The sequence below is a fragment of the Carcharhinus amblyrhynchos genome, chromosome 26 (assembly GCF_965287045.1).
Source record: "Carcharhinus amblyrhynchos chromosome 26, sCarAmb.v2.hapA, whole genome shotgun sequence".
In the NCBI taxonomy this organism is placed as follows: Eukaryota; Metazoa; Chordata; class Chondrichthyes; order Carcharhiniformes; family Carcharhinidae; genus Carcharhinus; species Carcharhinus amblyrhynchos.
In genome coordinates, this window is record NC_137349.1 from 37,772,319 (window position 1) to 37,880,932 (window position 108,614).

Below are 108,614 nucleotides of genomic sequence, written 5' to 3' on the forward strand. Positions count from 1 at the left end.
GGAGTTTAATATTTGAGAAATGAATCACAGTATAACAGTGGTTATATTCAACCCACATGTGAAATTCCTGTTATGTTCCCAGTACCTCCACCCACTCACCTTTCTACATATATGAAGTCATCACAGTCACATCCAGCCCTATCCTGGCCTGATAACTACACAGACCTGTCTTCCCAAGAACCCTGGTTGGGGTGTTTTCAAATTTTTTTTCCCAATTCCCTGAATCAAAGCAGGTCTTGCTAATCTTGTTCTCGCCCACTATCGCCACCCCGTAATTCTCCTGTTATTATTTGCTCCAGGCAGGTAAGCAGCACTGGGAAGACTGCATTCAGAGTTCATCTTTATTCTGTCTTGAGAAAATGAAGGATTTCTTAAGAAACGTGGACAGAACAGGGTAAATCCTCTGAGGCTGGAGTGACACTTTTGTAGTCACTGTAATTGAGGGGGACACGATGTGGCTCAAAGTTCAAAGAGTTTATTGCCAGCAATAAATAGTTATTTACAAACAGGGTCAGACAGAATTAACTATGTGACTACACAGCACTCCCCCCCAACCCGAGATATGCACCCTCGCATCTAATTGGCTGGGCTTCTCATCTCCACACCCTAGAAGGTCCGGCCCCACCACATGTTCTCAGGGAATGAAAAGGGTCCACACTTCCACATTCTTCCCCCCCCAATTCCTGAATTCACTGATGAATAAAACAAAAAGGTCTTTAACATAGGTGAGCAAATTACAAAAGACATAGGAACGCCCCAGGTTAACTCATCATAAGTTAAGTCAGTCAGGGGCCTCCAGACCCTGGAAGAACGTCTCAATTCTGTGCGAGGTTCTTCTGGAAGAATCTGGTAGGATGGTCACATAAGGCAATGTCCTCAATCCAGAGTCAAGATCCTTCTCTGTAGCCAGTCTCTCCTCAGTTACAGAAACCACTGATTGTCTGGTTCCACATTTACAACAGGGATTCTGGTAATCAATTCTGGCGAACTCAAATCTACTGGAGGTGTCACCTGTTGACCCCCTGTATCAGTCACTGTTCTCCTCCTCAGAGGGATCTATGTGCCATCCTAGCATAGATGGCACCAACCCCACAAAAAAGCACTCTACCTAAGCTCTACCCTATTTCCATAACCCCACACATTGATCATGGCCAATCCATCTAACCTGCATGTTTTTAGACACTAAAGGGGCAATTTAGCATCAGCAATCCACCTAACTTACAGATCGTTGGACTTGTGGGGTTATAGAAAGGAGATGTTATGAGTAGCACGAGGTACCAGGAGGAGGTCATTTGGGAGTAAGGAAAACTCAAACCAAAATACTAAAATATTTTTATTGGCCAGGGCTGCGTAAAGATTTGGTTGAACCTTGCCGGACATGCCACATGTGTCAGGTAATCAGAAAACCTCAGGCGGAGATAAAATCAGCCCCCATAACACCCATTCCAACATTTGAGGAACCATTTGCAAAGGTCTTAATTGATTGCATACGACACCTCCCTGTAATGAAAAATAGGAATCAAGATCTATTGACCATAACGGATGTATCTAGTAGATTTCCAGAGGCCACTCCATTACACAATATTCCAGCTAAAAGGATTATAGAGGAGTTGCTTAAATTTTTTACTAGATACGGACAACCCGCGGAAATACAATCAGATCAAGGATCAAATCTTACATTGAAGTTACTCGAAGAAGTTATGTTTTTGGGGTTGGACAGAGAAAGGACATGTCCCCTTTTCTTCATGCTCTGTCACTTTACTTCTGGCTCATGTCTAGCTCTTGTTGCCCCCTGTGATGCCTTGCCCTTATACTTTGGCTTGTTGTCTTGAACAAAGAACAACTCAGCACGGGAAACAGGCCCTTTGGCCCAACGAGCCCACGCCGCCATTTGAACATTGAGTGCCCTCCTCTACCAATGACCTCTGTCTACACCTATTGGGGAAGATTGAGAGGAGACTAATTTAGGGACAATTTGTTATACCAATCAGCCCAAGAGCACGTTTTTAGGGTGTGAGAGGAAACCGGAGCACCCAGAGAAAACCCATGCAATCGGGGGAGAATGTGCAAACTCCCGCAGACACTGGCCCAGATCCATGTATCTGCATAGCAAACAGCGATAGTCACTGAGCTGTCATGTTGCCCGTCAGATGGTCCAGTTTAAGCGTACACTAACGACGTGAAGCACTAGGCAACTCTCGAAGCAACATCCAAGAGCAGCCCTCGCACGACCCACCACATGTATGCCCCTTGTTGGACAACAAGGCGGATCGCAAGGAAGTTATGGATAGCTTAGGAGTAAAACAATTGAAATCAATTGCGTATCATCCAGAATTGCAGGGAGTGTTAGAACCATGGCATCAAACTTTAAAGACAAGGTTGCGGGCTTATTGTCAAGATTATCCAGAGGATTGGGATGAAGGAATTCCATTTGTACTTTTTGCAATTCGGGACGCACCTAATGAGTCAACCAAATCCAGTCCATTTGAATTGATTTTTGATCATGAAGTAAGGGGACCAATTAAACTGATTAAGGAGAAATTGGCGAGTGAGCATTCTGAGATGATGTTATTGGACTATGTGTCAAGCTTTAGGGAAAGGTTGAATAGAGCAGGTGAGTTGGATAGAAAGCATTTGAAGGCAGCACAGCATGTGATGAAACAGAACGTTGATAAGAAATCAAAAATTTATTGTTTTGCTAGTAGGAATAAAGTCTTAGTAATACTACCAGTGGTAGGTGAGGCTTTAAAAGTAAGATTTAGTGGGCCTTATCAAATTGAAAGGAGATTGAGTGAGGTGAATTATTTGATAAGAACACCAGATAGAAAGAAAACTCACAGAGTGTGTCATGTGAATACGTTCAAATGGTATTTTGTTAGGGAGGGAAAGCAGAAAGAGGATGTGTTAGTGAAGAATCAAATTCAGATGATTCTGAATTTGATGTTCCTCAAATTAAATTAGATAATGAGGATGTTATCAGAAATGGAAACAAATTATTGAGTTACCTTTCAGAGGAAAATCAAAATGACCTGAAAAAGTTATTAAAATCACAAGGGTACGTGGGAATAACATAAGAACGTAAGAAATAGGAGCAGGAGTAGGCCATCCAGCCCTTCGAGCCTGCCCCGCCATTCAGTAAGATCATGGCTGATCTGTTGTGTCTCAGTTCCACATTCCCGCCCTCTCCCCATAACCCTTAATCCCCTCGCTTATCAAAAACCCATCAACCCGCGTCTTAAAAATATTTAGCGAGGCAGCCTCCACCACTTCAACGGGCAGAGAATTCCAGAGATTCACCACCCTTTGAGTGAAGAAGTTCCTCCTCAACTCCGTTCTAAACCACCCCCCCTTTATCTTGAGGCTGTGCCCCCTAGTCCTACTGTCCTTTCTGAGTGGGAAGAGCCTCTCCACCTCTATCCTATCCATCCCATTCATCATCTTATACATCTCAGTGAGATCTCCCCTCACTCTTCTAAACTCTAACGAGTACGAGCCTAGTTTATTCAGCCTCTCCTCATAGCTCAACCCCCTCAACCTATTCCATAGCTGGAGGACTGCATTGAAAAGATGGGACGAGCAACTTCTGTCTCCAAACTTGTCTTACTCAAAGGTTACTGGCATTACTGCATTCAGAGTTCATCTTTATTCTGTCTTTAGAAAATGAAGGATTTCTTAAGAAATGTGGACGAAACAGGATAAGTCCTGTGCAGCTGGAGTAATAGGCTTTTATTTCAACCCGGCATCTGTAATTGAGGGGGACACGATGTGGCTCAAAGTTTGTAAATAACTATTTATTGCTGGCAATAATGTTGCTGGCCATCCATAGCTCACAATATCTCTGAAAAACCCACAACTGAGCTCCAGGCACTGGAGAGGCAAGAGAAATGACAAGGAGGAGTCAGCAGGAATGAAGGAATAGTGGAAGCAAAAGAATGGTAACAGCCACTGATCAATGACTTCTTCCCCCCAAGCTGTTGCTCTGGGACACTTACCTCATGCTGCTTGTAACGAGAGCTCTCCACTCTATTTACTTACTGTTGCCCTGCATTTCATCAGCAGCTCACCCACACAGGCATCTGCTGATATCCCTTGGCATTAACAGAACAAGTATAGGCAGAGCACGTCTTAATTAGTGATAACATTTACTTTAATTAATGGTAACATTAGCTGTAATGTGCATTAAGGTGTGATCCATGTGTGTGTATTTGTGCCTATAACAGCCTGCCTGCCCAGAACAGGTGCACAGTGCTTTTTTGAATGACCAAGGTCATTGATAGGCAGTTCTTGTGTAAAATGGATAGAATCATGCAGATAATCTCAAGTCACTAGTGAAAATCCAGCGAGCCAACATCATGAAAATGGAATCTCATGTATTCAATCACCCAAAACCACTGGGGCCTAATTATAGTGATGGAACATGATATCGAAAGACCAATTAGAAAATTCTAGGATCCTGTGCAGAAAAGCTGGTTTGACATTAAAATATTGGGCAGGATTTCACGGCCTTACTCGTCCCAAAACCGTAAAATCCTGCCCGAGGTCAAAGGATCTTTCTGTGTTCCGCCCCTCGCCCGCTCTGATTCCCATGCTGGGTGGGGCAGTAAAATTCCAGCCAATGACTCTGTGTACAAATGACTGGATAGAAATGAACAAGTGCCCAAAGATTGAAGGGAGGTGAATTTTTTTACATGACTGTTTATGTGTGGCTGCAGGTCACCAGTAGAAGGTGACTGTCAAGAAGTCCAATAATTCAAAGAATACATTTTTACTCAGAATGGTAAGAATGTGGAACCCGCCACTGCAGGGTGTTGTTGAAGTCAATATTATAAACATTTAAGGGGAAGTTAGAAGAGAAATGAGGTTGAAAGGAATAGATAATTATGATGGTAGATTTGGATGGGGAAAGATGAGAGCAGGACATGAAAACCAGCATGGATTATTTGGGTTGAATGGCCTCTCTATGCCTTGTTGCCTTGTATCCAATGCGCTGTAATGTGCACATGTACAAGTTCAAGAGTGCAGTGCTCTCCGTAGACTGTGTTGCATTCCGATCTGCCGCAATATAATTGTAATACACATGATTTTTACCATATACTTTCTTGTCAGGCCTACAGACCGAAGGGTACTATAGTTCAAAGCAGTGTTTTTCAAACTAATTTTCTGGCAAGTCACTTTTACCTTCCCTCATGACCTGCACCACGTTCACTTGATGTCAAGCAATACAACAAATCCTCAACAACTTCATTGTGCCAATCACACCAAATGTAAACCAACAAGTTTACACAATCTGTAACATCCGTACTTTCATCCAGTTGTATTGAGAAATCTCCCACCAACTTTGACTGAGAAATAAGCTGAACTTCTAAATTCTCAGCAATGTCACAAATTCAACATGACACTATTTCACTAGGAGAGACTGAGGGATTTGGGGTTGTTTTCGCTAGAAAGAAGGCGGCTAAGAGGGGATCTTATTGAAACATATAAGATGATTAGAGGTTTAGATAGGGTGGATAGTGATAGCCTTTTTCCTCGGATGGAGAAAGCTAGCACGAGGGGGCATGGCTTTAAATTAAGGGGGGGTAGTTATAGGACGGATGTCAGGGGTAAGTTCTTTACCCAGAGGGTGGTGAGGGATTGGAATGCCCTGCCTGCTGCAGTTGTAAATGTGCCTAGTTTGGGGGCGTTTAAGAGATCCGTGGATGGGTTTATGGATGAAAAGGGATTGGTTTAGGTTAGAGGGTCATTGTTTTTTAACTGGTCGGCGCAACATCGTGGGCCGAAGGGCCTGTTCTGCGCTGTAATGTTCTATGTTCTATTTCACTAAGCAGGATAGATTTCAGTTTAACAGCTAACTTCCCATTGAAGACCTTGCAAAACCATGTCTAATGCAGCAGAGACAATGAATTTCTCTGCAACAGTGTGGGGCAAACCATACATCAAAAAGTCATCTTTATACCACTGCGTTCTTGATTTTAGTTTTATCTAAGCAGACTGTTCACTGGAAGCCCTGGCGCTCTGTTCATAGCTAACATGAACCTGTGGGGTGGCACGGTGGCACAGTAGTTAGCACTCCTGCCTCACGGCACCACAGACCTGGGTTCGATTCCCAGCTTGGGTCATTGTCTGTGTGGAGTCTGCACATTCTCCCTGTGTCTGCGCAGGTTTCCCCTGGGTGCTCCAGTTTCCTCCCACAGTCCAAAGATGTGCGGGTTTAGTGGATTGGCCATGCTAAGTTGCCCCTTAGTGTCAGGGAGATTAGCAGGATAAATATATGGGGTTATGTGGAAAGGTTCTGGGTGGGAATGTTGTCAGTGCAGACTTGATGGGCCAAACAGCCTCCGTCCGCACTGTAGGGATTCTAACATTAGTCCTGTCATGGACTCGGCAGAGCAGCAACGCTCTCTCTGACAGATTCAGATGTGAGATCCTACTAGATTTATTAGCTCTTGATGTCACTGGCTCTGTCCTTCATGTAACAAAATGATCCATGTCTAAAATATTTCTAGAAAGGGAAAGAATGTTGGTGCTAAGTGTACGTCAGTACAGGACACTTGGCACCAGGTGCATGTCTGTACAGGACACTTGGCACCAAGTATATGTACAGGGCGTGCTGACCTGTTTATTCTTGCTTAATGTGTCCAGATCCTGTACTGCAGGAAGAATTTACCCATTGAGAAAATGGGAAAAAAGGTCAGGCAAACTTTGGGGATTATTTTTGGCAACCCATTTTTCAATGTCCCGTGACCCACCCCCAGGTCGGAACCCCCACTTTGAAAGACAATTTGGCCTTTCCTCATTGTGCATTTACAGTGACTATCCCAAGCTTCAGTGCATCCCTCAACATGCAGTCTTGGACCCTGGAATGTGTCAGTTTACAATACTAGGTTGTTCAAAACAAGCACCAAGATATAGCTTGATTGTTGGTGAAAAAGGCACTCCCTGTTAGATCCTTCCTGCACTCCTGGAATTTCCACCTTAACACAGAACATTACAGTGCAGTACAGGCCCTTCGGCCCTCAATGTTGCGCCGACCAGTGGAACCAATCTAATGACCCTCCAACCTGAACTATTCCAATGTTATCCATATGCCTATCCACTGACCATTTGAACGCCCTTAAAGTTGGCGAGTCCACAACTGCTGCAGGCAGGGCATTCCATGCCCTTACTACCCTCTGAGTAAAGAACCTACCTCTGACATCCACCCTGTAATTACCACCCCTTAATTTAAAGCTATGTCCCCTCGTGTTAGCCATCACCATCCGAGGAAAAAGGCTCTCATTATCCACCCTATCTAACCCTGTGATCATCTTGTATGCCTCAATTAGGTCACCTCTCAACCTTCTTCTTTCTAACAAAAACAACCTCAAGTCCCTCAGCCTTTCCTCATAAGACCTTCCCACCATACCAGGCAACATCCTGGTAAACCTCCTCTGCACCCTTTCCAATGCCTCCACATCTTTCTTATAATGCGGCGACCAGAACTGTACGCAATTCTCCAAGTGCGGCCACACCAGAGTTTTGTACAGTTGCAACATGACCTCATGGCTCCTAAATTCAATCCCTCTACCAATAAAAGCTAATAAAAGCAATAACCTTGCCCTCTAAGTGGCGGTGCTGAGGATGAGACTGCTGTTTACCTCCTGATGAGGAGAGATTGAGTAGATTGGGCCTGTGCTCGTTGAAGTTTAGAAGGCTGAGGGGGGATCTAATGGAGACATATAAGATAATGAAAGGGCTAAATAGGGTAGAGGTAGAGAGATTCTTTCCACTTAGAAAGGAAACCAGAACTAAAGGGCGCAACCTCAAAATAAGGGGGGGTCAGTTTAGGACAGAGTTGAGGAGGAACTTCTTCTCTCAGAGGGTAGTGAATCTCTGGAATTCTCTGCCCATTGAAGTGGTGAAGGCTACCTTGTTGAATATGTTTAAGTCACAGGTAGATAGATTTCTGATCAATAAGGGAATTAAGGGTTATAGGGAGCAGGCGGGTAAGTGGAACTGATCCACTTGAGATCAGCCATGATCTTATTGAATGGCGGGGCAGGCTGGAGGGGCTAGATGGCCTACTCCTGCTCCTGCTCCTATTTCTCATGTTCTTCCGAAACGTGCCTTCACAAGGAAGGCCTGGAAGAGATATAGTGGTTCATCCCAAGAGCTCTGTAATGTAGGGTTCTATGCTCTCTAAACTATTCCCAGCAACAAACACTGAGAAGAACATTAACTGTAGCTGGAGGAAAGGCACATTTTGGTCTGCCTGGTACTTATAAAGTAAAGTTTATTTATTAGTCACAAGTAGCTATACATTAACACCACAATGAAAATCCCCTAGTCGTCACACTCTGGCGCCTGTTCGGGTACACTGAGGGAGAATTTAGCAGGGCCAATGCACCTAATCAGCATGTCTTTCAGACTGTGGGAGGAAATCGGAACGACCGAAGAAAACCCACGTGGACACGGGGAGGATGTGCAAATTCCACACAGACAGTGACCCAAGCTGGGAATCAAACCCAGGTCCCTGGCGCTGTGAGGCAGCAGCACTAGCTAAAGGGACAGAGACAAAAGGGAGGAAAAATGAAAATACACCAGGTTTTAATGCCTTTAATAACTTTAAAATTACACTCAATAATTTAGTCTGAACAATTCATTATCGCCTCATTGTGTAGGGAAGCTTGTGGTCACGGGCATTCAATAGATTCACAAGAGAAAAAGTAAGACAGGGAAATGGCCAGTCACTGAAGATTTCAAATAAAAGATTGTGAGGGCAAGGGTAAGCTTCCATCAGGCCCTGTAGGACATTCAGGGTTGTAATTAAAAGTAATATATTAAAATTGTAAAGTTAAGCAAGATGGTGCACTGATCTGGGAAGTTTAGTATGTTTTGCTACTTTTGTATTATTACATGGAGTTGTTCAGCTCAGTTGGCTGGATGTGACTCAGAGCGACGCCCATACTATAGGTTCAATTCCTGTATCGGCTGAGGTTATTCATGAAAGACCCACCTTCTCAACCTTACCTCTCACCTAAGGCGTAGTGACCCTCAGGTTAAATAACCACCTATGATCATCTGGGACAATGGCAACTTCAGCGTCATTATTATTATGCACAGACACATTATACTGATTAAGTTCAGTGAGTCTGATCATAACATTTGCTCTCTGTGTTAATCTGATATGAAGTAATACAGATTAATAATTCACACTGTTTTACCAGGTGGTTTGCTTTTGAAAAGATGAGGGCTTGTGACAGTTATGAATATCCAGTTCAGAATACAAGAGGTACCGCTGTTACTACTGTGCGTTTAGACTCCTGTACAAATTGACATTGGACAGTGTAAGTCATGTGGGATCCATTAGAAATACCCAGATGATGTCTAAGACAGACCTGAAGTTGTAAAAGTAGATTTTATGGCCGGTAAATTTTAAAATAGGAATCCAGTGTTACGATTTTTAAAGTCTATTTTGGCTAAACTGGTAAGGCAGTGTTTGTTGCCTATTCCTAGTTGCTGTGAAAGTGTTAGGAATTAACCATACTACATAGGGGCATATATAGATCAGGCCAACTCAAGGTGACACGCTCCCTCCCTGAAGGATAGACTGGGGGGGATTTTACAACCTCACTCAGGCAAACCTTGCCCACCCGATTCTGAGGTGGGCAAGATGGTAAAATTATGGCCATAGTATAGGTTCATAGGAACATTAGAACAGGAGTAGGCCATTTAGCCCATCAAACCTATTCCACCATTTAATGATATCCTGGCTGATCTGTGGACTATCTCCATTTACCTGCTTTTAGAACAAAGAACAAAGAACAACACAGCACAGTGTCTGTGTTGTTCTTTGTTCTTTGTTCACAGGAAACAGGCCCTTCGGCCCTACAAGCCCGCACCACCCATTTTAATACTCAGTGAGTGCCTTATTCAAGTCCTTCTTCTACCTACGACTTTTGTCTACCTCTAGTGGATTCCACATTAAAGTGGGTGCAAATTTAGGGAATTATATGTGCACCAGATTAAGGGAGATCCAATTTAGGGACCATTTATTGACACCAATCAGCCTAAAAGTACGTTTTTGGGATGTGGGAGGAAACCGGAGCACCCAGAGAAATGCGCAAATTACCACAGACACTGACCCAAGCCGGAGATCCGACCCAGGTCCCTGTAACTGCACAGCAAACAGTGAGAGTCACTGAGCTGTCACGTTGCCCATTTGGCCCATATCTCTTAATATCTTTGCTTAACAAAAATTTACCTAGCTCAGATTTAAAAGATAACAACTGGTCTAGTATCAATTGCTGTTTGTGGAAGAGTTTCGAACTTCTGCCACCCTTTGTGTGTAGAATGTTTCCTAACATGTCTCCTGAACAGTCTGACCCTAATTTTTAGACTTTGTCCCTGAGTTCTAGCATCTCCAACCAGTGGAAATAGTTTGTCTTTACCTACTCTGTTGTTTTCTGTTAGTAGCTTGAAGACTTTGATCAGATCACCCCTTAACCATCTAAATTCTAGAGAAAACAAGTCTCATTTGTATAAATCACTCCTCATAATGAAACCCCTAAAGTTCAAGTATCATTCTTGTAAACCTATGCTGCACTCCTTCCCAAGGCAAAGATATCCTTCCTAAGGTATAGGGCCCAGATCTGCTCACAGTGCTTCCAAGTGGGGTCTAAGGTCTCGTATAGCTGTGTCCTTATACCTTATATCCTCTAGATACAAAGGCCAGCATTCCATTAGCCTTTTTTTTTTACAGCTAACATGATTATTTTTACTGTTGTTTCCTGGGGCTGCACAGTAGCACAGTGGTTAGCACTGCTGCTTCATAGCACCAGGGACCCGGGTTCAATTCCCAGCTTGGGTCACTGTCTGTGCAGAATTTGAATGTTCTCCCTGTGTTTGCGTGGGTTCCCTCCAGGTGCTCTGGTTTCCTCCCACAGTGCTGGTTAGGTACATTGAGGGAGAATTTAGCGTGGCCAATGTACCTGAACAGGTGTCGGAGTGTGGCAACTTGGGAATTTTCACAGTAACTTCATTGCAATGTTAATGTAAGCCTATTTGTGACACTAATAAATAAATGACCAGTTTATTGAATTCAATTCCAGTAGTAGAGAAGGTATCTGAACCTTCTGTTGCAGTGCCTGTGCTGGGAGTTACTTGTGGGTGAGGGCATTGAAAAAAATTGACGGATAGACTGAATGAAACTACGATGGAGAAATAAATCTTGAAGAATGAGAAGGAAAAGGGAACCAATAGGGAGAAAATGGAGATCGCAAAGAAAGAAAAGGAAAAAGGGTTAAATTACTTCTGTTAATGCAGAAACCGGGATTGTTTTGTCTTGAAATTTAATAGAAATGTTCAAAATCATGAAAGATTTTGACAGAGCAAGAAAGATGAAAAAACTGGGAGATAAGAATACTAGTCTGAACTATTTTTTCCTATTGGGAGAGAATTGGTTTCTATTCACTAATAATCAATAACCAAAGGTCACAAAATTAAGATGATTGTCAAAGGACCAAAAAATGGTGAAGACAATTTTTGTTGTTATGATCTGGAGGGCATTGCCTGATACAGTGGTGGGACGTGTTTTCAATAAGGAACTCTAAATACTTAAAAAAAGAAACATTTGCAGGGCTATGGGGGGGGGAAAGCAAGGGTGTGGGGCTAATCACAGAATACTGACAGTGCAGAAGGAGACCATTCTGCCCATCGAGTCTGCACTGACTCTGACAGAGTATCTTATTCAGGCCCTCTTCCCCCACCTCATTCACATAACACCACACATTTATCATGGTTAAATCATCTAACCTGCATATTTTAGGACACCAAGGGACAATCTACCATGGCCAATGCACCTCACCTGCACACCCTTGGAGTGTGGGAGGAAATTAGAGCATCTGGTGGAAACCCATGCAGACAAAGAACACGCAAACTCCACACAGTTACCCAAGGCCGGAATTGAACCCGGGTGCTGTGAGGCAGCAGTGTTAACCAGTGTGCTGCCCATGAATTGGATAGTTCTTTCAGCAATTTGAGCCAAATGGTTTCATTCGATGCTGTATGATTTCATTAGACGAGGAGGAAAAGAGAAGTTGTAACATTAGAAAGGCTTCTGCATTATGAACCAACACAGGAATGTGGCTAAGAAAAAATAGGTTTTGTACACCCGTTTCCTTCCCCACCTCCTCTCTCAAGCTATACACCTTTAATTGTATTTGGTAATATTTACTGCTGCCAACTTGCACACTTTTACCGTAGCATTTTCTTCATATCTGAAAAATAAGTTCAGGAAACTTCCTCTGATTTTCTTTGATTATGCTGAAATTAAGCAAATTTCCTGTGAGCAGCGGTAAACAAGAAAACAGGGAAGTTCACTGCTGAGAAATGTCACCGACAATAATTCAAAAGCACTTCATTGGCTGTTAAATGTGTTGGGAAGCCATGCGGTTGTGAAAGGCGCCATATAATTCCTCATTCCTTTATTTTAAACATTAGGTATTAGTCCCATAGTGAATGATTTTCTTAGCCAATCTCTCAGCTGATTTCCTGTTTTCATATTTTGGTGAAATCTTCGTACTCGGGGTGCTTGTTAATGTGTTGTCCACATCAGGAACAGTGCAACATTAAGAGCCGTGACAACCCTTGGAGTTTGGTCTTGCCAGAGCGCTTGAAAGAACTTTCCTATGTGGTGATAACCCTTAAGGGTTGGGGAAATCTTCCTCTGTGCAACATTTGGAAAGGGTGGTTGATGTTACATTTTGCATTCTCTCCAAATTCATGTCACTATTCTCAGTATAATAGGTAATTTCAATAAGTGGATTTGTGCCCATTCTGATCTGAAACCCATCTGTTGCATGAGGTTTAAACAGATAATATCTCACCTTTGAGTCAGCAGGTAATCAACAGGCCTAACAACTGTTTGTAACTGTGCTTCTCCATTCAAGAATTAGAGTGGGGGGAGTATGGCAATATAGTGAGTTGGTGAGATCTGGCATTCTTGTATTGAGAGGCATGGTACACAAATTTTACATAATAGTAATTCATTTTTACAAAAAATGAATGAGACAGCAGCATTATACAAGCTAGAACAAGAAAGGAGCAGAACAACATTAGGGATCCAGAGAAGAGACAACACCTCAGCGACAGAACGGGAGAGGTGGCAGCTCAAGGTTTAGAATTTGACACCCTGCCTGCAGTCCAGAGAACAAGGCAGCCACCATGGTTTAAGCCTGTGTGCAGCCATGGATCAAAATGCCTGCTGCATATAGCAAGGCCAAGGGTTCCATATTTATCTTGGCTTGTTTGCAATCAGTGGCCTCGCAAATAAAAACAGGGAATGCATGTAGACTGTAGGAAAAGGCTGATAATTTGGGAGCAATTAAGTTTGCTGGTTGCTTGACATTTTTCCAGATTCTGCCACAGGCAGTGTTGGGGTTGGGGCGAAGGTTCCCAGACCCACCCAGACAGGATAATACTTGTTTTGTGACGTACTCTGGTGTATCATTGTAGCTGTCTGTCACAGCCCCTTCTAGCATCACAGCCTACACACATGAATAAAAATTTGCATTTAAAGCACAAATGTCAAAAAACGTGCAGCAAACTGCAGCTACCGAATGTTAATACTTTAAGTGCGTTGAGGACTCTGGGAAACTGACAGTGTAAAACGCGTTCCCTACTGGCTTTCGTGTGTCTGCAATGCCCACTCCACCCTCAAACCAATAGCAGCTCCAGGAATCTGGGTCAAATTTAACAATCACAATTACAGCCCTCAACATTTACATAATTACAGTAGAAATGTAGAGGCTGCTTATATTAAAGGCTCTGCTCTGTCTTATGGAGGTGCTGGTCTGCACTATATCACAAACAAATCCAGGGAATTATAACCATTGGTTGCAGATAACCCATTTTAAATGCAATCAAATCTTTTAGTTGAAAGATTCTCAGTCAGCTTCTGTCTTCCAGACAGAGGGTTGATGCAGTCTGGAGTTCCATCCAGTATTGAGTGAAGAATCTTGGGGAGCTCTGCATTGTAGAAGATGAACTTAAAATCTGAAGCACGCATTCATTTCGACAATTCATTTGGAACATGGATAAATAAATTGCCAATTATTACCGGAGTTGAGGGGGTTGAGCTATGAGGAGAGGCTGAATAAACTAGGCTTGTACTCGTTAGAGTTTAGAAGAATGAGGGGAGATCTCATTGAGACGTATAAGATGATGAATGGGATGGATAGGATAGAGGTGGAAAGACTCTTCCCGCTCAAAAAAGACAGTAGGACTAGGGGGCACAGCCTCAAGATAAAGGGGGGGCGGTTCAGAACGGAGTTGAGGAGGAACTTCTTCACTCAAAGGGTGGTGAATCTCTGGAATTCTCTGCCCGTTGAAGTGGTGGAGGCTGCCTCGCTAAATATTTTTAAGAAGCGGGTTGATGGGTTTTTGATAAGAGAGGGGATTAAGGGTTATGGGGAGAGGGCGGGAAAGTGGAACTGAGCCACGACAGATCAGCCATGATCTTATTGAATGGCGGGGCAGGCTCGAAGGGCCAGATGGCCTACTCCTGCTCCTATTTCTTATGTTCTTATGTTCTTATTTAAGTTTTGTTTCAATCTTGTAACTATTTTACAGGATCCAAATCTTGAATATTTGTTTAAAATGTTCTTAAACTTGTATGTTTTAATTGTGCCACAAACTAAAACAAAGAGGCGTGGGGAATATTTTAGAAGAGGAATAGTGAACAGGTAGATTAGATTTTAAAATCACTGCACACAGAGGGCATCACCCCATGAGTGCTGGAAGTGGTGGCGGTGATGGAGGAAAGCAATTTAAGGTGCATGAGCAGAAAGGCTGAAAAACTGAGAAATTTGGATTAGGCTGATAGCTATAATGGACATTCATGGCTCTGTAAATTGCTGCAAGTCCTATTGAGCCTCTCAGAGTATTGACCTTCTTTGAACAGCACCATCTTTTAAGATCTATTAAGTGTAATCAAAGCTGTAATGTAGGAAGTGTGGCAACCAACTTATCCCCCCCCCCCGCCAGCAAAGGTTCTCCAAACAGTAATGTGAGAACAGCTAGATAATCTGATTTAGTGATGCCAGTTAAGAGATAGCGTGGAGAAATCTCTTCTTCACAATGGTATTGTAGGACCTTTATGTCAAGCTGAAAGTACAGATCAGAGCCTTGATCTCAGTTGAAAGATGCTACCCTGAGTACTGAAATGCTGAGTCAGCCTAATCTAGTGCTCTAAAGTGGAACTTAAACTGAGTTGGAGGGAAGTGTGACTAAGTAACCCATGGCTAATACAGCCTCAGTTAACAGGAGGGACCAAGGTACAAAAAAAAGCAAGAGGTTTACAAGGTGCTGACCCTCTTGCATTCTGCAATGAATTCATTATGACATATTCTCTGTGTGAAATTTAGCTAGGTTCAGTATGGTAAATGTGATGCAATGCAGGAATAGAAGTTAGATCAAACACACAAAACAGTCTGACATTACCACGTGTTCAACTGCTGTCAAAGCCCTTGCCTGGCTGTGACTATTTAGCTACACCATTTGTTTTTGAACTATGGATAACCAAATTCTGTGTCCTTGAAGGACAATTATTTCTACTTGTAGTTTCCACTCACACAAATGTCAACGAATAAAAACTCAAGTCTTCAAAATAAAACATTTTTTCATAAAAGCAGGTTGGAACTTGAATTAGTGTTTGCAGTAGCATCAACGCTCCGGAACCAGGACTGACTGTGTATCCTCCCAATGTGCCTTTGATCTAGTTTGAATAATGGTTTTGTAACCAAGCCCCCACCCCCAAGGCTGGGATAAACACAGCAGCAGTTTTCCCCCCATAGCTTTAATCCACTGCTTTTTATCATTTATCACATCATAGTAGGGTATCTGGAGTTAGAAATCCTGTTTATTGTCATATAAACTTTAGGTCTATTTCTTCCTTATGCATGAGTGAGCATCATGGGTCATGTTAATGGTGCATATATGGAAGTATAATAAAAAAAAATAAAATACCTATTTTGGTCTCAAAAGAGAAAGTATTGATGAAAATACCTTTTAATCTGCAGATTTATTTTGCTTAAATATAAATCAAAGAATCATAGGGTGGTTACTGCACAGGAGGCCATTCAGCTCTTCATATGTGCTATCTCTCCACAAGGCTATTTTACCCAGTGCTACTTCTTTGCTTTTTCCCCATACTGTTGCAATCCTTTTCATTTTAAATAATGATCCAATTCTCTTTTTGAAAGCATCAATTGAATCAGTTTCCATCGTGCTTAGACAGCACTTTCCAGATTCTGTCCACTCACGGCATATCATTTTACCTCATGTTTCTTTTGCTAGTCATCCCAAATGGGTGTTATCTGCTTCTCAATCTTTCCAATGGGAAGTTTCTCCCTTTTTACGCTACCCAGAGCCCTCATGATCTTGAGCACTTCTCTCAAATCTCTATTCAAACGTCTCTTCCCCAATCTATTCGTGCAACTGAAATTTCTCATTCCCAAAACCATTTTCATGGATCCCTCTTAAGCCTTTACATTCTAACAGATGGTATCAGAACTGGATACTACAGTTGAGATGGAACCATGTTTTATACAGGTTTATCATTGCTTGTTTTTCTACTGTGGATTCAGTCTGCTTTCTCATCCTGTCCTGCCACTCCAATGATTTGTGCATATATACCCCCAGGCCCTCTGCTCCAGCACCCACTTTAGAATTGTATCCTTAGAATTGTATCCTTTAAATTGTCTCTTCTAACTCTTCCTACTAATATGAATCACTTCGCACATCTCTGCATTAAATTTGGTCTCACCCATCTGCCCACCGATGTCCCCATTTGAAGTTTATCGTCCTTCTCACACAGTATTTCCAGGTTTTGAGATACCTAGATTTTGAAGTTGCAAGCCCAATATAGCAAAATTTGGTTCAATCAGGGAATAGCAAGAGTCCTAATACCAACTAGTGGGATAACCTCAATATAAAACTTCCTCAGTCAGAATATCAACCATTCACTACTATTCTCTACTTACTGTCACCCAAGCTGCTACTGTCCTTTGTATTCCACGAGCTCTAACTTTGCTCACAAGCCTGCTTTTTCAAATGCCTTCTGGCAGTCACTGTACACTACAACCTCATCTACCCTAGCTGTTATCTCATCAAAAACTCCAGGTAAACATGATTTTCCCCTAACAAATCCAAGTGTTGATTTACAGGAATAGGGCCTGAATGGGATTGCGGTCGGTGCAGACTTGACAGATTGAATGGTCTCCTTCTGCACTGTAGGGATTCTATAACTTAGTCCTAAATTATTGTTTTAAAAGCTTTCCCACCACACAGGTGTTGAACTGACTGGCCTTTATTTACTGGGCACTTTTTTTTAAAACAACAGCATTCCCTGGCACCACCCCTTGAATAATTAATGCCAGTATCTTTACAATTTCAACCCTTACTTCCCTCAATTTCTTTGGACGCATCTCACTCAGCCCTGCTTACAAACTTTAAATAGAGCTAAGCTGTGCAAGATCCCTTTAAACATTTAACACATCAAGTTTTTTGACTCCCTCCTCTTTCACAGTGACTTAAAACAGCATTCTTCCTCAGTAAAGGCAAAGTACTGGTGTCCCCTACCTCCTTGTATAAACCCTCCTTTCAAGTCCCTAATTGGCCTCATTCCTCCTTCCAACTCTTTTCCTATTTACATGTTTATAGGAAATTTTTGGGTTCTCTTTGATATTAGCCACCAGTCTCTTTTCAGACTTTTTGTTTCTGTTGTTTTTCCAGTTCTTGTGCTCCGTCTACATTGAGTTGGATTCCCAATTGTATTATCCACCTGACAATTGTAATTTGCAACCTGATTCATTTTACTCCCTCTTTTGTCATTCCAGGATTTGCCGGTCTTACCTTTTCTTGTATGTGAACTCTTCTCTGAAGGTAGCCTATTGTTCAGTTACAGTATTGCCCGCCAATCAAAATCTATCTGGGCCAGATTCCTGCCCCCCATGGAAGTTGGCTATTCCCAATTAATTTGTATTCTAGATTGCTCCTTGTGCTTTTCCACCGCCAATCTTAGCCTATGATACAATGATCACAGTTCCCTACGTGGTCCCATCCACTTGACCCACTTCATTCTCAGATCCAGTAATGACTCCTTTCTCGTTAGTCTGGAAGCATATTGATGCAGAAAATTGTGAACACATGCTAGAAACTCTTGCTCCCCTCTGCCCATTTCATTAATATCTTGGTCTACATTAGGGGAATTGAAATCCTCCATTATTCTATACTTCTTACACTCTTTTGTAATTTCCTTGCAAATTTGTGTCTCTACATTTTTCTCACTAGTTGGTGGGCTAAATCAGGTGATACAATCACACTTTATTTTGTCCCTTAGCTCTAACCAAATCGATTCTGCCCTTGACCCCTCTGGGACATCCTCTTTCTGGTACGGCAATGTTCTCCCAAAACTGCTACCCCTCCTTCTTTCTTGGATTCCTTTCCTTTCCTGAACGCATTAGCCAAATATTTTTGGATACAAAAATTTATAGCTTACAATGGATAATTCTTTGTAGTGTTTGCCTAAAAAACATGAATTGCCAGCATGGTGTTTACTAACTACTGAAGCGCATGGATGGAATCCCAAAGATCACATAGCCCAAAAGCTGGATAAGCATTAATCCTATTGCAGGTTAACCCATTTACTCAGTTCATAGGTGCTGTGGGATTGCTTGCTGGGACTGTCCTAAGAATCAGTAGTTGGGAGAAAAATGAATTGTAGCATACATTCCAACAAATAATTGACTAGGAGATTGTCTTCTTCCCATTTTCTGTCTTGAAACTTTAATCCTACTCGTATGGTAAAGTGCTGCATGAAAATGTTAATAGTTTTTTAAAAAATACCACAGTCACGTGCAAGTTTAACTAGAATGGCTGACCATTTAACTTTTATACAATATAACAAAAAGCTTCCCAATTTATGTAAAGTGCCATTTATTTACAAATGTTTTTGCTCAAGTTAAAAATACTGACAGAACGCTTAATGTGCAAGCGTGTCAGCTCCTTCAATCCTGGATAGTTCCTATTGAAAGTGATCCATTGTAAAATAAACTCTGCACTGTTCTTCAGAAAAGAGAGAAAATCTCTTTTCTTAGTTCACATTCTTTAGACAAAATGGTACATTTGCTCATTCACACGAAACAATTGTCACTTCAGTTTTAATAACTTTTTGCAACAGGTGATTAAATTATACATTCAGTCCACATCATTTGCTTTGCAAAATCTTTTAAGAAAAAAAGCTTAAAAACAATCAGTATAATACTCGTGCTACTGGTGATTTTTCTTTAATCCTGTAATAAGCCAAATCTATTTTACACATTACAAAGTGATGCTTTAAAGAGCTAACCACAACCAGTAGCACAAGATGCCCACAGGCTTCACAAAAGGGAACAAGTGCATCAGACACAACATTATAAACCTGATATAGTGACATACACCAATATGCACCAGTGCCTTAACAGTAACAGCTTACATGTATTTGATTTATTTAAAGGCATAGGCATGTACAATCCATAGACAACTATACAGGAGCACAACACAAATAACTGAGATCCCAGCACAAAACTCAACTCCATTATTCTAATCACAGTGCGTTTCTTTTACCTTCGACGCTTCAGTAGATTAAACTTGTATTTCTTAAATTAAGTTTATTAGTTTCCCCCAGGCACTTTAAAACAGGTTCATATTCCCGAGAAGTACATTTAAGGTGCAGTTTGCCTCAAAAACACTTAGCTGCTGTACAACTAGTTGAGCCAGAAATAAAAATAACCTTTGAAGCTACACAGGTAATCTTGTGAATAGTTCTTCTTTAAAGTATGTAAAACAAGATTGTTACAACTTGGCATTTTTTTGTTTCACAACTGACTCTATTCAGCCCAAGCAGCAAGTGGAATTTTAACATTACTTTCCATGATTCTGGATCAGATGTGTCTTACTCTTCTGGTGGAAACACAAAGAAGGAGTTTAGGCATGCACCACTTTCAGTGGATGATGTACTTCCTTAGGCCAAACGACCCAGAAAACAAATGGATTTGGGAACTATAACATCATTCTCAATCTATACAATTCTTGATCAGTGTTTACTGGTTGACTTTTCTTCCTGTAAATGGTAATAATTGGTAGACTGGCCCCTTGGAGTGCTTAGTGGTTGAAATGGGAGGCTTGGTTACTATGCAGCTGATTATACTTTCTCCAAGAAAATATTTGTTAGTTAACAAATCATTGTGTTTATAGTAATCATCAAGAGTATCCTTGAACCAAACTGAACACCGCAAGTGCACAACTCTAAGCAGCACTAAGTTCTGTGAAAGCATGCTTCACAAACAAACTAGATTTTGTGTCATTCAGGAAATTTCAGATGAATACAGTACATAAAACCGCAAAAAGGAATTACCCTAGTAAGCCTGATAACCTGTCTGCGAGTTATCTGCCAGGGTCCAAAATAAATGCTGCAAGATGAGGGGAACGTCACAGTATGTTGTACACATTTTACCCGCAATGGTAACAGAATATTTGGAAAGCCAGTGCTTGCAAAGATCAAACCCCTTCGGAAACAAGCTCTTCCCCAGTTACAAACCATGTCCAGCAGTGAAGCAGCAAAATAAAAGCATTTTAAAAAGTGAACTAAAGTAAACCTAAGAACAGAAACGTAGGTAAAACCTTCTCTTTTTGTTTTTATACAAAAACTAAAAAGCCATTACAATTTACAACTCAAGAAAGAAAGGTTGGATTGAAAAAAGAAAACAATGTCTTTCTTTAGCTGATTTTCTTAAGCTCAATTCCTCCACAAATTGTCAAACCTCAATGTGGATCCATGGTCAGGAGAACCAAGTGTCGGCTTAAAGACTGAGAACAGTGTCAAACTGAAATCAACTGTGTTCTCAATTCAAAATACGATACATGATTTTTCAATCAATCTCACCATTTTAGCACTATCAAATCTACCCCAGCTCTTTGATGCAAGTGCTCTGAAAAAGCTTGCACTGTCTACTCACATGTACGCAGGGTGCTTTTTTGTTGAAGATGACCAAAATTCTGATTCCACACAGCATAACATCTCTCAGCCACCTCAGAACTGTCACCAAGAAGCAAATTAATCAACCACTTAAATCTAGACTACTACTGGCATCTTTGAACTGAGTAAAAATGCTCAATATTATAACTAAAATGTGCAGGTTGACCTCAACACTTCAAGTTATTATGGAATAAGAGGAAGTCTTTTTGATATCCATTTCTAAAGCGATGACAGGAAAGGGACTGATACTCTTACTCACTCAACCCCATAACCAACTCATACACCTGTAATCCCAGGGACTGGAATTCCTACCCATTACTGAGATACTTCTGTAATCACAAGAAATGGTGCTTCTACTCATTATCTCCCACTGGGAAACCCCTCTCAATCTCCAAGTGCCTGCAATACAGCAAATTTTAAGGAAGAATGAATGCCCATAGCAGATTGTTGGTCAGTGTTGCATTTTGGCAAGAAGCTGAAATGAAGCTCAGGACATTGCAAATATGGTGAATAGTCACCCTGGTGAATTGCCACTTACCTAAACAGTTAAATACCCCAAAAATTTCCAGAAACATCACAATGACTCAATTTGGCTCAAACCACATGTAAAAAGCACAGTTAAAGTAACATCTACAAAGTTAGCATGCATATTTTTACTGACAAGATATCCATCTATGGTCAATCATGCAGTAGAGAAATTTGCTCCATCAACAGATTTGTAGGTCATTTAAAAAAAGCATACACAAGGACCCATTACCACAACTATTCCCAACTGTTTCCTTGTTAGAGAGATGAGAGAACTATGCACCGGGGAATTAAATTCTCACCTGCAACAATCACTGGCTGAATGCTACACTAAGTATTGGCTCCACCAGGGGAGCCAAAAGACACAATTGAAAACATCAGCTAATATAAGACATACTTCAGTTTTAAATTTTAAGTAATTCAGTATCTGATGGGCCTCAAATGTGAGGACAGTTGGAATAAATCTGGCTTTCGCAAAGTTTACCTGGAACGGCAAAACTTATAAATGAATGTGCTACTTCAATTTGCATCCCTTTATGAAAACATCATATGGCACTATTCTGGTAAGCGTATTAAATCTTAAAAAATCATACCCAATATTGATTTTTAGACAGGAGAAGCAAATTTTCTGACTTCAGTTCTGTGAAACATCTATCAGTAAATAGGAGATGTGACACAAGACTGTGACATTAAACACTGTACTTTGACAATTAGCAGAACTCACTTGCAGTAAAACTGTGTCCTGAATGACAGACTTCCAGCAAGTTACTGCCAAGTGTAAATCACCATCACCATTAATATCATTTATGTTGATACTAAAAGGGAAGAAACCGCTCACTCAAATCAAGAATTCACCAGCTAAAGAAAGACAAATTTTTTTTGTGAAAACTGCCAATGCTGCCTAGATGTAAAACTCCTCACTTAGTTTCTGAATGCAGGGAGAGTCCTGATTGATGCCACAGTCACGACAGCAGTGGTTGACAGACATCAGTGGAGGAGAACGGGAGCTGTGCAGGGGGATGGGGGTGGGGAAAAAGAGAGACATTGGTCGTTCCTCACACAGCAGTACGTGTTGGAGTGCTGGGCTGGTTCAGCCCCATAATTTTACACAACCAGCCAGCGAAATCCACCTCCTCTGCTTCAGACCGCTTAATGAACGTGTGGCTCTGTGAAAAAGCAAGAAACAAGAGTCAACGTTTAATGGCCCAAAAGTTGAATCTGCAAATTGTTGGGCAAGTCCTTCAAACTATGTTGCATCATCAACTGACAAAGATAGGAATGAGAAACAACGTATTCATCTCAATTAGCTCATCCAGGCTCGAGTAAAATTACAAGGTACTACAGGAGATGTATTGACTCTCACTAGACTACCTTCCAAAATGACAACTTCTACGACAAAATCCTGCAAACGTATAATGTAAAACTGCAATTATTCCAAAGTCACCTAAGAGTTGACTCCTGCTGCAACGTTACAATGAGTATAGCCATAGTATTTTATATCGATGCATTTGATATTATCTGAAGATAATATGAACTTAGATTTAAAAACTAATCTTGTGTAATGCATGACCAGCCAAACACATTGATATTCTGACAAACGCATTAACATTTTCACTGTATTTTCCTCCTCAAACACACAATTAACCTCAATTCCAACAGTTTTTGTTCAATATTTCAAATCCCTCAACTGGGAATAATTATACTTTCAAATAATGACTACTTTAAATTCCTAAGCAAAAATACATTAAAAGAAAGCAGCATATTGTGAATATTGAACCATTTAATTCTGCTTTATTTTCTGCTCTGCACTTGCAGGTAACAATCATTACAATGGGAAGAGAGCAGAGCAATAGTATTAGTTTTGAGGTTATGCTTTTGAAGAGCCAGCAATGGGCTGAAAGACAATGGCCTATAATGCAAAAAACATGTGTCTAGTTTTGCTGTAGCTGTCAACCTCATGGAGGAACAGAGGAATAATGATTAAATTACTATTTAAGTGAAAAACAGCTTCAAAAGGCGTCAGTGCAGAGGGATCTGAGCGTCCTTGTGCGTAGTCAGAAAGTGGGTGTGTAGGTGCAGAATGTTACAAGGAAGGCAAATGGAATCTTGGCATTTATTGCAAAGGGTCTAGAGTCTAAAAGTAGAGAAGTGTTTGACAATTGTATAAGGCATTGGTGAGACCATATTTGGAATATTATGTTCAGTTTTGGTCACCTTCTTTGAGGAAGGATGTGGTGACACTGGAGGTGGTTCAGAAGAGGTTCACTAGATTGATTCCAGGTTTGAAGGGGCTGTCGTATGAGAAGCTGTTGAGTAGCTTGAGCTTGTATTTGCTGGGGTACAAAGGAATGAGGGGGGGATTGATAAAGTAAACATTAATCAAATGTCCCCACTTCTACAGCAGTGTAGGACAAGACATAATAGTTGTAGAGTAAGAGGGGGAAAATTCAAGACAGAGATAAAGAGAAGCTACTTCTCAGAGGGTTGTGAACCTATGGAACTCATTGCCGCACAGTACAGTGGATACAGAATCAATGAATTCAAGAAAGAGATAGATAAATAGTTGCTCAAAAGGAGGATAAGGGCTTAGGGAAAAGGCAGGGAAATGAAGTTAGAATGAGATAGAGATCAGCCATGATCATACAAAATGGTGGAGAGGGCTTAAAGGGCTGGATTGCCTACTCACTCCTAATTCCTATGTTCCTACATAAAAGGATTTAGACTTGACTTCCTTATTACCAGATTTCAAAGTAAAACCAATTGGTTTGCGCATCTGTTTAGTTGCCCTTGAAGCAAGAACGAAACAGTTCTTTCACTTGTGAATTGGACTGATTGAAATCCATGACGACGAAAAAGGATAAAGATTTTGGACATGTGATGGCCTGGTTATACTACAGATGGATAATCAACCACAGTGCTCACTTTTGGTGCTGCACTCTCATTCTTTCAATATTAACCTCCAACTGTTAAAGAATTAGTCTGGTTGATTAACCGAGTAAAATGAGGGTGATGTCCCAATGCTTACTGAATTATTGCCATATATAAACCTCACCATTGGAATATTGCTAAATGACCTTTACCCAGTGGAATGAAGATATAGAGTAAAATTAAAGATATCTTTTGTAACCCAGTTTAAAAATACTCAGATCAGAGCAGCTGGGAGAATTTTGGACTGGAAATATTAGCAAGACCTGGTTGAAAGGAGGACATATATGGCATTTGAACATTCCTGGTTACAGGGCTTTCAGAGAAGATAGAGAAATGGCTATAAAAAAAGTATGGCTGCAACATTGATTGAAGAATCAGGTATGGCAGAAGGATCATCAAATGAGTTGATGAGTTGAAGTGAAGCACAAACAGGGGTAATTACGAGTGGAAGTGTACTATGGACCTGAGGAAGATAGAAGAGGAACTATATGGAAAAGTATCCAATGGACTAAAATAAGAGGGCATTAATAGTTTGGGATTTTAATTATCCCAATAGTGACAGGGATACAATTAATACTAAAGGAGCAGAGGGAGTAGAATTCTTCAAATGCATTCAGAACTTCTTTAGCCAGTATGTAGCACATTCAACATGAGATGGACTAGTTCTAGACTTGGTTTTAGGGAATTAAACTAGGTAGGTAGATGGGGCATCAGTTGGGAAGCACTTTGGTGGCAGTGGTTATAATTCAGTTGAACCAGGGTAGTTATAACGACTTACAAAGATAGACCAGGAATAAAAGTTCCCAATTGGGGAACTGCTAATTTTATGAAGCTGATGCCTGATTTAAGTGAACTGGATGGGAACCAGCTACTTGAAAGTAAATGACAGCCAGATAGAGTGGGAAACATTGAATAAAGAAATACTGATGGTTCATATTCTGCTATCTTATCTTTGTGCAATATAATCCTCAATACTGCCATTAACATTTCCTTGGCCCTGAACAGCTTTGAGCGATCTCTCCTAGCACACCGATCACAAACCTTCTATTTTGCTCCATCTGCTCCACCCCCTCTTAGACAGTATAAAATCCACCACATTTCTCCTTCTCTTTAGCTTTGAAGTCATACAGACTCAAAATGCTAACTGTTTCTCTCCCCACAGATGCTGCCAGACCAGCTGGGTTTATCCAACATTTTCTGTTTTTGTTTTAGAACAAGTAAAGAAAAAGAATTAACTACAGTCCAAGGGACTTAAAGGGGAGAATAAAGAAAAAAGAAAAGCTTAAGGTAATATTGAGGGCTCAAAACTGCAGAAAGCCTGGGAGTTTAAAAAATTTAGGGCTGAAAATGAGAAAAGCAGAGGACATAAAAAAATTATTAAAAATATTGGCAAGTAAAATCAAGGAAAACCTAATGTTTATTTTATAAATGTTACAAAGAACAAGAAAACTAAAGAATTGGGCGTTTAGGGACCATAGCAAACCTGTGTGGGGGTGCAGTTCTTAATAAATACATTGCATTTACTTTCACAAGATTGAATTCTACATCAATTCTATCAGGGAGGAAGAGTGTGAAATATTAGATGAAATGCACAGTAAGACAAGATGCGTTAAGGAGATTTACATTTTTGCAAGTGGGTAAATCCCCAGGCCCAGAAGTAAAAATAAAAGCAAAATGCAGTGGATGCTGGAATCTGAATCAAAAACAGAAAATGCTGGAAAATCTCAGCAGGTCTGACAGCATTTGTAGGCAGAGAATAGAGCCAACATTTTGAGTTTAGATGACTCTTTGTCAGAGCGGGAAGAAAGTAACCTAAGCTGGTGAGGGAAGCAAGACCATAGCAAAAGCTCTAACCATGTGTTGCTAATGAAGAAGAAAGCAGTAGACTGCAGGAAAATGGCAATGAACTAAGAGGAAATGAAATTTGGATAAATGGAGTTCAATCCAATGAAGTACATGATAATGCATTTGGGGAAGACTAACAAGGCAAGGCAATGTACAATTACTGGTTGGATATATGGAGAAGCATAATGAAATGGAAAACTTGGAGTACTTGTCCACAGATCCTTGCAGGTGGTTAGACTGGAAGGTAATGTGACCAAGGCAGCATATAGGATACCTGGCCTTTTTAGCTGAGGCAAAGAATATACAAGCAGTTCTGGTCACTGCACAATGGGAGAGATATGGGACTGCAGTCGAAAGGGTAGAGGAGATTGTTACCATCTCTCCAGATACAGATGCAGATAAAACAAAACTAAATTTCCAGAATTACTTGACAAGATTTCAAGTTTTAAGAATTGTATTGTCACAAGCTAAAAGCAACTTTGACCAAACACTTGTATTTAGGAAACTCCCTCTAAATGTTGGAAAAAATGTTTCTCTACGCTCCTTATTAACTTGGCATGGGATCATCAGTTGTGTTAACTTTACTGACCCTTAAGCAGACACTTTATTCTTTTGGAACTAGTCCAAACCAATTCTCTGCTCCTGACAGCCTGCTTCCTTTCATTTCTAATCCCAGAACCTACTTTTACTGTGAGGGTTACATTGGGGACTCCCTCTCTCTAACACAAGCCACATGAATCTTCCAACCTCATTTAGATCTTCATGAACTTGGGCTCTTCAATCTTAGATCAAGGGCCTAACATGTTCTACGTCAACAATATGATCAACATTTTCTCCCCTTCTGGTGCAGACTGTCTCTATTATCTTATTCTCAAATTTGGGGCAACATGTGGCACAGTGGTTAGCAGTGCTGCCTCAGTGCCAGGGACCTGGGTTCAATTCCAGCCTTGAGTCACTGTCTGTATGGAGTTTGCATATTCTCCCAATGTCTGCAAGGGTTTCCTCTGGGTGCTCTGATTTCCTTCCACACTCCAAAGATGTGCAGGCTAGGTTGATTGGCCATGCTAAATTGTCCCATAATATCAGGGGGTTTGCAGGGTAAATACAGTGTTACAGGTGGAATTGTTGTTGGTGCATGCTAGATGGGCTAAATGCTGTCTTCTGCACTGTAGGGATTCTATGAATTCTTGCAGACTGAGTGTTTCGGGGACATCTCAGAAAATCCTGTAACCTCATGCATTGGCTTTTTTTTGGACTTTTCCCTTCCTAATGCTCATCGCCATGGCAATGTGAATCACATGGGCCTTGCATCTAGTGTTATGGCAATGGAAAAAAATTCCTAGAATTATACAAGGAAAAATTGGACTTTACAAAAGACCTGAGTAGACATAGACACTGAAGATGGCTGAGAATGTACAACAACCATTGACAGCAATGGGAACAGGGGGTTTCTTCAAGGGAAAATTGAACCTCTCCCTGTGCTTCCAGACAAGGTATGTGTAAAACCACCTAATGGTTGATCACCACATCCGATAAGGACGAAGGAACACATTGGCCCTCTCATCTCCAAGACCTGGGTATAGTGGCCCAGACAGATTAGTACATTCCGGTCCTTTTGGAATATGCACATATTATGCATATGCTCACTACCAGCCTGTGGTGTTATGTTGTGTGCTTGCATGCTGCAAGAAAAGCAGCTAGAGATTGCCACACTGAAGAGAATACAATAACTGAAGTGGGACCCCTGCAAAGATGGCCACCTTTTGCAGGAACATCTAAAGCTCAAACTTTTTTCTGTGATAACTGATAAACCAGCAGAATCGCAACTGGAAAATAATCAAAACCTCTACCAAACTAGAGGATACCCGAACCGAAGAATCAACTTTTTGCTAGCAAAAGCCAATTCTACTGAAAACAATTGTAATAGCCAATGTATCATCAGTTACTCCTCAACTCGAGGACTGTTCCACACAACTTTTAAAATTATTATTAGACTCTTCTCATCTCTATTCCGTATGAATGTAGATACACGTGTCTTACCATTTCTCCTTATCTTTTTAGTAGTTAATAAACGACTCCATCTTACCTCAAGAAAGCCTGGTTAAATTAGCTCCTTTTTAAGAATTAACTATTGGGTCCAGAAAATGTATCCAGGGGAAGGGAGCCTTGTTAGATTAAACCTTCGTTGCTATCAGCAGAGGCTGAGTTGAATAAAGATAAGTCAATAAGTCATCCCCCTTCACCCAGGTCTGTGATACTTGGGGGATATCCTAGCCAATGGCGACAAATGGTACGGTCTTGCCTAGATCAGTAACTTCTGTGGAATCCCATCTGAGGCTGGTCTTTAGCTTTTCTCAAGAACACCAATTCTCTTCCAGCTGGAATTAAAATCGACTTTTAAAGTATGAAAATTTATAAAAGCTGACGTTCCTAACACCTCAGAGACTTGGAGACTAATAATTTATCCAGAGTCAACACAGAGGTGTTTGGTACCAATGCAGTGCACGCACCGTTGTACTGCTTACTGATGTAACTGCAAATGAAGGAGTTGGCATGGCCAGGACAGAAATAAAGAAAAATAAACTATAATTAATTATTTGGATTTGTAAACCTGAGCTTCTACATGAATGCTCCTGCACCTGCCCATTCTATCCAGCATTTTCTGTTTATAGATTTCACTTTCTCCATTTTACCCTTTTATTTGTTGTTGTTAAACTCTCAACATTGCGCTAAGTTTTTATTTTTATGTTTCGCTAGTTCCAAATAATGTCAATCTGTGAAATCAGCTGGCCACTCAAACACAAATCTTTGGAAAATTATGTCAGGCAACTGGAGAGATGACAGAAACAAATTCTGCAAACATGCTTATTGCGAAATGCCACAGCTTTATGTTGTGAATTGCTGGTGGGAACCACTGCGAGGATGCTCAGAACAGATTTTTGCTGGCACTGTCTCTCCTGGAAAAGACATCATTTGTTTCTGTGCACATACACGCAAGGAGAAAGAAAAAATCCTAGGGGAAGGCCCATCAATGGTTAACTAATAAAGTTAAAGACAGCATTCAACTTAAAGCAAAAGCATGCCATTGCACAAAGGTGGGCAACTGGTCAGAAGATTGGGAAGAATATGAAGAACATCAAAGAATGGCAAGAAGATTGATATGGAAGGGAAAGTTGGCCAGTAATATAAAGATGGACAGTTAAAGTTTTTGTACTGAAAGAGTTAAAGTGAGCATTGATCCAATAGAAAGCACACCTAGGGAATTGGCAATAGAAAGTAGGGAGATGGCGGATGAATATTTTTGTGTGTATTCATTACAGAAGACACAAGTAACAACCCAGAAATAGTTGTAAATCAAGAAATGGGAGGAAGGGACGCAGGAAAATTACAGTCACCAGGGAAGATGAATGGTGGAGCAGGCCTTGAGCAAATTGATGAGTCTATGGGTTGACTTCACCAACCTAAGGTTTTGAAAGAAGTAGCTAGAGAGATAGTTGATGCACTGCTTTCAATTTTCTATAATTCCCTACATTTGGGGAAGGTTCCATTAGATTGGAAAATAGCAAATGTAATTCCTTTACTCAAGAAGACAGCGAGACAAAAAATAGGAAAACTTTTTTCCCCCCCCTATTAACAGGCCAATTAGCTTGACATTTGTCATAGGGAAAACGTTAGAAGCCATTGTTAAAGTTGTTATATCAGGGCACTTGGAAAATATCAAGGCAATCAGGCAGAGTCAACATGGTTTTGTGAAAGGGAAATCATGTTTAACTAATTTATTGGAGTCCTTTGAAGGAATCATGTAGTGGATAGAGGGGGGAGGGGGGAATGGGTATGGAAAAATCAGCAGATGTATTGTCTTTCGATTTCCAGAAGGCATTTGATAAGTTGCCACATCAAAGGTTATTGTGGAAAATAAAAGCTCAGGTGTAGGGGATTACATATTGGCACGGATACAAAATTGGCTAGCTAACAGGAAACAGCTAGCATAAGTGATCTCTTTCTTGTTGGCAGCATGTGATGATTGGTGTGCCACAAGGATGAGTGCTAGGGGCTTCAACATTTTACAAAGATGATAGGAGCAGGAGGAAGCCATTTGGCCCTTCGAGTCTGCTCCACCATTCATTATGATCATGGCTGATCATCCAATTCAATAGCTTAATCCTGCTTTTTCCCCATATCCTTTGATAGGAACATAGAAGATAGGAATGGTTACAATTTTATATAACGACTTGGGTAAAGGACCTAAAGTTACGGTTGTTAACTTTGCTGATAAGACAAAGATAGGTAGGAAAGAACGTAGTGGAGGGAATATAAGGAGGCTATGAAGGGACATAGATAGTTGAGTAGGCAAAACTCTGGCAAATAGAATATAATGTGGGCAAATATGAACAAGCCACCTAGGCTTGTTATTGGGTAAAATAAAGAGCAGGTGACATGATCCCTTCATTCTCAATTTTAGTTGAAATTAAAGAGATAGTGCCAAAACATTTGCAGCAAGATTTACGAGGATGGTTCCTTGGCTGGAAAGTTTGATTTTTGAGGAAAGGTTGGCCAGTTTAATGAAGGGGATTATCTTAGATTGTTTTCTTTGGAACAGAGGAGGCTGAAGGAAGACTTAATTGGAGTGTATAAAATTATGAAGGGTCTAGACAATATGGATAGGAAGGGCTATAGCCTCAGGACATAGATTTAGGGCAAGAGAGGGGAGGTTTGGAGGGAGCATTTTTACCAAGTGGGTGGTGAGAATTTGGAAAGGATGGGAGAAGTAGAAATGTTTATAGCATTTGAATACACACTTCCTATAACCTGCAGGGGCACGGATGAAAAGCTGGAAAGTGGAACTAGCTGAATGTCAGCCAGAGCAGACATGATGGGCCAAATGGCCTTCTTCCTTACTGTAAGAGCTTATGATTTATATGATTCTAATCAAAGTGCAGATGGAACAAAACCTACACACTGCAATTTTACTCTGGAATATTTATACAAGTCTAGTGCAAACAGTATAAAGATTTATAAGAATAGCATGTCTTGTTAAATGCTAGTGACAGCACCAATATACACGTACAAGGGTTCTAACCTAAGGAGAGGACCTCAAAATTTTGACTTTGAACTTGGGAAAATGGGCACAAAGATGGAACTGACACAATATGACCTTATGGAATGGCAGAGCTGGTTCAAGGGGCTGTATGGCCTACTCATGCTTCCAACTGTTACATTATTTTCAATCCAAACACTATTATTTCATAAAACGGAGGTGGATTGTTACAGGTTTCTTACGGATTAAAAAAATCCTCTTGCTTCTGCCACTACACTCTTCCCCTGAGATCATTAACTCATTGCTTCCATAAACCACCACAGGCTGGTAACTCATCCTAATAGCTATCATTTATCCTGGCAGCTTAGGTGGGCTATTTTAATGTGTGTTGGGAGGGAGCTAACACAAGTCCAATTCAGAGTTTCCTGAACAGCTAGATAGGAGCACGAAACTAAGGTAAGCTAAAAGCAACTATAGCATCTTAGGCACAAAGCCAACATATTGCACACAGACTGAACAGGAGACCTGGACATTCCAGCCTTTAAACTCATCGCCCCTACCCACAATAAGCCATTGGACCCTCATAGATACTTTACATTTTTTAAAATAATACAGGAACTGGCTGGAACCAAAGGATTCATGGTGTTCTTTCTGGCAGATTATATATCAGACACTTTATAATCAGGCATTTAGTGAGCAATTGCTAGGTATGAATCTTTCTTCAACTTAGTCCCTCAGGCACAGGATTTTGCATTCACATGGTGGAATTCATATTCTTACCAGAGTTATATGCTACAGACCAGAATACACTAGAACAGTCTGAAATGATGGAAACTCAAATTCTTTTAGGAAACAATTTGGGTTCAGACTGAAGTCTATCTAAGGTTTATCTAGATAAGGTGCACTCGATTAAAAGCAACACCTAGTTTTAATAAACTATCCAGTAATATTTTCACTGGAATATAGAATACTTTGTGGAATGGGTGTTACTGCACATGGAATTTGTCATCCAATTTCTTCCTGAATAAATCCTTTTTGAGAGAGAAAGAAGCCATTTTGATCTTGTGACTGAGGCATTTCAGACTATTTCCACAAGGGTGGGAGTAGAATTTGAGCAGCTGTGAGGAACATGCCAGGGTAGGAAGGCAAATCAGTGGAATCATTGCGTTTTGTATATGATTTATATAAATTGAAAAACTCAGTGGATGTTTCCCAGCAACAATTTTGGGTCAAATTTGAAAAATGACAGCTGTTGTATCATTTTATAAAGAGCAGTTATTTTAAGATCTGAGAGTATAATGAGCAGATTATCACAGCGCCAACAGGCAACTGATCAACTGGGTAAAGACACAGCAAATGCAAAGTTACAAATGTTTGGTTCATCTTTCTCCTTGCAAAAAAAATAGGCCAGTCACGCAAGGCTCTCACCCACTGGACAGAATCTACTCATTGAAAGGTACTCTTTGAGGAAGGAATTTATACAAGAGATCAACCTGGAAAGAGAATTGTATTTCAAAGCTGCAGATACACTGCAAAGGACAAGACCACAAGTGAATCCTTAACATCGTTCCATCTCCTTCAATTAAATATTGGGAAAACTGGAGCTCATTTTTGACTGGTGTCCCAAACTCCAGGTTAAACTGGTTTGTTCACAATGTCGGTGTTATATTTGATTCTGAGGTAAGCTTCCAATCTCACTTTCATGCCATCACTAAGACAGCCTATTTCAAACTCCATAATATTGCCTGACTTCACAGCTCATCTGCTGCTGAAACCCATGCCATTTGTTAACTCGGAGCTCAACCATTCCAATGAGCTCCTCACCAGTCTTCCTCTGTACATTTGAGGTCATCCAAAACTCTGTGGCCCCATCATAGAGTGACAGCGCAGAAAAGGCCCTTCAGCCCATCAAAGTCTGTATCAACAATAACTACCACTAACAATACCACTACACACAATACTCCAATGTGGCTTAACCAACGTTCTGTACAGCTCCAACATAACCTCCTTACTCTTGTACTCTATGCCAATACTGATGATAACAAGTGTCTCATATGCTTTCTTACCTACCCTATTCATCTACTCTGCTGCCTTCAGGGATCTGTGAATAAGCACCCCAAGATTCAGCTGTTCCACTGAGCTTCCTAGTGTTCTGCTAAGCAATAAATATCCCTTGTCTTGATATTTCTTCTAAAGTGCATCACCTTGCACTTATCAGGGTTAAATACCATCTGCTATTGCTTTGCCCACCTGACCAACCAATCTAAATCTTTCTGTAAGCTATGATCTTCCTCACTAGAAGCTGTGGAATTCCCTCCCACCACCTTTAAGATATTGATTAAAACCCTCCTTTCTACCCAAGTGCCTGATCTAACATCTCGTGTGGCTTAGTGTAAACCACCTTGAGATGCTTTAAGTTAATAGCGCAATATTTTGATTTCTCAAATATTGATTGGAATCTCCCTAGGGTAAGAGGTTTAGATGGGGAGGAGTTTGTTAGGAGTGTTCAGGAGGGTTTCTTGACACAGTATATGGATAAGCCTACAAGAGGAGAGGCTGTACTTGATTTGGTATTGGAAAATGAACCTGGTCAGGTGTCAGATCTCTCAATGGGAGAGCTTTTTGGAGATAGTGATCATAATTCTATCTCATTTATAATAGCATTGGAGAGAGATAGGATCAGACAAGTTAGAAAAGTGTTTAATTGGAGTAAGGGGAATTATGAGGCTATTAGGCAGGAAATTGGAGGCTTAAATTGGAAAGAGGTTTTCTCAAGGAAATGTATGGAAGAAATGTGGCAAATTTTCAGGGAATATTTGTCTGGAGTTCTGCATAGCAACGTTCCAATGAGATCGGAAAGTAGGCTACAGGAACCGTGGTGTACAAAGGCTGTAATAAATATAGTCAAGATGATAAGAAAAGCTTACAAAAGATTGAGAGCTAGGTAATGTTAGAGATCTAGAAGAGTATACAGCTAATAGGAAGGATCTCAAGGAGGAAATTAGGAGAGCCAGAAGGGGTCATGAGAAGGCCTTGGCAGGCAGGATTAAGGAAAACCAAGGCATTCTACAAGTACGTGAAGAGCAAGAGGATAAAACGTGAAAGAATAGGACCTATAAAGTGTGATGATGGGAAAGTTTGGACGGAACTGGAAGAAATAGCAGAGGTACTTAATGAATACTTTACTTCAGTATTCACTATGGAAAAGGATCTTGGCAGTTGTAGTGCAGACTTGCAGAAGACTGAAAAGTTTTGAGCATGTAGATATTAAGAAAGAGGGGAGCTTTTGAAAAGCATCAAGTTAGATAAGTCACTGGGACTAGATGGGATGTACCCCAGGCTACTGTGGGAGGCGAGGGAGGAGATTGCTAAGCCTCTGGCAATGATCGTTTCGGAGGATTGCAAAAGGGATTAGAGATAGCCCTGGAAATTATCGACCAGCGAGTCTAGCCTCGATGGTTGGTAAGTTGATGGAGAAGATCCTGAGGGGTAGGATTTACGAACATTTGGAGAGGTATAATATGATTAAGAATAGTCAGAATGGCTTTGTCAATGCAGATCATGATAATATGAGCCTGATTGAATTTTTTGAAGATGTGACTAAACACATTGATGAAGGTATAGTATATATGGACTTTAGCGAGGCATTTGATAAGATGCCCCATGCAAGGCTTATTGAGAAAATGAGGGGGCATGGGATCCAAGGGGACATTGCTTTGTGGATCCAAAACTGGCTTCCCACAGAAGGCAGAGTGGTTATAGATGGGTCATATTCTGCATGGAGGTCAATCACCAGTGGAGTGCCCCAGGGATCTGTTCTGGGACCCTTACTTTTTGTGATTTTTATAAATGACCTGGATGAGGAAGTGGAGGGATGGGTTGGCAAGTTTGCTGATGAAACAAAGGTTGGAGGTGTTGTGGATAGTGTGGAGGGATGTCAGAAGTTGAAGCCAGACATTGATAGGATGCAAGACTGGGCAGAGAAGTGGCAGATGGAGCAACCCAATTAAGTGTGAAGTGGTTCATTTTGGCAGGTCAGATGGGATGGCAGAATATAATAATGGTAGGACTCTTGGCAGTGTGGAAGTTCAGAAAGATCTTGGGGTCCGAGTTCATAGGACGCTCAAAGCAGCTGCGCAGGTTGAAGCTGTGGTTAAGAAGGCATATGGTGTACTGGCCTTCAGCAATCGAGTTTAGGAATCGAGAGATAATGTTGCAGCTATATAGGACCCTGGTCAGACCCCACTTGGAGTACTGTGCTCAGTTCTGGTCGCCTCATTACAGGAAGGACGTGGAAGCCATAGAAAAGGTGCAGAGGAGATTCACAAGGATGTTGCCTGGATTGGGTGGCATGCCTTATGAGGATAGGTTGAGGGAGCTTGGCCTTTTCTCCTTGGAGAGACAAAGGGTGAGGGGGTGACCTGATAGAGGTGTATAAGATGTTGAGAGGTATTGATTGTGTGGATAGTCAGAGGCTTTTTCCCAGGGCTGAAATGGTTGCCACAAGACGACACAGGTTTAAGGTGCTGGGGAGTAGGTACAGAGGAGATGTCAGGGGTAAGTTTTTCACTCAGTGGTGGGTGCGTGGAATGGGCTGCCAGCAACGGTGGTGGAGATGGATTCAACAGGGTCTTTTAAGAGACTTTTAGATAAGTACATGGAACTTAGTAGGTTATAAGCAAGCCTAGTACAACTTTGTGGGCCGAAGGGCCTGTACTGTGCTGTAGTTTTTCAATGTTTCTATAAATATGTGTAACAGCCAGTACACCAATTCAGTTTGAAAGGAGTTACCTGTATGCAATGTCACTATTTCACATCTTCATAGAGACTGCACATAAGTATGACCTTGATAACTGAATGTATTTGCATGGGCACTGAATGGAATGCTTGAATTTTTGGTAATGCCTTTTGAACCAAACCTACCCAAGATCAATGAAAAGGACTTTGACACAAGATTCTATACAATGTACCTAATTTGACTGTTCTTTTATAATTTGAGATTCATAACCATAACCTGAGGCATTTATTGCCTTCAAGGTTAATGCTTCCCATTGTCTGTTATCAGTTTGTCAAATAATTACACAAAGGTCAGTAGTTAAATAGTGAAATTTTGAAGGTTAAAAACATTTCAAAGGACCATCAGTTCAGCTGTTCAAAGAAAATGTCCTGGCTTGACAGGGGTTTCTAATCTGGTATGCTTACTTTTCTTTGCATCGGGGTCTCAGGTGAAACTTGGGGCATGAGAATCAAGCAATAGTGTACAGAACGTAAACACGTTTCAGTCCCTAAAACAAAATGCAGCTTATATTTCTCATGATTGTATGAGGCCTCCAACAATGGATGGTTATAGCATGTTCATGTAACCGGGGCTAATAATGGCCCAGACCTTCCATTCCCCAGAGGGTTATACTCCAGAGGTACCCTAAAAGATGTTCTGGGGGACCCCTTGAAGTTCCACACACACGGACAGCATTGGAATTGCCATGGATTACCCTGTGTTTCGAACTCTCAAACGCTGATTCAAAGCCAGAGACAGTATAGTTGGAGCTATTACCCAGGAATTTAGAAGATTAAAGCCAACTCTAATGCCTGCATAACTATACTCCTGACCCCACTTGAGCCGCCACCGACTCCCAACACACCGCCCCTGACCTCACTACTAACACCACCTCTGGCATCACCCCTCCAATTACCTCCCATACCACCTGACTACTCCCACAATCACCCAATTAATCCCCTAGCCCTCAACGCACCCCCCCCCCCAACAACCCATAAAACACCACACCCTACATCCCACTTGACTAAGCCCTTTCAACCCTACCTCACTATTCCTCGACCATCCTGCTACACTCCTCATTCCTTAACCATTTAATTCCAAACCCCCCCCCCCCTCAATTTGTCAGAGGGTCATCTGGACTCGAAATGTCAGCTCTTTTCTCTCCTTACAGATGCTGCCAGACCTGAGATTTTCCAGCATTTTCTCTTTTGGTTTCAGATTCCAGGATCGCAATAATTTGCTTTTATCTCCTGCTGCCACACCCTATCCACTCATCTATTTATCCTATACATTTACCTTCTTTCCTAACTTGTCAAAGTTTCTGGAGCATTAAAATATACCGGTCTACAGCAGCTAATGCCATAAAAAGGAGGCATGAGTTCACTTTCCGGAGCCTTGTTTTAAGACTACCAGGAACAGCTGAGCTATACATTTCTCAGCAGGCCTGAGCTGGAGATCTGGGCGAGAAATGTGCCACTCCAGACTAAGGGATTAGCAAAACAGAGTAGAATGGCAATCTGACAGTGATTGCCACTGCATCAAACTTTTGGCCTGATATATCTCACAGGTATAACATAGATTAAGAAGTGTAATATTTTGTTAATTTGACTCCAGTAAATCTGAAAGTTTTCCAGCAGAGTATCTGATCACAGCCAACTCAAATTGGAAATTGTTCTGACAATTCTCAACTCAACTTTCAATTCTTACTGCATTATCTTGGTATCACAGGCTTCACTACAATACACAGCAAGTGAAAACCAAGGCATTGTGTTACATTGTGTAACAAACTGAACACACAGAACAGAATTCAACAAAATCTGAAAACAGAAAAACAGCAAAGCACTCCCAGTTAAAATTTAGGGAGCCCCTTGATAACAAATTAAAAAGAATCAATTGGAGTGCATTATATTTCAGTAATCTTTCACCTGTAGAGCTGTATTTTTCCAACTCAGATCATTATCTAATTTAATTATTTAGCACTCCACCACCGGCTGCACAGAATTAGAACAGGAGTTGATTTTAACATGTAGCGGTTAACTGGCCAAAATAAACACGAGACCCGTCAAAACAAAATGACCGTCTGTCTAGTTATTAGGCTCTCTACTGTTTTGGAAATCAAGAGAAAATCCACTGGGGAATCCAGGAGAAATGCCTTTACCCACAGTGTCCATAATGTGGAATTTGCTAAAACAAGGAGTAGTTAGTTACATAAAGGGGAAGCACGGATGGAAAAAAGGAATAGACCAGTCGGGCCAAATAGCTTATTTCTACGTAATAAAGACACAAATCTCAATAATTCTGTGGAGGGCAGAAGCTTGAGTGCCATTTTAAGCAGAATAATCAGGCTGGAAAAAATGCTACCACTTTTAAAATGCCACAGAGTAAGTGCAAATTGATAAGTGAAGGTCTAACCTTGAAGGACTTTCACTCACCATAAGTAGTTTCAAGTCTGCTCGATCAGCTGGATTCTTGAATAAGCTGCAATTAAACATTTTAATTAGTAAACAGCACAACATTCTAGATGAGTTGAAGATGCAAAGCCAACCTCAGAGTCCTTCAGCAGAATTGCAATAAAAAAATCAAGCATATTCACAATTATTTCCTTTTGATATAACTATTTATTGTACGTAATTAAAATACAAAATTTATCTACATATAAATGGCCTGCTACATTCTCCTATAGTAAGAAGTCTCACAACACCAGATTAAAGTCCAACAGGTTTATTTGGTAGCAAAAGCCACTAAGCTTTTGGAGCGCCACTCCTTTGTCAGGAAAGTGGAAGTTGTGTGTGACATGAACCCAAGATTCCAGTTGAGGCCACCCTCGCGTGCGGAACTTGGCTATCGGTCTCTGCTCGGCAACTCTGCGCTGTCATGTGTTGGGAAGGCCACATGACAATCACCAGGCAAGAGTGTTCTCTTCCTGTTGGGGAACACTTCAGCGGTCATGGGCATTCGACCTCTGATCCTCAGGTAAGCATTCTCCAAGGCGGCCTTCATGACACACAGCAATGCAGAGTCGCTGAGCAGAGACTGATTGCCAAGTTTTGCACACGAGGACAGCCTCAACCGGGATCTTGGGGTCATGTCACACCATCTGTAACCCCCATGACTTGCCTGGGCTTGCAAAATCTCACTAGCTGCCCTGTTTGGAGACAATACACATCTCTTTAACCTGTGCTCAACGCTCTCTCTACTCACATTGTCTGTACCTTTAAGATTTGATTACCTGTAAAGACTCACATTCCAATCATTATTTTGTAAATTGAGTTTGTGTCTTTATATGCCCTGTTTGTGAACAGAACTCCCACTCACCTGACAAAGGAGCAGTGCTCCAAAAGCTAGTGGCTTTCGCTACCAAATAAATCTGTTGGATTTTAACCTGGTGTTGAGAGACTTCTTACTGTGTTTACCCCAGTCCAACCCTGGCATCTCCACAACACTCTCCTATACACAGGATATACAGCATTTATAATTTAAAATGATAGCAAATTTTGTACTTAAAAAAATACAAAATAACAAATCATATTGAAACACCATAACAAATGTAACACAATAAAATGGCCAAATATTTCCCACGAAGATAGCTTTAAATCAATGTACAACCATAAAATCCTGAAAAACTGCCGATCACAGGGATCATTGGCCAGTGGCAGCCACAACCTTAAATAAACCAATAACCCATAAAGTTTTCAAATGTAATTCAAGTTAGCACCAAACTTCCACATGAAAACGGAGGTCCTAAAATCCAGCACAGACACATGCACTTCTTCAGTAATCTAATACTAAAACATATGAGTAACAACTTGCATTTATATAGTGCCTCTAACATAGTCATAAGGTGCTTCACCAGAACAATCAACAGATTGCAGTTCAGCTGGAACATGGTTTATGAACATCAGCCTTCTTTTACCACAGACAGATTGCTGTTCCTTAAGTCTAGGAAAATACTTGACATGGCCAAGTCTCTCCTAATGCCATCTACATATCCCGTCAGGGGAACTTAAATGCAGACAGAAGAACCCCGAGTGATGGCAGCATCCCAGCTCCCCATCTTTGGATTGTAATATTTATCCAGCTTTACAGGAAGCAGAAATGTGGGCAGCAACAATACTATCTACTAGCACCCATTGCCTTCATGCATGCAATGTCATTGGTGCTGATGGGATTGAACTCAACCAAATCTCCAAAGTTTCAGGAGAGCGGGGAGTGGCATTATTTCTAGTTATTCTCAGTATCTTTTACAGATAGGTAATTATAGGTAATGTAAGATTCTAAAAATAGCTGAAAACCAAGATCAGTTTATCAAAACTACCAGTAAACTTGGGATCTAGAGTTTAACCTTGAACATTATTCACCTATGATCATTATGCAAGGATAACGTGAACAAGACTACTGCATCTAATCTGTGGGTAATATAGAAGTTAACAAGTGCAAGTTAATACAACTGAGACAGTTTGAAAACTTTAAAGCTATAAAGCAAGTTAAGAGAATGCAGATGACAGATCAAATGGGATTTAAATAGCTAATTACTTAAAACATAGGTGGGGGGAGCAGGGAGAGATGGGAGAGACAGGGACAGGGAGGGAGAGATGGGGGGCACAGAGAGAGAGAGAGAGAGAGAGAGGGGCGGGGGAGGGCCACAGACAGAGAGAGAGAGAGAGACAGAGAGGGAGAGAGAGAGAGAGAGAGAGAGAGAGAGATCGAGAGAGAGAGAGAGAGAGAGATCGAGTGCGAGGAGGTCGCATGTGTGGAGAACAAGCCTCAGCAGAAAATCAGACAGGAGTATTTCATTACAAGCCGTGGCCTAACAACAAAGATTTCTTAATTCAAAAGAGGACCGTCACATTCAGTTTACTCACTGTCCGCAGAGCATGCTGGAGTGGTTTCTACAGGACACAGCATTTTCCTTTTCACATATTCATCTACTTTTCTACTAAAAATGTCAAGGTTGACCGTTTTTCTTGGTAGGAATTCTACATTTTATCTTGCTTGTAATTTTTTCCCCCAACTTATCCCCTCTAATTCTAGCTACTTACTAACCAACGAGTTGTTGCTTATTCACCTCACCAAAACCCTGTAATAATTTTGAACACCTCATCAAGTTTGAACACTGAGCACGTGGAACAAACACTGAATTTGATCAAATGGCTGCCATTGGAGTGCTGCACAGAAAGTGAAGTATGTCCAATTCAATAATACTGCCTGCCAGCAAACATAAACCACAACAATCAGGCCATAGCCTGACTCAATCCCAACTGAATTGTACCAGAATTTAAAGCCCAGATTTAACTCTACAGTGGGAAAAGTTCCAAAAACATTGACAAAAATTCATAATGTGGAAATTCAGAATGAAAAATTCAACAACAGGAATGTACTTGGTTATTAAAACATGAAGGTGAACCCAATACAACTGCATCCTAGCAAAACACAAGAGAAATAGTATATAGTATAATCCACAGCTGAGTTTACAGTTACATAGCTGTACCAACAGACACTGCAAAAAATTAATTGTTCCCAGAATTACACATGTGAAGCAGGACGAATGCAAACCACACTACCAGAGGGAAATTGCCTTTTATGGTGCTTATTGTAATGATGGAAAAAATTCCTATACAAAATAAGGTGCTGGATCACTGAATTGCCATCATATCATTAATTTCTTCTGTTTATTTAAATAAGGGCATGAAAGCAAAGCTTGCTAAGGTGAATTGGCAAATGTGGTAAGGGATAGATCGATAGGGGTTCAGTGGCAGACATTTAAAGGGATATTTCAGCATACACAGAATAGACATTCCAATGAGAAAGAAAAATTCCAAGAGGGGGCTGGCCCATCATCCATAGTAACTGAAAAAGTTAGACTTTAAACCTAAAGAAAAAACACAATTGTGCAAGGACTGGTGGCAGCTTACCAGATTGGAAATAATATACAGAGAACAGCAAAGAATAACAAAGATTAGTAGGAAAGGAAAAATTAGTGTATGATTGAAGGCTTGCTAGTAGCATAAAGATGGATAGGAAGAGCTTCTATAGATATTTAAATAGTTTAGCTAAATGAGCTTTGATCCTATAAAAAGTACGTCTGGGCAATTGATAATGAAAACTAGGGAGATGGTGGATAAATTAGAAAGTTATTAACTCTGGTCTTCACTATAGAGGACACAAGGAATATCCCAGAAATGGCTCTAAATCAGGAAATACAAGGGAGGAATTCAGGAAAATTATCATTACAACAGAAAAGTGGTATGAGCAAATTGTTAGGGCCGTGGGCTGACAAATCCCAGAATCCAGATGGACTTCATCTGAAGGATGTAATCAGTGAGATTTTTGATGCATTAGTTTTAATTTTCCACGATTTCCTAGGTTCAGGGAAGTTTCCATTAGATTGGAAACCAGTAAACATAACTGCTAACAGAAAGTGGGAAACTACAGGTCAGTTAGCCTATCATCTGTCATAAGGAAAACGTTAGAAGCCATGCTTGCAGTTACAGCAAGTAATGTGGAAAGCTAACAGAATGTTACTGTTTCTTGTGCGGAGAATCAATTACCAAAGTAGGCAGGCTGTGCTTCTGTTGTACAGGACACTGGTAAGACCCCATCTGGAGAATTGTATACAACTTTGGTTTCCTTATTTAAGCAAAGATGTAAATACATGAGAAACAGTTCAGAGGGGGTTTACTAGACTAATTCCAGGAATGGGCAGGTTGTCATATGGGGAAAGGTTAGGTTTGTATCCACGAGAGTTTAGAAGAATAAAGCACGACTTGCTCGAAACATTTAAGGTCCTGAAAGGTAATGATAGATGGATTTGGAGAGGGCGTTTCTTTTTGTGGGAGAATCTAGAACTTGAGGTCACTCATTTAAGACAGATGAGCAGAATCTTTCTCTCCGAGGGTTATGACTCTCCGAAACTCTTCCTCAAAAGGCAGTGGAAGCAGTTTTTAATTTTTTTTAAAGGTAGAGCTAGATAGATTCCGGATTAACCAGGGGGTAGATAGGTAGGAATGCGGATTTGAAGTTATTGTTATTGAATAGTGGAGCAGGCTTGAGGAGCTAAGTGGCCTACTCATGCTCCTAATTCAGTGCATTTGTAATATAGCAGATATTTATTTATATTTATCATGAGTTGAGTACCATGTTCAGCCCACATCATCATAAAATATCTTTGCAGTACATACAAGAATACAGTTAAGATTCCCAGAGGCTGAAGCAGCATTTTTAAAAAATTCGTACATAGGATGTGGCTGTCACTGGCTAGGCCAGCGTTTATCGCCCATCTCTAATTGCTCTCAATTGCACTGAAGAGCCAATCTTTGGTCTGGAGTTACACATAGGCCTAACCAGGTAATGCTGCAGATTCCCTTCCATAAGAGACATTAACAAACCAGGTGGTTTCATGGTTATCATTAATTCCAGATTTTCATTGAATTCAAATTTCACCATCAAACTCTGGTACCCAGTCGTACCCTAGGTCTCTGGAATCTTAGCCCAGTGATAATAGCACCATGCTTCCCATGTCCCTTAGGTGGTAGCAGTCACAGATTTGGAAGGTGTTTTTGAAAGTGAGTTGCTATGGTTCATCTTTTAGGTGGTGTAGATTTCTGCCACTGTGTGTTGGTGGTGGAGGGAGTGAATGTTTAAGGAAATGGATGAGGTGCCAGGCAAGCGGGCTGCTTTGCTCTGGATCGTGAAAGACTTTTCAGTGAGATTGGAGCTGCACTCATCCAACCAAGGGAAGAGTATTCCAACACACTTCTGACTTGTGCCTTTTAGATAGGTGGATGGGCTTTGGGGAGTCAGGAGTCAAGTTACCTGCTGCAGAATTCCTAGCCTCCGACCTGCTCTTGTAGCCACCATAACAGTCCAGTTCTGTTTTCTGTCAATGGTCACCCTCAGAATATTAATAGTGGGGGGATTCAGCAATGGTAATGCCACTGAAAGTCATGGGGAGATTGTTAGATTCTCTCCTGTTGGAGATGGTTATTGCCTAGCACTTGTGTGGCCCGACAGTTATTTGTCAAATAGCAGCTCAAGACTGAACGCTGTCCAGGTTTTGTTGCGATTGAACATGGACTATGTCAGCGTCCGAGGAGTTTTTAAATGGTACTGACAACTGTATCATCATTAGCAAACATTTCCACTTCTGATTTTATGATGGACAGAATGTCATTGATGAAGCAACTGAAAGATAGTGAACCTCAGACACTTCCCTGAGGAACTCCTGGAGCGAATGATTGGGCTCCGACATCCACAATCATCTTCCTTTGGGCTAGGTATGACATCAACCACTGGCGACTTTTCCTCCTGATTCTCTCAATTACATAAGAAGAGCAAAAAAAAATAACAGTAGCAGATATCTGTGATCAGATATCAAGTTTACAAGAATGAGATGAAGCTAGCTGTGTTAAGGGAAAGACAAAGACAGAATGGTGAAGGTCTAACAACCAAATCGAGACATGAAATACCCTTGTAGGACCACGAGAGGCTCCTGTGTACCAGTTTTCCCACACAGCATGCCGTGCATTTACTTACCATTTATTTACAAACTCTTGGAAGTCCTGTGTAAATACACCAATGGGAAGTTTAGGAGGAGGCTGGAAGGAAAAGTAAAATACTCAGTAAATACTGGAAATAATAATTTGCTCAGCACACTGCTCTACTAGATGGCCATACTTGTTGCAATTTTGCTCCTCAGTTCACTGGCTGAGCAAGCCAATCAGTTTAAGAGTAACTGAGGGTGGGCAACAGATGTTGGCTTTGTCTGCGGCATCAACGTGGCAGGAAAGAATAAATAAATGTTTAAAAAAAACCTTCTGGACAGCTCCAGTGACTGCTACCAATTTATGTTGTCATGTTTCCTCCTAGCTCAATTATTTTTCAGCAATCAGCATATGGATGGTGTAAACAGTGACCTCAGCATTCCAGCTCAGAGACTTACTGTAATTCAACTTCCATCTGTAAACAAATCGTTACATAAAAGGAACATTTAAGTAAATGAATCCTCGTTGTAAGAATTCGTTCACTGGATTACATTTTATATCTTGGAAAGCAAAAACTAGGAGGAGTTACTTAAATGGCATAAAGTCATTGCGATTCTGTTCCAGTAGCTTGGGCACCAAAGGAAAGGTAAGCTTGACAACTGTCTGTGTGTTCAGACTGAAGTTATGTAACATCTTCCTGCTGTTCAAATAAAGTCAGTCTTTGAGTTGTGTAATTATTGGTCAAGCAAAGCAATTTAACTTAAGACATGTTGGAAAAGCTTAGCTTTTCATGGCCAACATTGCTCCCTCAAGAGATTAATTAGTTATTCATTTTCATTGCTGACCTTTGCCATGTGTAAAATAGCTGCTGCTCCCTATTTCATAATGTAAATGAAGATAGCGCTTGTAAAATGATAAAACAATTGTAAAATTGTTAACAGCAGAAAGCTTTACATGGTCTGTTTTTTAAAAAGTGTTTTTAAAAGAGATACAGGTGTGCAGAACACAGAGCAAAACATTGTATTGAGAGGCTAGGCAGTAATTGCTGCAAAGACGACAGGCTGCTTTTGAATTTTAATCTGCTCAAAAGAAGCATTTGAATAGCAGCAGTTGATCAGAGTTGAATTTGATGTTTTGATAATCTTTAAATCAATCTTATTGTGGGGATTTTTGCTATGTCATGAGGGGTATAAAAGCCACAGCTCCCAGCTCCAGACAGCACCCGTTGAGTAACAGTTTAGTAAACATTGAATCATAGAACCCCACAGTGCAGAAAGAGGCCCTTCGGCCCATCGAGTCTGCACCAAACACAATCCCACCCAGGCCCTACCCCCATATCCTGATGTATTATACCCACTAATCCCTCTAATCTATGCATCTCTGGATACTAAGGGGCAATTTCTTAGATGGCCACCCTAACCCGCACATAAGAACATAAGAAATAGGAGCAGGAGTAGGCCATCTAGCCCTTCGAGCCTGCCCCGCCATTCAATAAGATCATGGCTGATCTGTCGTGGCTCAATTCCACATTCCCGCCCTCTCCCCATAACCCTTAATCCCCTCGCTTATCAAAAACCCATCAACACGCACCTTAAAAATATTTAGCGAGGCAGCCTCCACCACTTCAACGGGCAGAGAATTCCAGAGATTCACCACCCTTTGAGTGAAGAAGTTCCTCCTCAACTCCGTTCTAAACCGCCCCCCCCCCCCCCCCCCTTACTTTATCTTGAGGCTGTGCCCCCTAGTCCTACTGTCCTTTGAGCGGAAAGTGTCTCTCCACCTCTATCCTATCCATCCCATTCATCATCTTATACGTCTCAATGAGATCTCCCCTCATTCTTCTAAACTCTAACAAGTACAAGCCTAGTTTATTCAGCCTCTCCTCATAGCTCAACCCCCTCAACTCTGGTATCAGCCGATTAAACCTCCTTTGCACTCCCTCCAAGGCCAAAATATCCTTGCGTAAGTGCGGCGACCAAAACTGCACACAGTACTCCAGCTGCGGCCTCACCAATGCCCTACACAGCTGCAGCAAGACCTCCCTACTTTTATATTCAATCCCCCTCGCTATGAAGGCCAGCAACCCATTAGCCTTCCTGACCACCTGCTGCACCTGCAGGCTGGGTTTTTGCGACTCATGCACAAGGACTCCGAGGTCCCTCTGCACCGTCGCCTGCTGCAGTTTTTCGCCACGTAAGTAATAATCCTTCCTACCATTATTCCTACCAAAGTGGACCACCTCGCACTTGCCAACATTAAATTCCATTTGCGATTTCCTGGCCCATTCGCCCAGCCTATCTAGATCCTTCTGCAGACTCTCCACACCCTCCGCGCAATTTGCCGTTCCACCAATCTTGGTGTCATCAGCAAATTTCGACACCATACACTCGGTTCCCTCCTCCAGATCATCTATATAAATGGTAAATAGCTGAGGCCCCAGCACCTACCCCTGGGGCACTCCACTAGTCACCAACCGCCAATCTGAATAGCACCCATTGACCCCCACACTCTGCCTCCTATTTGACAACCAATCCTCTATCCACGCTAACACCCTACCCCCAACTCCATGCCCCCTTACCTTCTGCAATAACCTCTTGTGAGGTACCTTGTCAAAAGCCTTCTGAAAATCAAGAAAGACCACATCCACCGGCTCTCCTCTATCCACCGCCCTAGACACATCCTCATAGAACTCCAATAAATTTGTCAGACACGACTTCCCCTTAACGAAACCGTGCTGCGTCTGCTCTATCAAGCAATTCCCCTCAAGATGCCTCACTATTTCCTCCTTGATGACGGATTCTAACATTTTACCTACAACAGACGTTAAACTAACCGGCCTATAATTCCCTGCCTTTTGCCTGCCACCCTTCTTAAACAACGGCGTAACATTAGCCGTTTTCCAATCTTCCAGCACTTCCCCGGAATCCAGCGAGGTTTGGAAAATAACCATTAAGGCATCCACTATCACCTCCGCCATTTCTTTCAGAACCCTCGGATGCATTCCATCCGGTCCTGAGGACTTGTCCACAATCAGTCCCTCCAGTCTGTCGAGCACCGCCCCCCTAGTAACAATAATGTCATTGAGACCCTCCAGTCCTACCACCTTTCCATTGCTAACACCTGGCAAATTATTCACGTCCTCCTCCGTGAAGACCGAAACAAAAAAGTTATTCAAGACCTCAGCCATTTCCCCATCCCCTACCACTAAGTCCCCCCTCTCATCCTCTAAGGGTCCAACGTTCACCCTAGCCAGCCTCTTCCTTTTTATATATTTATAAAAACTCTTGCTATCTTTTTTATATTAAGCGCTAGCCCAGCTTCATAGTTTCTCCTACCCTTCTTTATCAACTTCTTTGTCAATCTTTGTTGACATTTAAACCTCTCCCAATCCTCTTCTCGCCCACTACTCTTAGCTGGTCTAAACACCTCCGCTTTTAATTTAACACTTTCCTTCACCTCCTTCGTTATCCACAGCTTATTACCTCTCCTCCTACGGTCCTTTTTAACCATCGGAATAAATTTCTGCTGAGCACCAAGAAAGATCTCCTTAAAGATCCTCCACTGCTCCTCAGCAGACCTACCTTCCAACGCGCTCCCCCAGTCCACATTCGCCAATTCTTCTCTCATCCTACCGTACTCCCCTCTGTTCAAACAAAGGACGTGTGTCCGGGAACCCACTTTCTCCTCCTCCATCTGCACCAGAAACTCCACCATACAATGATCACTCTCCCCAAGAGGATCCTTCACCACAAGGTCCCTAATTCTACCTGCCTCATTATATAACACCAGATCCAAGATAGCTCGCTCCCTCGTCGGCTCCAACACACACTGTTCAAGGAAACTATCCTGGCAGCGTTCCAAGAACTACTCCTCGAGCCCACCGCGTCCAACATGGGTCGACCAATCAATATGTAGATTGAAATCCCCCATAATTATTGCTGTTCCATTCCTGCACGCCGCACTTATTTGCGCGTTAACAGCCCGCCCCACCTCCAGATCATTATTCGGGGGCCTATAGACGACACCCACCAGTGTCTCAGAGTTCCAGTTCCACACTCAGAGTGTGAAAGAGAGAGAAGAGTGAGAGAGAGTGGGGGTGTGGGGGTGACAGGGGGAGAGAAATGAGACACACAGCAATTGTCTGCCAGTGTAACAGCCACACTTATATCTAAAAAGAAAGCCTCATCTCAATCACAAAGGTACCAACAAAAAAGACAGAAGAGAATCAGCAAAGAAGACAGAAGGTCTCGGAAGATGACAAACCTGATCGAAATTTGACAGCGACTAAAAAGTTTTTTTTTTGTTAATAAGTGGGAATTGTATTTATCTAAACAGCGTTCCATTAAAATTGTGTTTTTTTCAGTTTGTTAATAGTTTCGTTAATCCGTTTACTGTTAGTTAGATGAAGTGTTACTTGTTGCTTTACAGAGAGAGTTTCTAGTAGTTATTTTGATTAGATCACTAATAGTTCTTGAAGTGCAGACAATCCCTCGTCACACATTTAACAGATTATGAAGGGAGGTACTGATCTTAGAGTGGTTGCGTGTTAGTTAGTAACAAAGTCCAAAGGTGTGTGGATTAGATTGATTGGCCATGCTAAATTGTCCCTTAATGGGGTTAGCGGGGTAAATATGTGGAGTTATTGGGGTGGAGCCTGGGTCGGATTGTCATTGGTGCAGGCCTGATGGACCGAATGGCCTCCTCCTGCTCTTTAGAGATTCGCCACTTCTATGACAAGTATTCCAGGTAGATAGCCTGATTCTGAGGCCAGTCCTAAAGCATTAGCTACATTAGACACATTCTTTCAGGTGGAGAGTTTTCATCCTCTGAGCAAAGGAATGTTAAGGCCTACAGCTACACATTCAATCACTGCTTCATGGTCGCCAAGAGCAGTCCAAACATCTGGTGGGTAAGTAAAAGTAAAGAAATGGGAATCAACACGTTTTGGTACGAAGAACAAGGTGAATATAAAATAAATGTTAAATTCTAAAGTTGATGCAGGAACTGAGATTTGGAAGATGACATGCACAAATTTCGATGGTAGCAGGACATGTTGAAAAAGTGGTTATTTGGCAGGTGGTATCCTGGGCTTCATAAGTTAATGGATGGAGAATAAAAACAAGAAAGCTATGTTGGTGAACCATTATAAAATGTAGAGATCTCCTGGATTACATGTAATGTTTTCCAGATGTAACTCTAACTAATATAGGCAAGCTGAGAATGAATAAAGAATTTCCAACTGATAAATTTTCAAAGCAGAAATAGACAATTCAAGAGCACAAAAAGGCAATCACCCTTCATACACAGTTAGAATTCTGCCAACAAACATTTATCCTTTGTTAATAATTGATAAAGTGAGCCTTTTCTACTATAAACATACACACAAAAATACAAACCTCGTTAACAATGTAATCCAGAAGTTCAAAAATAGCCATGGCTGGCCGATTGTCCATCCCATGTCCTGCACAATAGAAAGGCAACAGGTCAGCTGAAGTACTGACATCTCAGTTCTACACATGCACTCTTGTGAACCCATGAATTCAGCCTGTGTTCAAAGGCAAAATTACTGCAGATGCAAGAAATTTGAAATAAAAGCAGAAAGTGCTGGAAATTTGCAGCAGGTCAGGAAGCATTGTTGGAAACAACCTTTCATCAGGACTAGCAAATGTCAATGTCCCATAACCCTTTATGTTGTTAATCAGAAATCTGTCAATCTCTGGCACTCAATTACTGAGCTTCCATAGCCCCCCGGGTCACAGAATGCCAAAGATTCACAGCCCTCTGAGTAAAGAAATTTATCCTCATCTCAGTCCTAAGTGGCACCCCTTTATTTTTAAATTGTGTCTCCTGGTTCTAGACTCCCCAACCAAGAGAAACATTTTACCTACGTCTATCCTAATGTCTACTCCTTTAAGTATTTTGTATGTTTCAACAAGATCATCTCATTCTTCAAACTAAAGAGTACAGGCCCAGTTTGCCCAATCTCTCTTAATAAGACAGTTCCATCATCCCTGGAACAAGTCAGGTGAACCTTCATTGCACTCCCTCTATGGCAATAATATTCTTTGAGAAAAGGGAGCTGAAACAGCACAATCTGGTGCGATCTAACCAAGTTTTTATATAGTTGAAGACCTCACTAACCTTGTACTCAAATCCTCATGATAATGGCTAACATTCCACTAGTTTTCCAAAATAGCTTGCTGCACCTGCATGTTATCCTTCAGTGACTTATGGACAAGAACACCCACGTCTCTTTTTACATCTATACTTTCTAGTTTCTTCCCATTTTGGAAATACTCTGCACATCTGTTCCTTCTACCAAAATGGATTATCTCACATTTTTCCACATTATATTTTATCTGCCACGTTCTCGTCCAGTTATTAAAACTGTCCAAATTCTCCTCTAGCCACTTTACATCTTCCCCTCAATACACAACCCCCCCCCAGCTTTATATCATCCGCCAACTTGGAAATATTACATTTGGTTCCCACATCCATATCATTGATACATATTGTGAACAGCTGGGGCTGAGGTACAGCCTGCTAATGTGCAAATGACCATTAATTCCTTCTGTTTTCTGCCCGTTTGCAATTCTCAATCCATAATAGTACGTTGCCTCCTATCCCATATGTTCCAAAGCCTTGTGAAAGTCCATCGACTCGCCTTTATCAATTTTGTTCCTAACATCTTCAAAAAACCCAACAGGTTCATCAAACACGATTTCCAATAAATCTATGCTCACTAAGTTCAATCAGATCATGATTGTTCAAGTGTACATCTTTTATAATAGATTCCAACATTTTCCCTATTACTCACATCTGTAGTCCCGTGTTTTCTTTCCTCCACCCTTTTGAAAGTGGAATGACATTTGTTACCTTCCAATCTTCAGGAACTATTCCAGAATCTATAGAATTTTGGGAGATGATCACCAATGCATCTACTGTCTCTATAGAAACCTCTTTCAACACTCTGGAATGCATGGACAGAATTTTACTATCATCTCCCCCCTCCCCCACCCCAGGTTCATACGATTCTACCTGAGGCCAAAGAAGAATGTTATTCTCCGAGCCTCACCTACCTCCAGAATCGAGGCAGGCGTGCTGGTAAAATCCCAGAATTTATATCAGGTCTCAAACTTATCAACTTTCAGTCCCATTAATTTCTCCAATACAACCTTCTTATTTATACTAATTTCCTTCAATTCTATTCTCCCTAGTCTCTTGAATCTCTACATCTGGGAGATTTCCCATTTTCCTTAGTGAAAACAGACACAAAGCAATCATTTAGCTTCTCTACCATTTTTCTACTCTCCATTATGAATTCTGCTGACTTTGCCTGCAATGAACCCACATTTGTCTTAGCTAAACACTTTCTTTTACATAACTATCAAAGCTTTTACAGTCTGTTTTCATACTTTTTGCTAGATCGCATTCATATTCCGTTCTCCCTTTCTTTATCAGTTTCTGGCTCTTTCTTTCAGTATTCCAAAGAAAATTCTTAGGTTTATTTATATTTCTGCCAACTTCATAAACATTTTCTTTTAATCTTATATAATTCTCAACTTCCTTTGTCGGCCAGGGTTGACTGGCTTTTTTGACTGGCCTAATCATTTAGATTCTAACCCCTGATCAAAAGACATACAGAACTACTACAGATAATGGTGTATAAGTTGATCCAACTGATGATAACTCCAACTTTCTGGTCTCAAAGTCATGTTTTTGCATTTACTCAGTGTACAAGTCATCACATCCTTTTCGTCCATGACAGGCTATATCTGCATTAGAAAAGAAAATCTTTCACCCCACAAACTAATGTTTACATCTTGTATCTCATGACTGAGTACAGAGGATCAATCAGGCAATATGGTCTGTTTCAAAGATGTGCGAGAGTTGCACACATCCATACTCTGCAAGTGACAAAGATGGCAACTACCCATACGGGTGGTTCACTTTTATACTCGGCATTTAAGGTGACCCTTATTTTGGGAGGAAGGTGGAAGGCTTCAAAGGTGGACTTATATGCAGATATCTATCTACTGCAGTCAAATTTGTGTTTTGGGGTCTCTGGCAATCCAGCTCTCTCAGAACAAAACAATAACATTCAAATGGATGTGCTCTGTCAAGAATAATGCTCTTTACATTTTAAAAGGATCTTGGTGTTTTCTGCTGCTGAACATTGATAAAACTAGTTATTTTCTTCTTAGAAATTCTGGTTCTTCAAATCAGGAATTCCACATAAAAAGGAACATGAGTGATAAGCAGAGTGACATTTTATATCTGCTTTTTTCCATTCTCAACTAACAATACATCAAAAGTATCACATTGCTTGCAAAGCACATGGGGATATTTTGAGATCATGAAAACATGATCTCAACTTTTCCTCTATCATATGCCTTTAATCAGCAGTTTAAAAGCACAAAACAAAATCAGCGCACTTGTTGGTACCCCATCTCCTCCCTTCAACTCTCACTCCTTCCATCACCAGCACACAGGGGTAGATGTGTGTAAAACTGCAGCAACTTGCCAAGGCTCCTTCAACAAGACCTTCCACTTCCACAATCTCTAACACCAAGGGCAAGGGCAGCAGATGCATGGGGACACCATCACTTAGTCATGCAGCGCAGAAAAGACCCTTTGGCCCATCAAGTCTGCAGCAACAATTACTACCACAAGTCAGGCTAATCCTTTTTCCAGCACTTCTCCAATATCCTTGAATGTTCTGATACTTCAAGCGCTCATCCAAATCCTTTTAAAAGGTTGTAAGGTTCTGGCCTCCACTACCTTCCCAGACAGTGCATTCCAGATTCCCATCACCCTCAGTGACTTTTTTTTCAAATCACCTCTAAATCTCCTGTCCTTTACCCTAAAACTCTGGCCCCTCATGATTACCCCCCCAACCAAGGGAAACAGCTGTTTACTACACATGCTGTCTATACCCCTCATGATCTTATACACCTCAATCATGTCCCCCCCTCAGCCTTCTCGGCTCTACAGAGAGCAATCCAAGCCTATCTAGTCTATCCTTACAGCTCAAATATTCCACCTTGGGCAGCATCCTGGTGAACCTCCTCTACCGCGATCACATCCTTCCTACACTGAAGTGACCAGAACTATGCATAGTATTCCAGCAATGACCTAACCAACATTCTGTACAGCTACAACATATACATCCTTACTCTTATACCCTAAGCCATGAATGATAAAAGCAAGTATGCTTTAACTATCCTGTTCACCTGCTCTGCTGCCTTCAGAGATCTGTGAATAAGTACCCCAAGACCCATCTGTTTCTCTGAGCTTCTAGTGTTCTGCCATTCATTAAACAGTCCCTTGTCTTGTTACTTCTTCCAAAGTGCATCATCTCACACCTGTCAGGGTTAAATACCATCTGCCACTGCTCTGCCCATCTGGCCAACCCATCTATATCTTTCTATAATCTATGATCTTCTTCTTCACTATTAACCACCTTACCAATCCTGGCATCATCTGCAAACTTGCTTATCATTCCCCCCATATTATAAGCAATATTATTTATGCGTATTATAAACAATAAGGCACCCAATACCAAACTTTGTGGTACACCACTGAACACCAGCCTCCAGTCACTTAAACAGCCTATCACTATCTTTCATGTCCTATTACTAAACTAGTTTTGGATCCATCTCAAGTTTCCTTGAATTCCACGTGCTTCAACCAGTCTCTCATATGGAAACTTGTCAAAAGCTTTGCTAAAATTCTTATAATGCACATCAATGGCACTTTCCTCAACCACACATTTTCGAAAAATTCTATCAAATTTGCTAGGCATGACCTTCTTCTGATAAAACCTCACGTGCAAGTTCTCCTCCCAGCGATATACCACCCTGACTTGGAAACATATTGCCACTCCTTCACTGTCACAGGGTCAAAATCCTGGAATTCCCTAACTGGATAGCAGGTGCACATACTTCATAAGGACTGTGGTTATTCAACACCAGCTTCTCAAGGGCAATATATGCTGGCCTAGCCAGTGATGTCCACAACTGGTGCAAGAATGATAATAAAAAGATGGTGCAACGATGGCAGAACTCTTTCATTGGGCTCTATGTTCTGATTTTAACTCCAGTACAAATTAGATGGGTTATGAGTACATCTAGATTTGATAGAGAACTGAATGCCTCAACGGTATGTATCAATAAAAGAAAATAAAGATTTTAAATTTTGATATATTGATACAAAGACCCTAACTGGTCAGTTCAATTTTGCTGGAAACTTTATCCAATGTTGGTGTGAATTATTGTTCTGGTGCACACTGTCAATAGTTGAAACAATCTGAAATAATGCATTAGAAGTGGTGTGCAAAGTTAAAGTTTAATTTTCCTCATTGCACACTGGTTCCAAAACAGTAAATAAGTCTTGTTATTTAATTTGGAAAGAGGTTACTAAAGAGTGAGCAATGCTACAAATATATATATTTGTGCGACTACTGGATAATTCTACAAGAACTCTTCTGAAGTGTGACATAAGTTTTTAGAATAACACCTTCCAGTTTCCTTTAATACAGAACCCTACTGCTGAGTATGCAGGCCAGAATCTCTATCCAATAACCAGATTTCTGAAGCTGATGGACTTGCAGATTTTTGTCCATCTGAGGAAGCAGAGTTGAGGTCAGGGGTGGGAAATTCTAGACAACAACCGGTGGCCTCCATCATGTTTGTGGTAGCAAAAACACATGGGGAATGCGGTTCCTCCGATTCAAATCAAATAAAAATTCACAAGGTATAGGAGCAGAATTAGGCCATTCAGCCCATTGAGTCTGCTCCGCAATTTGATCATAGCTGATATGCTCCTCATCCCATTTTCCTGCCTTCTCCCCATAACCCTTCAACCTTTTGCCAATCAAAAATCTGTCTAACTCCTTAAATTTACTCACTGTCCCAGCATCCACTGCACTTTGGGGCAGCAAATTCCAAAAATTCACAATCCTTTGGCAGAAGTATGAGAAATATGAGCTCTTATAAAATTTAATGGAGTGCATTGAGGTGCTCTTCAGCACAAATCACAGAAGCAAACCAGGACATGGATGAACAACTAAATCAGCAAAATGCCAGAAAAGCCATTCAGATAGAAATGTAGCTTTACACTTTTAGATTTTGAAAGAAAAATTAAAAACAATTAGGGAACAGTTTGTATACAAATAACACCCCTCCCTTTGTCTTAGTAACCAGAGGTATATCAGAGTTAAAGCAAACTTGGTCAAACATGTACGCTTTGACTTTTGGCAGTAGAGTTTACAAAGTGAGAATCTCACTCCACAACTTGAACTTGCATGCAAAATCATCCAGTTCTTCTGAAATTCAGAAACAACACTGAAGATGACAAGTGATTTTGATTTTAAACTGACAAACAGTGGGGTCTGTCCTACATAACTGTTGCTTCTTTTCAGAAAGATGTGCAGGTTAGGTGGATTGATCATGCTAAACTGTCCAAAGTGTCAGGTGGATTAGCAGAATAAATATGTAGGGTTACAGGGAAAGATCCTGGGAGGGATTATTACTGGTGCAAGTTCAATTGGCCAAATGTCCTCCTTCTGCACTATATGGATTCTCTGAAACAGTTGAGTATGACAAATCATTTACCTAGTAAGAGAAAGTAACTAACTTTCACTGGGGGTATTTACAAGTATGCGGGCTGTTTCTAAACTGTCCCTTTAACTTTGCATCAGATGACACGAAATACTTCAAAAAGCTGGCAGAAGTTATTGAGGCAACACACTGATGACAGATGAGTTAGATCAATCACACAGCATGGGTTAATGTGTGAAAAATATAATGCAGGTGACAATTCCACCTGGCTCTTACCACTGATGGGGCGCCCTGGAGGTCTTGCCCTGGGTGACGTACTGTGAGATTCTCCTCCTGCTCCATCCATCAACGGGCACTGAAAAATGGCCTCCAGCTCCCTTCCATCAGGAGGGGGGATAGGATACCTGCCAATTGCCAGTTCGACCAAGGAAAGCCCCATACTCCAGATATCAGATTGCACAGAGTAATGGGTACCTTGCAATCTCTCCGGCTGCCAGGAGAAATAAGAAGTACAATGCAGCAATTTGCATCTTAAACAGACAAACCAAGTGTTCACATTGAACCTTAGAGCCAAGAAAGAATGAGAAAAATTTGTGAAATGCTTTACCTATCAGTATAAGTAACAGAACAGAACCATTTACACAGGGCAAGGTGTTACCATAAACCATACATCCATGGAGTTATTTACTTTCTCCTCTCTCTCTCTCTCTTCCCCCCGGCAGACTGGAAGGCTGAAGACTGAAAGTTCAATTATTTTGCCAGTACTCCATCATTAGATGAGCCAATTTTCTCATTTCTGTGCTGCAGAGTCACAGCCACCAAACAACTTGGGACATGCTTTGTGTTGATTTATATTTTAACAATGAGACACTAATTTTGTACCAAATTGCATTCACAAATAAGCTTCCATAGAGAAAAAGAACATTCATAAAAATTCAACACTGATAGATAGGGGAGGAATGATTTTAATTACTTAAAATCTGTTAACTGTGCAAAGAGTAATTCTGCATCTCAGCAGGGAACATGATGAGAAGCAGTGCTACTATATTTGACCCATATCCCTGTTGAGTAGGCCATCCTGTTGGGAGTGCATGATCACAAAATCAACTCTACAAACTACTAAAAAGTCAGTAAAATAAGAGTTATGTAATTAAAATAATTGTTAAAGTATGTTAAAATCATGTTTTTTTTCCTTTAAGATGATCTATAAAATCTAATTGTTTAAGAGACTGCCATTTTCCTACCTTACTGATCTGGCTAGATTAATATTTTTAAGTGACCACAACACTTAAAACGATGGTAACAATGCATCATGCACAAGGTCACAATAAACATTTTGTGCCATACTGCAGAGTTTGAACCATATATTAGATCACCTTGCTCATAAGTTGCTAAATTTTAAATAATGAAGCCTGTAAAAGAACAAAGACTTACAGACATGTAAGAGCGAGTTCCCACAAAGGAGTTTGCCATTGAGTCAATCAGCTGACCACTTACTCCAAAATCACAGAGTTTTATTTCACCACGAGAATTCACCAAGATATTTGACGGTTTCACATCTGAGAAAATGAGGCAGTAGAATTGAACAAACAAGAATTGTCACTAGTTTGGCCCCTTTTGTATTTGTCACTGCTTACTTTCAGACACAATGTTTTTGTAAATTCTTTAAAAAGAATACTCTTGAGGCTTTCCATTTTGAGAGCACAATGCAAGTAAAAAGATTGAAACTTTCAACACTGACCTTCCCACATATTGGGATACTGGTCACAGAGACTTCCTTGCAATTGATTTTGGAGTATTATACCATTTGAGAATCTGATGTAATGGACAAAAGAATAAGCAGAAGACCATTTGGTCCATTGGGCCTTCCCCACATTGTTATAATGTGGGAGTCATCATGAATAGACAACCTCCTACCCGCCAACAGCCGTTGAATCTTCTGCAGAGAGGCAAAAGAGATAAAAATCTAAATTGAACAAAAATTGAAAACTTACTCCCACTTTGGAGAGTGAAAATTTGTTTTAGAAACCACATTTGATCATTTGATTCCAGCCTCTGGTGACTGTGCAGAGTTTGCATGTTTCCTCCAGCTGCTCCAGTTTCCTCCCTCAGTTTGATTGGTATCCTGGGTTAGGTACACTGGCCATGCTAAAATTCTCCCTCAGTAAACAGAAGCCGGAGTGTGGCTATTAGGGGATTTTCACAGTAACTTCAATGCAGTGTTAAATGTAAGCCTACTTGTGACACTAATAAATAAACCTTAAATTTTAACTTAAACTATGGCAGGAAATTGTTAAAAATACAACATTTAATGTAGCATTCAGCTCCCAGTTGAAGTTGGAAGAAGCAATGTTTGTCTTCTGCCTCCTACAGATGGCTGGATTAATTTTTGAATTAACTTCAAAGATTACTAAACAAGATCACTTCCACTTTGGAAAAGAAAGTACCATCTTGACATGGTTTGGTGGGGCTTTGCATGATGTTTGTCTGAGGTTCTGTAACACATTAAAGATTCTCAAAAGTTTACCTTTCAAGACAGTGACTTGTGCTTGGGTAAGGCTCCACTGTTACCAGCCTTGATACCCTTCATAGGTCTACACAGCAACCAGCAAATCTTTCAATTCTGGTTTATCATCACAGACAACTTCTCCGAACCTCTTCAGCTCATAACAACAACTTTGACTGATTTGAATCCTACCTTCTCCCTGTTCCTATCTTTTCATCTGAGAATTAATAGCTGCAAAGGGTTCACTTTTGTAACTCTCCTTAAAACGGGAAGGAATTCTGAGGTGGTTCATATTGGGTACAAGGGGGAGACATTTCACATAACTGATTGCAAAGTATATCCAGAGCTTAAACCACTTAAAAAGAGGGACAATTAATTTAAAAAAAATCAGAATCATTCCCACAATCATTTAGTGTGGTGGAGCAAATTCAATGGAACTGATAAGTTGTGGAATGAAAAGACCACTAGGACACCCGTCATGTAGTTTTAACAGGATACTTGCAAAATCTCCTGGTTTCTGAAACTTGGGAGGCCCCCACCTCTACGGTAAGCCAAACATGATGGCAATAGTTTAAACTTATGCACGCATAGATATATCGCTGATAGATGCTTGGGCTTGAGTATATTTACAATGAGGCCCTGTTTGCAGAGTGCATACAAAATAAATACCATTACAAAAATCAGACATTATATTGCAATTACCAAGAAACCTATTGTACAAATACCAGTAGCAAGGTCAATATACTTCTCACACATTCAGGCTCTGTACTTGAATGACTGACTAATTTAACTTACATTAAAGAGAAAATATCTTATTGGTGAGAGATCAGTGAGTAATTACAAGTATGAAAGATCTATCACACAGTTCTAAACAAATGTCTTAGTTTGGCAATGTTTCGCTTTAAATGTCCTTTCAGTTTATTCTGTGTTCCAAGGGGTTTATTTCCCCTTTCTTACCATCAAATAAATATTAACATTCAAGATGTGGGTGATCCTCAATGAAGCCTTTATTTCAGACTAAGTTTGTGTTTTTGTGAATTATCAGGAGTCTATCTTTCCTCATTGCTTTCTCCATGACAATGCCAGCGCTGACTTGCTAATCAATCAGCACCCTTTTCTCCTGTAATATAAATCTTTGCAATTGTTTGAAATTTGGCATTCTTGCATTTTTCCTGACAAGTTCAAAAGCTTTGGAAAAGCTTTGGCAACATGGCTCTCTTTTTTCCAATATTCAACTTCCGTAACACCAAGTGACGGTTTAACATTTCTAAGGGAATACAAACATTTAAATTTTCAGCTGGCATATTTGATCGTTGCTAAAAGTTTTTGCTGCAAAACAGTTTACGTGTTTTATTTAGTAGATCATAAGAAACAAAGTTGTAATATGCATGATTCTAGAGGTTTACGATAAGGCTTATATATAGTATTTTGTTCTCAAAAGATAATTTTGAACAAACATGAGAACGTAGCCAATCTGTTTTCAATTTAAATCATTGCTCACCTCTGTGCATGATTTGATGCTTCTCTCGCAAATATGCCAAACCTCGTAGGACCTGCAGAATAAATGGTATTAAATGGCACTTCAAATATTATTTTCTGTTCATATCATCTACTGGGGCAGATCAGCCCTCTCAGCATTCAATTTGTTCTTAGAATCAAGTGGTAAAAACACAGGAAGAAACCATATACAATAAAAGCATGGGAATAAAAGCATAGAAGGGAGGAAACAAAACTGCAAAACATCAGCAAGAAATTAGAACAGAGCACAAAGAAACAATGGTGGATCGGCCAATCACAAGATTAGCAAAAGAATGATGGAGGAAAGAGCCAGCCCAGGCATGAGGGACCAAATGGCCTCCTGTTGCGCTGCTTCATTCCATGATTCTATGAAAAGTTTAAGAACTGAAGTCCCCAATCAGTTAGCATAGTTACATCAAAACTTGTATGTATTAATGTTTGAGTTATGATCACTGCCAAATTTTTGCATCTGAACATATTAACGAGGTTCAGCATCTAGGTCAAGAGCTGAATTGACAGAATGTGGAAAAACATCTATTATTCCTCATATAAAGACGTATTTGCAAAAAGTTAAACTTAAAAGATTACCTGTTCAGGGAAAGGGTAAAGACTGGGATATCATTAAAAACAATGCCAAGAATAAAAGCTGAGCTAACAGGTGAGAAGATGGTGATGCTGTGGCAACATCATTGCAGCAGTAATCCAAAAACTCAGGAAAATGCTCTTGAGGCATAATCCCACCGTGGCAGCTGGTGAATTTACAGTCAATTAAAAAATTTTTAAAAGTGCAGAATTGAAAGTTCATCTGAATACTGGTGACCATGAATCTATCAACTGTCCTAAAAAAATCTGTTTTGCTAATATTCCTTTAGGGAAGGAAATCTGCTGTCCTTACCTGGTCTACTCTACATATGACTCCAAACCTACGGCAATGTGGTTGGCTCTGTACGGGACAAGCAAGCCACTCCATTCAAGGGCAATTAGGAAAAGGCAGCACATGCTGACCTTGCCAGGAAAGCCCACAGCCCATGAAAGAATAAATTAAAGACACTTCACTCTGCAGTAATCATAGTAGAAAAGCCAACATATCAACAGAGTACCTAAACAACACACAGCTTTCAAACTGGTAGGATGTATGAATAAACTTCTTTACTCAGAGGTAGTAAGGGCATGGAATGCCCTGCCTGCAGCAGTTGTGGACTCACCAACTTTAAGGGCGTTCAAATGGTCAGTGGATAGGCACATGGATAACAATGGAAGAGTTTAGGTTAGAGGGTCATTAGATTGGTTCCACTGGTCGGCGCAACAGAGGGCTGAAGGGCCTGTACTGCGCTGTTATGTTCTATGTTCTAACATAAGCGGGGAAATATATTAATAAATAAAATTTAGATTTGTTTGTTTCAAAAAATGGCATGTAATTTATTTTCTGAAATGAGGTATCGTACAAATTGTTCATGTTACAACCTTAGATGAAACTTAATATTTGTTGAGCCAACCAAGTCAAATCATATTCATCATTCACTGTTACTTTTTACCATAGATAATTCTTTGAAGGTGCAGTTCTTAGGAAATTAACACTCTAGAGTTTGTTCTACCTCCCCAAAAGGAGAACATCACACTACAATCTATGTTCCCCTGAACCATCTGGTGATTGCCACCAATCTTTGGGAACACCTCCTTGAAGGAAGAGTTCAGAGATACAAGGATCCAGGAACATAGACCTGTTTCGGTTTGTCAGGTCACTTCTATCTATTCCATTATTTATATGCTTTTCTAAGTTTACTTCACCCCACCCACTGGAAATCTATTCTAGATGTTACATAAAAAGGATAAAAATCCCAAAAAAAGTAAGTATTTGAATGATTATGATGCCACTGTCACAGGAGAAAATAGGTAATTTGAGATAGAGAGAAACGGGACAATGCACAGGACTACCACTTCTGAACATGGTTATTTATAATTTACCGCTTATCCCCTTTTCAAAGATTCTTATGATCTAATTTCAGGTGTTGCAGTCGAGTACTAAGATCTGCATTAGGTGGCAGACTGAATTCAGTAATGAATCTTTAAAATATACTGAACTAAAAGTCGTCTGTTACATCTGTGAAGGTACACATGATGCCAAAAACATAGGTTGGATTGTTGATTTCAAATTTATACTACACATTTGGATTAACAATATTTTAAATGCAGTTAGCATGGTGGCACAGGGTGATAATAGAAAGGGGACGGACACTGGCTCGAAAGCTGTTTGCTTAGTTTTTAAAAACAAGTAGCTGAGATTGGAGCAGCTCCTCGCAAGGGGAATGTTAAAAAAGTCACGTCCACATGGTCCCTGGTGCTTCCAGGCTGCCAGTTATAAGTGATGGAATTATGAGCAGACGATGCGATGCATTTATCTTGTCAATTGCAGAAATGTCTGACAAGGAAGACAAAGAAAGCAATAACTTGCAGAAGTTGGAACTTGCCAAAAATAGAGTGAGTTATTGCTCACATTCTTGTTCCCCTCCTCCCCCCCTAGTTTTCATTTCCAGCTACATTCTTGGCATATCTATTGCTCAAATGTAGTCAAGTTTTGCTAGTAGGAAATGATACTTGCCTTCCTCTGGCATAAACTGCCCACCAATAAAATCTCAAGTTAAAGGAATGCGAAAGTACCTTCTACATGTGGATTTAAATACCTAAAATCATGCTGAATTCTTACTTGCAATATTTTCCAAATGGTTTGAAAAAGACAAAATGGACCAAGAACATCAGCATCCAGACAGATTGAGCTGTGAGGGAGGACAATGACGAAATAGTATGTGGGAATTTTGACAGTCCTCAAAATGAACATTACCACATTACAGACTAACTTCCTTGTCTCCACATTCCTACGTGATCATTGTTTGAGTGTTGGCAAGCTATTTGCTTGTGGGGGCATAAAAGTACAGTAAATCCTGCCACCACATGGCAATAACATATGTGGCCCTAGTAATCATTGGGTAGTAAGATGAAGCAGGAGTTCTAAATAACTCTGCTCTCTTTCTCACTTTAGAGGGTGTGAGATGAAAGAAACCGTGCCATATCCCAACTGACCCCATTAAACTCAGAACAAACTGGCTTAATATTGTAGCAATCATCCATTTCAATTAATGAACCATTATTGGGAGAAATTCATCTCGCTTAAGACTGTAATCTCTCCCAGAAGAAAATCCCAATCTCAAAAGAACAAAGAACTAAGAACAACACAGCACTAAGATGGCTGGACTGGCAGACACTGAGGAGCAGTGTCAGGCAATACCACAGGATATAGATAGGCTGGTATATTGGGCAGATGGAATTTAATCTTGATAAATGTGAGGTGGTGCATTTTGGGAGAAATAATGTAGGGGGGAGTTATATGATAAAGGGTAGACCTATTAAGAGTATAGAAACGCAGTCATCCTCAAGTGTAGGCAGATCTTCACCTTGGTAAGAGAGGCTAAATTATAAAACAAACCTTAACTTTCTCACCCATTTTGTCATGATAGATTTAAAAGGTGGTACAGAACAAAACGTGAAATAAATTGCTTGCGGAAAATGGGCCATGGTATGGAAGGATGAGACAACACAAAATAACAATATTATCCGGGAAATATAGCGTGGCCTAGTATTATTAGAATTCAAATCTGTTATTTTAGTTATCGCAGCTTCCAATTTAAAAAACCTTTAAAAAGGCAAAATTTCACATTATATATTTGAATGAGATATTATGGAACATTTCTTAATTTATTTGAAAACATGTCTATTCATATCCAACTTTCACCTCCACATTTGATACACTTACCGCTATGCTGACTTTTCCCAGGATTTCTTCTGGAATTCTCCTTGCTTCTTTCAGCACCTGATCTAAAGAACCACCATCCTAAAAGGAGCAGAGAAACAGGAAAGAGGGTTACACAAGATTGAGATGGTTTGGATGAACGTTCCTTGGTCCCAGAACTGGCAAATATCACATAAGTAATTGCGTGAATGGGCACTTCATCTTAGGTTACAAATAATAGTGTGACAGCAGGATCAATTTGAAAAATGACAAATGACTGAGGTTTTCAATTTACCCCTGGCCATACTAGCTCAAGGCGATCAATGTAATGACACTTTTTGAAATGTTCACCAACGAGGGCAGGGGAATCTGTACAACAGCTAGCTTGGAGCCAAACGATTGCAACATTCTAGCCATTAGACTATAAGATATGGGAGCTGAATTAGGCTATTTGGTCCATTGAGTCTGCTTCGCCATTCAATCATAGTTGATAAGTTTCTCAACCCCATTCTCCACTTTTCCCTGTAAACCTTGATCCCCTTAACAATCAAGAACTGTCTGTCTTGAATATACTCAATGATCTGGTGTCCACAGCCTTCTGTAGCAATGAATTCCATAGGCTCACCATCCCTCTGGCTGAAGAAATTCCTCCTCAACTCAGTTCTAAAGGGTTGCCCGTTTACTCTGGAGCTGTACCCTCGGATCCCAATCTCCCCTACTAATAGGAGCATCTTCCCCACATCCACTTTATCCAGGCCTTTCAGTATTCTGTAAGTTTTAATGAGATCCCCCCCTCATCCTTCTAAACTTCATTGAGTAACAGACCCTCAGTACTTAATAAGAACATACGAACATAAGTAGGTGCAGGAGTAGGCCATCTAGCCCTTCGAGCCTGCCCCGCCATTCAATAAGATCATGGCTGATCTGAAGTGGATCAGTTCCACTTTCCCGCTTTCTCCCCATAACCCTTAATTCCCTTGCCTACCAAAAACCTATCTACCCGTGACTTAAATATATTTAGTGAGGCAGCCTCCACCACTTCAACAGGCAGAGAATTCCGGAGATTCACCACCCTTTGACTGAAGAAGTTCCTCCTCAACTCCATTCTAAACTGCCCCCCCCCCCCCACCTTATCTTGAGGCTGTGCCCTCTAGTCCTGTTGTCCTTTCTGAGCGGGAAGAATCTCTCTACCTCCACCCTATCCATCCCCTTCATCATCTTATACGTCTCTAAGATCCCCCCTCATCCTTCTAAACTCCAACGAGTACAGACCCAGTCTATATCATCTCTCTTCATAGTCCAACCCCCTCATCTCTGGTATCAGCCTAGTGAACCTCCTCTGCACTCCCTCCAAGGCCATATATCTTTGTGCAAGTGTGGCGACCAAAACTGCACACAGTACTCCAGCTGCAGCCTCACCAGTGCCCTGTACAGTTGCAGCAAGGCCTCCCTGCTTTTATATTCTATCCCCCTCGCTATAAAGGCCAGCATCCCATTTGCCTTCTTGATCACCTGCTGCACCTGCAGACTGGGTTTTTGCGATTCGTGCACAAGGACCCCCAGGTCCCTCTGCACTGTAGCATGCTGCAGCTTTTCGCCCTTTAAATAGTAATCCCTCCTACTATTATTCCTGCCAAAGTGGATAACCTCACACCTGCTAACATTGTACTCCATCTGCCAGGTCCTCGCCCACTCGCTCAGCCTATCCAGATCCCTCTGCAGACTTTCCACACCCTCCGCACAATTTGCTTTTCCACTCATCTTTGTGTCATCAGCAAATTCACTCTAAAAGAGGCACAACGTGGCTTCAAAACATAATAAATCTAAATTTAAATTGCCACCAAATAACCTAATGCTAAATTTTGCTGCATCAGATTAAACATACTTTAATCTTCCTGGAGTGAATTGGAGGGGGCCTAGAGCTGGGCGTACGGAGGGAGAGGAGTTTGTGAAATGTGTTTTGGAAGTGTCTCTAGAGCAGTATGTAACTAGCCCGACTAGGGGAGGGGCTATACTGGATTTAGTGTTGGGTAATGAGCCAGGGTAGGTGGTTGAGGTAGAGGTAGGCGAACATGTGGCTAACAGTGACCACAAGTCCGTCTACTTTAGGATAAAAATGGAAAGGGATGAGTGCCGGCCGAACGGGAGTGTGCTGAACTGGGGAAAGGCAAGCTATAGCAGCATTAGGAAGGAGCTGCAGGACACTGATTGGGAGGGACTGTTTGCTGGCAAGTCCACGGTTGGCAAGTGGGAGGCTTTTAAGGGCAAAATGAAATGGTTGCAGGAGAGGTATGTTCCGGTTAAGCGGAAGGATGGGAAAGGTAGGATTAGAGAGCCGTGGATTACAGGGGGTATTGAAGACTTGGTCAGGAAGAAGAGGGAGGCGTATGTTAGGTCGAAACAACCGGGTACGGAGAGTGCGCTGGAGGAATATAGAGAGAGTAGGAGGGAGCTAAAAAGGGGAATTAGAAGGGCGAAGAGAGGGCATGAAATGGCTTTGGCTGGTAGGATTAAGGAAAATCCAAAGGCATTTTATTCCTATATTAGGAGCAAGAGAGTAGTTAGAGGGAAAATTGGTCCTCTTAGGGACAAAAGTGGGGAGTTATGTATTGAGTCGGAGGGAATGGGGGAGCTCCTGAATGAATACTTTGCGTCGGTTTCACGAAGGAGAGGGGTTCAGAATCGTGCGGTCTCTTGGAGGGAGCTGAGGATCAGTTGCAGGAAATATCTATTACGAGGGAGGAAGTGCTAGGGCTTTTAGGTAGCGTAAGGACAGATAAAGCTCCGGGGCCTGATGGTATTTATCCCAGGCTGCTTAGGGAGGTGAAAGATGAAATTGCTGGGCTTCTGGCGCAAATCTTCGTCTCCTCTTTGGACACAGGTGAGGTCCCAGACGACTGGAGGGTAGCAAATGTGGTACCGCTGTTTAAAAAAGGTAGTAGGGATAACCCTAGAAATTATAGACCGGTGAGTTTGACATCGGTGGTAGGGAAATTAATGGAAAAAATACTTAGGGGTAGGATGTATGAGCATTTGGAGCGTTGCGATCTGATTAGGGATACGCAACATGGCTTTGTTAGAGGGAGGTCTTGCCTTACGAATCTGGTGGAATTCTTTGAGGAGGTGACTAGCACTGCTGGCTGTGCAGATACATGGATTTGGGCCTGTGTCTGTGGGAGTTTGTGCATTCTCCCTGTGGCTGCGTGGGTTTCCTCCGGGCGCTCTGGTTTCCTCCCACACCCCAAAGATGTGCTCTTGGGCTGATTGGTTTACCAAATTGACACCATTCTCCCCTGAATCTGGCTAAGTTAGGGGTTCCATTCGTAGACACAGGGTAGAATAGGTGTAGGGTGATGCGGTGGCGCGGGCTCCTTGGGCCGAAAGGCCTGTTTCCTGTGCTGGGTTGTTCTTTGTTCTTATAGCAGAAAAACAATTACAATCTCTGCTCCTTCAGGGGTGGCATGGTGGCACAGTGGCTAGCACTGCTGCCTCAGTACCAGGGACCCAGATGGGGTCACTGTCTGTGAAGACACTGCACGTTCTCCCCATGTTTGCATGGGTTTCCTCCAGGTGCTCCGGTTTCCTTCCACGGTCCGAAATTTGTGGCTAGGTGCATTGGCCATGCTAAATTTTCCCTCAGTGTACCTGAACAGGCACCAGAGTGTGGCAATTAGGAGATTTTCACAGTAACTTCATTGCAGTGTTAATGTAAGCCCACTTATGACATTAATAAATAACAAAAAATGTACAATATTTCCACTAGATAATGGGAAAATTAATTACAAATATCAAATTAAAATGAGAAAATATTTTGCACAGTTAAAGGCAGAAAATTCTATTTGTATTATCCTCCTTCCTCAAGAGTAGTGCCCAATGTCACAAAATAGAAATACTCCTATACCTCCTGTCAATTATCTTGGCCATATATGAGTGATAAAACAGCTACAATAGTTGTTGGTTATCAAATCCTGTTCCACCTCTGCAGATTGACACAGACACGGATCACAGAAAGGTGATCAAGATAAAAATCTTTTTCATCTACTCCTCGTCTGAAGGTTCAAGATTGATGGCACTTTGCAAACCCCCCACCCCGCCCCCAACATCAACGTGCTGAGGTCACCTAGAATTCAAGAATAAATTTTGGTATCAGCCTCAAGTCTTCTCATTTTAGACTAAGAATGTTGAAGGATGGAGGTAAATTTTGTAACTTTTGTTTTGTTTTTATTCCAATTCAATGCAATCAAGTCCAATTCAGAGTCTCAACAAGTTGAGACATTCCCGATCCAAGCTGACAAGACAGGGCTCCCACCTCCTGTCTTGGACTTGATCTACATGATCCAAGCTGATAGGTTTAGAACTTCCAATAGCCATTAAAATTGCCACTTTTTGATATACAAAGTGCACCCTCTGGTGGTTTACAAATACATACACCATGAGGCGGGTTCAGAAAAACCTGCATCAGTATAGGTACTCCAAAACCTCCATTCCCAATTTAAATTGCCTTAGAACAACAGAGCTCTTGACACCCTGGATTTCCAAATCACCATATAAAGAAAGATGTACATCTCATAACTATAGGACATCCTAAACTGCTTTACAGCCACCGAGACCTTTAAAGGACAGTCACGGTTGCAATGTGATAGGGGCAGGAGAGTAGCACACAGCAAGACTAGATATCCAGGCCATTTATCCAGGCTCAAACATTCCACACTTTCCTGCAATTCGCACACTGCATCAGCACTTTTATCTTGCCATTGCTCAACTGGCTTTGAACAGGAGTGGACTCCTTGTAAACATGTCAATAATCTGGAACCCACCCCCTCACCCCCAATGACTCAGAACAGACCCCGAGAAACTTGTGATTTTGTGTGTTTAACAGAGAACAATATAAAGCTGAAAAGGCTGCAAGTGTTGTGCACTGAAATGCAGCAGCAAAGTAACAACTCATTTTCATGTGATAAGAACAATATCAATCTAACTTATCAAGAATGTAACAATTCCAGAGACAGAAGAGTTACTGTGTTTTCAAAAAGAACATTACATGGGATCAAGAACAGTTTTCCTAAAGATCAAGTGCAAAAGAATTCAAGGGATGGAGAAAATAAGCAAGATTATCGTAAACACTCAATTCTAAACTATTATCTGACACAGATCTGACTCAAACTCAAAATTTCTCTTTCCAATTAAACCCTTGGTCAGAAAACAGCTCTCCCACACGCACTATATATATTCAACACTATCAAATTGTAACACTCAACACTTAACACCAGAGGTGCTAACAGAACTTCAAAAAGCTGGGAAATCTCTTTGGTTACTCCCATTGCTTCCACTCTTCCCTGTAAACTCTTGGAGATTCTGGCTTCTGTTTCCTTGAATTCTGGGGGCATTCCAGTGTCCCACTGGGCACTGACTTAGTACCAACAGACTATATGACAAGGTAATAAAGGATGGAGGTTGTGGGGTGGAGGGAAAGAGAGAGCAGGATTATCACAAGACCACATGCCATCCATAGCAATGTGCTTTCTGGCAAGAAACACTGGACAGCAGTGAACAGCAAGAATTGTGGCTTTTGTTTATTCTCTCCCAGTCTAGGCACACTGGCCACATACAACAGCTTTACTGCTTCCCCTGTCTGAATCTGTGCCATGCATTAACCATTTGAGTCACTGGGATGCTTAAAATGCATATCGGTTGCATAGAATTTGGAACACAAACAGATCATTTGGTTCACCTTGTCTGTGCCAGTGTTAATGCACCACATAAGCCTTCTCCCCAGCCCTCTTCACCTAACCCCATTATAACCTTCTATTCTTTTCTCCTCCATATGCTTATTTAGCTTCCTCTTAAACAAGCTGATGCTATTCACCACTATTTCTCGATGTAGCGACTTTTGCATTTTAACCACTCCCCTCGTGTTGAGTTCGATTGCCTTGTTATAAATGCTGACAAACTGAAATGCTGTCAGTTCAACGAAACTGCATGCATACATGTGGCGACATTATCTCTGATGGCAAATCTGTTACCTCTTTCTGATGTTATCCTTGTAGGGAATTGGTTACTTTGTGCTTTATGTACCGAGACCTTGTTCGGATAATAAGTTGACAAGAACGCTCACATATGGTGCTACATTTGTTTCATATACTTCTTCAATATTTGTCTTGCACCATGTTTAATTTGTGTCTGTTTTTGTGATCAGCGATACGTTGCAAAAAATTTAAGGAATAAAAACAAATTAATCAGGTTCCACACTCGAAGTCTAGGCAGAAAAATGTTACCTCAAAAGACACTTGAAGCAAATATAACTTAAAATACTGACATTTGTTTTATAATGAAGAAACGATGGTCAGTAAAAATGGAAGCGTGCCCCAGAGGTCACTACAATTAATCCTACAGCACAACCGACCTTCAATAATTGAGGATTCATGCAAGCAAACCTTCTCTAATGCAGACTGTGTTAATATATTGAATCTCATTAAAAAGTAAGCAACCCCGTATACACAAAAAAGTGGCATTAAGTAGGATAAAGTGGATGTGAAACAGTGGCAATCAATTTTGTCTACCACTCCTTCACTGTTAAACCACTTGCAAAGTCAGTGTTTCACATCTTTATGAATCTCTAGCCTGCAGCCTGACCAATATAGGAATGTTGGCAGAGTTAGGATTGAATGTTTTTCCTTCCATATTTGTCCTTTCCCTTCAGCAAGCAAAAGCAAAGGAATGAAATGAGGGGGCACAGAAAAATTACACTGAAAATAAAAGCAAAATACAGCAGATGCTGGAATCTGAAAGAAAAACAGAAAATGCTGGAAAATCCCAGCAGGTCTGACAGCATCTGTGGAGAGAGATTAGAGTGAATGCTTTGAGTTTGGATGACTCTGTCAGCAGCAGTGAAGAAGGGTCATCCGGACTTGAAACATTGGCTCTACTCTCTTGCCACAGATGCCGTCAGACCTGCTCAGATCTTCCAGCATTTTCAGTGTTTGCTACGCTGAAAATAAACTTCATTTTACAGCTTTTCCATCCCTCTTCCTGTGAGCAAGTATCTGTCCATGATAAAAACTGGCTACTTGGAGGATTGGTTTGTACACGTTTCCCAGCTTCTTGGTATGTATTGCAGCAATCAGTGTGGCCCTTAAGCAATGGAGTGCAAAGCTGCTTTGAATCGTCACTGTCGAGAACATATTTCCCCATTTTATGTACTCTTAAATGGCAATTTACCCTTCCAAATTACAAAACAAATTTTAAAATGCAAGAAGGAAGAATACTGGGGCACAAGCAAGCAGTTTACACGAAGTACTGCATTAAATATTAGTGGACAGTCCAACTGTCTAAAACATCATAGCAAAACTCTAATTCTCCATGGCTCAGCATTTACACACCTGCCTCAGTCAGAAGGATGTGGGTTCAAATGTTTTCCTAGTGATTTAATCTAGCATATCATCTAGATTGCCGTTGAATGCAGTACTGAGAAGGTGCTGCACTATCAGAGGTAATGTCTTTCAGATGAGAAGTCAAAGCAAAGTTTCATCTGCCCACATGTGATGAATGGTGCTTTTTGAAAAAAAGGGAGTTTCCTTAATGTGCTGGCCAACCACTTATCTCAACCAACTTAATTTTTCAAAGCATTGACTGACTATTTATCTTATTTTTGTTTGTGAGGTTTTGATCTATGCAAATTTCCTGTTGTGCTTTCTGACATTTCACATGGGATCCTAAGCACATCATTGAAAAGAAGTTTACAAATCATTGTCTATAAATGCAAGTGCTTTCTTTCTTACTTATGAGTTTATCCTGATAGAGAGAATACTGTCAGTGGAAGCTGGTAATTATATTGACAGCTTAAAGGGCACCAATGAACATCAATTTGAAGTAAAAGAAAATTGTTCAAAAATGACGAACAGCAAGATCTGCAAACTGCTTTGCATTAAAGAGGGGAAAAAGACAGAGGAAACAGGTTACTCCCAGATGACTGCATGATGCACATTAATTCATTTCCTAGTTTATGCCAAATTAGGTGGTGTCAACTGCAGCAGTATAATTAATCTTGGGCACCCTTATGTGGAGATGAAAATCTTATCCTGATGAGACTTGGTAAGAAGTCCTCCATGAGTCCAAGTGGACAATCCATATCTAGATGTGCATATGAAAGACAAAAGTTCCTCCCCTCACCCATGCTGCCTTCAATCAATCCAGCCCCCTCACTGCTCCCCTCCCTCAACATCTCCTCACCTCCCTACCCCCACCAACTCCCCTTTACTCCTTCTGCCCCACCTCACCTCTCCCTCCATCCACCCCAATCGCTGCCTCACCTTGCCCCTCCATCCGCCCCTCCCCCCGTACCCACCCCCTTCCCTCGAGCCCCATCCGCCTCCTCTTCCCCCTCTGGCTGCACCCCTCTTCTCCCCCACAAATTCGCATCCACGTCTCACACCATCACCTCCCCTTTTGCCACTCTCCATCCCCCTACCATGACCCCCCACACGACCCCCTCCCCCACAAGGCATTTTTTAAAAATGTGAATTTTATGCAATTGTAATTATGTATATACAGTATGATTGCATACACTAGCTCAGGTTCTAAATGGGGAGTTAAACAGAACTTCAAAAGCTTTTGTTTAATAAATAAAGCTGATTGAGAAACATTTTACTCTCAATGACAAAAATTGACAAATGCTTGAAAGTTTTGTGTCAGACCAAACCTGTGACATATACTTAAAGATCCACTGCCAGGGCAGTACTGAGACCTATGACTGACAGTATCAATACCTACCATGTGTTCCATGCATATACTGATTTCCCCATCACTGTAAAATGCTCCGTAGAAGCCCACAATATACGGTGAATTACATTCGTGTAACACCTGGAGCTCTCTGATGATCTGATTGCGGATAGCAGGCTTTATTTCTAAGTGAATCAGCTGAAGGAATGAAGAACAAATTGGAATTAGATCCTTTATTGATAACTATCTGAGTCTATTACTGTATTTTAAAGCAAGTGGAAAACCTAACCAATATACGTTTCATTATAAAAGACTTTACAACTTTTACAAAATCAGGTTTCTAAGAATGTCACAATTGTTCCTTACTGATTTATCATGTCACTGTGTTGGTGCACACTGCAAAAACTCACTCAGGTGGAGTAGAGATCTATTCTGCAGCGTACAAATTAGTGAGCAGAGTCAAACTGCCTAGTTTACCAGAGACCATAGAACCATAGCAGTGCAGAAAGAGGCCATTAGGCCATCAAGTCTGCACTGACTCTCCAAAGAACAGGCTCAACCCCCAGCCTAACTCCATACATTTCCCAATCCATCTAACCTGCACATCTTTGGACACTGAGGGACAATTCAGGATAAAAGCAAATTACTGAAGAGGCTGGAATCTGAAACCGAAAGAGGAAATGCTGGAAAATCTCAAGTCTGGCAGCATCTTCAAGGAAAAAAAAGAGCTGGCATCAAGTCCAGATTACTCGAAACATTAGCTCTTTTCTTTCCTTACAGATTCTGCCAGATCCGCTGAGATTTTCCAGCATTTTCTCTTTTGGAGGGACAATTTAGCATGGCTAATCGACTTAAACGGCACATCCTTGGACTGCGGGAGGTAATCAGAACACCTAGAGGAAACCCATGCAGACATGGGGAGAACAAGCCTACTCCATACAGACAGTCACCCAAGGCCAGAATATGAACCCGAATCCGTGGCGTTGAGGCAGCAGTACTAACCACTGTCACCATGCCGCCCTAATTTTTGTTTTCCACACATGCCATGATACTAATTGGGCTAACACTTGAACACTCTGTTTAGGTCAACTGAGTAATTTTGCCACACAATGGTCACCTTCAAACTTAACTGGTGCTGAAATTTAGAAACTCGTGATTTAGTTGCTTTTGACGCTTACTTTTGCCAATTCTTTTAGTATTTTTATTTAAATAGGTAAATCTGATGACCTTTAGTTGAACAGTTAGTTTGGAGGAGACATTGAATCTCTGAGAGGAATTAATTAAACTGTTGAAAACAAGAGGGGAATGTTCCTTGGGTTGCCAGCAGTGAAGATTATTAAACTACCTCATATTATTAACTCAGTATCTCTTTCAAGTCAGCTTCTCCAGTGATGCAAGCATTCCACAATTAACTTAACAGAGCAGCAATGAAGAAACATGAAAAAGGGCTTCTATATCATTTTTCACAACTACCATTTACAGCCAATTAAGTACTGATGAAATGTAGTCATGTTGTAATTTGGGGGGGACGAGGACGATTGTGCTAGCCAGATTTGCACAGGAATTTGAGGAACAATAATTGATAAGGATTAGATATTTATTTCAATATTGATTGAGGGATTAAAAACTCTCATTATACTATTTCAAAAGAAAAGGAGGGGCAAGTAATCCCCAGTACTTCAGTCTATATTTATGTCCATCTGGAGGGCTGGGGTTGCAGAAAGGGCATTGGTTTGACATCTCTTCTGAAAGATGGCACCTTTGATAATACAGCACAAGTTGTACGGTATGCAATGTGCACATGAGGTTCTGGGCTGTAGTATGACTGCACAGGAAAAAGGGACATTGGTTGTGGGGTTGGAGGAGTTTTCAGGAAAGGAGGGTGAGGATTTAGGAGGGCAGAGAGCCAAAAAGTGAAATGATGCAAACCATTAAAAGAGAGGGGTTGAGAGAAAAAAGTGCAAATAAGATGATTGGCTAATGTCAAGAGATGAATTTCAACAGAGTATCACAATAGGTGTATCATAGCACAACTTTAGTAACTGAAAAAATGTTTCGTGATACTTTCCAAGAAAAATGACATTGTGCAAAAGGAGAGATCAGAAGCTTTCTTAAGTGCAGTCATGTCTGGAGATTTCTGAAAGATGGACAGGTTTAGATTGGAGTTCAAAAACATGGATGCAAGACAGCGAAAAGCTCTGCCACCAATGGCAGGAATGTAAAGAATTCTGCAGTCAAGTGATTTGATATAGGGCTAGTCAAGACTGCAACATCAGGTTGAGGCAAGCCCTTGGAAAGATTTATTGACCAGGATTTTAAAGCAAAGTGTTGGAGACCTGGGAGCCAGTACTGCTCAGTAAGAATATGATTGATGGCTAAGTATAATTTAAATAGCTTGAGGAAGGGTATGTACAGCAGTGTTTTGGACAAATTAGAAGTTTATGATGACTGGAGCACGGGAAATCAGTTTTTAAATTTTTAAAGTAGTTAAATCTGGAGGTCACAAAGGCTATCTATGCTAATGGGAGTGAGCAAGAGCCGAGATGAACAACATGGAAGCAACTGGTCTTGGGCATAGTTAGAGTGTGGGATTTAAGGTTGCAATTATAATCTGTGTGGTTCAATTGGAGAATATGGCTAGGGAGAAGGATGCGATTAATGGCAAGGGAATGACTCTTGATTTTAAACTGGAGAAGGCTTTGATTCCTCTGAAACCTTATGGCAGCCTGACAGTATAGCGAAAAGATGGACAGTGTCATTGACAGAGTCACAGACGATACTTATCTGTACCTCTCAATGTACATGTGAGCTGACTCTGAGTAGTACATCGAAGGGAATAGTAAACAAAGATTTTCGGCGTGCTCCATCCAACCACTTGAGCAGTTTTGGTTGCCGCTTAACCCTTCAACTTAAGTCAGCATCATGCAACCTTGGTAATACAACTCTAGACTGAATAATTACTAACTGGAAATGATATAAAGAAAACTGTAGTTGATTTGCACATCAGCATTTACAGGCATCTTTCACCAGAGCATATTTACTTGGAAGGATATTGATTTTTAAAATATTTCATGGGACATGAACGTCACTGATAAATCCAGCATCTGCACCACATCCCAAATTGCCCATGAAAAGGTGATGGTAAGCTGCTTTCTTGGTCTGCTGCAGTCCATATGGTGCAAGTACATTTCATGTTAATAGGAAAGAAGTTCCAAGCTAACAATTCAATGACAATCAAGGGACAGTGATATAGTTCCAAGTCAGGCTGGTGTGGGGCTTGGAGGGCAAATTGCAGACGGTCACGTTCCCATTTGTCTGCTATGCTCCTCCTTTGAGGTGGTAGAGAACACAGGTTTGGGAGCTGCTATCAAAGGAATCTTTTAGTTGCCGTGCTGATTTTGAATGTAGTACACACTGCTGCCTCTGCACATTGGTAGTGAAGGCAGTGAACATTGAAGGTACTGAATGGGATGACAATCAAGCAGGGTGCTCTGTTCAAAATTGCACTAAGCTTCTAGAATGTTGTTGGAGCTGCATTCAGCAGCAGAGAGAAATCCATCTTACACTGGACTTGAGCCTCTAACCTGCTCTTGAATCTTAAGTATTTATATGGCTGGTCCCGTTAAGTTCATGGTCAATGGTAACCACTAGGATGTTGATAGTAGTGGATTCAGCAAAGATAATGCTATTGAATGTGAAGGGTCGATGGTTAGATTCTCTCCAGTTGCAGATGGGCATTGCCTGGCAGTTGGGTGGCACAAATGTTATCTGCCCAAGTGTAAATGTTGTCCAGATCTTGCTATGTATGGGCATAGGCCTCTTCAACACTTGAGACTCATGAATGATACCGAACATTGTGCAATCAGTGAAATTCCCACTTCTGACCTCAAGATGGAGGAAAGATCAACGATGAAGCAGCTGAAGGTGATTGAGCAATTCACATGACATCGTGGAGCTGAGATGATTGGCCTTCAACAACCCAAATCATTTTCATTTGGGCTGGGTATGGCTCCAAGGACAACCCCCCCATCCCCATTGACTTGAATGTATTGACACCGCACTGCAACAAATGCTGCCTTGATGTCAAGGGCAGTCACTCTCACAGGGTCTATGCAATTTAGCTCCTGTGGCCTTGTTTGGATCATGGCTGTAATGAGGTCAGGAGCCAAGTGGTCCTTGCAGAACCCTAACTGAACATTGGTGTACAGGTCATTGCTGAGCAACTGTTGCTTCATATCACTGTCGCTGGCACTGTCCAACCCTTCAATGATCAGGAGTAGGCTGACGGCGCAATAATTGGTCAGATTGGATTTGTCCTGCTTTTTGTGGATGTGCACATTTTCCACATTGTCAGATTGTTGCTAGTATTAGATTTAAAGGAAGGAACACAAAGATATCATGGTGATTGGTGAAAGAATCAGATGCCATGAGGAAAGTCTGCTTATCCAGTAAGTGGAATGCACGGCCTATTGGGGTGGTGAACAGCGATTCAATAGTAGCATTCAAAATGGAATTGACTAAATTGCAGGGAAATGGGGAACGAGACTAACTGGACTGCTTTTCGAAAAAACCTGTGCACACTTGACAGACTGACTGGTCTCATTCTGGGCTGAGCTACTCTGTGATTCTACAATAAGACTAACACATCAGCTGAAAATGACAGTTGAGTTCATTCAGAACCCATGTTTTAATGCAAGAAAAACTATGGCAATTCTGTCCTTTATCATTCAACGAAAATGACAAAAGAAATACAGAAAGGAAGAGAGACTTGTATTTACAAAGTGCCATCATGGCAACGGACAACCCAAAATACTTTATAGCCAATAAAGTACTTTCTAAAATATGGGAAACGCAGCGTGTAATTTGTACACAGCAAACTCACACAGCAAAATGTTAACTGAGACCATCTATTTTTGAGATGTTAACCGAGGGGTAAAAGCTTCCTTGTTCTACTTTGAAATAGCGCCACAGGTCACATGACCATGCAAGATGGCACATGTGCCTCAGTGTAATGTCTCATCTGAAAGATGCCATCACTGACAGTGCAGCATACCCTCAATACTGCACTGAAGCAGAGCCTAATGCTCAAGTCTGAGTGAAACTTGAAGACACAAACCCCCAAGCCAAGCAAGTGTACTAAAAACAGTCACAGTTATCATGCAATAATTCTGTAAATTTTGATATTTGTAGTTAGACTCCAGTATAACTGGATTATATAACCTTATTTTCTGCCACTCTTAGATACTCATACATGCACTTAAAGGTTGATTTGTGTTAAATTACACTTTATATGACATTTTACACACAGCTGCTGCTAATCTGTGGGACAGTGTGCATGATTTCTTGATTTACTCAAAAGTTAACAAGGACTTCCCAAGAGAAGCCCACTGCTCACAGCTGCACAAACTTCTATTGGAAGAATTTATTACATTTTTACAACATGAAATTCAAACTTTAGTCAAAAAAATTCAAGCCGCTAGTTGCTAAATACTGTGATATCACCACAACTAATGCAGGGACCAAATGCTGCCAACACAAGCTTACCTTCCTTGCCATAATAAGCCCCGATGGTTTGTGGAGTACTTTGGTGACGACACCACCGTTGCCTGCACCCAGTTCACATATCTTATCAAAGTCGTCATCTTTCAGTTCACCAACTTTAGCCTTCTGTGTGAGGAAGGCTTCAAGTCTCTTTTTCTGCTGCTCATCCAGCTCAAGTTCTTCCAACTTTTTCTGTAGGGCTTCTAGGTTTGCTCTAAAATAACAAAAACAAACATTCTCAAAGATCTTGAACTAAAACAAAGCTTCCATGAAATAATACTGGACTGGAGTTTGACACCCCTACCCTTCAGTTTTTTCCTAAGTTTTACCCCTTGTCTTACTCCTGAATGGAGTCTTGTAGTAGATATAGCAATCCTGTTGTGACAAGCCCAACTTCACGATTTGGCCTGGCTGGTGATTGTTCGATGTCTATTGTGTCCACTGAAGAGGGAAAAGTTTGACACTGCTCTGTCCAATTTTGATTCCTAATACTTCCAAAACAGTGATGGAGAGCTGGAACTGATCCTTCCAGCTCCCTGCTCAACTCGTCGCAAATGTTACTTTGTAGCAATTGGCCACTATCAATTTATTTCAATATTTCATGATTCAGAATTTTGAATTTCACAACATTAATTGAATAGCTAGTTTAGGAAACCAATCTTCAAATGATAAGAATTCAGCCTGCCTCAAATTGTATATGCAAGTGCTATAAAAAGTTAGATTAAGCTGGATCATTCTTTTATGACTAGTTAGATATCATGGGCCAAATGGCCTGTTTCTGTATGGTAAATTTCTGGGATTCTGGAAGGCTAATCCATTTTTCATTTTTTCTGCATAACACTCCCTACCCTGAAGGTTCATCCTGCTTACAGACTTACTGTACAGTATGATACAGTGTTATCTCACCATTGCACGCAGTGAGAAGACACAGGAAATAACTCTCCCTCTAAACACAGACACGTTTAGCACAAATGTGTGTCTGAAGAACTGCAGGCCACAAGAAAATATTTTTTGGTCACCTTTCCTAAAAGATTCAAACTATACCGATCATATTTTTTGAAACTATACCCTTTTATTTCAAGGAATATAATTTATGATTTCTATTCAAGCTTTAGTTTGAACACTAATACATGCCTGGCATATTCCAACAGTAGTCCTGCAAGGCAACTCCAAAAGTACTTGTAAGTGCTTGGGAACTTGTAAGAACGTTTAACCTGCGCCTTAAAGAAGCAGGGTAGGCAACTATTTGGGTTGCAAACCTGTTGTGTCTGGCCACTAGTTTACGCAGTCAAATGAAACTTACTTGTATTCAGCACTGGCTTCTCAAATGATTTGTTGTAATATTTTAAGTAACTTTTGAAGCAAGTGTTTGTTTAATGGTGCAGATATCTGTTTCACTTTTTAACACCAAGGGTAACACCAAGTTGTACAGCAAGTAAATACTAATAAGCTGAGGATGCACGTGGTGGCCAAACTTTTTTTTAAAAAGAGCAACAAAAGCCACAATATTTCTCACTGACATGCAACAGGTACATTGTTGTGCTATGGTGAATGGGTGTTCAATAACATGAGATGAAAAATGAAAAAGAACAAAGTCAAAATAGCAAAGTAAAAAAGCTGAAGAATATACATCTGTTAAAAGGGATTTTGGGACGATAATGCCTTTCATGACTAAAATCTCAATATGTTTTATAACCAATTAATATTAACTGTGGTAATTTTGAAGTCTAGTTACTGCAATAATGCAGGAAACATGGCAGAAAATTTGCCCATAGCACACAGCAATCGACTACTGACTAGATAATGTGGTACTGATTGAGGAATATATAGTAGAGGATAACTGTTCAAAATAACGTAATGGGATCCTTTCCCTTCACCTGAGGTCCTTGATTTAACCTCAACAGAAAGATGCCACATCTCAGTGCAGCCTTCTCTCAGTACTGCACTGGAGCGCAGCCTAGTTCTTTGTGTTCAGGTCCTGGACTGGGACTTGAACCTGGAGTCGAGAGAGTTGAGAGTGCTAACAACAGAGCCACAAAATGAAATAACCAAACTTATAGCAGGAAATAAAATGCAGCTTATTACATGGCATGTGAACACAGTGTATTTTAAAATGTACTATTTGAATTCTGATTTCAAAAGAATGGAAATTTATCCACTGCTGTAACCCTGTTTTGTTTGTTCAATGTATACAAAAAGACAGTTGCATCAAAGTAGATTAGAATGAAGCTCTTTCGCTTTTTGGATCCTCTTTAAATGCAGGCCACACAGGTGAGATGATAATTTCTGTTCTCCTCTTGTTGTAATAAGGTCTACATTTGCACAGATTTAACTCAGGTTAAATCAAATAGGAAGCGAATGGGCCAGGAACTGGCAAATGGAATTTAATGTTGGCAAGTGCGAGGTGGTCCACTTTGGTAGGAATAATGGTAGGAAGGACTATTACTTACGTGGCGAAAAACTGCAGCAGGCGACGGTGCAGAGGGACCTCGGGGTCCTTGTGCATGAGTCGCAAAAACCCAGCCTGCAGGTGGTCAGGAAGGCTAATGGGATGCTGGCCTTCATAGCGAGGGGGATTGAATATAAAAGTAGGGAGGTCTTGCTGCAGCTGTATAGGGCATTGGTGAGGCCGCAGCTGGAGTACTGTGTGCAGTTTTGGTCGCCGCACTTACGCAAGGATATTTTGGCCTTGGAGGGAGTGCAGAGGAGGTTTACTAGGCTGATACCAGAGTTGAGGGGGTTGAGCTATGAGGAGAGGCTGAATAAACTAGGCTTGTACTCGTTAGAGTTTAGAAGAATGAGGGGAGATCTCATTGAGACGTATAAGATGAAGAATGGGATGGATAGGATAGAGGTGGAGAGACTCTTACCGCTCAGAAAGGATAGTAGGACTAGGGGGCACAGCCTCAAGATAAAGGGGGGGCGGTTTAGAACGGAGTTGAGGAGGAACTTCTTCACTCAAAGGGTGGTGAATCTCTGGAATTCTCTGCCCGTTGAAGTGGTGGAGGCTGCCTCGCTAAATATTTTTAAGACGCGGGTTGATGGGTTTTTGATAAGCGAGGGGATTAAGGGTTATGGGGAGAGGGCGGGAATGTGGAACTGAGCCACGACAGATCAGCCATGATCTTATTGAATGGCGGGGCAGGCTCGAAGGGCTAGATGGCCTACTCCTGCTCCTATTTCTTATGTTCTTATGAATTCAATACCAATACTGTTTCACAGGTCAAAGGAAGTTGTTGTGGGCATTGGAGAAATTCAAAGTCTTACTTTGCTTGTTTTCGACCAAAAAGGTCAATTGCAGCCACTCTGAAACCACGCCAACTCCCCTCAACCCCACATTCCTAGCGGCTACCTCTTCTAGAGGTGTGGATATTTTCACTTCCACATAGTATGTTCAAATTCTTGTACTTCACCCAAGTAATCTTGGCCTTGTGTAAACTTAAGCTACATAGTGAACAAAGGGCTATTCAACTATGGCATGCATTACTAGAGCTCCACATCCTTTATTGGTCAACTTAGCACAGACCAGTGAATGAACTTCGAACGTTTTGGCTCTGGGGATACTTTGAATGGTTTTATTATGCATGAGGCTTTTGGGACTGGGTCAGGTAGTCTAATATAAGAACTAATCGATATTTTGCTGGGGCTTTTCCCCAAAGATATGATCAAAAGTACAACTTAAAATGGAGTGGTAATTGTCACCCAGAACTCTTACAACTGTTCAGTTAATTTCACTCCACGTACTGGGCCAGACACTGCTGTATTTCAGTAAACTTTATGTCGAACAGGAGCAAATCAATTGGAAAAATAAAGAAATGCAAGACTCTAGTTTAGCCTAGCTGCTTCATGAAGGAGATTGGGGATGGATTTGCAATTCAGGATACAATGGATTACATTTATACTACAACTAAGTGGCTGATTAGGTTAAAATGAAAAAGGTGGGTTTAATGATGCAGAACTCAGTCACAGACAGTACTGATACTCTTGTATTATTGGATAGCTCTTGTGCACCTGCATTTGCAATTGAGACTACAAAGAGATGCTGTGTGAGCAGATGTGACCTGTGATACCTTGTAGCCAAAACCATAAAAGTAGATCCCGTTCAATCAAGAACGACCTGCCTTCAAAATAGTACTTGGTCTTTTAGAGTAGTACAGAGCTGCTGCAAAAGTAGGCTACAATGCTGCATGCCAGGAGGCCAAGAGGATCATTTCAAAGGGCCGGTGGATTCATGCCTAAGGGTGCACATTCACACATTCTTATTTGTTGGCTAAAATCCATAATGAATGGTGTTCAAACTGAGGCCCTTTAGGCAGTCACTCAGACACAAGTCTAGTAATTTTAACAAATTCAAAGGCATTCTCAAGTCTGAAGAGGGGGTTGTACTGAATTACTGTCTACATAATAAACACTTCCACTTACCTTCCACCTGGCAACTGGGAAAGATGGTAGAATGTGCTGTGTAGCTAAATAAGGCTTAATGAAACAGTCTGCTAGAAGGAACTGGACTTCAGGTTGCACTGTCAATCTAACAATAGAGCAATAGGCTTAGGCAGCAGTTATACAAAGGTTCAAAAATTACTCTAGGTTATGAGATGGGAGAGGGGGTATTTGATGTGGGAAAAGCAGAGGAGGAAAGTAATAGTCAGGGGAGGAGGATACTGAATGGATATCAGTGGTATCAGCTGCTGATCCACGTTGGTAACTGAGTTTAGAGACCCACGTAAAGAACTTGGTGAAATCTGGCGAAGGCACAACAAACAAAAATGGCTAATAGTGTTGAAGTATTTACCTTCGCACTAACTTCTTCACACAGTGGACACTTGTAATGAAACGCTGGAATTTTCTCCCTCTAAAAAGAAGTTGAGGTTGCGTGAAGTTGTCAGGATGGATACGGATACACTTATTAGTCAAGGCTATTAAGCATTACAAAACCAAGGTCAGCACGGGCTCATGGTACCTGGGTACCCTGATGGTTACAGGGCTGGAGAAGGTTAGAGGACGAGGGAAGACCATGGAGGGAATTAAAAACAAGGATGAGAATTTTAAATTTGAGGTATGAGTGGACTTGGAGGTCACCAAACGATAATGGGCACATGGGTCACTGTGGGATAGGATACAGACAACAGAGTTGTGGAGGTGCTCTAGTCTACAAGAAAGGTAAGAGACTACACATGGACATACACAAGGTTTGATGTCAACCATAATCAGGATGCAATCATAGCAGGATGATGACAATGCTTCACATACACTGGTGAACTGTTGTTCACCATTCAGGGTTTGAGATATCAAATCATGAGCTTGTTGACTCAGCTGGTGACTGTTCTTAGGGTTTTTGGAAGGAGGATTGGGGAAGGTCAGTTAATTTAACTTCCAGATAAAATGCCTGGGAATAGAGAAGAATGAAAGCAAACCTTTGTGACAGAACTAACAGTCCGATACCTGAACAAGGCATGTCCACTGTATACCCAACTACTGCTGATTTAAAAAGAATTGAGCTGAATCCAGACAAGAAGGACAAGAGGGGTGGGGGGAATTTCACCAACTGCCCTGGTGGGATTCAAACCCAGGTCCCCACAACTTTAGCTGAATTTTTGGCTTAATAATCTAGCGATAATACCACTAGGCCATCACTTCCCCATAAATTAAGCACTTAGCTTTATTTATCATTTATCTATGTATTAAGAGCAGTGGCAGAATATTCCACAATTGCCTGGATAAGTGCAATTTCAAGAAGGCTCCACAGCTCACCATCATCCAGGACAAAACACTGTCCACTCCCTCCACCACCAAAGCACAGTGGCAGCAGTGTGCATCGTTTACAAATGGCAACTTGCCGAGTCTCCTTTAACAGCACCTTCCAAACCAACGACCTCCAACATCTAGATGGACAACCTGCATCAGGTGCATGGGAACACATCAACTAGCAGGTTCTCTTCCAAGCTGCACATCATCCTGATTTGGAACTACAATACTGTTTCTTCACCATCAATGGGTCAAAACCCTGGAACAGCACCAGCATTTTTTCATTCCGTGAAAAAATTTTTAAGAAAGTATTCTTCAGATAAACAAATAGATCTAACAATAAGAAAAAGATGAAATTGAATGCAGCAGCTAAAAAGACAGTGAAGAGCTTTGCAGAAAAATTGTCAAAATTATGACACAAGGCAGAGCGATAGGAGCTGATAAACATTAGAAGCTAATCTATTGTTGAAAATAAATCAGGCAATTAGTTAACAGCCAAGTTGATTAAATTCATTGACTTCATTAAATAAAGTTGGATGGGGGCATGTTCTCTGTTAAGTCAAAGAAATTCAGCTTAATTATTCAGGAGGCAAATGGTTAAATGTGCAAACGCCTGGTTAGTAATCAGGAGCAGGAAAGCGTGACTGCAAACTAGTGTTTCAGGGAAGAGCAGGGAATTTAATAGTAATAGTGAAAAAAATATGGTTGAATCAGGGGAAAAAAGATGTAAAGTTAAAACTGAATGCTGAGTGCAATAAGCATTTCCATTAAGATAGACAAATTAATGGCACAAACATAGATAAATGGGTTTGATCTAATTGCCCATTATTACAGACATGGTCCAAAGATGGGAAGTAAATATTCCAGGTACACAACATTTTGAAAAGACAGATAAAGAGTAGGTTGGAGAGTAGACTCAGTAAGGGTGGAAATAATAAGGGGTAGTAAAACAGTAGTAGTCATAGTTTATAGGCTGCCTAACATTAGTTATATTGTTGGACACAGCATTAGTCAAAATAAAAGTTTATTGAAAAGACAATGCTATAGCATAGGATTCAGGAGATGGCCATTTTGTTCTTTGAGCCTGCACAAAGAACAAAGAGCGCTCTTCACCTTCATATCTGCCGCCATAACAGATTTCCACACCTATCAAAATTTCCGTATCTGTCAAAATTCAATCTAACTCAGCCTTGAATAAATCAAATTACCCAGTTTTCACTACTTTCTGGGGAATAGAATGCCAGAGACCAACGGTCCTCAAAAAGAATTCTGATTTTAGAATGGAGACCCCCTTTCGAAAACTGTATCCCCTAGTTCTGATCTCCCCCACAAAAGCATGTGAATGTACAACATTAGGAGCCTGTTTCACTATTCAATAACATCATGGCTGCTCTCTGTTTTGAATTCCCATAAAACAAAATAACACTTGATTGCCTTGCCTAACTAGAATCTATCCACCTCAATGCCCCCACCTCCACCACCTTCTGGAGGCAGAATGTTTCGAAGTCACACAACTCTCAAAAAATTTTCATCTGTCCTAAAAGGGTGACCCCCTAACGTTAAGACAGTGGTCCCTAGTTCTGGACTCATCCTTTCCACATCTGTCATGCCAAGACAATTCTGGATCTTACATACTTGAATCAAGTCACTCTTCACTCTTGTAAACTCTACTGAAAACAAGTCCAGTTTGTCTAACCTTTTCTCACAAGATAACACGCTCATTCTAGGTATCAATCTATAAACCGCTTCTGAACAACCTCAAACACATTTACATCCTTCCTTAAATTAGGAGACCAAAACTGCACACAATGCAAGATGTGGTCTCACCAACGCCCCGTATAACTGAAATGTAACATCCTGACTTCTATGTTCAAATCCTCTCGTAATAAAGGTTAACTTTAATTACTTGCTGTACCTGCATTCTAACTTTGTGACTCATGCATCAAAATCCCTCAGTATCACAGAATTTTGTGGCTGCTTTTTGTTTAAGTAATACACTACCTGTGTATTCTTCCTGCTGGAGAAGAGATAGAGTGGACAAGATAAAATTGTTTCCCTAGGTACAGAATTCTAGAATCACAGCACAGAGAGTCAATTACAACAGGGCATAGGTTTAAGGTAAAGAGGCAAGGTTTAAAGGACATGTATGAAGCAAGTCTTTTTTTAAAAATAGTGGGCGGTGGGTGTCTGGAACTCGCTGCCCAGGTTGGTTGTGGAGGTAAAGACCCTAAAGTACCTTGGGGCAGCAGAGTAACACAATGGTCAGCTTCACAGTGCCAGGGGCTTGGGTCACTGTACGTGTGGAGTTTGCACATTCTGCCCGTGTCTGCATGGGTTTCCTCCGCATGCTCCAGTTTCCTCCCACATTCTGAATGATGCGCTGGTTAGGTGGGTTGAGCTAAACAGGTGCCGGACTGTGGCAACTAGGGAATTTCATCGTAACTTCATTGCAGTGTTAAAAGTAAGCCTTACTTGTGACAAGTAAATAAACTTTTTACTTTGGATCTGTAAGGTGCAGGAAAGTGGGATTAGAAATGGTACCTGAGTGTCCTTAGGCTGGCATGCACAAGTTGGGCTAAATGGCCCTCTTCTGTGCTTTTCCATCGTTGTAAAGTAAACAACTTCACATTTTCCCACATTATACTCCAACCACCAGATTTTTGCCCACTCATTCGGCTTATCTATATACACTTGCAAAACATTCCCTCAGTATATAACTATCAAATCTCCTCAGGATCTTCTGTGTTTCAAGAAGATCACCCCTCATTCTTCTATACTCCAGTGGACATTAGCCCAATTTACACAACCTTTCTGCATAAGGTAAGCTCTTCATCCCAGAAATGAGTCAAGTGAACCTTCCTTGAAATGTTTAAATAATTATATCCTTTTTCAAACAAGGAGACCAGAACTGTACCCAGTACTCCAAAATGTGGTCTCACCATGACACTGTATAGCTCAGAAAATCTTCTCTACTTTTATATTCCATTCCTTTTTCAATAAATGTCAACATTCCAATTGCCAGAGTCTTCATCTAGACTAGATACATCAAATTGGCAAAAGTACTTTGAGGATGAATTCATTGAGTGCATTTGTGATAATCCCCTAGAAAAATATGATGAAAATTAACCAAGAAGCTATAGAAGACAAAAGCTGAAGCAATAAGACAGGGTTAATTAGTAATCCCACAGTAGGGGAGTCTCTCAAAAAGATAATGATAAAGTGATGTACTTAAATTATAAGTGGAATGCATGTCAAATGGTGATGAAACTAGAGGCAAACCTTTTTCTTTAGTTTATTTACAGAATGCAGCATTATATAAAGGTCTTCCTTCTCCCTACTAACCCAGCGTCCCAGCAGTCCCTCTTCAGATGTGCTGCAAGTACTTAATTAAACAATGCCTTTCACCTCTGTACCTTAATATCAGGAACATACAATTAACACTTAAGTCTGAAACTAGAGTATTAAACAAATAAAATTAATTCTATAGATACAAGATATGAATTGGCTAATATAGATTGGGAAGTTAGATTATAAGTGTACAATGAAAGATAAAAATGGCAGATATTTCATAATTTCTCAATCATATACATTCCACTGTGAAAGAAAAAAACTTCACAGAAAGTGATCTACCTGAGGCTAACTACAAATTAAGGATGGCAATAGATTAAAAGGGACTTATAATGTTGCCAAGAGTATTAAACCTCAGGGTTGCGAGAACATTCAGAAAACATCAAATTGCGATCAACAATTTAGAACTAGCAAGAAACATTTTAAACATTAAGAGTTTATATAAATAGGTAAAAAAAAAAGGAGAATAGTGGAAGTAAACATGGATTCCTTAGAGGCTGAGAGTGGAGGAATTCTAATGAAAATAAGGAAATTGGCAGAGGTGTTAAATAGATGCACTAGGGCCCTGTGGTAACATGGTACATGGGATTCATACCTCAAAAAAAGTGTTACAGCTGAAACTGTGGTATAACAAGGTCCTTCAAAAAGCACCAAACCAGTACCGTAGCCAGATTAATAGGGATATTTCATCTGTGCTGCACCAAGATTTTTTGCTTCTAATCACTTTCTGGTACTTTCCTTAAGTACCTATGTGAACCAGCTAAGAATAGCATGTGATGCTAACTGTTGATCACTCTGCTGGGGCTTAATCTGAATACTGGAGAAATGAGCACCATAATATTTTGTTGTGCACAGTATTTGCTTCTTACTTTAGGATTTAACTTGCCAAAGAAGTATAAATTTCAAATCCCACTTTCCACTGAACCTGCAGTAACTGAACTTGTGGTCCTCAAGAGGGTTCACTGGAAGCTGCCACAGAACTAAGTTTTATTTATTTTTAATTTACCTCAAAGCAAGCTAGAGTTGAGAGGTAAAAATCTCGGTTATCTGGGTAATGATCTTGGCAGCTATGCCAGATTGTGCCTAGGCTTGGCTTCAACAGGAAGTATCTCATTTACATTCGGCAGGTCGGCGAAAGCACTACCACGATGCATCCTTGGTATTATCTCTTAACTCCTATTTGAGTTTACCGGCTACTTGCTTGGACAGGATATCACCAAAGAGATCCACATGCATCATTCCGGAGGTCTGCATGTCTTGCCCCTCATTGTCTGTACGGGCTGCCAAATATCCTACTTGTACACCATCATGAAAATTCCTGGAAATGGAGGAGGCCTAGTATATCTTACACAGATTAGCTTCTTTAATTATGTTCTGATTAAACAGAATTTAAAAGGCTACACAGTTTCATTTCACTGAACTGCTTGTGGGGTTGTGATAAATTTAAATGGAAATTTTGGGGTCCAAGATGGACCCATGTTACATCAAGTTCCATGCAACAGCAGACTGCGTATACAAAACAGGGTCGTAATGTATGTTGTACCTGTCTTCACAGTAGAAAATCAAAATGGCATATCAGAAACAAAGGGGAACCAAGGGCCTAAGGAGAGTTAGGAATTTAAAGTAAAAAAGTGGACAGGGGGAATTAAGGGGATGAAAGCTGACAACCCCAAAGCCTCAAATAGATGCAGGAAATAAAGTGGTAGAGAATAATAAAAGTGAAAAGGCAAGTTATAGAATAATTTAGTTTAAAAATGTATGTAGAGTTTGCATGTACAAAATACATGCAAACTCTATATACACTAACTTGTGCTTAGGAAATAGAGCAGCTCACCTTCTGTCATTTCTTTTCTATTTGCTAACAAATGCATTCAAGTTAGAAAAATGAAGTTAAATTATACAGCTTCTATTTACCCAAAATATATGGAAATGACCCAATGTCTCCCTCCTTTCCTCCCAACGTCCCTGTCCTGAGTAATTAAAAAACTAACTTATGGAGTGTGGGTGTTGCTGGCTTGGCCAGCAATTATTGCTCATCCCTAATTGCTCTTTTGAGAAAGTGGTGGCCAGCTGCCTTCTTGAACCACAAATCCTTGTGGTGAATGTACACATACAGTGCTGTTACAGAGGGAGTTCCAGGATTTTGATCCATTACTCACCTTTGAAATTTCCACCAGCATCTCAATCCCTTTGCCTTCTCTTACAAGGCATCACTACTCTTCATTCCTCCATATAAAGTCTTCTTTCCATCGTCATAGCCACTTTTGTGACCTTGCCATTTTGTCTTCTCTCTTTCCTCTCATGATCTCATTCAAAGACATTTCTAATGGTCTCCTCACCATGTATATCCCTCAAATCCCTTCCAAACACACATTCTTTTTTTCCTTACCCTGACAAAATCCCTCCCACAAATTACTTATAATTTTACTTTCAAATGCCAAAATGTCTCATCTTTGGTTGTCCATTTGCTACAACAGTTCTTTATCTGTCAAGCAATGCCTTTCCTCCACCTCTGGTGTACTTGATCTCAGTAAAATGTTGTTCTTCCGTCCTGTTCATTGCCATTTTCACTCCACATGGTCCAGGGGAAGAAATTGGACTGTATCTGGACAACAAATGGCTCAGCCATTTGTCACCGCATCTGGCTAGCTCATAATCAAGCACTATTTTGCCTCTCATTGCTCTGCCAAAGTTACCCATTACTCTTTACTTTCCTGATGTGATTGTTGCTGGCTACTTCAGCGTTTATTGCTGATTTCTAATTGCCCTCGAGAAGCTGGTGATGAGCTGCCTTCTTTAACTGCCACAAATCATGTAATGTAGGTACATTCACAGTGCTGTTTGGGAGGGAGTTCTAGGGATTTTGATTCAGTGAAGGAATGGTGGTACATTCCCAAGTCAGGGTGGTGTGTGGATTGGACGGGAATTTGGAGAAAGTGAATGTTACCGGTGGTGATGGATGGGGTGCTGATCAAGTGAGCTGCTGTGTCTTGAATGATGTTAGCCTTGAGTGTTTTTGGAGCTGTAGTCATCCAGCAAGGGTAAAGTATTCCAACACATGCCTGAATTTTGCTTTGTGGATGGTGGACAGGCTTTGGGGAATCAGGTGATGAGTTATTCTCTGCAAAATTCCCAGCCCCTGACCTGTTCTTGACGTCACAGCATTTATATTACCAAACATTTCCTTAAACCCCTTTGCCCTTCACCACCAAGGAGGCTGTGAAATGTATCACTATAATTGATAAGCTCTAGTTCTGTTGTTACCCCAACCCCACTTCCTCATGCGCAATGTGAAACTACCTTTTGGGTTCCCATCTGCAGTAACCCTGGAACTGTTATTCTTCCAACTCTTCTCATGCCCTCTTCAAGTGCACCTTGTCCATGAAACTGTCATTTTTTTTTCAGGACTCCATTCTCACCAAACTGCTGACCATCCTAAACTTTCCTACCTGGGCTAATGTTAGCCAACATTGTAAATTGACTGACTTCCTGGTAACAGTCACTTCCTCAAAACATCCACTGATGTTCTTTCAAATTTCAGCCCATCACCAATCTCTTTATTTTTCTAAATTTTTCAACATATTACCATCTCTCAAACCATCATACTTAGATTTTAGTCTCACTGAGGTTTAAAACTTCTCTCTCCTGAAACTGCCCCAACAACGCAACAATTGATATCCTCCAAGATAAAGAACAACAAACAGGGCATTATCCCAACATGTCCTCCTTGATCTCTCTGCAATTTTTGCCATGTTGCCGATTCCATTCTCCTCCGTTGTCTGATTCAGTCCAACAGCTCTCAACTGGTTCCACTCTTAATTACCCCATCATACAGAGAAAATACTCTAATTTTTTTGTCCACCCTGTATTGTTATCTCTGGGATATCCCAAGAATTTATACTTGACGCCGCCTTCACAGTGTTGCCAAGAGACAACATAAAGGTGAAGAAATAGCACTGATTTTCAGAAGTGTACCGAGGGCATCCAGCTCTATCATTACTTGTCTTCATACCTATATTGTCTCTATTTCCAACATAAAGTCTTGGATGAGCTTGATTTCATCCAGAAGCCATTGTTTTCATCTACTAGCAGTGGTGGATCCATTCCATTGATTCTATCCTCGTCCCAGTCATTGTCACAAGGTTGCATATCTCTGCTTCCCAAATAGTACAGTAAGAAGTCTCAACACCAGGTTAAAGTCCAACAGGTTTATTTGGTAGCACAAGCTACTAGCTTTTGGAGCACTGCTCCTTCATCAGATGAATGGGATTTCAGTTCACAAACAGGGCATATAAAGACACAAACTCAATTTACAAAATAACAGTTGGAATGCGAGTTTTTACAGGTAATCAAGTCTGTGAGTGGAGAGAGGGTTAAGCACAGGTTAAAGAGATGTGTATTGTCATCACACAGGACACTTAGTGAGATTTTGCAAGCCCAGGCAAGTCGTGGGGGTTACAGGTAGTGTGACATGAACTCAAGATGCCGATTGGGGCCATCCTCATGTGTGTGGAACTTGGCCATCAGTCTCTGATCAGTGACTGTGCATTGTGTGTCATGAAGGCCACCTTGGAGAATGCTTACCTGAAGATCAGAGGCAGAATGCCTGTGACCGCTGAAGCGTTCCCCAACACAAAGAGCACATTCTTGCCTGGTGATTGTCGAGTGGTGTTCACTCATCCATTGTCATAGAATCTGCATGTCTCCCCAGTCTACCATGTCTTGGGACATCCTTTCCTACAGTGTATCAGGTAGACAATGTTGGCCAAGTTACAAAAGTATGTACCGTGCACCTGGTGGATGGTGTTTTCACGTGAGATGATGGCATCCGTGTTGATGATCCAGCACGTCACCATCCACCAGGTACACGGTACATACTCTTGCAACTTGGCCAACGTTATCTATCTGATTTGCTGCAGGAAAGAATGTCCTGAGGCATGGTACATTGGGGAGACCATGCAGACTCTATGACAATGGATGAATGAACACCACTCGACAATCACCAGGCAAAAATATTCTCTTCCTGTTGGGGAACACTTCAGCGATCAGGATATTCAGCCCCTGATCTTCAGGTAAGTGTTCTCCAAGGCGGCCTTCACGACACACAACGCAGAGTCACTGAGCAGAGACCAATAGCCAAGTTCTGCATGCATGGGGATGGCCTCAACTGGGATCTTGGGTTCACATGACACTATCTGTAACCTCTACAACATGCCTGGGCTTGCAAAATCTCACTAACTGTCCTGTCTGCAGACAATGCACATCTATTTAACCTGTGCTTCATGCTCTCTCAACTCACATTGTCTGTACTTTTAAGACTTGATTACCTGTAAAGACTCGCATTCCAACCATTATTTTGTAAACTGAGTTTGTGTCTTTATATGCCCTGTTTGTGAACAGAACTCCCATTTATCTGATGAAGGAGCAGTGCTCCGAAGGCTAGTAGCTTTTACTATTAAATAAATCTGTTGGACTTTAACCTGATGTTGAGAGACTTCTTTACCCCAGACCAATGCCGGCATCGCCACATTCCAAATAGTAGCCACCTGCTATCAAAACCTTGACATGTCCTTAATACCTGCACTGTTCAAAAAGAAAACTCTTGCAAAGCTCTCAAATTCCATCTTCTATAAACACCTCAATTTAAAACTGTCAACCAGATACTATTCAACAATAAAAATCCCACTCACCTATCTTCTCTATCAGTCCAATAATTTAAATTCCATATCCTTCTACCCAAATGCCCCCATAGCCATAATTCTCTTTACCCCCCAGAGAAGAATCATAAAATCCCTACAATGCCATTCAGCCCATCAAGCCTGCATCAACAAAATCCCCCCCCAGCCCCTATCCCCATAACTTCACGTATTTACCTTGCTAATTCCTGACAATAAAAGTCAATTTATCATGGCGAATCAACCTAACCTGTACATCTTTGGTGTGTGGGAGGAAATGGGAGCACCCAGAGGAAAGTCATTAGACACGGGGAGAATGTGCAAACTCCATATTAGTGAGAGGCAACATGGTTTTGTGCAGGGGAGGTCCTGTTTCACTAACTTGAGTTTTTGAGGAAGTGATGAAGATGATTGATGAGGGTAGGGCAGTGGGTGTTGTCTACATGGACTTCAGTAAGGCCTTTGACAAGGTCCCTCAGGGCAGACTGGTGCAAAAGGGGAAGCCACATGGGATCGGAAGTGAACTGGCAAGGTGGATACAGAACTGGCTTGGTCATAGAAGATAGAGGGTAGCAGTGGAAGGGTATATTTTTAAGTGGAGAGCTGTGACGTGGCATTCCTCAGGGATCACTGCTGGGACCTTTGCTGCTTGTAACATATATATAAAAATGATTTGGAGGAAAATTTAACTGGTTTAATTAATAAACTTGAGGACAACACAAAGGTTGGTGGATTTGTGGATAGTAATGAGGTCCATCAAAGGATGGAAATCGGCTGGAGACCTGGGCAGAGAAATGAGATGTAATGCATTTTCGAAGATCTAATCCAGATAGGAAATATACAGTAAATGGCAGAACCCTTCAGAGTATTGATAGGCAGAGGGATCTGGGTGTAAGTTACACAGGTCACTGAAAGTAGCAATACAGGTGGAGAAGGTAGTCAAAAAGACATATGGCATGCTTGCCTTCATCGGCTGGGGCATCGAGTTTAAAAATTGGCAAGTCATGTTGCAGCTTCATTAGAACCTTAGTTAGGCTGCACTTGAAACAGTGTTCAATTCTGGTCACCACACTACCAGAAAAATGGAGAGGCTTTGGACAGGATACAGAAAAGATTTAGCAGGATGTTGCCTGGCATGGAGGGCATAAGCTACGAGGAGAGGTTGGAGAAACTTGGTTTGTTCTCAGTGGAACGATGGAGGTCGAGGGGTGACTTAATAGAAGTCTACAAGATTATGAGGGGCATGGACAGAGTAGATAATCAAAAGCTTTTTCCCAGGGCGGAAGAGTCAATTACAAGGGGATACAGGTTTAAGGTGCAAGGAGCAAGGTTTAAAGGAGATGTATATGGACAAGTTGTTTTTTTAAGAGGGCGTTGATGCCTGGGACTCGCTGCCAGGGGAGGTAGTGGTAGCAGGTATGATAGTGAGTTTTAAAGGCTTCTGGACAAATACATAACTACGATGGGGATTGAAGGATATGGTTCCTGGAAGGATAGGAGCTTCAGTTCAGTTGGGCTGTGCAGGCTTGGAGGGCTGAAAGGCTGTTCTTGTGCTGCAATTTTCTTTGTTCTCTGCAAAGACAATCACCCAGGGACAGATCTGTACTTGGGTCCCTTGAGGCAGCAATGCCAACCACTAACTTGGCCTTACATTTCTGTCTGCACTCTTGGACAGTTGATAAAGTGATGTTGAGACCACAATCAGATCTGTCATCATCTTATTGAATGAGCTCAATGGGTTGAATGGCCTACTCTTAATTGGTATACATATGCTTCCAAAGCCAGATGAATGGATGTTCCCTCTCTCTCTCTACTACTGTAGTAGCTTGTCTTGCCCTACAGATGGAAATTTCTCTCTCCCTCCCCAAATTGCCCTGCCTTGCTGTTCTGTACCCCCAAAGCTATAAAATGTATTTCTTCAGTAGATTCTTCAGCCATTTGCTCGAAAACCCCTACTATAAATACTATGACACACAACTGCTAAAATCACTACAATAATTGCTGATTTGTATGAGATGGTGAGTTAAATGGGATGAGGAACATGTTGTTTCACCATAAAGTACAAATTTAGAGCTCTCCTTTTCAAAAGGAACAAACTATTTTTACACCTTGTATTTCCCCCAACCCCTTTGCCATTACCTCCATCATCCAGCAAGGGAGTTCACTACACAATCAACAGCAAGAAACTTGGCCATTGTTCTCCTTGGTAATCCAGGGGATTATTGTTTAAACAGCAAGTGCTGATGAGACCACTGGGGAAGTAGTCTAGAGGAACTGTGTGAGGGAGCAGAATTATCAACAAGAGACAATTAACCAACAATTATGTTATTTCAACTGCGCCTACTAATTGAGCTTGAGCATATATATTCTTATATTCTCCAAACCAGCTCCCCTGATAAGCATGAGGTCATCATTAATTTTTAATGGAAAGAAAAAGGTGTTGATTTATTTTATGCAGCAGCTTTTCATTGGAAAAAGTCCTGATGGCGACAGTACTAAGCATACCGTTTTGCCATCTGTAGCCCTTTTCACTTTATAATTACCAAATGCTAACCGATTTTTTTAGCACATAATTTTGGTTTACATAGTTCAAATGAAGGCACCTAATGAATTTATTAGTCAAGTTATTCCACCGTAAATTTTGAAAAACAATGCATTAAAGTGTATGACTGCATCTGACAAGTCTGTTGGGGCTCGTCACAGAGCAATTTCATCCAATTAATTTTAACATAGCACAATGCAAATCACTCAATATGATCTATTCTTTTAAGGGACACAGGAGTCACTGGCATGGCCACAATTTATTATCCGTCCCTAACTGCCTTTGAACTGAGTGGTTTGCTTGGCCATTTCAGAGGGCAGTTAAGAGTGAACCACATTGTGGTTAGACCAGGTAAGGATAGCAGATTTTCTTCCCCAAAGGACATTAGTGAATCAATGAATGATAGTGATGGTGATCGTGAAACTGAGACTAGCAATTTCAGCATCTGCCATGGTGTGATTTGAACCCATGTGCCCAGATATTAGCCTGGGTCTCTGGATTAATAGTCTGGTAGCATTACCATTACACTGCCACAAATATAGTTAATGTGAAATTGTAGCTTTTCCACAACTTTTCATGGACCACAAGACCATTTTGAGTGAAATTTATAATTCTTTAATTTTTAATAAACAGTGAACCGTGGATGACAGGCTAATGCTAATTAGGAGTGCACCAAGGTTGATGGGAAATGAGACAATCAAATAGGATTGACTAGGGATGAACTTCTATACTGCAATTTTTTAAAAGTGCCTGGAGAATATAGAAGGAAGAGGAAGACTAGACAGGGATGGGTTTACAGCTTAAACTGTTGATAGGTTTTAATTTCAACAACATAAATGCTGAGAGGAAGATGACTACAATGTGAAGCAGCAAACATAAAACTCAGAACAAAGATGGTAGTCAAGAGCAATGGCCACAGGGATATAGTACAAAGAGCTCACAACAGTTGCTTCAGAAAGATTGGTGACTAAGAGAAAGAAAAGTTAACCTAACTTTCAGAAAGTATGTAAAAGAGCTACTACAACAGACTCTCTATGTGGCAGCAATATTTAAATCTTGGATGGAGTCTGATCTTATTGAACATCAAGGGCTACTAATGGGAAAAGATAGAAGATTCTAGTTAGTGGAACAGTATTCCCCATGAAGTCAAACATATTGTAGTATGTTATAATCCTTCCAACAAAACAAGTAGAAGAGTCTCAACCTCCATCAAACACTATTAATTAATTGTTTCATAAGAAATGCATGATTAATATGTAGGCCAGGGATGCTCTGACATTTGTTTCCCCTCAGTAAACAGATGCAATTTTGATACTTCCTTTATATTGGTTTTGTTTACTAAACTGGAGACCACTCTGCTTCCACTTTAAAAGGGGACTGCTGAAAATTTTCCAGCTGTATACAGTGAAGGGTGTCTGCGTGTGCATGCGAGTGAGGTGAATGAGTGAGAGAGAGAGACCGACCTCAATCTGCGATACAGAAATAAGGTACTGCATGTGGGCAAGTGTCAAACGCACTGAAATATGATAAATTCCAATAAGAATTTCATGATCTCAATGAAAAAAAGTCAAGGTGGCACCAGAATTTCACACACTGAAATCTATTTACACAGACAGTTCACAGCCATTCAACAATTCAAACTAAAAGTTTCAAAAAAAAAATTCTTCCTTGTGCATTATACCAAACAAATTGGTAAAGACCACATTGAATCAGCTCAGGTTCAGATCATGTTCTCCGGTCAATCCATATGCCAATGATCACACAAGCAAGTTAAAGACAATGACATGCACTTCCTCCTTGGACTTCTCGGTTGACATGACCTGCATTCTTCTGTCTACCCTTTTCTATCTCTATAATCTCCTCAGCTCTACAAGGTCAGAATTCCGTGCTTTTCCAATTCTGGCCTCTTGCACATCCCAGGTTGCCTTTGACATGTTCCACATCCACCAGTGACATCTACAATTTCAGCCATTTTGGTCTCAAATCCAGAATTCCCTCCCTAAATTTCAACTTTCCTTTAAGTCATTCCTTAAATATTACTACTTTGACCATGTTTTTGGTTACTTGTTCTGTCATCTGTGGCTTGATAACATATCATTTGATAGAACTCTTGTCAAGCATCTTGGGACATTTTAACACATTAAAGGCACTATATCAATGCCAGGTTTTATTTTGCACCACAAGCTCTGACTGACCAGATTCACTATGTGCAGCAGCAATTTTATAATCACAATACGGGATGATATAATGACAAGCTTTTTGTCAGGAATAAACCTTAACAAAAGCTTAATAAGTCAGACACCAAATGCAGCAAATAATGTGGTCATTATAATTGCAGCATTTTGGGTACAGTAGATTAATGGGGAAAATTTAAACAAACTCCATATTTAAATTGTGTAAGACATGGTGATTTGACCAAACGTTTTAAGCAGCAGTTGGGCATGATTTCTGGACTTTCTCACTTAGCAGCTGTCACTGGCAGCAGAGTTGTACACAGATCACAGTACTTTTGATGGTTGGTTGGACAAATCTAGCCCTATAAAGAAGGATTTACAAGACGTACGGATTCAAAACTGAGAACAGCTGCCAACCTCTGGCTAAATTTAGTTTTGGATTAATGGCAGTTTTTGAATGGTATGTTACACACACACAAACTTAGCTTAGGTTACAGTTTTGAAATAACTCCCTAGTATCTATGACACACTGTAGCTCTCCAAAGGTTCAGTGAGTAAATGTAACACTCAATGTGTTACTGAGTAATCTAGCAAGAAATTGTGGTCTGTGCTGATCAACCAGGTTAGTGGTAGGAACAATAATTGAAATCACCCTGTGGGCGAAGGAACAAGATAAATCAGCTAGCGTCCTCACACTTGCAAACTCTATTTAGCAATCCTGCAGTAAAGTGCATGTGACGTCAGGTGACTATGAACTGGGCTCAGCTGTGATGTCACTATACGGTTCAAAAGCCAACCAATGTACATGAACAATAGCCATTTTGGCTGAGATACGGTTGTGCAGCTGAAGTTCATAGAACCGTAGATCAATCAGACTTCGAGGACAGACAAAGTGAGAGAAACAAAGAACATGTTGCTTCAATATTGTTCTTTTCTTTGTTGCTGTACTGAAGTGCTCTCGGTGTGCACAGGAGATTCAGTGAGAACAGTTTAAGGTTCACTGAGAACCTACAGTGGATTACCATCTTTTTAAAAAAATTCAAGTACAGTAACCATAAAAAAATTTGTCCACCTATCTCAACATCACATTTGCATTCTGATGTTAAAGATGTTTAAAAATTCAACAAGTAGAATTCCCAACCAAGCCCAACTCTTCAACTTTCTGCCTTGCACTCTTAAAAATCAATGCATCATGTTACAATTTGGTTACAGACCAGTAACACCTTGTTTAATATAGTCAGAAGTTTGAAATCCCAGTTTGCACTAGGGGAACAAGTTTCCACATTTTAAACAACCAAAATAAACTTTAGCACAGAGTCAGAAAAGTTATAAAGTCTACAATATTTATCCTGTACACTAACATTCAGATTTAACACAAGGTAAATTGAATTGAAATTTGTTGACGAATGCACCATTCTGTACATTAAACAGCAGATGTGACCAAGACAGATCCCATGGATTTCTCAGCAACCAACCTAGGTGTCAGTGACCACTGAATCACAATCTTGTCAAAATTGTGTTTCTCTCACAAGGGATTTCAACTTCTTGCTTAAAGATCTAGCCTTTGAATTCCCTCAAAAGTCATTTCATTTTCAGATTGCTTCAATAACTGTTCATTTCCAGATGTTTCCATCTCTTTGCCTGAGACTCTTCCATTAGATTCACAAAGCTGACCTCCCACCCTTAATTACCAGCACATTTTCAACTCTTTTGCAGACTGTTAGCTTAAGCTAGCAGTGCCATGTGTTTCTCAGATTCCAGCCTCTCAGCTGTCCTAAGCTATTAACGTTCAGATGTCCAAGTTAGGTGGATTGGCAATGCTAAATTGCCCCTTAATGTTCCGAGAGACGTAGATTGGGGTGATTAGTCATGGTAAAAGTGTAGGGTTACAGGGATAGGGATAGTAAGATACTCAGTTAGACAGCCAGTGCAGAGTCAATGGGTTGAATAGCCTCTTCTACACTGGGATTCTATGATTCTCTGAGCGTCTTCTTAGCTTCAGTACAAACCAGTGACTTTCTGCTACCTTTGTAGCCCTCTGAGATTTTTCCTGCTGACAGCTCTCAGTGCATCTCAGAGTTGCAAACCACACAAAGTGCAACATTCAATCAATCCCCTCTCCCAGCAAAAACACAGATAAAGTGAAACCAGACAACCTTAAGCTCTACCCATCGCCACGATGACATAGCCTTTCAGAGTTTACTCAATGCTTTAAAACTAATTTAGTTCTAATTCCCAAAAGAAAATAATCACTATGGACGGTATTTCTTTGCAAGCAGTGTAGATGTTGTCACCAGTTCTCCATCGAAGTCCACTGTTGTTTTATGCACCTCATCTTTCTAGATGTTAACCCTCAAGTCAACACAGCCCCTATCTTTTAACACGTAATAACCCCCCCAAGCTACTTTGGTCGCATTTATTCCAGTTTCTACAGTTAACTTTTAATCTTCGAGAACTATAAACTCTCTGTATATGAACATGAACCATGAACTAAATATTTATCACATTTGGGTGTGCAATGGTCACTTCCTTGTTGTAACATAGTTATTTCAACAGCATGTCAGAACTAGTTTTGAAATACAACTTCAGGTTTTTTATTCAAGGCTAAAAATTCCACTGGCCTGGAGAAATGGAAAGGCAGGAAGGCACAGGCCTCCTGGAATCTCTTGAAAGTACAAGTCAGAATCCCACAGATAAAGTAAAAGACTAGATTATGGAATTAAGCATCTATGCACTAGCCAAATTGACTCCAGTATGTGAAAACTGGCTGGCACACCAATTCTTTAAGCACTGACATTAGCCACTACTTAATTTTTATACTTGGCGGTCCACTTAGCATCAGTCTACTACATTTTAGAAATAGCAGAACTTTCTTCATGGGGCTTCAAATATTTCAAAATAAACTTTGTGCTGCTATTAAATGCAAAGGCTGGAAAATTTGATTCCTTTAAATTTTAACACATTGAAACTTTACTGTACTGAATAAGTATCTAACATATTACCTGCAACTCAGTTTTAGCAGTCGCACCAAACAGTCAGAAGACCATAGGCTCAAATCCCATTTTAGATACAGGAGGAAAAATCCAGGCTGACAGTACTGAGGAAATGTTGCACAGTCAGAGGTGCGGCTTTCAGGTTAAAACTAAGATTCGCCCTCTGAGATGGATGGAAAAGATCCTGTGGTACTATTCAAAGAATAGCAGAGTGTTCTTTCCGGTGCCCCAGCCAACATCAAAGATTACTTGGTCATTATCACACTGCAGTTTGTGCAAGGAAATGTCTTCTACATTAAAACAGTGATTACAAAAGTACATAATTGGATACCATAAAAGACACTCTCTAAATGGAAGTCTTTATTTTGTAATGTCGCTTCAATGATTCCATTATCGCATTGATGTGCAACTAAAGCCACTCCACGTTGATGCAAAAGCTCAAGTAGAATTCCAAGTAAGAGACTGTAATTTGAAATCTCAAACTGAGAATGATAAGAATCCAATCACCAGTAGTAAACTAATGAGCAGGATATAATGCAAGTAGATGACAGCATAAATAAAAAAGGCAAGATACAGTGTACAGAGATGAAGAGGTTACTGTAAGCATATTTAATACACTCTGGAAGATACTGGGTAAGAACACATCTAAAATGTGAATTAGAATGCACTCAAAATAAGCAAAGCAAGGACACTTGATGAGCTTCTGGATGAAACTGAAACCCACTATTCAAGTTGCACACCACAATTCAGAAGTTAAAATATGTGCAGAATTCATACAATCATTTCTGAAATTCTGTTTGTGTGAGGTTTACTGCCACTGATAAAACAAAGCAGCAGCAAATGATGCACCAAAATTAGGACAACATTCTGATTAGAGAAAATTGCAATTGGTCAATCCCACTGTCTAAAGTTTAATGACTTGGTCATAGAAAGTGATGGCAGCAAACAAAGAGATAGAAAGCAGAGTAAACCTGCTACAGAAGTGTGACAAATGTTGCAATAAATCAGCAAGTATTTCTTCAATGTTTTGAAATTCTGAACAAAAACAACTTGAGAAATATCTGGAAGAGGATGGTGAGAATTGACAGAAGAGCAGCAAAAACCACCCCAATAATTATAAACGAAAACAGGAGGGTGGCACGGTGGCAGTGATTGGCAGTGCTGCTGCACAGCACCAGGGACCCAGGTTCGATTCCCGGCTTGGGTCAATGTCTGTGTGGAGCTTGTACATTTTTCCTGTGTCTGCGTGGGTCTCCTCCGAGTGCTCCGGTTTCTTCCCACAGGCCAAAGACATGCGGGTTAGGTGGATTGGTCATGCTGAATTGCCCCTTAGTGTCAGGGAGACTAGCTAGGGTAAAAGTATGAGGATAGGGCCTGCGTGGGATTGTGGTTGGTGCAGATTCAATGAGTCAAATGGCCTCCTTCTGCGCTGTAGCATTCTAAAAATTCTTTAAAAATCCCCCCAAAAAAGTTAACAGGATCTTCTGCACAAACATTTCTCAGGTGACCAATTTCATAACAAAATCAAGCAATGGCAGAAACAGACTGCTCACCATCGCAAAAAAAAGACAAAAGCTAATGCACTAAAATATCAATCTTGATGGCTGGCTCGAGTAGGGTTCAAATCCCAACCTTGTATAAGTGCAATTATTCAACCAAACCAACATGCAGTTATAAACCTTATTAACGTATATGGAAATAAGTTCATCTTTGCACTAGAAAGTTTCCCCTTTCCTCCTTGAAGGCACCACTTCTAATGGTTCAGCTACCCTCCAGTTCTCCTCAGCTACAATTTTTCATGCCAGGCCATACAGTGACCGGGGGGGGTTGGTTGTTCAACAAAAGACAATCACAACTGAGTCGCTTCTCATCCAGCGTCAACACATAAAAAAGGGGTTAACGTAAAGTGGCGACAAGCATCAAACTTGATTTTGCTTTGCCTTCCACACTTACAGGCATGAAAGCCAATAGTAGTATAGCACCCTGCTAGATATCTCTCCAGATCAGCTTAGTAAACACAGATCAAGGATCAAATGTAGGCTTTTGCTGAGCGTTGCAGCTCAAGGTTTAGAAGCAAAGAGCAAGTAGCTCATCAAGCCTACTGTTAGATAAAACAATCTATCTTTATAATCCCAAATCTATTTTATCTATACTTCCAATGTGCTGATTTCTAGCTGAGCACATTATTTCCATTAAATAACTATACACTGAACTGCTGTTCCAGTATTTATTGAGTGAAAACATGCAGAACATATCAGAAAGTTTAAACAACCTATTTATTAATATTACCTCCCTGTCATTATTCCGAAACACCTGCCATACCCAGAACTCTCCATTCACCTGACGAAGGGGCTAACCCGAAAGCTTGCGAGTATATTATCAAATAAATAGGTTGGACTAAAACCTGGTGTTGTCAGACTTTTTACTGTGTTTACACCAGTCCAACGCCGGCATACCCACATCATACCCCTCATCTCCAGGAGTGGGTAAAACCCAATGTTATTCATTATTTTTCATCAGAACTGAAGGTTTGTGGCAAGTTTAAGTCAAAGGTGATGCTCCGGTTCACTGAGGGACTAATGGTGTGAAATCCCTTGGGAGGGGCAGTTTCAAGGAATTCAATGTATTTGGGTAAAAGGTTAAATAAAATTGACTGAAAAAAGCCGAATTTGTTATTGTGGAGAGGGTGCAGGGCCTGGAGAGATCCCTGCCGGAGTAGCGGTATGCATGTCGCCATGCCCGGCCCGGCCTTTACTCACTCGGCGTTGTCCTCCCGGGTGGGAGACGCTCCTTCGCCCACGGTGGTTGTGATGGTGAGAGCGGGCAGCACCGCTTTCCGTTTCGCGAACATTTCACCCCCTTCACGGCGGCTCCTGGCCTCTGAGAATCGCTGCCTCTTTTCAGAAATAACGACACCCCCCCCTCCCCGCCTGCCTTTCCCTTGTTCACATTTGAATTTGACTGACTGGCAACGGCGGCCCCTCCGAGACAGCCAGGGAAGGTCACGGCGGCGGCAACTACTTCCGGAGCCGCACTGGAACAGGCAAGGCGGCGGGGCGCGCACACGCGCGATGAGGCCGCGGGTTGCCAAGAGAGACGGGAGGGGCATGTCCTGGGACCGGGGCGGGGCCTGGTTACTAATAGAGATAAGGGGCGGGGCCTATTTCTAATCGAAGACTAGCGAAAGGCCTGGTTAATTCGGGAGACGAGGGGCGGGGCCCTGGTTGCTCAGGGACACGAGGGGCGGGGTCTAGTTGCTGAGGGAGACGAGGGGCGGGGCCCTGGTTGCTCAGGGATACGAGGGGCGGGCCCTGGTTACTCCGGGATACGAGGGGCGGGGCCTGGTTATTCAGAGCTCGAGGGGTGGGGCCTGGATGCTCAGGGAGACTGCGCCGTGCGTTCTGACTCAACATCTCGCTGTGCTGCAATCTCGCGAGAGTTGAGCTGAGGACAGTTGCTGCGGGTAGAGTTTGGCAGCAATGGCCAGTCCCTCATTCCTAGGGAGAGCGCCCTCTGCCGAATGGCATAAATTCTGGCCAGGCGCTCAGATGCCTTCTGAACTCCATGTCTGTCTCATAAATGGATCTTTCCCCCATTGGGGAATTAGTCAGTACTGGAACATCCATCTCAGTGTCAATGCATTGTCACTGCCAAAGGAGAACCATGCCGTGGTAGCAGGGAGGCAGCAACCGAAGAACAGAACAGGCCCTTCAGCCCACCAAGTCTGTGCCAGCCCAGGTGCTTCACTAATATTTTCTTGCCTCTACGTGGTCAATATCCCTCTATTCACTGCCTATTCATGTAGCTATGCAGGTGCCTCTTGAACTTTGTTATAGAATTGGCTCCACCACCAGCTCCGGCAGTGGGTTCCAGGCATTCACCACCCTCTGTGGAAAACCTGCTTCTTACATCTCTTTAAACTTCCCCCTCTCACTCTCAACCTGAGCCCCTGAGTAATTGACCCTCTGACCCTGGGAAAAACACTGTGACTATCCATTCTATCCAAGCCTGTCATAATCTTGTAAACCTCCACAAGGCGCCAATGAAAACAATCCAAGTTTGTTCAACCTTTCTTCATAGTCCATGTTTTCCAAACCAGACAATATCCTGGTAAATCTCTTCTGCACCCGTCAACATCCTTCTGGTAACGTGGTGACCAGAATTGTACACAATACTCCAGATGTGGCCTAACCAAAGTCTCATACAGCTACAACAAGGATTTTCCAATCCTTATACCCAACACCCTGACCAATGAAGGTCAGCATGCCATACGCCTCCTTGATCACCTTCAGGGAACTGTGGATCTGCATGCCTAGATCCATCTGTATGCTAATATTTCTAAGGGCTCTACCATTTACTGTATACTTCCCTTCTGCAGTAGACCTTCCAAATTGCTTCACCTCACATTTGTCTGGGTTAAATTCCATCTGCTATCTTTCGGCCCTGGTCTCCAGCCGATTTATATCCTGCTGCATCTTCTGACAATCCTCCTCACTATCCGCGACTCCCCCAATTTTTGTATCATCTGCAAATTTACTAATCAGACCACCTACATTTTCCTCCAAATCATTTATGTATATTATAAACAACAGAGACCCCAGCACTGACCCTTGTGGAACACTGCTTGTCACAGACCTCCAGTTAGCAAAGTACTGTTCCATTGCTACTCTGCTTTTTATGCCCAAGCAGTTTTGTATGCATCTCACCAACTCACCTTGGATTCCATATGACATCACCTTCTGTATCAGCCTGCCATGAGGAACCTTATCGAAGGCTTTACTAAAGTCCATGTATACAATATCCAGTGCCCTGCCCTGGTCAATTATTCCTGTCACTCCCTCAAAGAACTCAATCTAGTTTGTGAGACACGATCACCCTTTTACAAAACCATGCTGCTTATCACTAATAACCCTATTCTCTTCCAGATGTGAGTACATCCTCCCCTAAGAATCTTTTCCAATAATTTCCCCACCACCGATGTAGGGCTTACGGGCCAGTAATTTCCTGGATTGTCTCTTCTGCCCTTCTTAAACAGAGGAGCAATGTTAGCTATTCTTCAATCCTCTGGTACCTCACCTGTGGCTAAAAAGGATAAAGAGAATTTGGCCAAGGCCTCAGCAATTTCTTCCCTTGCCTCTCTCGTATTCTAGGATAGATCCCATTTGGCCCACCTTCATGCTTTTAAAAATCTTGTCCACCTTCATGTTTTTAAAAACCTCCTCCCATTTTATCTCAACATGTTCTGGAATGTCAAAATCCTCCTTTCTACACTCACCATTCACCACTTCCCTTTTGTGAGTACTGATGCAATGTACTCATTAAGGATCTCAGCCACAAACAAATTCCCTCCACTCTCCTTGAGTGGATCTACCCCTAGCTACCCCCTTCCTCTTTAAACGCATAAAAAGCCTTGGGATTCTCCTTAATCCTGCCCGTCAAGGACATTTCATGGCCCATTTTGCCAGTCACCCTCTGGTGACTGGATTCCCTCCTGGGCGCAGCCAACTTTTATCACTGAATTGCACTCTTTGTTTTTGTGGCTGCAGTAAAACAAAACTCGATCGTTGGTATTGCGATCCTGTGTATGTGCCAACCTGCAAGTAAACAATGACTGAAGTAAGTAAGGTTGTCCGTCGTCCCAGATAAAACGGCTGAACTCTGTATCGCCCTCTCATCCTGTCAACCTGATTGGAGTGAGGTTGTGAGGACCGGGCAGGGTCACCTGCCACATTAGGTAGTAACTGAATGTGGTGTGTTGTGAGGAATGGCCACTTGGTAAAAGTGGGTTGTCAGAAATAAAGTTTGAAAAACTGTTCTAGACTTGGGCACAGCCGTCAAACTTGTAGATGACCTTTATTGTGGTGGTAACAATCCTGAAAAAACATCTTCACATCTGGCAACATGTATTAGATGCTCTGTGACAATGTGACCTACTCCTATCTGTCCCAAGACTGTCCTAAGGCTGCAATTATTCTGGGATGATGTTTTTCCCCAGGAAACTTTGCAAGATAATCCACACCACCCTCTCTACCTGCTGTCCATCAGAAAACCATGCAATGGAGGCATCCATGTCAAGCGCACAGGGATATCAACAAGTGACCAATTTGAGCTGATAACAGATGGCCAACACATAGGCAGAGAGCACTGATAAGGCTTTCCAGAATATCACATGGAATCATTTTGGCATTAGATCTTTTAACTGCAGGATGCTTTCAAGAGTTCTCCCTCACTGTGCCTCATACACAGCCCTCTTGGTCACTGTTATTGCCAGTTGTCAGCCCAATGGAAAGATCAAGCGGGCAGATGATTGCTACACAAGCTTTCAATTGGCACAATATGCTCTTACATGCACTAAAACCATTTCCTTTCCCTTCCTAGACAATCACTCTGGGTTGCCATAGGTGGTGTTGTTAAGCTGTCATTGCATCCACCCTGTATGTGACCTGTGGCGCAGTAAGAAGTCTCACAACACCAGGTTAAAGTGCAACAGGTTTATTTGGTAGCAAACACCACTAACTTTCAGGGCTTCTTATTGTGCCTAAACTGGACAAGATACTGGGCAAGACGACAGCTCAGTGACTATCGCTGATTGCTGTGCAGACACATGGATTTGGGCCGGTGTCTGTGGGAGTTTGCGCATTCTCCCCGTGCTTGCGTGGGTTTTCTCCGGGTGCTCCGGTTTCCTCCCACACCCCAAAGATGTGCTGTTAGGCTGATTGACAGGAATAAATTGTCCCTAAATCAGTTTCCCTCAATCTGGATGGCCATAAAACATTAGACAGGGGTCGTGGGTAGAGAGTGGACTGGTGGTGTCGAGATGGCGGCGTGGGCTCGTTGGGCCTGTTTCCCGGGCTGATTTTGTTCTTTGTTTACCCCAGTCCAACGCCAGCATCTCCACATCTTGACCTGTGGCAACAGATTTAAATTCTCTGTTTCTTTCATTGCCATCTTGTGTGATTGTCAAATCACCTGGTTGTCTTGTGAAATTGAAGCTCTGAGTGTTGCAGCTTCTGTCAAACTCTTCTGTCCACATATTGTGCAGTCCAAGCCTTATCCTTGTGTGAAACTATGCAGGGGAGAATTTTCTGAATGTCTCTATCACTACCTTTCTTTCCACAGTCAGTTGCTACCAGGCCTCTTGTCAGACGCCTCGTTGGATCCATGAACATCCCAACAGATTTTTCAAGTGCCTGACTATGAGGACCCCACATGCCGAGTGTTTTCCTTCATGTGCCAGATGAATTCTACCATTCACCAGATATCCGTTGATGAAACAAAACTCTCTTTCACCAGCAGACCAGCGTGGATAACTATTCAACCAGCGTGTCCACTCCTTTGCTGTACAAATGCCTACCTGCTGCAAGGCACTCGCCCTTCAAAGAAGCTTATCAACATTTGTGATGTCAAAGATACCTCTCAGTTGCTGCTGTTGCATGAGACAATTTGCTTGTTGTTTGGCACAATGAGCCCCTTTCTCCTTCCAGGAGAGGGATATGATTCCATGTGATATTCTGGAAAGCCTTATCAGTGCTCTCTGCCTATGTGTTGGCCATCTGTTATCAGCTCAAATTGGTCACTTGTTGATATCCCTGTGCGCTTGACATGGATGCCTCCATTGCATGGGTTACAGTTACCCTGTCATACTTACGCTGCCCTCCTGCACACTGTCCCTCAGTCTGTACATAACTTGTCAGATGTGTTGGCTTCTAATTTGCTGCTGAGGATATCAAGTGTGAAAAACAACTCATTTTGGTTGTACAAGTGTGTGTCACCTCTTACACTGCTGCTTGTATCATTGCCACTGAACACTGTGACACCTTGAGGGATACTCTCTGCTTCGGATCCAGTGGCTGGGCCCCTA

General features: G+C 41.2%; 1 protein-coding gene across 1 annotated transcript; it reads right to left on the reverse strand.

The window, feature by feature from the left end:
- Positions 1-19,183: 19,183 nt before the first annotated feature.
- On the reverse strand, positions 19,184-103,792 carry map2k2a (mitogen-activated protein kinase kinase 2a). The gene is made up of 11 exons (XM_080212657.1): positions 103,513-103,792; positions 78,280-78,490; positions 72,787-72,933; positions 64,042-64,119; positions 60,217-60,268; positions 57,644-57,768; positions 56,486-56,699; positions 50,045-50,109; positions 44,701-44,762; positions 38,601-38,646; positions 19,184-22,746 (listed from the first exon to the last, which is right to left on the reverse strand). Exons 1-11 carry the CDS (start codon positions 103,602-103,604, stop codon positions 22,636-22,638), a joined length of 1,203 nt encoding a protein of 400 aa, XP_080068783.1. The 5' UTR covers positions 103,605-103,792; the 3' UTR covers positions 19,184-22,635.
- Positions 103,793-108,614: the final 4,822 nt, after the last annotated feature.

Bases quoted from the DNA above. Each gene is read 5' to 3' on its own strand.
- map2k2a (XM_080212657.1), bottom strand. From the start codon at position 103,604: ATGTTCGCGAAACGGAAAGCGGTGCTGCCCGCTCTCACCATCACAACC. The intron at 56,700-57,643 runs GTAAGTCTTTGT...TTCTCCTGGCAG, and splicing joins GAACTCGCTCTTACATGTCT to CCGGAGAGATTGCAAGGTAC. The intron at 38,647-44,700 runs GTAAGTAAATGC...GTTTAATTGCAG, and splicing joins CAAGAGTTTGTAAATAAATG to CTTATTCAAGAATCCAGCTG.